Source organism: Falco rusticolus, chromosome 10, assembly GCF_015220075.1.
Source record: "Falco rusticolus isolate bFalRus1 chromosome 10, bFalRus1.pri, whole genome shotgun sequence".
Classification (NCBI taxonomy): Eukaryota; Metazoa; Chordata; class Aves; order Falconiformes; family Falconidae; genus Falco; species Falco rusticolus.
The window spans coordinates 10,800,884-10,945,062 of NC_051196.1; the positions used below are offsets into that span (position 1 = coordinate 10,800,884).

At 38.1% G+C, this 144,179-nt stretch overlaps 1 protein-coding gene across 3 annotated transcripts; it reads right to left on the reverse strand.

Moving 5' to 3' along the window:
* Nucleotides 1-33,484: 33,484 nt before the first annotated feature.
* On the reverse strand, nucleotides 33,485-105,658 carry SYT9 (synaptotagmin 9). Of its 3 annotated transcripts, XM_037403088.1 has the most exons (8): nucleotides 105,260-105,658; nucleotides 71,808-72,159; nucleotides 68,371-68,917; nucleotides 42,165-42,285; nucleotides 40,932-41,103; nucleotides 40,154-40,283; nucleotides 39,420-39,576; nucleotides 33,485-38,398 (listed from the first exon to the last, which is right to left on the reverse strand). In XM_037403088.1, the coding sequence occupies exons 1-7, from the start codon at nucleotides 105,405-105,407 to the stop codon at nucleotides 39,469-39,471; spliced, it is 1,578 nt and encodes a 525-aa protein (XP_037258985.1). In that variant the 5' UTR covers nucleotides 105,408-105,658; the 3' UTR covers nucleotides 33,485-38,398; nucleotides 39,420-39,468. The 3 variants fall into 3 exon arrangements, with proteins under 3 accessions (XP_037258985.1, XP_037258986.1, XP_037258988.1); XM_037403089.1 differs by lacking the exon at nucleotides 39,420-39,576; XM_037403091.1 differs by lacking the exons at nucleotides 33,485-38,398; nucleotides 39,420-39,576 and having other exon boundaries at nucleotides 40,165-40,278.
* Between the last annotated feature and the right edge of the window lie 38,521 nt (nucleotides 105,659-144,179).

Below are 144,179 nucleotides of genomic sequence, written 5' to 3' on the forward strand. Positions count from 1 at the left end.
ATTAACATGGAAGGCTGATAGTAAAGGAATGAAAGCCTTTTCTCCACAAGGCTGTGGGAAAAAAAGCTTAGGGAAAGCTATGCCTCTGCAGGCATCCATCTGGGCAAAGCTAAGGGAAATTGAATTTGGAACTGGGTCCAGGAAAGAAGGGCTGGGGTTCAACACAGTTACTTAGTATTTTGCAGAAAAGCTAACAACTGGTGGCTTTTAGAGGACTTGAGATCAGATGGAAGGTGACAACCATGACTAGGGCGGGCATGACAGGAAGCCTCTTGGGAGTTTGGGCCTGTGCACCTTCAGGGAATATCAAAATTCCTGTTCAACACATGCCAGAGAGGCCCAGGTCAGCTGTAGCTGTGATTGCAGACCTCCCCCAGAACTGGTCTGAACTCTGGCGGAGTTGCAGGAGTAGCCAAAGTAAGCCTGAGTTATGTGACACATGACAGTTTCTGCATCTGGGCAAAGTAATACTGTACTGTAGCTGAAATAATAAAGTGGGTTCCAACAGTGCTTACCGTTAGATTATGAAGCCAGCATAGCCAATTCCACCCCCCCCATGGCTGCAATACTTTTTGTACTCAAGGGAAATTTATATTAGATGAGATTTCAGACACAAGTGCTCGGATGATTTTGATTCCAAATTTAAAGAATATTTTCTGTAATTGCTAGAATTCTTATGGCCTCTGATTATTTTGAAGGCTATAAAGATGCTGGGATATTCAACTTCACAACTACAACTGAACCTGTTGAAATCAACAGTAACATTTTTGGCTTGGTGTTTGTTGCCCCTAAATCTGCTAGAAGTGAAAGTTATAATAAAATTCAAAAAACCCTGCAAGTAATATTCCTCTGAACATTTAATTTGCATTTGTTGCAGTCTTGTCTCTTGTCTATACATTTCTTTAAAAATAAATTCCTTTTATGTCAGAAAGATCTTGGGGAAAAAAAATAATCTCATAACATGGTTGAGAGTTAGTTCTACACAACGCTTTTTCCAAAGCTTTGTATTAGGGAAATCAGGATCTGGGACTGGAACTCCAAAAGCAATTTGCAGCATTTAAAAATAAATCTAGTTAACAGCAGTGGCTGTCAGGCAGAGAGACCATGCAAGGGCTGGGAAGAGTAGTTTGCACAGGAACTGTGTGCCAGGAATGTTCATGTTGGTGTCTAGGTTAGTTTCCTCTTCTTATCATACAGATATTTCTCATCACAAATAAATATCAATAGAGAAATTTTAAATGTATGGGGTGAATCCTGCTGGATGCTAAAAATTTTTGTGCCAGATGAGCAAAGCACTTTGTAACGCGTACTTAGCTTCAGCAGACTGTATGAAGTTCTGCTTGCACTTTTGTGATGAATTGGATCAGAACCACAATTCAGCACCTTGCAGGATCAGTCCTTGTGTTTGCGTAAAGGATTCCTGAGCAATCCAAACAACAAAAACATTGATGTCAGCCTGTAGAAAATAAACTAAAAATACCCCAAACCCAATTCATGTGACTTCTAAAGGTTTCTGATACTATTAATGAAAAAGTGAGTAGGACAAGAAAATTAAACCCATGCTCAAATGTATGCTGCACTTGTGGTGTGCTGCAGATTTTTAATGCTGCATGTCTGAGTTACTGTGGGAAAACCACTTTCAAGAAGACAGACTTTCAAGTTTCTGGACCTTTGAGCCTTTTCACCTCTGTGAAAGTACTTCCTTGGAAAACGACAACCATAGAAGGTTGTGCTCAGAAACTACTGTAATAAGGATTCTCTAAGTACACCCTCTTATATGTTTTGAAACAAAACCATGTGTAATATGGGGATGATTTAGATACACACTAAACAGTTTCATCTTAGTGCAGTGCATACTGAAGTGTCTAAGTTTTGGCAGACTTAAAACTGCTGGCTGCTCTGGTCTTCTCTAGTAATTTGTGGTTTATTTACTTCAAAGCTCAAAAGATTTTTCCATCCCCTGGAGAATGGGAGCTTCAGGCTTCTTCATACATATCTCTGCTTTTTGTTGTTGAACTTAAAGAACAAAATTTATGTTTCGAAATCTGATTATGAGGAAGCATGTGGTTGAAAATAATGAGAAATTAATTAAATGGGAAGCTTATTTTAAAGATTAGGGAATATGTACCTGACTAAATATGTTCTGTAAATAATTAATCTTATATCTGTTGCATAACTAATAATGTGTATCAGGCTGAGTAGCCTGAGGGTTCTGTAAATGTTACACCATGTGTATATCCCATAGGGGCAGGAGAAACCAGCAAAGGTTTCACATTTCGTTAAACTGTATTTCTAAATTTCTAAATTATTTCCATATATATAAACTATTTCTACATTTCTAAATTTCTAAACTATATTTCTAAATTTTCTAAACTGTGTTTCATTAAATTATATCTCAGATATAAAGAAGAAATTTTTCACTGTGAGGGTGGTGAGGCATTGGACCAGGTTGCCCAGAGAAACTGTGGCTGTCCCATCCCTGGCAGTGTTCAATGCCAGGTTGGATGGGGCTTGGAGCAACCTGGTCTAGCAGAAGGTGTCCCTTCCCATGGCAGTGGAATGGGGGCTAGATGATCTTTAAGGTCCCTTCCAACCCAAACCATTCCACGATTCTATGAAACCTTTAGACAATTTTGCAGATTTCAGACCTGCTCAGATAAGAGACTGGCCTTACATGACTTTCTCAGATGACATGTAGTGTAAATACCTTTCTTTGGCTACATTTTCAAAATGTTTTACATGATCCCAACTATTCATGTTTGGATGAGCAGGCAGCTGGCAACTTGTGTATACTTTGAGCAAATGAACTACAAGGCATCACATCAGCCCTTCTGTATACTGATACAGGTCAAGTGTAATAATGGTAATATTCTGAGGAAAGTAGATAAAAAAAAGTCTGTTTTGTTTGATTCTATCCATCCAAGATGCTACAGATAGTATATCCTGCATGTAGGCAGTTGTTGAAATAATTCATTCAATACAAGTGCTGAAAATCTGTCAAGCACTGTAAGATCTAGAACCTAGTCTCCTGTTTTCACTCTCTTTTCCTTACTTGTAGATGTAATCATTTATACTGATTTATACAATTTTCTTTATTCTGTATTAGCAGGATCTGCCATGTTAAGAGCATCTGAACAAGATCAGTAACTCAGGATTGGTTTAGGTAATTTCTCTGATTATTTCATAAAGAAGATAGTAATCAAAGATATCTTTTTTCCCAGGAGCAATAAAAATACAGTAGCAACTCATATCAACATTTTATTTTTATAGCAGACAAATATAGAGGCAACTTTACTACAGCTGCTTAATATGCTTGAGTTAAAATTTTTAGTTGCCTGTTTTCTATTTTTCTCTCACTCAAAGTTATGACTTGGCAGTTTCCACGTCTAAGGATGTCCACAGTGCTAATGGTATTCAGCACTGAATAAAGCTGAGAACCTCTTGATGTCTTTCTTTCATATCGTTGTAACTGTTTTGTTAATTTTGAAGAAATGGTACTGTAATTAATAAATACATTTTAAATTCTGTTGATACACTTCTTTCGGTTCCCTACCCTTCAAAATTATAGAATTGTTCAAGAGTATTTTAAAGTGATTAGAAATATCTTCCTCTGTGTTTTAAAAGAAATGTTAATAGAGGAGTAATTGAAAATACATCCTTATATATAAGTAACACTATAGTAAATGTTACAATAGTCCTTTAAAATTCCTATCAGTGATAGGAACTTTGCTTTATTGCTCTGCTCCTTCATGTATCACTTCCCTAAGCTTTCAAGATTCAGAGGGTAGAATTATGCACTAACAGTGCCCAAGGGGCCCTAGCTAGTCTTTGATTATGATCTTTTCTGGGTCAGATTAATAATTCATACAATATTTCTCTGTGAAAAGAGATACGTTGCCTGTCATCCTCTGTTGTCTTTTTAAAGGTTTCTTTCAGCCCTCTAATGGGACTGGGGCCAGATAAGGTCATCTGAGGATTAAATTTTAGAAAAAAGCTAATTACTAGGTTATGTGAACAGGCACCAAGTAAAGAGCATTCTAAACTTGGAAGTGTATTCTGGATCTTCAGCTACTAGACTGTAGAGCAACTTTGCATGGGAAATGATGGAAGATCTGTTACATGAGGCACTTAAAATGCAATTGATAACTCCCGATGGGAGAAAAAAAAAATCACTGTGGGGAATAATTTTGCTCTGTGAAAGACCTATAGATACAAATAAGTTTTGCAACATTTTTGAGGGAAGTGATACATTAATCATGCATCCTTTGGCTGGTTCCTTTAGGCCATTTCATTAGTCTTAACATCTTGTTCTTGTTTTTAGGCATACAAAAGGTATTTGATGAAGATGGTATATGTTTTACATTTTAAAAATCATTGTTGATTTAAGAAAAAATGGATTACCTCAATTTTTAACAGAGTGAGGAAATGCATTTTCAGGAGAGAGACTCGGGTATTTCAGAAACATGGGTTTAACTAACAGTTGAGAACAGAGGGTAAATGCCCAGGGATTTTTATTAGTTTTACATTATCTCACAGGTTTTTTGGTTTTGGTGGGTTCTTTTCCAGTCACACTCAGTTTGCCTGTAGTACTCAGGAAACAGGTAGTGTTGTTCACTATCCCTTTGTCTGTTGCCTACTTCCAAAAGAAAAGAGGCAAAGTGTAGCTTGACAGTCTCATTAGATTCCTTATTCTTTGAAATGATATTGAAGGAGAATTCTGGAAAGGGATGAGGAGAACCTTCCTGTGTAGACATCCATAACTTGAGTATTTCTTCCTACAGAGCTAGGGAACAGATGAAGAGAAAGCGTTGTCCAGCCCAAAACATGGCAATGCTGGTTGAAATCCTTGTCATATAACAGACTTTCTGGATGACTGTGGGTAAGTTGTCTGGCTTCCCTGCCCACCTGTAAAATGACCTAATGTGAGGAGAAATCTGTTAATGTGACATACTGTGTAGTAGATATATGTTCCTGTTCTCCTAGAACCATGCTGTGAAAAGACCCTGGCAGGGAAGGAGAAGGCTTCTGCTTCAAAAGCAGTAATGATTAATTCTTTTACTAAATAATGTGGTAATTTAGCTTCACATTAAAACTCAGCATCCAACTCTAAATACTTGTGGAACACTTTACATTAAATTGAATCAAATAAGTATGATCGATATTGCAGTTCCAATATAAGGTCTTGATGATCTGTTGTTTGAAAGATAAATGAGCATATAGAAAAGTAGTAAAGTTAATATTTTCTGCACAGATTATTGATGGTAACTGTGTTTTTTCTTTCACATTCTATCAGCCTGGGAAAGATTAATTTCTAAACTATCAGCAAGGATTACATAATAAAGTAGACCAGTATAGGAGAGGCATAGTATTCCTGTCTTTTTAAATGTATGGATATGATTAAATTGCAGGTGAGAGACTAAAACTTGTTATTATAGCAGTGCAAAAAGGTAGATGGGGTGCAATTACTCTTTGAGGCTCACGTTTCAATAACATTGCACAATCACACTGAGAGAATAGCAATATCATTTGCAAGGAAAGTATTAAGGACAAAAAAATTTATGCAGAGATTTAAAGGTCTAATCACGTACGTAAGTACTTAATCTGTGGTAAAGCTTGAGACAGCTTAAATTGCATCTGGAAGAAAAGGAAGTAGACTTTGAGGTTATCTGTGTTATATTTGCTAGGTAGAACCCAGGACTTCTTTTGAACACTAAAATTATCTTAACCAGCAGCACCTGGTTAACATGAGCTGGAATTAAAGGTATTCTTTCCCGCAGTGTCCAAAATATTGGCTTAGGGAGAACTGGCAGTGTTTGCTGTGTTCCCGGCTCCCATTACTTTACCCTGCTCTTAAATTCTTGCTGTAATAGAAGGGTGAGAAGTGACTGTCATAAAATTTGCCCTGTTAGTTTTGCATCTTCTAAGGCTTTCTTTAAGTCAGGAGAATTTTGTTGTTCTAAGATAGGTTTGAAAGCTTTCTGGGGGTGTTTGACTCAGACATGTTTGCCTCACAGAGCAAAACCTGTGACGTACTGTGGTTGCTTGCCATCTGTCTGAACTAGCTACAAAAGGAAGGTTCATGTTTGTAACAGTAAAGGAGTCAGTAGGTCAAATCCCTAATGATTTATCAGAGTGCATATTTCTGTCTGTGGACTGGAAAAACTATGGTTTTGTTACTTCCTCTACTTGTATATAACTGTAATTACCATCAATGTAAAGTCAACATACACGCCGGAAAATCAAAAAGCCCTCTCTACTGTTCTTGGTCCTCTCTAGTATGGTATTTTGTATTTTCTACACATATAAATAAAGTACCTTGACATCATATAAAAGGAATGAGGTAGCTTAGACTGCAACTTTGTCCAATACATTTTATTCAAAGTAGATTATTTCAATAACATGTATGAAAACATGTACTAGAATGGTAATTCTTGTACATAAAGCAGTATTGTCAAAAAGATCTGCACTAAATACTCACTCTTAGGTGTAATGGCCTATTCACTGTTTAGAATACTGGATCCACTTCCAGAAGAGTTCTAAAGATTGCTGGTATAATACAATTACACATTTCAGGAAAGAAAACCAACACACAGGATTTCTATCCTGTTGTGAATTTTTATGACTTTTCATTTATACATTTGGTATGTTTCAAGAGGATTTTACCATGTGGCTATAAATATTAATTTTTGAGTTTCACAGTCAAGTTCATGAGGCTCAAACAGTAAATTCACCCCTTTTGTTATTGTAATGTAGTTTCCCAGGAAGAAGCTGCCCTGCTGTCATATTTAACAAAACCCAAAACAAACAAGCCAAAAAGAAAAAAAAGAAAATAAAAGTAATAATAAAAAGTGAGAGGCTAGAGATTGTCACAGTTGTTTCACAGGAGATCTATCAATTTTCTGAGTGTAGTCACAATCATTTCCAAACCTTTCTATAAATTTATTCATTGACCAGCTCTTTAGTTTTCATACAAGTCATTTGTGCACAACAAAGCACTGGAATCTCTGGCAGACACTGACGGATTCTTTTGAAGGTAACTAGCTATGTCATGGTGTACATTTTCTTCACAAAATAACCTGGGATGGGGTTGGAACCTGGGGTCAACTAAATATGTTACAAATTCATTGTTATATGAGGAGACAGCAAGTATGTGAAGAAGCATTCAGAGGAGCGGTTTGCAAGACCTTCTGAGCTGGCAGTCTGTTCTGAGAAACCTAAAGAGAAATGTGAATACCAGTAAGCTGTTTTCCAGATGATAGCTTAGAAGTACAACTGTCATTCAGTGAGAAAGATTAAAGCTTTCAGAACAGGATTTTCTCACTGATGTGTTAAGTTCCCACAGAGTGTGCAAATTCCCGTGTTTCTTCCAGGAAGCATTGTCAATGCATCATCAGGAAACTTCCTATTCAGCAGAAATAAGAAGGAATAGCTTTTTGAGGCAGCTACTGATGAAGAATTAATTTACAAAGCTCCCCATCTACATGCTATGGAGCAATTTCTTGAGCAAGTCTCTCATCTTTTATATTATTTGTCACCAGGTCTAGCAACCAGCTTTGCATGATTTAACATCAGGCCTGTTAGAAAGTTGGCAGGCTATATAATATTTTTTTATGGTTTTAGCTATCACTTACATTGGCATCTAATTAATAATCTTATTTTAAAGATTCAGTTTTGTGAATTTTTTGGTTTTTACTTATCTGGTAGTCATTCTTAGCCAAATTAGGATAGTGGCATATCTGGTGCCCTAGTTCAGGAGGTTTCTCTGTTTTTAAAGTTCTCTTGGTGGCAGTTAATCAACTAACTTTCTTCTGGTATTCTTTCTGAGAGAACACAATTTTATTTCTAATTCTAAAATGTGTCACTTAAAACCATGGCTTGTTATATTCTAAAATCTTTTATCAGGTTTCACTTCTCTGAAAATGTAAAAATAAATGAAACTGAAGAATTATTAGTACATATTCATGGTTTGTGCTTTCATGTGCCATTTTCAGGTTTCTGATAAGCAGATGCACAACCTGGTGAATATGAAAGAGCTGGAGATACCATTGGACTCCCTGAGTCACATTGATTCATCTTATGTGTTTGTTTCAATAAATATACCAGGTTTTGTTTCTCACCTACGCTATTTTTCCATCAAGTTTTTACTTGTAATTTTTTGTAGCTCATATATGGACAATTTCTTGGGTTTAAGTGTATTTTGAGGAGATAGTTATTACAGAGTATGCTGCCAGCTTGTTCCTGTCTAGTCGTCCTGGCATTTTAAAATCATAGCAGACCTGCTTTGTCACGGTCAGGGCTCTGATAAGATGATTATAATCCTATGATAAGATAATATGCTCTAGATCTTACTGTGCAAAAGAAGCTCTTTGTACAGATATTGTTGTTTGATAGGCACAGCATTTACAAAATTCAATTTCTTGTCCATGCTTAGCTGTTATCCACTAGACATATTATGCTGGAAGTAGCACAGTGCTGCAAGACTCCTATTCATCTCAGCACATTTTTAAGATCCCCATAGTATGTGATTGGAACTTCTAGTTCAGTTTCAGAAATAAGGTAAGGCAATTACATGTGGTAGTTCCTAAGCAGCCAACTTAGAGGAAATTTGTGGTAGTTTTTTACACACTTATTTTCTTCAGTAAGGATTCCTGAACTGAATAGGGCACATCTATTACACTTTATGTTTCAGATCTTTTATAGACTCAGAAAGGCTTGCTGGTTTGCGTTTTGTTCACACCATTATTACTGTTTTTATTTTAGTCTGAAATTCTGCAGTGAAATTTTGCAGTAAAGGAATGAACTGTGCCTCTGTGGTATTGCAGAATAGCAAGAGGCCTGATGGATGGCAGAATTAGTTACGCATGGACTTTCTGTGCTGTATGGTATCTTGGTCAGTAAACACATGTTGCTCAAGATTAGCAGTTATTAGCCAGTCTGTAGAAGAAGCAAAACCTGAATTCCTGCCTCCCAACTCTATTCTTTGATAAAATTGTTTGTTGCACATACATGCACCTATACATAAAGCAGGTTTTCCTACATCCCATGATTCCACATGATCCTTGAAATTTAGGTTCTGTTTACAAATGTTGATATGATCCTACCAAAAAGATAGGTTAAGAGAATCACAGAAAAGTCAAGAGGATCACAAGGAATAGATTTGGTAGATAATAGGCAGTGGTAGATGAAAAAAGAACTGCTATTTTTTTTGTAATTATTACTGTAATGCTATAATTATTACAGGGCTGTGCTCAAAAATTAATAACTGCTAGAATTTACAGGTTTTGGATTTTATTTCAGTTCAATCAGAATGTCATTTTGTGAAATTAATTCTGTTTAATGCTTGCTTTATATGTTCTTTTGGCACATTATTTTCTCTTTGGACTCAAATTCATTTTTCAAAATTTCACAGATGTAAATTTGGGATCAATGCTTTAACAGAGTAAGATACATGAAAATAAGATGTGAATATCATAAATCCACTTTTAAATTATCTGACACTTCATCACTGCTGGTATCATTGATGAATAGGTGTAATAACTTATTACATATCTCTTTAAAAGGATTTGAAATTACTTTTTAATTCACATTCTAAGACTATTAGATACACAGTTTTCTGCTTTATGAGAATCATATTCAGATGATAATAAATTGTAAATAGGTACAAAATTTTTAATTATACTCTTTAAAACTTGCCTTAACCAATAAGGCAGACTTTATGTATTGTCATATTCCAGAATATAAGTGTTCTGTAGTTCAAGTATGGCCAATAATCTGTCTTAGAAAAAGTCAAGTCATCATGCATATATGAAATTTTAGTAGTCACAGAATCTGTCTTAAGCCATGAAGCACACTCTGAAGAAAAATAGGAAAGATGAAAACTTGTTTCTTAAATCATAGAGTATTGCTGGGTCACCCATTAAAATTACACTTCTGACCCTGTCCAACATTAGTAAAAGTTTCAGTATTTTCCAATTCAGTTCTTCTCTCCCCTTGTTATGCCTGCCTTTGTTGATTTTTCTAAAGACTATAAAATAAATTGAATATAAATTTAATATAAGTTAATATACTTTCATATGTTACAGGAATATGCTACAGGGTTGAATGATTATGGGCATAGGAGAGAAAATGATCAATGTAAGAAAGATCTAATCTTTCCAGGTTCAACCTCATGAAATCTCATTACAGGACCATTGCAGTGTTGTTTTCAGGAAGTCTTTGTTTTTTAAAATGTCCTACAACTGAACTTCTGTTGTAGAGAAAAAACTTCTCATGAGTTTGATAGACTAAGGAGGAAGACAGCTCTCCTATCCATCTGCTGAGAGATTAAAAAGTCTATTTTAAAATATTTGATATAATTTATCTTGGAATTTATCTTTTTAGTTTAGAAAAGATGACACTTGCATTAAAAAGGATATCCAAATTGCTGTTCACAATTTTAAAAGTCACAATTCTGTTCCAATATATCCATTTAATATCTTTTGTGAATCACATTTCAAGAAATATTCTTCCCTTGTTGATGGCAAGTGTACTGGTTTATTGCTTTACTGTCTAGGTACTTGGCTTTCTTTGATAAAATTTTTTTTGATCAGATCTTTCCTCTCAAAAAGTAAAATACCTGGTGGACTTATACTGTGTATTTTACTAGAAGAAATAGGGGAGATGTGTCTAAGGCAAGTGTAGCTCAGTTGGCAAGCCCAGCACTTCTGCAGAGAAGTCATTCCTTTTACAGGCTTGGCCCACCTTCCCTGAATGTAGCTTACATCAGTGGGGGGTTAGACAGCAACAGGGCTAAAAGCTGCTCTGCAGCAGTAGTGACTGTTAGTTACTACTGCTGTGTAACTGAATACACTGTTGTCTCTGACATTCTGTGTATGTTAGTATGGATAGGGAAGAAGCTAGTAGCAATCAAGGTATAATGTGTTATATTTTTATTGAATTTTCACAAACTCTATACTCTTCTGGGTTCCTGAGCTGTTGGTTTGCTATTTGCTAACTTACTGAAAATTTCTTCAGCTTCTGCTAGTAAGTAGAATAATGTTTAGATTGCAGACTTTGGTGTGATTGTGATTGTCAACATTGAATGCTGTGATTCAGTGCAACTATAAGAAGCTATTTGGGATATCAGGAGTGGGTTAGTCACAGCAGCACAGACTAAAGGCAGTCTGTTTGATCCATAAGTCACACCCACTCTAATGTGTGTGGTTAATTATTTGTTTTTTTAAATAATTTTTACTGTTAAATGAACAATTGCGTAGTGCCATTACTAATGGTCTTCTGAGATTATATTTGCACTTCAAAAGTAATAGCTGTAAAATTAGTGCTGTTTTACAGCATAGGATCTCAAAACATCTTGTAACATGACATTATTCCAATGTACACATGGAACGTTTATCCGTATTTCTCCTAGTCAAAATTATTTCTGGAGACCTGTTCTTTGCATATTTGGATCAGAGCATTAGTCTTTGATATGACCTATCAGCTTGTTTTAAAGAAAAGAAGGGGAAAAGTGAGATGGAGTTGCCATTACATTGAAAACATACCAAGAAATATGTGTTTATTTATATTAAATTATATGCAAACTTGTATTGAAGCTAATTGGCTTCCTTTGAGAAATAAGTTCAGACGATTAAAGGAAGGTGTAAATTATTAAAAATATAAAGGTTTTAGGTAGATCTAACAGTCAAAACTAGCTCATTTCATCTGAAGTGTTAAAAGTACATAACAGCTTTTAGCCTGAGTGATTAATCTCTTGAGGTTTCTGTTTGGAAGCATATATTCTTTCCAAAAGACCTTGCTAATAATAATGTGTCATTAGATCTGCACCTCAACACAGAGATGTAGGTTAAAAAGTTATTAGAATTACTTCTATGTACCCCTTAATAAAAGAGAGATGCAGAGATGTCCTGAAGGCTTCGGAATTCAGCTTCAGTCTATATAATCATGAAGTGAGTACTGTCAAATCAGAAGCAGAGTGTTTATGTGCTGGAATTATATTCTTCTCCACAAGTCATTGATTACTGTTTTCTAATGAGAGATGACTTGGGATAATGGCCGAGAAAAAATACTGTTTTCTTCACTGAAAGTTTAACTAAAAGCGGTAAATGTCTTAATTCAAATCTGTTTATGGTAGTTCTTTTTGATGCCTAACTTTTCACTACCAAGGACATTTGTGGGAGAATATGATCTTGCCATGATCTCAATGCAGATATGAACATCTGCTATTTGATGCTGGAGATTTTACAAGTGCGAAGTTCATAGGCATCATCTGTGGAAGGCTGAAATTAGCATGCAGAGAACCCCTGTATGATAACAATGGAGGCAAAGTTGCCATATCAAAAAATGTCATTTAAAATCATGTGAGATTCACCTACCATCTTAGTGCTTATTCCGTGCCCACTTACTTTCCTATAATGAAAACACAGAGGTAGTCTAAAATAATTATCATATTTAAATGAATGCCATTGTTAAATCACTTCAAATGTGTATTTTTCTAATGGCTTTCTGTAAAAATGAGAGAAACTATCCCAAAGCAGGGTATTTATAAGGTGCTTTAAATGAACATAATGATTAATAAAATAAAACAGCAGGATGTTTAAGTCTATTGGTCTTTCTACACAGAAATATTACTACTGTTTATATTTGTCTGCTTTGACTTTTGTTAATGTATACCATCCTTAACTTTCACTTACATTCAGTATACCGGTGCTTTCACAATTCTTATTAACACACTGCCAATTGTACATTTCTCTTGTACCTAACATCTTTTACAGATAGTTTAATTGATCAGGCTTTATAAATTAATGACTGGGGTTTTTTGGGTTGCTGACTAAATCAGGTAATGGTCTCCTCTGTCTGTGAGAATGGAAAATATGTAGGAATATGCTTGAACATAATTCTACTCTTTGTAGCACTTTATGACAAGAATGTGATGTTATGTGGTGGGTTGACATTGACTGGACACCAGGTGCCCACCAAGCTGCTCTAACACTCCCCTCCAGTAGAATGGAGGGGAAGAAAATAAAGTGAAAAAACCTCTTGTGGGTCAAGATAAAGGCAGTTTAATGAAGCAATAGCAAAGGTCACAAAGGGAAACAAAAGATGTTATTCTCTACTTAACATTAGCAGGTGATGTTTGGCCTCTTCCTGGGAAGCAGGGCTTCAGTACACTTAGTGGTTGCTTCAAAGGACAAACATAAATAATGAATGCTCCTCCTTCCTCCTTTCTCTTAGCTTTTCTGTCTGAGCAGATGTCATATGGTATGGAATATCCCTTTGGTCAGTTTGGGTCAGCTGTCCTGGCTTTGTCCCCTCCCAAGATCTTGCCCAGCCCCAGCCTACTTGGCGGGGAGAGAGGGTGAAGGCTGGAGAGACAGCCCTGATGCTGTGCAAACCCTGCTCTGCCAGTAGTCAGAACACCGGTGTGTTATCACCACCTTTCTAGCTACCCATACAAGCACAGCACTATGAGGGCTGCTATGGGGCTCAGCCAGACCCCATACAGTTACTTTTTACAAGCTGTTAGTATATAGATGCAAAGGGAATTTAAACCACACATGTATGCATAAAACATGTTGTGAACAACAGAACTCAAATGACTGTCAAAGAGTGTAGGTGTCAGGTCCTCAGCAGTAGTTTTTGCTCTACAAAGTCGCTCCGACCGAGCCTTACTAATGCTGTGTAGACCAAAGGTCCTGTGCTTACAAAATCCCTTTCTTCTGAAGCAGTAAATTATGAATGACATGGACCTTGGCAGAGCTGTGAGGGAATGTGGCCAGGGACAGCTTGTCATTGCCAGCCCATAATGAAAACAACCTTGATGACCCATTGTATGCTCCAAAGCCTCAGAAACTAGAAATTGTCTCTCCCTGTCTCACTCAGTTTAAAATAATGAGATGCCTGACAGTTTGGTCCATTGGTCTCCATGTACAGTGTCCTGGTGAGCTTAGCATATTGGCTTAGTTTGTGACACAAGTTAAGGTAACTCTCTCCAGCAGTCCTAGAAGTAGTGCTATAGCATCTTCATCCTACTATTATTTTACAGCACCTTCATGCGTAAAGGCCCTGCAAGGTGAAAGCCTCTTGTGTACCCTCAGAAATATTCCCAGCTCTTGTGCTGAAATAGCCCTCTCCAGCCAGACTGAGCTTTGACGATTATAGTCCTTTTACACACCTTGCAGTGGTCAGAGTAATGGACAAGAATTTAACAGAAGATGTGACATAAACAAGATGATGGATGGGAGAATTATGTTTGAATGTTGGATGTTGCACAGAATATTAGTGAGTGTGTTCACAGATAGATTTGCAGGTGTCAGAAAACCTGATAAAAACCACATCCCTAACTGTAAAGTTAGTCTGACAATGCAGCTTGTTAGTGAGTACTGGTTTAAACTTACTCTCTGTTATGTACTTCCTCTTATATGTATGTGTGCTTGTGTACTTACTGATTTTGTGTGCAGCTGATATCATGTCAGAAACCCCAACTAGATTATTTACATTGCACTCACAATCACAGAATCACTGAGGTTGGAAAGGACCTCTTGAGATCGTCTAGTCCAATCTCTTTTTTTTAAAAGAACCCACAAAGTTACTAAGTTTTATAAATACGAAAGTTGTAAATATTTCCAAAGAATAAAGTCTTTAGTACATGGAATTTACAGATACTTCTGCAGAACTCATGGTTTCTGTTGCCCATTGTTGCATCCTGTTGAACAAGGACTGTGATTCACAGACTGAAAGTTAGCAAGCAGCAGTTTTTCAGGTAATATTTGAGTCAGAGTGTGGAACACCTTTCTTTTCTTTTTTTTTTTTTTTTGCTAGAAGCAATCTGTGTAAAAGAAAAATTAATTTGCATGGTTGCAAAATCAGAAAGGTTTGAAGAGAAAAAAGATTTCTGTGCTAACTAGTTGTATTTTTTAATTTAGTGTTAAAAAGTCAAAGCTGAAAGTTTCCCTTCCATAAATTCAATTTAAAATATCAGAATGAAAGCTATTCCACCATAATCATTACTTTTGAACACACGGTAATATATATTGGCTGAAAAAAAAACCCCAGAGAGCACAAATAATAATTTCAGCAGATCACTACATTGCTGAAACTCCAAAAGGTTTAAATTAAAGTGTTTGAAAGCCATCCTGTAGGCTAATTGTGTTTCCTCAAGCCCTAAGGCAACTCATGATGTCTCCATGGCAACTGTACTTTACTTTTTTATTTAGGAAAGTGGTTATGCTTCATACTTCAAATATTATTTGATATAAGGAAAACCTAATACTGGAGGAGTTTAACAGTCAGCAACTTTTCCTTTTGCAGTATTTCCCTTAGTGCAGATGTTACAGTTGTGATTTCTGATCTTAACTAGATTTTTACAATCAAGTGATCATTACATTTTTTTTTGGCATGCAAAATACTTATTTGAAAATAAAGAAAAGTATATAATGTTTTTTTCACATTATGGTAATGTCAATTGAGCGATTCCAACTGCCCTTCATTTGTGTGCAACTTTCATGTTAATTTAGCAGAGATATCACAGCTGATAGTAATTGACATCAATATCAAATCTGAGCATGATGAACCAGACTCTTTTTGGTTTTTCAGTCCATATCATATGATTGATACCTGTTTATTTCACTGACTATACACTGGACCAGAATTAGAATTGATGTACTAAAATTGAGAAGGGAACCCAAGTTACTGACAGTGGAAAGGAACCTGCAAAAGCTCTCTCCAATGTTCAGGCTGGCATATTCAGGAGATGAACACACAGACTATATTTACTTTCCAAACAAACTTGCTAAATGGCTGCAGTCAACTCATTTAATCTCTGCAACTCAGTTCCTGCATCTATGGGTGGTATTAATGATTTGTTTTTGCAAAACACTGCAACAACTGCACTTTTGAAAAGAGATGAATTATACCTCAAAGTGTTTCTCTCTTAGTGAATGCTAACCAACTTGTTTTCTGGAAATATTTTGCCATTGTCAGTTCTTGCCCATTAGTGTTTACTTACGCTAATGATACCAAGATTCTGTGGCCATTTCAGTCACCTGCACAGCCTCTGTAGTTGCAGGCATTTTAGAGAGCTACTCAGCAATTTGAATTCTGGCTTCCTGCTCATTTTCGTCAACACAGTATTTTTGCTAGGGCTACCTAAATGTATTTTTTCATATGTGACAAAGACATTATTGAAGAGCTTTTTTGCCAGTTATTGCTACCTGTGCTTTTACCTCAGAGCTAAAATTTATGCCAACATAGCTCATATCACGTGAGCTTAAAGTGATTGGGAAGGATTATATCTACTGTGTGGTCTTCTGGAAGGGGCTGTGAACTGAGTGAAGAGGGATAACCGAGAGGGACTCCTAGTCTTGTAATGGTTCTGGAGCTCATAGGAGGACTCAACTGAATTCAATAATCAGGTTGGGGAAGCAGTGGTAGTGGGACCTGCGAGCATTTCTGGGCAAACATCTCTCAAGGATGTTTTAGACATGGTTGGTTCTCTTATATAAATGGGGATGGGCAAGAGGTGTCTTTGACCTGTTGGGGTCCCCTCCACACCTATTTCTACATTTTTGTGGTAATTTTCAGTAAGGGTTTTGGTGGTATTTTTTTTAAAGTGTTCTCTTTTTGATTTTTTAAATTCTTGCTTTAGTGTTTACTGAGAGGTTTTTTTTCCTTCAAAGGCAAGTTTAAAGTTAAGTAAAGTAAAACTCCACTTAATGACAGACTTAAATTTCAGCACCTATTTAGATGCTTTATTGAACTGGTCTGTCCTCTCAGTGTCCCATTCTGCCTTCTTCACCCTCTCCCTGAGAAGTATGAGACCAGCATGGTGATGACTAATCCTGCTGCTATTGTTGTGGTAGTGTTTAGATGCATCAGTGAGGAATATTTTTAAGAACATTTCCTATTGTTTGAATTAATCTTTAATAAATCAGGGAACAGAAAAACTGCTGTGTGACCTTGACCAAAAATAATGCACTTCAGGTACCTAATATAGATGAAGCAGTTCCCAAGCAGCTTAGAGAGTATAAATTGTTGAACGAGAGTAATCATCCACTAATGATGACATCTATAAAGATTTTTTAATTTGTTTTTATGGAAAATATACAAACAATGCCCTTCCCCCAACTGTGTAATAGTAATAATTCATTTTTCAGTAGCTGCTTGGTAATAGCAAACTGCCAGTCTGTATTCTAGCTTGTGCTAGTAAGAAACTTCAGTCTGTTGTGCTAGTCCTAAAGAAGTACAGTGGAAAGAAGAATTAGACATGCATTGTGTATGCCTGAATGCCAGTTAATTACAATACTTTTGCTAAAATAGCTAAACAACTTGCTTGTGGTTTTTATTTGCACATATAGCACTGTTATAATTGTGTACTTTTCCATCACACTGAACACAAACTAATTATTAAACAGTTGGCAAGAGAGAAAAGTATTGTAACATGCTTATTGTAGTATTTTTTTATTGTTTTTCTAATAGCAGTAATAAGCAAGAACATGCTGTAGAGTGAACACATATCATTCATAATAGCATTGTTTTTTTCTAAAACCTAGTAATATTAGTCTTGGTTGTATTTACTTAATGTTTATGTTTAATATCACCAAAGAGATGAGCTCTAGTGTTCTAGCAAAATTACAAATATATAATAAACAACAGTCTCTGCTTGAGACTTTTGGATGATCTATTTAATCTTACTGTTATTTGTTCATATGCCTTATTTATTACAAGTTACATTTCTTATATTTGACATACTGGTCTCTAAAGCCTTTCTTTAGATCAGGAGCATTCAATGCTAAGGCTTCATCTTTTGTTTAAATCAAGAAAATTAAGTGTGATCTGCTTTAGGAGATTTTGGGTCTCCTAGAGAAGCCCAAAGAGAACAGGAGAATTGCACACTTTGTCAGATGAGTAATAGTAGAAATCATAATACTAACTGTACACCTACTAAAGACTCATGTCTGCAGACAGAAAACCTGGTAGAAAAAATCTGGCTGGTTTCTGGTGCCTTCTCAGTGCTCCTATGGCACAAGGTAACAATACAGAATCTGCCTGCAGAATTAATAGTAATACCCATTTTAGATATTTTTAGCGATCCTAATGGATTCTACATCTATAGAAATCCTAGGTCTTGTCCCTTATATTATACAGAAGATTTCCAAAAAGAAAGAAAAAATGAAACTGTATAAAACAAATGAGAATGAAAAGCATTCAAGAATGCATAATGCTCTCCTTACAGCAATTTTAACTCCTTTGGCAAAAGTCCAGTCTCAGAAACAAAAACATTGACTTCAGTAAGCATTTTGAGCGTGGCTCTTACATTGTGTTGAGCCCTCTAGGCTTAATTTGAAATGAATAGAAGCTGAATAGTTGGTGGAAATCTCCCTTTCTTAATATTTGTATCAGGTAGGATCTTTCAAATTAAGAATTTACATACCAATTAAAACATAAATATCAGGACACAAGGAGCAATGATCATTGACAAATAATCTAAATATAAAATGATGGGATTAGGGTTAGAGATACTGAATAAATTAGAATGATCCTAAATATGAATATAACCTCCTTTTCTCCTAAGCAAAAATTTATGTAGAACAGAAACAAACAAACAAAAAATTACTTAGCACTCATTTGGTAATATGCATGGTCTGGAGGTCTTTGTGTAACTTGCCTGCAGCCCAAGGTTAAAATTGTTAAAACTCTCAAACTCAGCTTAAAAAAAACCACACACACAAAAACCCACCACAAAAACATGTTGTCTATAATGTCTAACACAGGTTGGTGTTCCTTTATTTTTTTACAGAGCTTGAATACAAGAAAAAATCAGAAAGTTTTGCTGGCACAAACATCAAAATAGTAGACCTCATGCAGTATCTACCTCATCTTATGGACTAGTGATATATTGGCCCCATTTATCAGTAGAGCACTGAACTTTGGGGCAGTAATTGTGGGAGGGCTGTGAAAGATGGGAACAGAGAAAAATGCAGAAAACTGAGAACAAAGAGGTACAATATTTTTCTTCATAATTTTATTAATTTTCCATTCCTTTTGTCCATGTACTATGGACATGATGAGATGATTTGTATGATTCCCATTAATTGACTAATAACCTTAAAATAAAAAGACATTTTAATGTTAGATATACGAGGATATTTGTAGAAGAAACGTAATTATGTGGTAACATCTGGATGTTAGCTTGAAAACAGAACCTGTGCCAGCCCTTCATTTTTGTTGCTGCTACTCCATACATTTAATGGGTGTAGAAATACCAGGTAACATTGGGATTGCAACCAAAGATATGGAAGGAGCAGTAGGAATAGACTAACTCATGAGAAATAAAATCTAGTTTCCATAAAAAGACCTTAATTAAAAAAAAGGATAGGGAAGGGGGAGGAAAAGAAACACAGAACTCACAGAAACAGATTGCTTTTTATGGCTGTATTTTTAGCACTTCTCATGGGTGACAATTATTGTGGAAAAAAGGCTTCTCTAATGCTTTTTTTCCCAATATTGAGTATGGTACAATGTGTGTATGAGTATGAATATGGATAGATACCGGGCTAATATTGAAAGATTTTTAGCATGACTTCAGTCATTTAGTCCATATGTTAATTCCCATTTAAACTTAATCTGATTTTGTCATTTAAAGCTGAATTTCTTTAGACAGGTAATGGAAAATAACCTCTGTTGCTTTTTCATTAGTTACAAACTTCATCTTCTAATTTAAATGTACCTGAGCTGAGGTATTCTGTACCACAAAGGCACATAAAAGCAGATGTGAATATCAGAGAAATAAGCATTCTCCTCTTGTGTAAAGAAACAAACTTATTCCTGTGCCTGAGGATGTAGTGAAGTATCAGAAGACCCAGTCAATCCCACATTCATTTGATGGTACCACATCATCCTGATATAGGTCAGGGTTTAAGGGCTACAGGGGAGTCCTCCAGTATGATTTTCACTTTTCACTTCTGAAATGTTTTTCTTGGGTATTGTAGATACGTTGATTACAACTGATAATATTAAGAAAACATATTCCTCCTCCTCACCAGCATGGGAAGAAGTCCCACGTATGCATGTACTCACATGTGTACACATTTACTGTATGTAGTGCAGATAAATGGAGTCATTAATCAACTTGATTGTATCCAAGGAACGTGGAAAACATAAGATTATTGTGGTTTCTTACTATCAGAGACCACGGAAGCTAGGAAATTTTTCCAGGAAAAATAGACTGGATAAATTTTGATGGAGATTCATCTTTGGAACCAGTATGGGCTGCAGATGTGATAAACTAAAGCAGCTTTTCATAAACAACATTTTTAGTTTATTAGGCAAAGTAGTTTGATTTTGGTATTCTGAAATAACAAAGGAGATACTTCACTCTATTTCTATATATATTTCTATGGCTCTGCTTTTCTGTTTCATTTGTTTTGGAGCCTTTGGAGATCTTCTTTGACAACCCACTAAAGCTGTCAGGATTTTTTCTAGATCATTGCCTTTAATCCTAGTCCTCTCTCATTTTTTTCCATCATATTCTCCTCTCCTCTCAGTCTCTCATGTATTTTTATTTTTCTTTCCAGCTATCTTGCTGTTGTCTTTCTTTCCAGTTCTCTTGCTGTTTTGCTTTCTGATTCATTATTTGAAGTAATTTTTTTCTCCATTTGATGAAGAATCACAGGCATGATTTACATATTTACTTTCTTCAAATACAGAAATTTATTCCAAATTGTGGGCAGGAGCCTCTCAGTAATGTGATTTAAGAGTATCTCTTGAATCCCTGGAGTTTCAGCAGAACACTGATTACTACTGTGATAATGTTGTTCAAAGTTAAAAAGACTGTCAGTAATGTAGAAAAGAAAAGATAAATGGGAAGACCATTCTGAATCTGATGTGAGGAGAAAGCACACTGGAACAAACTAAAACCCCTTAATGGCAAAGCCTTGTAGAAATAAACAAGGCTTGAAGCTGGGGGTGTATTTATTATGGCATGTGTTGCAGAAGCTCAGCACAGATATTTTTTCTCGTGATCTCTTGAATAACTGGGAAATATATAAAATGTTTTTTGTGTATAATGTAGACAGATAGGTAGATGTAAAATGTCTTGAGCAACAGCAGCTGTTTAAAATCATGCCCGCGAATTTGTTGCACTTAGATGGGACAAGATTTTCAGAAGTGATGAGTGACCTTGAGTGTCTATGTTCTCGTGTCACAAAGTGACTTGTGCTAAGCCCTTGCTGCAAATTATATTTATCTCTTCCCCTAAGTAAATTCCCAGCTAGGCATCAAAAATGGAAGCGCATTGAATCAGCAAAAACTGTTAATTTTGCTTTAAAAGGAATACTGATAGGGAGAATTCTCAGCCTCCTCACCTGGGGGCCTCTGATGCAGAAAGGTCAAGAAGATAAGCATTTTATAATGAGAGAACAAGACTAGTAAGAAGAATTGTTAGCAGTATTAATCACTGGTCCTTCAGTGGTGTCCATGGAATGGCTTGGCAGGATATGAGCAAAATGTTTCCATTTAATAATATGTTATCAATGGGATAAATGGACAGGAAGGTTCTGCAGTATAGTCTTCATATGATTGCAGTGTAACTTGTCTGAAAATGCAAGTTAATTGTAGAATGACTGCTTAATAATATCACAGCTGTTTTCATTAGATTGCAATGTCAGTCACATTTGCCAACTCATGAATGATAAGCCCTTTGGAAAGCCATTAATTTTTGAACACTATCATTCCAGTCTCTGATGGGCTGGGGCAACAGAATATAGATGTTGAATGGTTAAAAATGTGAGGTGGCAGGAATTGCCTGTGGTTGATGATGGATCTGGCAGAGACTATTAATACTTTCCTTTGCTATCGTCCAGTTATTCTGCCTCTATTCTGACATCCCTGAGTGCAACATATACCTCCAAAAAGAATGGCTTGCAATTACCAAGTTAATAATACCAAGTTAATGATATCCTTAAACAAGGATTTATTTTTTATAATACTGAAGAAAAAGAAGCACTGCAGTCTTTTGTTAATGTCCTACCTCTGTCTACTCTATGTGTTCGGGTCCTTCTATTTTATATATAAAAATGAATTAACAGATGTGCACCATGTTAAACTTGTTGACTTAGAATTTTATAAACTGAAGGATATATTAGATTAGGTATTCTTTTTCCTCACTGTACTCAACGGCAAAATTCTGGGGAGTGTTACTGAATGCAAGAATAGGTCAGAAAGCTGTTTTTGCTTGAATTAAATGAAGGTACAATAGATTATTCTTCCAAGAACTTGGAGCCTATTTAAAACATTTGTGGGTTTTGGTGGTTGTGGTGGGGTTTTTTTGTTTGTTTTTGTTTTTTTTTTTAATGAGAGAACAATGTGCAGTCATTGTTTGCATGAAAAGTGCACTAAAATGACTAAAATCTTTTAATGAGTCACTGAGGGACTGTACTAATGCCTTCATCTGTTACTTATATGCAAAATGAAAGACTTTATCATTCAAGCTCAGTGCTGTGAAACAGAATGTAAATTTCTAACAGGGACTGTTCACTGCAATTAGGAAGCGGCAACGGTCATTGGAAAGATAGAGACTCCACCTTAGTCTAGACTAAAGGCCTTCTAGCAAAGATAATAGAAATCTTCCTTCAGAAACTAGATGGAGTCAGTAGCATTTTGTGGTTTTTCAGTTTCTTAGCAGATGACCAGAAGGTCTCCACAAACTAAGGTATGGAAGAGTTCTAATTCTGCCATTTCAATAGACTTGACTTGCCATTTCCAAATTACGACTGTGACAAGGTTACATCACAGCCTGAGAGCACCACGGAATCCACCGTGAGAGCTCCACACCTACCAGATACTGAAAAATATGCAAACAGAAAAGACAAAGTTTATTAGGTGGTCACAAATTCAAAAATCATAAATCATGTGAATATCACATGACAATCACTTGAAGTCTAGAAGTAACAAATGCGGATGGGTTAATTTGCTTTCTGATTTCTGAACACTTTAGATACCTTCTCAGAAACTAAGTGAAAGCTGAGATATTCATTAAGCGTCTTGGTTCTACTTCAGTTTTAAGGAAAAATACTGAACATGTAACTGATGAAAAAAATTCTGGTGTTTTGTGTCACTAATGAGCAGAAAAGCATGAAGTAGGCATTTGGGTGGAATTTAGGTGCCTAAATCCACAGCTGCAGTTATGAATACTTTTGCTCTGTTGAAGATATTTACATGAGTTTTGCCAAAGCATTAGATCTGTGAGATACCAAGTTTTCAATTCACTTGTCAAAATTTTATGTAGAGAATCAGTGGCTGAAGAAGACCTGAATATCCAGTTATATTTTATATGAAGAAGACAATTAACAAAATGCAGAAACAGCCTTGGACCAGACCATGGACTAGAATATGGGTTTGACTGTTCCAATTGACAGACAGAACCTTGACTGTGACTTTTTTTTTTTACTTCTTTCACTTATTCAGCCACTCCATTTCACCCCATATCTTCCCTGCAAACTTCAGAAAAAGGGGTCATATCACCACTCTCCTTACATAACCTGTTATTACACTGTGGTATAACCTATCACCACATTATTTAGTGGCTTTATATTATTTTGGGAGGTGGCAGCTGGTAGGTTTGAAACCACGAGCTAACAAAGAACTTGTACATCCCATATACATTCTTAATTTCTCTACTATCTACTCCAATTATTAAAAAGTATGGCCATTGATTCAGATCAGAAGGTCACATTTTCATAGCATCTGGCTATAGCTAGTTGATATAATTATTACAAAATCTACTTTATGCCTGGCTGGTTTGACTCATCTCTAATTAGCATCCCATTGTGAAGTGTGCATCATCGTAACTTGAAGGGGCTGTTTTCATGAAACATCGAAGGTGATCATTCATTACAACACCCTTCGTAATTGTCAAATGTTGTATTTGTCATTTGATGCCAAATAACTGCATAATTCTGAGAAGAGGCAAATAGCTATGAAATGATACGTTAAAAGATATGAAGCAGAAGAAATTTTTGTTACTTCAGAAAAATTACAAGCTCTGGTACATTTTACAATTTCATTTCAACTGTAACTCAGCTTGACTGTTTTCACATTAATTACTGAATTTATATTATGTGACTGTACACTGGCAGGCCTTCAAATCTTAAGAGCTAATTTAGGAAATAATATTAAATGACAAAACTTCTTTAATAAAACATTTTGTTTTATAAGTTTACAAGTTTTTTTATGATTTCTGTTATTTCTGTCCTTTGACATTGCCAGTAATTTTGTGAAAAAAATTTAAGTTTATAATTTCTCAAATAGTTCATTATGTTTTGTAATGTTCCCTTTTCAATTTTTTTTTTTTTAATTTAATGGTGGCTTATTTACAATTGGGAACATATAATGGTGGGCTATTAAAAATCTATCTCCATTTTATCTTAATTAGTTTCAGGAGTAATTTGGATTAATAAAGAAAAAATAACTTCTTTGGATTAGTTACAGAATAAACTGTCACTCAAATACTGTAGCCCTTGCCATCAACACAGCTTGATGTATTTCACAGGTAAAAATATATATCCCTGACTTACAGAAGGGGAAATGAGGCATGGGTTGATGACATAGACTTGCGGAAACCAGCATTCTAAATGAAGGAGTAAAAACTTATGTTCCTGTTGTATTACTGGCACTGTGTCCACTTCATCATCCTGACAGAAGCAAAACCATCTAATGGGCTTCCAGGTGAAGTTGTGGACAGCAGGTTATATCAGTGAGGCAGCACTGGGTTTGACCTCTAGTATAAATACCTAAGAACTTTCATGGATACGCTCGCATCTGGAGCTAAGGTTAGAGACTTACATCTAACATCTGGTTTTAGTGATAGGAAGTACTAGAAACAGACTCGCAGCTGTGCCTCTTGGAAATGATCTCTTATTATTCTTAATGCCCATGGTTATGTTTAAGGCTTACAGCTTCAAACACATTCATATGAATTTGTATCAATATTCACATTTGTATGAATGAGCCATGCTAAATCCCTCCTATACAAAGGTGTTATTCTGGGGGACCTTTTACTTCTTGATGAGAAGATAAAGAAAAATGGCTGATTCTTTGAAATACATTTTGCTAGAGAAGACACAATTAGTGGAACAGATTTTGAATATACATAGGTATACATAGTAAATGAGTGTTAGTTAACTCCTGCTTTTAGGAGCAAATCTATGACTGATTTCTGTTCACTTTTCTGTTGTTGAAAGTGTGTTTTTCAAGTATCTATGCAGATTGCCAGAGAGCATTTAATGTAAGTAGTAAAATGGATCAGAATGAAATTTCTTCAAAGATAGATATGTAGCCTGGTTTCTGTTGTAGCTTTGTGGCAATAAAGCAGTTTTACCAGCTGACAGACAACAGAAATTTAGTAACTCCAACACTGCTATCCTTTATAATTATTCTTCTCTGTAAGCTGTACAACATGGGTTAGGTAGCTGAAAACCTGGACCATCTGGCTGGCTGACTTCCCAGACTCTCTTTTTCATGCTGTTGAAAAGTAAACAAAGTAGTTAAGTTTATCTTAAGTGAATTAATAAAATGTCTGCATAGTTGATTTTTTTTTGACAGGTTTCTTGCCACAATCTGGTTGCAGCAAAATTGGAGTCAGTAGGAAGACACTAAAATAAGTGGGATAATAGTTCCCTTTCTAGGTACCTTCCTTTGACCATCAGCAAAGGGATGAAGCATTCTTTATATTGAAGAAAAAAGAAGTCTGCGTCAGAGTTGATCTGTATTTAAGACATTGCAGCATAAGTGGGAAAAAATAAAAAAAAAAAAAAAAAAAAAAGTCTTTCACAGCTTTCCCAGCAGCTTCAAGGTACTGAGAGTGGTGTGAAAGCTTTAAAGTCCCATCAGAGAAGAATGAATGCCTCCTCCATCTACTCTGCTGTGGTGGTTCTTTCCACAAGTTCCCTAAAAGGGAGCATTGAGTTCTCCACTGACTCCCTGCAGAGCATCCCTGGCATTATGCTGGTTTTAAGCTGCCACAATTGGCATAGAAATTGTGTCAGCAGGTGGAAGAAGATCAAGAGACCAAGCATATTTTTCAGGCTTCTCAAATATATACCAGTTCTTTGAGTTTGTTCTACACACTGCCCTGGACAGCACAAAGATGATGTGTGTTTCTGCTGCCATTCTACTGTCCTGTTCTTTGGTAAGCATATCAGAATGAAGAATTGGGCTCAAAAGTTTTATGTGTCGTGTGTGTGGCTAGCTGCAGAAAAAAAAGATGGTCATTACTGAAGGTAGAAACTGGGAAGTCTGCAAAAATCTGGAGTGAAAAAGCTATGCTGATGGGTTGAAGTTTTGATGGAAAATGCAGCGGGGATTTGTGTGGTACCCTACAAAACTCAGCATTGCACATAAATCTGAGTCGAATTGGCTTTTATCCCACCTACCTGCAGTGGATAAACAATACTTGATTTTACCCCTCAATTAGCAACTTGACAATTGCATGTCCTTTCACTGAGAAAAGAGATAAAAGGCTCTGTTTGCAGTCCTGATATCCATAGAAGTAGGCTTCTCTTGTCATTCAATAGATGTGGTAATTTTTCACTTGGAAACAAATTTTTGTAGGTTCAGGAATTTGGGAATCTGTGAAATGCTATTTATGAGCAGTATTAAATGGTAATGGTTTAATTGATGGTTGAACCTGCAGACACAATGTGTACAAGATCATAGAATCGTGGAATGGTTTGAGTTGGAAGGGACCTTAAAGATCACCTAGTTCCAACCCCCCATGCCATGGGCAGGGACACATTCCACCAGACCAAACTGCTCAAAGCCCCATGGGCAGGCACTCCTTCCACCAGACCAAACTACTCAAAGCCTGATCCAACCTGGCTTTGAACACTTGCAGGAAAGGGGTGATCTTTTCAATAATATCTTTTCATGGAGCAACAGGTTTTTGTAATTTAGGTCTCAGACAGTAATTACAAACCAGATGCTATTTCAGGCAGTCTGCAGTACACCCATAGTGCTCATTTTGAAATTCAAAGTTTCAAAAAGCACAAAAAAACTGTTGGAGCACTTAAGGCAGAACGATTATTTGAAGTCATGTAAGGTAATGTGGCATTATGCATAGATACATGAATTGCTATAAATTGTTATAATAATCTCTATCTGGGTTCACTGCCGTGGAGCACGACAGTGGTTTTGGTAGAGTTAGTTTTTTAAGGCTTCGTGTTGAATCTTCTGGGTCAAAAAGCTCGGGTTTCATTTGCAGACTGTGTTGCATAAAGATCACTGTGTGTTGGTATTTGGGGGCTTCGAAGAATCAGAGTGAATTCTTTGCTGCTAAAAATTAAGGCTTGCTAACATTTGAGAGGCATTCCTGTAATAGTGTGTCAGGAGTCTGGATAAAAGACATACTGCTGTTCAGGAGCAAGATCATGTCATACTCTACCTCTGCACCCCATGCTTCTGCCATATTCAAAGCAGACTGCATTCTCTGCAATAACGAAGGATGTGTGGTGGTCAGTTGTCTATTAGACTGCTGCCTAATCTGTTGAGGCAACAGGAAGGCTATGGTATATTCAGGATGAGAATTCTCCAAAGAGAAAGGAAGGTCTCCTGGCTGAAGGCGGTAACTTGGGTGCTCTGTGCCTGCTTTTCCCAAAAAGTTCCTTGACAATGCTAAGCAAGTAATTTATGTTGCAGACCTCATGATTCATCATGCCTTGTATTATGTCCATGTCCAGAGTGCTTTCCACAGAGGGAGGATACTGACCTCTTAACATAGCAGTTGGGCTTTTGCAGAACTCTATTTTGAGGAAATAACCTGCTCCAGGACGCTTATTATTGTGAACCCACACCCTCAGTTTTTGAACTGGCACCAGAATGAATTTGTTAATATTACTTTCTCTATGCTCCTGCACTCCATATATAAAATGGAGATTATATACCAAGCTACTTTCTTCCTTCCTTTTACAGCAGCTCATTTTATACCTATTGCTTAGAGTACAGGACAAGTGAAGTGAAATCTGTGTTCTGAAGAGCCATGTAGTAGAATTCTCTCAGAATGTGCTATAAAGATTTGTGATGAACCTAAAAGGCAGATTGCTTTTGTGCTGTGGAGGCTGATCATAGAGTCAGCTCGTGTGGGATTGGCTTTAAATTTCTTTCCTTCAAATGGCTTACTCTACATGGGAAAGAGTTGAGGGGAAGATAATCCAACATGCCAGCCACTAAGGAGATAGGAAGATTTTCTTCTACTCTGTGTCTTGCTTGATTGTCATCTGCTTCTCTGAATGTTGTAGAAGGAAACTACTAAGATGCATCTTTCTTTATAGTAGTATGTTTCTATCTGTAAAAAAAAGGACTGAGTGACAGGAGATGTGAGAAAAGGTCTGATACTATGTTTATATTCCTACAGAAAACCTATTTAGGAAAGAAGGGCAGTGGTAGTGGCTGTAAGCTGGTTTGATGTTTCTCATCTTTTACAGGAGTTGTAGTTTTGTCCAGAACAAAACAGACTCCACCTTCCTGACTTGGGATTTCCCTGGCTTACTGTGTCCCTGAACATTTCTCTGATGTACATATGGGGTATTCTCTTTGTATGGCATATGAGCATGCATATTGTACATCTGCTGTTTCCACGCATGTTTTCAAGAAGTTATTCAGAAGGATATACCTAAAAGGATGTGTGATGGAATCCTGACAGCAGAACAGGAAAAGTAAATTCTTTTAATTCTGTGAGTAGCTAGCAGTCATTCGTACTAAATTCATGGTGTTTTGCATTCCTCATACATTGAAGAGCTGCTGACTTGTCTTACCCCCTGAAATGTGCTTTTTACTCAAGCATCCCAAATAATGATTTGGAGATTTCAGATTTTTTATTTTGTCTCATGTTATTACCCTTTTTGAAACAGTTCATAGAAGGTGCAGGATGTGGCAAAAGAGAAAGACAATTAATATAAAGCAGTAAATCCAAATCTTTTTTTCTTTAGAGGTCCTTTCTCTTAAGGACAGTAACATTAGAAGTTCGCTGTGTCTTTGGTTTAAATAAAACTTCCAGAATGTATTCTCAATTAATGTTGGTATTTGGGTAGTTGGCTAGTGTAAGTTATTATGTCTGTTCACCTGAATCCTATGGTAATACCTTTTCTAAACACTGCTCTCTCACCTGTCCATTTGCTCTGTGTGTTCCTGAATTACTTTGGACAAGTGTCAGAATGCTCTGACATTTCAGGCTATATTATGACTTGAAACATTTTATTAATGTACTTTTCCAAACTTCACATGTATTGACAAATGTTTGATGTCTTTAGGAACAGACATGAGTAGGTATTGATTTTGTGATTTGCTGTCGCCTTGGATTTTGCAGCATTCACCAAAGTGTTTCAGGCCTGGCTATTACTATTAACTCATTAAATTGCAATCTGGCAATTTATTCTACCATGTTCTGACATTCTGTAGCAGCCCTTACGTCCCTACACTCTTGGTCTGTTACCTGAAGACAAAATACACACCTTTCTAATGAAAATGCTATTGCTGTCAAGTAATAGCAGATGAAACGTGAGTAAAGGTTGAAACAGCTCATTACCAGCCTTGTCTGTTGAACCTGGTCTCACTGGGAAACCTGCACGAGAAATCAATGTGCTCAGGAAAGTTTTCTTATATATAAAGAAAGGAAATTATTGAAGCCATCTTTCTAGTAAAAATCACTGAGGGAAGGATGATGAAAGAAAGATTTTGAGGAAAGGAGGAGAAACAAAAGCAGATACCAGGAGGGAAAAGGAAAAGTAAAACCAGTAGACAATTAAGATGAAAATCTATTAGGTGTATATCTAGATGTAACTTAGATGTTACTTCTGCTTGCAATGGAGTTTCCCAGGCAAAGCATCTTAGATCTTGTCTGAAAAGCTTCAGAACTTTTGAAGGTTTAGCTGAAATGTGCTGTTCTGCCATAGCAGGGCAATAGCAGAAAAGGGATAGGAGAGAATGGCACTCCAGTTCTCAGACAGACTGGAGGAAATGAAAAAATGATTCCGCAGAGCTTCACTCCCAAACCTAAAGATGCTCCTGACAAAAGGAAGGCATTTCTTTTTTGAGTGAGCTCAACCTATTATTTGGCAGTGTGTGGAACAATTAATTTCAATTTTAAGTGGATTTAAAATAAGAATAGGAGGAAATAGCTTCCTGTCCTTTCTCTCAAAGCGTTTCAGCTCCAGTGTCATACTGAGAATTCCTCCTTCTGTTTCAATTCACTTTTAACTTTTCAAATAGGTCAAGTAGTAGAAAAAGGGAAGAAGTCTTGGGACATTTACAAACAACTGGATAAAGATACAAGAAATTAATTAGTTTGGGAAAATATGACTGAAGAAATTATCTCCTCCTACCAATAGCAAGAAAACCACCCATAGTAGTAAAATGTTTGTTCCCAATGGCTGTTGCTGAAATTGTGTGGTACTGAACAGACTATAATCATCATCCCAGGTATACAGTAGGTTTCTGCTGCCTTTGACGCAGAGTACCACTTCAGGGATTCTTTTACCATTTATGATGGCCTAAATTTATTTTATTTATTGGCCAGAAATGTACCTGTGTTTATAATTGGTGCAGCCATAAGGCTTACAGATGTTTGCAGTTCCTATAGCTGCCAAATTCCTTTTCCATTAGATTTAAAAGATTTCATTAGATGTAAGAGATTCCATTAGATGTAAAAGCTTCCTTGAAGTAAGGAAATCCTAGTAGTATGGTGAAAAGATTGTTTTCTGGAAGACAGAATAGGTATTTTTACTAGAACAGTAAATATTGAAATTGATTTTCACTGAGATACCAGAACTGATTGATGAGTTTGAAATTGTTTTTAAAGCTATGCAATTATTTATCAAATGTTATTTGGTGATTTATTTTTTTTATTTTATGTAATGAACTCTCAGCTTTTATTTTTTTAAGAAAAGTCCGAAGTCATTCAAAAGGTCCAAAACTGTCGCATTTTTAAAATATGTTTTTCAAAATTATATTTAATTTTTTTGGAGCCTTAATGTAGCTGAACTCTATTAATCCATTGTTTTAAGGATGTTTTTGTGTCATTTACCAGGATATAAATAATATGGTTGTAGTAACATTCCAGAAACAGAATTCTGCCTGCTAAGCTGAAAATTACAAAACTTTATAAAAGTTCAGTATAGATTTTTGTTGTTATTATTAAGAATGGTGTCCCTAACAAAGATATTTTTATTGACAGCTTTTCCTTTGGGTAGGGATCTAACACTAGCTGGCTTATTGACACTTCTCACCCTGCTAAATGGTTCTGTAATATTAAAGCTGCTTTGGTTAGGCTCTTTGAACCAAACTGTTTAGGCACATCTTACGTTATCAAGCATTTACTGATTTTCCTACTTGTGCTTGTATTGGAACATAGAGTCACTGAATGTCATTTGAACGTTATTAAGTGGTTTAAGGCCATGACCTTTTGGATGGTGTGGAGGACCAACTGAAGCGTGTGATTAATTAATTTGGATATGATAATCACCGAAGTATAGTCAGCAAATTCTTTGATGCTGTTTAAATGACGATATTAGAATACTGATCAGCTCAATAAAAACAGTGGCTTGAAATAGGCTTTGTTCTTGTCACTATTAAGGAACAATTTCAGGTCTCAGTTCTGAGTGTTGGAACTTCCTATTTGCACAATCCATTCAGGGGAAGAATTCAACCCTGTTCAATCTACTGATTTCTGTTTCAAGGCAGAGAGGAGTTTTTTTAAAAATTTTGTGTAGAATTTACACCACAAGCCTTATAAAATTTGCATGTTGCTTATATTATAAACCTCTGTTAGGGCTGGCCATGACAAATTTCAGTGACAGTATTGTCAGATGTGAATGGGATTAGTTGGTGGTACAAAATGATGTGATTTCCTGGAAAGGTTACTTTTGGAGTCACAAAGTTTGCCAACCTGAGTGTGCCTTTAGATGCTGGGGTTCAGCCCTGTTCTGCATCTCTGCTCCGTTCTGAGTTACTGATTTCTTACTGTGACAGCCCGTCTTCAGCTCCTCAGGGAGCCTCACTGGATAATATCTCATTAGGTATTAGCTGTGCAGAACCACTAGGTTTCTCAGGTTTAACATTATGTGGGAAGTCTTATTTGCTATTGATTGGGCTTTTTCTGTGAGGTTTCTCAACCTTTGGCTTCTCACCTTCAGTTCATTAACAGGCCATTGCAATCAGTCCTTCAGCTGTCCTGGTCTTGATGGAGTTTTGTTTCAAGCCTGTAGGCTACATATAAAGACTCAAAGGGTGTTTCTGCTGGAAAAGTGTCTTGAAAGGAGAGACATGTGGGCCTGTTTTGACAGAGGAAAAGGCTTTTCCTTGCTTTTTAACAAAGAAATACAAACATGCAAAACAGTATTTTTGAGACATGAAAACAGTTTTGAAGTTCATGCATCTCCTTAGCTGTAGTATAGTTTATGGTGGCTTATGGGACAGAGAGTGTTAATTAGCACTACGTTCATTGCCAGGGACAAAATGCCCATACATGTGTCCTTTGTTAATCTTTAATTTCTTGTTATCCTAGCACACCAGCTGTTTGGGGCACCATTTACAGGTACCTGTGTGTAATGCAGAAAAACAGGACTCTATGTAGGGCCTACAGGTGTCAGCATTACTGAGGATAATACCATCTTCAAAACTACAGGCCAGTTCTCATTTCTTTTCCATGTGTCTGTGATGTCTGTAGTTCCAATAAGAGAACAGAGCTATATTAAATTCTTTCTTAGTTGCATGAAAGCATTATTTTGTGCCATGTTTTATGTCAGCAGCCCTTTATTAATGCGGTATGTGCAAGTAGGCTAGATCTTCCAAATGAGGAAAGACTGAGCTTATCCCTAAAGAGACTGAGAAACTCTTGCGTAATTAGATGTCATGCACCTGTAGAAGAACGCATGCTGATGCATATGTAATTTCAGCTGGTGTGAAAAAAAGACAAGGAAAAGGACAAGAGTATCACCTTTTTAGGTGCAGTTTGTGTGGTCATACCTTCTCTCTTCTCCATTTGCTTCTGGGCTCTGCCAGGGCATCCCTGGGAATTTCCCTGAGTTGCATGTCAGGTGTTGACAGGTGAATTGCTAATAGCTAGCCTGCTATTCTAAATACTAATTTTGGTAATTAAACACACTCCCGTTTGGTAGAAGCACTTCTGCAGCTTCTTGATTTTCTTCTTAAGTATATATGATATTAATCTTTGATATGTCTAAAAATCTTTTTGTAATGTTGATTGTGGCCATGGGATGAAACAAAAGGAGGTTTCAGTATCCAAACCCCCAAATTGTGTTTGAGTGCTGTAAAGTAACTGTTGTGTTACCAACTTTGTCTCTCTGGTCTCATTTATTTTATCAAAACACAGCATCTATGGAGAAAAACTGAGTTAAAACATTTCCATAGTGTTTGCTGGCTTTCTGAATAATGAACTGAACTTTATTAAATACAAAACAGTAATAAATACAAGTGCACAATTTCTTACAGAGTTTTTATTAAGGTCAAAACTTATTTGTTCAGACTAGATTTATATAAATAAATCACAGTACATTTTTACTTGTGTTTAGAAGATTGTAATACATATTATAAAATTAAGAAATTTTTGTCCCTCAAACCATCACTGCAAAAGGAATCATGCATTATTTCTACTAAACAAACAAAATGCCCACCTAATTGAGAGAGCCTTGATACAGGTATGGCTCTACTCTCCAAAATTAGACATGAAACATAGAGATACCAGGACTATTTATTGAACAGGAAATAATAAATTACAGTACAATGTTCATGTGTTATTAAAAACAAAAGTATACCAAAACAACACACCTCTCTTCACACACCTTTTGCAATGGGTATTACAAATGACAGCTGGCCAGCATGCAACTGAGTAAAACATTCCAGTTTTACAATGTCTACTTTTGAGCAAAAGAAGGAGGAACTAAAAAACCCAGACAAAACAAACAAACAAACCAACTGCCCAGATGCTTACAATTCCTCATGTCATCTTCCCCTCTGTGCCATGTGCTGTGTTCATCAGCAGTTGAGGTATGTCCTGGTGATACCATTCCTGAATAGTGTCCATCACTGCCATCAGGATTAGTGCACTTGATGGACCTTCAAGGAGATGGAGGTCCTTTCAGAGAACTGCAGGACCCTGGAGAACTTCCAGCTGTAGTTCTTTGCCCAACCCACTGTATTAGAAATGAACTGTAAACACAGGTCTTGAAACTACTCAGCCATGAATGTGCAGTGTCCTTACAAGGTAATTCACACCTTGCACAGCTTGGTTCACATATTGTAAGGCTGTCACTTCAGAACAGAATTACGGTTGCAAGCAAGGCCTTGCACTAGTGACAGCAAGATTCAAGGTGACGCTGTTACGAAGCCTGTCCTGCCATTTTTCCCAGCACAGGGGGCTTCTATTAAATTCTACAGTATTGTGGATTACTTTCTCTACATGATTTTTTCCTTCTAGGTAAGAAAGCCATTGTTTTCTCACTTGATACAGAGATGTAATCATTTGACAATGCACTGTTATAAAGGGAATAAAGCATTTAATTGATGACACTTCAGATTGAATCACCTGGTCTATGTTTTGTTCACTTCTTTCTGTTCAGACAAAATGCATTAACAGTAATTTCAGATAGATTTCTAACTGGGTAAAACAGATTTTTCAACTGAATTTCCAGTAGTATTTCTCCCTTCCCATTTAGTATTTGTTACTTTTAAACTAAAAGAGAGTTTGCAGCCTTTTTTTTAAATGGCAAATAGGTCCTCTCAGTGCTCAAATGTTGCCAAGTGATGAATATGTAAATATGTCTCTTGTACATCTGACTTTGGGTGCTCATGTTAATATAGCGCCATATCATGTTTGCTGTTTAAAAACACACGAATGAAACCCAACTGAACTAAAAAAACCCAACAAACCAAGAAAAAAAGTAACCAACTCCCCCCCAACAACTATCCCCTCAAGCCAAAAATGGTGGACTAAGATAACCTCTTATTTTTCATTCTTTAGCATTGCTCTTTGCTGTTATCTCACTTTGGATTGAACCAGTGGTCCCCCCACTGGTAGTTAAATTGGACCTCTCTGTAACAAGTTTCTCATATGTACTGCTTTGGTGTTTTATGGATCTGCTGGCACAGAAAGCTGAAGTGTGCATTGACTAGTAGGAATAGTGTGAGCACTGTCTGTTTTATACTACATGCTTGCTTTCTGTTCTGGTACTCCCTGCTTCCCCAGATTGAGATGCATGTGTGTTTGTCCGCTGCCAGGATTATTTACAGGGAAAAATGAAACAAAAGAGAACAGAAATACTTTTAATGTCTTGTGATTTCAGTGGAAACAAATAAATATTTGAGCTTCCAATTGCAGGAGGGTTGTGCTGTAAGTATTTTGGCATGGAAATATCACCACACAACTGCCCATTATACTCTGCCTCAGTGTCAGTAGCTTGGAAGCCTTTCCCATTGACACTCACTGCTGTTTCATAAAGCAGTGTCTGAAATGGTGGTGGCTTGTTATGGAAAACTAAAAGTAACAGTTTAATAGCACGTTGTTAATGAGTGAAGTGGGATTAAAGTCTTGCTGAGATGTGTTTCTAAGGGGTTTCCTTTTCTATTTTAGAATTATGATACTTGTCATACAGCCTAATTATGCATTCACAGAAAATAGGAAAACAAATGAGGGTTGCAGCTTTGAAATTATTCTTGTGAGCCTTCTACTAATTTACCTCTGAGAATCATAGTTCAGAAAAAAAAGACTGAACAGTGTTGGGATCATAGGTTTCTCTGGGTTTCCAGGTGATTTTGTAGCAGTATATCCTCTGTTCCTTCCAATGTACTGTTGTATTATTGTACTACAGTCCAAAGACAACAGCAGTCTTCTACTGGCCCACAAGAACCATAACATGAGAATGTTTCAGATCTAGAGAACAGCACTGGTTAAGTGGAGTATAAAGGTGAAGGGTGAAGTATTCAAATATAGAGAATAGCTATCATTCTGTATATGCACTGTTATGATAAGGCAGATATTTGTAAAAAGCACATAGTAATGCCACAGCCTGAGTAACAATTTGCAAGTTATGAGTCAGCAAGAATAAGGAGAATTTAATAAAAAATTAGGTTTTCTTCCTCATCCCTAAACCTTTGAGGTGTGCTGGATTCCAATCTCAATGCTTACCGAACAAAGATTTCAGATATTTTTTTTTAATAGATCTGTGTTCAAAATAATTCCTTGATGCCAGACCCTTGAGCATTAAATAAACTGAGTATGGTAATAAAATAAATAAAATCTGGCAATTACACTGATACTACTTTTCAGTTGATGCCCCTTTGGCTTGCTAGAGACAAATCTTAGAAAGGCTTCTGCACTCTTCCATGGACACAGAATGACCCCACTGCATACGTAGTTTACTTTTTACAGAAGTTAATGTTGCTAACATGGCAGTGGGAAAGTGCAGCTGCCTGCTCTGCATTCCAGGCTTGGATGCATGCGTAACGATTTGCCCAGGAAATTGAAGAGCTCCAAAGGAAGAGGTCTTCTGTTTTGCTCATGCCCATCTCCCCATGTTGACACCTGGGGGACAAGCCTGGGTAAAAAGTGCAGGATTTTGCCTGAAGCGAGGATCGTGCATGAACAGATACAAACATTGTACTGTATCACTGGCCCGCTGATACAAAGTTCCAGATGAAAGTGTAGTGGGATAGTTTTGCCAGGGCAACTTTATATCTGTATTTTTTGTTCTTTTGGAAATGCCCAATTATGTGTCTGAATTTTTGATTGGGCAGGTTTTGTAGAGCTGTTCAGTTTGACAGGGGGTATCCTTGTATGTGGTAACTGTATTCTCCATAGCATGGCATGAGATTTTTGAAAACCACTGTACTTACAGGATTTCTGCTTTATAGCTGCAGCACACATTTACAACACATCCACGATTTTCTGCAAGTGCCAATCTGTGCTTAACCCAATAGCAATTCTGATTTTCTGGAAGATCCTCACTGATAGGTTATAACACTAATTTTTCAAATTTTGGATCAAAATATCATATATTATCTTCAATTTGTGCATGCATATGTGTGTTGGCAAAATTGCAAATCCAAAATGCTTGGTAAACATTCATCACATACAAGACATGAAGCAATATGGGTGCACATACACTTATCTGAACTACATATAAAGACCAGGGCTCCCTATCTGTAAGTACATAGCAGGCAACTACATTGCATAAAGTACCCATACTTCGGATTCGCATTTTCAAAATAAAAATTCCCATGTAAAATTTTGAATAAAATTCTCTCTAGAAATTTTGAAGGAAGAGAGATCTCTTTTATTTAGCGTGGCTAAATAAGTGGCAAAAATTCATCCCAGGGCCTCTTGTTCAGGGGCATAGATTTCATCATGTGAAGGAGTTCAGTGTTTTGATTTTTTTTTTTAATGGTCAGAATTTGTCTGCATTTAAAATATACCAAAATAGCCCTGTTAATTCTACTACAAATAATAAAGTAAGTCTTCACAGGCACTATATATTTCGAACAGCATTTTTAAGATTACACTGTGTGTGTGTGTGCACATGCACACATATGTGTGTGCTTGTTTGTATGATAAAGCATAGCCACCTGTGATATGCTTCCAACTTTTTGCAGCATCATGGACACAACTAAGAAACATTGACTGGAAAATCATCTACAAAGGTTGAGGACTAACAGCCTCCATGTTATACAGATGGTTATCTTCTTTCTAAAAGAACACACTGTCATTACAAGTACCATATGTATCTTGTTCTCACCCAACAGAACTTTTTTTTTCAGTTTTTCAGATCTCAAGGATTTCTGCAAAGAACCATATTAATTTGTTTTCATGTAAGGTGAAAGGAGGCACCAACTGAGACTGAGGACACAACTTGTCATCAAAAAATAAATGTCTGATGACAATCATTCTTGAAAAAAAAAAGGATTTAGAAAACTATCCATTCACAATACTCCACCTTTTTTTGCAAAGACAAGAACTGTATTTGTTGCTGCTTCCCATATTTGTTGGTTTTCATTGCTATCATGTTGCTTGTAAAACCTGGGTTATTCTAATGAACAGGAATTATGACTTGAATTTGGGTAACGCTTACGACCATACAAATAACCTATCAGTAGTAGTAGTGTCAGCTGGAGAATTAATGCTACAAGTGAATAACATTATGCTACTTATAACCAATAGCTCTTCACACAGTAGAAGACTGAGGGTCCTATTCAGCAAATATTCAGGGTCCTATGGCTGTGGCCACAGAGGTTCCAGAAGCTCTCGCTGAGTCTAATCCTGATTCAGGAACCAAAATGATATGCTGTGTATATATTTCTCTGCACAGCCTGGATGCGCTGGACACCCTCCCCCACTTGATTCCTGGGAAGGAAAAAAATATGCCTCTGTTTAGCTCAGTGACATAAAAAGCAATCCACAGTAATGAAATCTAAAGAAGTTAGCCAGGCATGTATGAAAAGAACAGGATGCCTGTGAAAAGGGAAGAGGTGTCAAAACCTAATTGTGGGCTCTGGCTGCAATAAAGTTTATCAGAGGGAAGGCAGGTTGGATATAAGGATGTAGACAACTTCTACTAAGAGACACTTCTCATATTCTGGGAAATAGTAACCATTACACTATTCCTCACTTGGTGATGTGTTTTCTAAACCCAGCTCCCGAAAGCCCAGGTAGGCATTTCAAGTGTAGGCATTTCACTTTAGCTAGCTTGTCACTTAGAGCACAAATATATAGGCAGAGATTCCCTACTTTTCTCAATCTTCTTTCACAGCATACTTGCACGTTGGCAGCGCCCATGCTCTGAAGAGGCATGGTACATTCCCATTGCCACAGAGCCTGTGAGCCCTCGAAGATCTCCCTGCTGAAACTGTGCTGCTGTGGTCCCCAGGCACCAGTAAATATAAGTGCTTATGGACACAGGGCAAGACTACGGTATTTTTGCCATTTTGTAGCATCTTCTTATTGCCCAACAATTATTTATGGAACAGCCTAGGGTTAGTGCTTACTAGTAGGTAAAGTCCTCACCTGCATTCTAGTAACATGGCTGCACTCTGATGCATAAAGTATACTTAGAGAGGCTGTAAACTGCCTGCCTCTCTATATTAGGTGCTTATGGCATCGTTTGTGGCTTGATATTAATACTTTAGTCTTTTCTGTCTTTCAACATTGAGGGTAACATTGTGGCTGCTCATAAACATAGTAGGTTTTTTTGACTGGGATTACTGCCTGACTTTAGCCGCGGTAGCAACAATAAAAGTAAGTCATGGTAGCTCTTAGGAAGTAATTTCGTTAAGTGTTTGATGAATTTTTGTGTCTTGTGAATCAGGATTAGTATTCCCTGTACTGGGGAGAGGATTAGACAGAGGGATTAAAAGGACATCTTTACCCCACTGGACTCTGTGGAATAGCCCCTGAGGATATGGCTAAGAAAGAGTTCAACAGGAATGCCAAATTTCTGCTGAATAGGTTAAAAGGGTGAGGAAGCCTCTTCGGCAGCCATCCAAGCGCAGAAGACCTGCATAACATTTCTGCTGAATAGGGCCCTAAAGACAAAAAACAAAACAAAACAAACAAAAAAAAAAAACATAGGAACCTTGAAAAGCTTTTCTGATTGTGTCGCTTCTTATCAGTGCCTCAGATCTCCAGAGACACTTAAACATTTTTTTTTCAGTGCAGTTAGGCATCCTTTGAGATGTGCTAGTGGTGTGGATGATTTATTGTTACAAGAGAAGAAATCAAATTAAGTTGTTATATATAAAAAAATAGGTCTTGATTATTCTGTAAACAAGGTCAATTTCTTTATATCAATTATCAGTGAAAGTTACCCAAGATCTTATTTAAAAAACAAAACCAAACCCTTAATCCAGTGTATAATGTTTGGTGTTTTCATGTATATATTAAAGGCATTAATTACTTTCTGTCTCCCTAAAATTGAAAGGAGCAGACTTAACTTGTGTGTTACATTTGACTTTTAATATCATTATTAATGAGCCCTTTTCCAGGATTCAGTGCATGCATGTGGATCTTGGTTTTGATCATAAAATTTTATCCACCTTCTAATGCCATATGGAAAAATATTCACAATTTTAGTAACAGGTCGGCAAGAAATAAAAGCCTTACCTCTGCAAGAGGATGCCAGTGAGCAATGGGTTTCCGAGGGTATGACAGCATTTCGTTCCAGTGGTCACGACCTAGACTTTCTGCATCGTTGCCTACTTGACATACTCCAATGACCTCATTGTGACCTACACTGTGAAAATGTTCCATAATATTTTTTTCTTAAAATTTTACCTTTAAAACCATACCATTTACATATTTCATTAGGAACGTCAATCATGGATTTTCAGAATTAATTCTTGCCTGAAAAATATAATGAACTATAAAATACATAGGTTTGCTTTTTTCATTTCCCGCTAATCACGATAATTTACTATTTTCCCTGTTATAGCATATACTTTGTGTCAGTATGCATTTATTTCTTATGTTTGCATGAAGAATGTAATAAGTTATTTGCCTGTGTTCTGTAATTAGTTGCACATACAAGTGAACTCTAAGCTACAATTTAGAAATGGAGACATGTGTTGAAGGGGTTAGCATAATTGTGCACAAACAAAACATCAGTGTGTGGACTGTCTGATTATATGTACAGTTATTTCAGTTCTGGTAAACATATATGTGGCTTAGTTATGTCAGTTAAGGATGCAAATCCGTATTTTAAAATTTAGAAAGGAAATTCTGCCTGACGATACAAGAAGTTTTAGTCTTCTGCCAAACTCAACAAGACATTAATTTCCCATTTATTGGGAAAAAATAGTAACTTTATTTCTAGATGCAAATCTACTGTGCAAGATTTTATAAGCCAATAGATGATGTCATTTTACAGCTACAGGTATCTCACCGGTCATAATCCATAACAGCTATCGACAAGTTAATTTGGTCAATGTTTTCTGGAGGGACGTCAAAGACTATGGCTTCATTGTAAACAGGATTAAGGGTATTCCTCTTGGTGGAAGTTTTTCTTTTCTTTAGTCGCCTTCCTTCACACATTAAAGAAACCTTCACGTAGGGATCTGTGTGAATCATAAGAACAACGTTGGTTTTCTTTTGTTGTTTTTAAGCAAACATAAATGGAAAGTGAAGGGAGCAGCTTTCTTGTATGCCCATACCTGCTTGCAGAATCAGTCACCTGGACCTGACTGGAATCTGAGCTTCTTTATTACCATGGAGTGCCTGGGAGGTAGTGGAGCTTTGAAAGCTTTAACTGGTTGACTGCTTATAATGAACAATTTAGGCTCAAGAAGCTCCTTGTTGTGTACCGACTTCTCAAAGGGTATTAAAATATCCACTGAACCGTGTTATACATGACTGTTTTATACAACAGCCTGTGTATCAGCCTATTTATAACAGACTAATTACTTGTACAGGTTTGTAGGACAGACAGAATATGACAATATTTTACACAGTGGAATTTACTGATGTATGGTTAGATGTAATTCAAAGTGTAACAATTAGCGGCTTATATTTCTCTAGAGAATTATAATTATTTTTAAACTCCTGAACGTAGTAAAAAAAAAAAAAAAGCTATTTCTTTGTGGCTTCTTTCTTGGAGCTCTACAGCTCCCTGCTAGTATTTAAAAATCATCTATGAATGACTCTTCATTTCAATTAATTTCTGGGTTTTATCATCAAATTTTGGCAGGATTGCTGAAAGGAGTCTGGGATGATCGTTGTTTTGTCCATACGCCAACAACAGCAGAATTGGCTCAGTGGCTCTCAGAGACTCTCACTGAGGGTCAGTCTTCCTCTGTACCATAACGGTAACAAATAGGCTGCTGTACAAACAAATTCCCAGTGTGAATGCAGTTCTGCCAACACACTATTCTGAATCACATTGGCTTTAGAAATAACAGTCTTGCAATCTTTTTAAGAGCAGATTATTTAAAATTGTTGGTTGCAACTCAGCAAATTAAAATATTTATTTCTCAGAAACTCCTGTACTCAAGTAACTCAAAAGCTAGCAGTACAAGAACCCTCTTCTTGGAAATCATTCTGGCATTTGACAGTGCTGAATTCAGTGTCTCAGGAGGGAAATGGGACAGAAATCCACATAGAGCATTAAATTCATTCCTACCTGATGCTCCTGTGATATCCATTGCCTTTAAATTTCTTGCCTTTATTATTGTAATAGTTAGTCTACCAGCTGTAGGAAGGTAGCAGAGTGAAAACATCAGGTCACCAAGATCCACATTGTCCTGTTCCAAGGAAAGAGATAGAATATGAAGCGATAACAACAATTTTCTCACCCATAACAGGAGCTAAAGATAAAAATATACCTTTGGGGATCTACAGTTATGCAAGCAACAGCTGAATTCTCATTCTGAAACACATCTGAAAAAACAAGCATCCATCTGCATACAAGGTTCAGGTTGCTATGTTTGTTGCTATACCACCAAAGTTCTCAAGTGGAAATGTGGTTATAGTTTCTAGCACTCGGTCCTCGGAGATGAAACATATTTAAGTGATGAAGTACAACATGAGGCACCAGAAAACCTTTGTTCTATTTCACGTTTTCTAGTGATTCGCATGTGTCATTGACAAGCTGGAACAGACCTCTGTGCCTTTCCTGCTGGGTCTGCCAAAGGATACCCAGAGAGAGGTTCACAGAAAAAAACATTGGTTGCACAGGGCAAAGTTTTATGCAACACTCAGGCTTGCATAAACTCAGGTGTGATAGTCACTATGGGAATGGAGCAGTATCCACCTAAGGTGATGAGGACATTACTGCCTGTGCCTTGCACAGACAAGCTCCCTCAAGTTACCTTATCCACTTGTTTCATTGATAGAATGATTTGCCATCCTTTCCTGTGTCAGCAGCACTGGGGTTTCATAAAAGTAGTAGAAAATGAGCAAACCCTGTTTCAAGTTAAAAAGCATCTGTCTTTTTTTTTTTAAAGGAAATCCAGCTCTTCTATAAAAAATATAGTGAGTAAAGGATTGTATTAAATAGTTTCTGAGATTTGATTTGCATTTTTTTGACTGAGCAGTGAACTGTCAGTTTCATAGACCGATCTCCTGAACCTAATATTTCATTCCTGACTAAAAAAAGTTATCCTGTCTAGCAAATTCAAAGCTATGTTCTCGGTTTTACAGGGAAGTGAAATACAGCTGTTGTGGAATATGTGTATATTGCCCACTTAGCTTTGTGCAATAGTTTTTCTTCTTTCCCTTTCTCAGTCACCAAAAAATGAAGGGTGGTGGATGACACAAAAGAGTGAAAATACCTTGAAACAGCATCTAACAGGCTAGTGTTTGTCTCTGAGCTAGCTGCTGTGTAGACCAAAGCCCAGAGCCTACACAGTCACTTTATGTAACTTCATAAGTCAGCAGGGGAGGTGTGCAGGACAGAAAGAATTGCTGTCACAGAGCTGTAGAAAAATGTTATGTTGGAAGGAATTTCTAGAGGTCACTTGACCCAACCCCTTGCTCAGACAGGCATCTTCACTTCAGTTTTCAGGTCATGCAACGAAAAAAGAAATCATGTCCACTCATTCAGAAATATGGTCTTCCCTGCTGCTGCTGTTGGAAATGCTGTCAAAGAAGGGAAAAGCTGATATTATGGGCCCTTTGTCAGTAATAACTAGCTTTTAACCCTGACTTGACTTCATTAACTATCATCTTTTCCATTATAAAGATCAGTGTTTCATGGTAGCTGTAAAGCTAATAAAGGTTGTGAAAATATCAATATAGCTGATATGACTGTTCAGTGTCTTTTGATAGCTCATACTTGGAAGTAGACCTGCTGCAACAAACTCCCTGTCTCTGACTGACTTTGACTGTGGGAGGATCAAAGTGCTGTTTGAGAAGGTGATGCTGTAAGGAGTCACACAGGCTAAAGTGATGTCAGCACATCCAGGAGAAATTTCTCTTGGCTAACACCTGCACTTAATGTTATAGGAAGAATAACTGATCTCTGAAATTTTCTCAGTGGTCACCGGGAGCTTGATACCTATAACCTGGGGAACAGGAAGCAAAGATTTCACTTATCCTTCCCATTGTGAGGAAGGAAAACTTCCAGCCTTTAAGTGAACTTCCCCAGCTCTGAGGTGCTGTGACTCAGCCATGGAATTCTTTCTCATGCTGCAACTCTAAGGGGAGCAGACTTTCATGAGCCATTTAAAGAAATTACTGAGTGAAGCCATGTGTTGGTAATTTGGGGAATTTGTCACTCTAGTGAATTTTGATTGAGGTTATTTTTCATGAATTGGTTACAGACTTTTAGGAGAAGATAACATTGTTGAATCATGCAGGTTTTCCCTGGCTGTAAAGAAGCCCACCAGGCATCTGTTGTTTTAACTGTTTATCTTAGTATTTTTAGATACTGTCAACCATGGCAAAGTCTTTCTGTATTCAACTCCAGTGCTCCACACAGTGACTAGGTCATTTACCATGTGAATACTGTAAATGCTTTACTGTTCCTGCCAAATAGAAGAGTTTCCAGTCCAGACTGGATCATTCTGAATGAACATTTTAAAAAACTTTTATCAATTCTTATCAAGAAGTTAATAGGTAAATGAGTTACTATACAACCGTTTTAGATACAAATTCCAATAAAAATGTTAACCCTCTGCATAAATGAACTGGGTAGGAAAGAATGGATCATGTGTGTTGCATGCAGTGTTAGGAATTATGCTATAATATACTTATCCACAAGCTTTGCCTTATGTTTGAAAAATAATCATCACCCACACTATGATGTATATTTTAGGAAATGCTGAAATCACAATAATACTTAGTTAATGCTTTTTCAAAAATTGCACTGGGCATTGTATAGGAAAACCAACGTTAAACTGGAAGGAGAGCCTATAATTTCTTCAGTCCTTTCCAGTTCTAGAAGTTGTAGGTGTTGTAGCAATAGATCACAGATGATTGTGAGATTCAGTCTGTTTGTAACCCAATGCTAGTAGTAACTCATAGCAGAGAATATACTTGAAAGAAAGCTTACAGGCAGCAGCAGCAGAGACACATATTTTTTTGGCATACAAATCCTTCTCTGAGTCTGAAAAAGAAGCCCTACATTCTCACACTTTCATTTTGATTTGCAGGAAATTAACTACTGCTCCTTAATACCGGTTACTTGTAAATCTTTTCTTAATTTTGGAAAGACAGATATTGTAACAAAGTTGAGCCTTTCCCAGTGCCCTGGCTATTCCACCCTGCTTAGCCTTATTTTCTGTAATTGAAGGGCAACATTTTTAACTGTCCCAAACATTGTAAATTTTGCTGTTGGGGCTTCAAAGTTCAACTTAATGAGGGAACATTCTTCAGAGTACCACCAGCTGTGACTGCACCACAGAATTTGCATGTTTGTGTTCATCTGCCTGGGTAACTGCAGCGAAGTGGCAAAACGCTGACTAGAGGTGGTGTCACAGGCATGACCATTACATCCAGAAAATGCAAGTCCTTAATATAAATTCAATTTCTTGACAGAAGTAAGGTCTATGTAACAAAGCAGAGAGATTATTGCACGTGTTCACTAGTTTAAAATCACTGTGCCACATGGCTTAAGCCACAGATTGACACTAAAGGTGTACTGTGTTATCAAGAAAGAGCTTTAGGAACAGGCTTAACAAGCATAGAGAGAGGGTAGGTTCTTCTGCAAGGTTTATGCTTCTGTTTGAATTGAATACTTATGTGTTACTATGTATGCTTGACAAAATCTGGTGATTTAAATATTACTCTGCCAGAAACACTTTAAAATTTCTGGTTAGGAAAAGATTTCATAATATTGTACATTATCAAGTCATGCATTTTGTACATTCCAAATTTTTGTCTAACTTTATTTAGTGTGGTAGTAATACCATACTGTGCACGTTACAGTGCAACCAGGACAGTCCTAATATAACCAGACCAAAAGTTAATATTATTAATAACTTAAAAGAAAATACTCAGATGATAATAAAATTACAATAATAATCATTTATAGGAGTATGGCCTATATAATTTTTTTTGGTCCTATTCAGCAGGAAGTGTATTGAAAGAACTGAATAAATATGCTGTAATAAAAATACCTAAGGTCCAAGCTCTTCTCCCATTGTCCTCAAAAACTGCCCACATTCAGAGGAATATAGCACTGCCTTAACTTTTAATCTATAACGTGCTCATTCCTGTATTCTAAAAAAAGTAGAACAACACTGGTGTCTGCTTTTCTGTTCCAGTGCCCCAGGCTTCAGCTTCAGGCTTGGGTTGATGGCTGAATGCCTTGACTTGGTTAGCTGTGCCTTACAGTGAGCCTCACAACCTGCCTGTTTCTGATTATCCTGCCTAGATTTTTTTCTGGGTCCTTGTTCTGTTAATGCAGTCCTTTATTCAACAGGGGAAGAGCATGAAGTTTCTTCCTTAAAAAATTGCCCAGTGTTTCCTGGGAGAGTTAGATGTATTCAGGGTATGCAATCAGTTGGAAAGTTCAGATCAGAGGTGTAAATCACAAGGTTTGCCTGAAAACTGTATCTGCACAAAGGGAACGAATCCCTTACCAGAACCTCAAGATAAATAACACCCTTTCGTTGCTGTTTGGAGTGTGGATTTACAAACTCTCCCAGATTGTGCTTCCTCCTTCTTAATTTCTGGTGGAAATACTTCATATATCATAAAAATAATATTATTTATATAATTTTCAATGCCTTCTACTGAAAGGTTTGCTGTTCCTGCTTTTCCCAGAAAACATTTCTGGTTTCTCCCCTTTAAAATTAACACAAAATTAATATATCTTTTAAAATGCTGAACTCCAATAGTAAAGTTAATAGCTTGTTAGTCTATAGTTACACAGTATTTATGGATTTTAAAATTATTAATTTCAGTAGAGATTAGCCTGCAGGATAAATCACTCCTCAGTACTGTGTCAACAGCTTCACCCGAGTGCTTAGGTGACTATAACTGCGCATATTAAACAGGGAGATGTGTAATCTTAAAGAGGACTGCAACAATAGGCCCTTAAATGGCTTTAGCTTTGATTCCTTGGAGGCTGCATTAAGAAGCTCAGACTGTACCAAACCTTCTCAGTGAAACCTGTAAGTCACTTGGTAGTTAGGGAGTTTCTGGCAAACGGGGTTGACATTTAGGATCAGATTTCTCCTCTCCCTTTTCATAAATACATTTGGGTGCAGAGAATGGGTATGTAAAATCAAACAAAACAGGCAGCAAAGGACAGAAGGAAACAAGACAGATTATAGGTTACAACTTCTGCTTTTGCCTCCTGTCTACAAGAAGATATGCTGTCCTTGACTTAGGCGATCATAAGTTTTGTGCCCATTTCTTCTGAAACTTGCATTTTGTATTTCTGGAGCAGACAAGCTGTGATAGGCGTGTGTTATCACGCAGTGCCTGTGCCTCTCTAATTAAAGCATATGTCTCAATTATACCAGGTTCCTCAGCTCCACATCTATAAAAAGACAGGCACTACTTTTTCACTTCTCTAGTATGTTGAAAAAATAATACTAATTATGTATTGTGAGGTGCTCAGACATATCTTTATGCACCTCATCAACTTAGCATTAATGGGAGCACTTACAGGCAGTAAAGGCCTTATTTATTTTTTTTAAAGTTGCTAACTGTTGAAACAGGTTTTCAAGGCACCAGTGATTTTAGAGATTTTATAAATTCTTATTGCTATGTCAGAGCTGAACAGGTCAGGTAGCTTTGCATACTACCTCCTTTAGCAGTTTGTACCTGTCTCTGCAAAGGTCACTGGAAAACAGAAAAATAGCAGAGGTTCCATGAAATAAGATGATAACATTTGAGCTTCTGAAGCACAGAAAAGATTGATTACCAGTATTTAATTCAATTCTCTCTTTTTTCCCCCCTCCTAGCTGAGGAGCCTTAGTTATATTTTAAACAAAAGAAAATCTTCCCAGTTCTTTCATAATCTTTCTGGGAATTAATGGAATTATACTTCTGTAATGCAAGACAAATTTTACTGAACATCATTCTAATATTTGATAATGTAGGGTTTTGAATTTCACAAGGATTTTTTTTAGAGGAGGTTCACTCGCCTAAAAGAGGATAATTTAAGTATACTTGGTTATGTATTAACTCTAAATGAATTAAAAATACTTTTTAAAGTACTATCTGCTTTTTGGGATATACATTTATTGAATTGTTCATCTGTGTTGAGAAGTCTGGATTCAGATTTGAGTGAGCTAAGATATTAATTTGGTTCAGGTACGTGTCCAAGACACAAGTATTATGCAAATACCACACACAAAAAAATTGAGACTCTAATCTGTTTGGGAATGATAGTAAATCTAAAGTACTTAAAATGATGAATTCATGAAGGTAACTCTACATTTTTTATTATTTCATCATAGAGTTATTTTGACATATCTATGAGAAATGCATATCAAGAAAAACTATTTAGAAATGTTTGATATTAATTGAATTTCCACATGACTAGAAGAGTGTCAGCTGCTTTCTTATTACACATTTTAAAATGAATAGAGAAGATACAACTGGAAAATTCTATTTTCATGACACCTTAAATCAAATAAATGAACTCTAGTAAAGCAGGTATTTATTAATGCCTCAATCAAACAATATCTACAGATATTTGATTAAAGTTTGTGGGACATGGGAATGGCCTATCTTTGACAATAATTCTTGCAATACATCAATATCAGGCTATATTTGATGTTTTAGGCTAGTTTGCAAATTGTATTATTTTCTCAGTGTGATTCTATTTTTTGCATTTCATTGCCTGTATTTCTTTTATTCACAATTTTCTTTAAAAATGAAAGCAAATAAGTAAAGAGTCTTTTAGAGCTAGGTATGCAGAAATGAGTCTGAATTAATTTACTAGGAAAGAGCATTAAAAACAGTTCTGAAGCTTGGTTTCACTACAGTGAAGAAATATAAGAAAGCTTAAGTGTTTGCATGTAATTCACTCTGGCTTTTATACTGCTTTGGGTACACAATATAATTTTCATGTCACGTCATAGACTGGCTATTAGCTTTTGTGCCTATACAACTGTACAAAGTGTATATAGAGCAGCCAATCTGATGGGATGCACAAAAAGGCAGGACAAGAAAGCGTACATTTGAATTCCTAGTACACTCTTCATGGGCTTGTCTGTAGCACAGCATTTGCTACTTGGCACACATTGATAAAAATGCTGGACCTGCGAGATTCTTGCATGACTAATACAGTGAAAAGTATCATCAGCTAAAGAATTTAAGCAAAATTCCCTTACAAAGGGGAAAGGAAGCACTTAGGCTGGCCATCCAACAGAAGGTGTTTCATGTTCTAATTTTTTAAAAAATAATCTTCTGACAGCTAAGTTTAACTTTGCTGCTTAACTAAGTATGTAGCTTGATTTTTCTCTATTGTGGTTTATATTAGTAATTCCAAGATGCTACCACAACAGAGTTTCTATTATTTTCTCTCTGAGGTATTCTAGAGCACCTTATAGTCAGACAGACACCTCGCCTGACAGACCAGTGCTGAATACACCAACTTTGTGCTGTACTTTGTAAGGACTGAAAGAAGTAGGAATATTTCCAGCAGACTGGGTTGTAGAAAGCCACTGTGATTATCAGCCAGGAAGTTTATGTTCTTATTTTAACTTACTCATAGTTTTGCCTAGCATCTTGGCAACTTCTATATAAAGACTATCAAAAGTAAAGCATCCAGCAGATAGCATATCCTCCATTTCCATTTCAGAGCCTGAAGATCTTTTCATAAGGAGGTTTTTTGTCTTTTTCTCTCCTGTTTCCATCATCTTTGTGCCATGACTACTTTTCTTTAAGGCAGATCACTGCAGTCCACATAAGGAAGATCCACCAGACACGACTTAGGTGTCTGGTCTAGTGAGTCAAGGTATCTTAAAATGTGAGTAGCTGGAGTCAAAGGATAAGCCTTTCACCTTCATATGTTTCAGAACAAATTCAGTTAATGCCTTGGAGAAGAACATACACGTAACTTGCTTGTGGCACAATGTCCTTAGTAAGTCAAGGACCGAGGCCTTTTCCTGTAGGCAGTCAATGTACTTATCTCTCTAAAGACCCAACATCTCCATTGTCATGATTTAAATCCTATAAATAGGATGGCAGTGATTAACTGAAGCTGCCATTCCAATTGGTTAGCTGCATATTGTCCTCAGTGTTCTGAATGCATTTACAAAATATATTTATTCTTACTGAATCATTTAAGACTTTATTGACAAATTATTCTGTAATAAGATCCTTACTTTAAAAAGACCTCCATTCAGTAAAAATAAACTTCATACACATACTTATTTTTAAATATATGCTTAAATCCTAAAGATTTTAATGGCTTTGGATCCTTTACATAGATTTTAAATTCCGAACAACTAAAGTGCTTTGCTGAATCTGGGCCTAAGAGTGCATCTAATGAATTATCCTGTAGCTATTGAAATAAAGATAATGTCTTAATTTGTTCCAAACTAGATTGATGAACTGGGGAGATAATCTGAATTGAGCTAATGAAAATTAGTAGAGACATGATTGAAAAAGCTGGAGTTCTTGTCCTGTTTATGTGTGTGTGGCCATGTCAGAAATTGATTTCACAGGAAAAACAGAAATGAGGCATTCTGAAAATGAAGCTTCCATAGAAAGTTAATATAAGCAGTTTTTAACTTCCTCATCAGTCATTAAGAGGAAAGAGTGTGCACCGAGTTGTTTCTGGAGGCTTGCTAGATGGCATTGCTGGTTAGAGAAAGAAGTTAACTAAAGTTTAAGTTTCTCCTTGCAAGGTAAACTGTTCCTCTGAAAACTGTTTTGTTTTCTTGAATTGTAACTTCTTTTTGCAATTCTTCTATGACTTGTTGCTTTCTACAAAATACAAAGTCCAGTATAGATTTAATAATACAAAAAAGTCTGCCCTGACTCTTTCCCAGACATTGCAGGCTTTTGTGATTCTGATTATTATGAGGAGGCAGCAGGTGCATGCATGTGTGTGGAGGATAAGGAACACTTGAGAGCTAGAGAAAATAATCTTCCTGATCTAATATTTAACAGTGAAAATGTCATAACCTCTAAGACATGGGTTTACTAGAGATGTGCAGTGGACAGATTTGCTCCTCCGTTTCTTTCGGTGTATCCCACTTCAGCATATCCCACCTTGTCAGTGTTTACAGATTGCCTCCTTTGGTATTGTGCTTCAAAAGTCTTTTGAAAGGGAAGCCTCTTGAGGGTGAGTTTGATTTCACAATGCTAAAGCTTTAGAGGAGAGTACCTAAGCATCAAACCTTTCCCTCTGCAGAGAAGGCAGTAGTGCTTTAGAAATGTTGACAAGCTTGGGAATAGCTATGAAATATAAATTGTTCTACAGAGGAATAGATGTTTGGAGGGCAATTTTTTCTCGAAAGGAAATGTAAGGGAGAGCTTCAGCTGGGAAACATAAAAGTTTTGATGGCAGGTGAAGACATTAAAAATGGAAGGACAAGTAGGTCAGGCAGACAGGGATGCCTCACAAAGGGCAGTTTCACGAAACAACCTAACAGTGCAATCTGGAAAAATGGGCAGTAGTTTCCCAAAGTAAGGACCAAAGCTTTTAATGAATGTCCATCAGTATCTGTCATGTCAAGCCCAATAATTTTTGAGCAGGCTGTATTTGATTTGGATTAGACTGCAACTTTTTGTGGAATACTGAGATTGAAAAAACAAAGAAAACCAGAGTCACTGTAGTGTGCAGTATTCTTACCATACCAGCTAACCTGTCTGGGCCAGCCTTGCTGACTTAAGAGGAAATTCTTGATGAATATCACACAGATGGAAAGAGATGAGAAAATAAACGCTCATGATCTCAAGGCTAAATGCTAGCTTGCTGTAAGAAGGGGAGACTAAATTACACGTCAAGTGTTCACTATCTCTAGGCAAACGTGAGCTTGTAGAAAATGAAGCAGCAAATTCATTCTAATGCATAAAATTATTTTTACCATGAATTATTTGCCAGTTACTTACATTCTTACATTAAGTTATATATATTGTAAGTTATATATATACTTACATTAACTTACATTAAGTTCTTGCTTACATTCTGACATAAGTTGAAAGTAATGTTTAATTATCTCTATATCCCACTAATAATGAAAATCTCAAATACATCCAAGAAAAATGCAAGGGAGGAAGCTGGTTTTAAAAATAAGTTAGCTGATCAAAATATTTTAATCCGAAATGTCTTGCCTGTTAATATTTCTTCCTTCTGTGTTAAAATGAAAATGTCAATTTAAACTAATCTTTATGCAAATTAATAGATTGGCCTTTCACTCTACCTTGAGTTACAATGGCTGCACGTGACCTTACAGCTCCACTAAAATATCGAAAGATACCCTGTCTTCTAACCCCACTCAATCACCCATTCATGTACAGGGACTGAGAGCACGCAGTGGGCCAGGGCCCAGGGCAGTAACAGGCCCTACCAGCCCTGGCCACCACAGGGCCTGCCCCCACCCTGCCGGGGCCCAGGCCCTCCCTCCAGCACAGCACTGCCCAGCCGGGGGCTGCTGGGGGCTGCCTCAGCCACACCAGTGGGTCTGTAGCTCCCCACAGCCCAGTCCTGCCTGGCCATGGGCCCTGCTGTGCTGGGCCCTGCTGTGCCAGGCCCAACCATGGACCCTGCTGTGCTGGGCTGCTCTGTGCCAGGCCTTGCCATGGGCCCTGCTGTGCTGGCCTCCGCTGTGCCAGGCCCACCTACAGACCCCTCTGTGCCATGACCAGCCATGGGTCCCGCTGTGCCAGGCCCACCCACAGGCCCCACTGTGCCAGGACCAGCCATGGGCCCCGCTGTGCCAGGCCTTCCCATGGGCCCAGGGCCCAGCCTGGCTCGGCCTGGCCTGGGGAGCTGGCTGATGCCCAGGGCTGCCACCTGGGCTGCCTGGCTGGGTGGGACCTGGATGGTGAGCAGCCAGCCCTTCTGCCCTGCTGACATAGCCTGAGTTACGGATAAAGCCTCTCGCAGAGTGGCCATACTGTATTTTTTAAAAAAAGCTGATACAGACATGGTGCTGCAGCGTGATGATATTAAAAATTTGGGCCCTCTAGCAGTCCCTCGCCTTTGCTTAGCACTGAGTGGCATTCTCAGTGAAGGCATTTTGTGTTGTGTAAAGCACAGGCCCTTTATATCATGCATTCTGAGAACATCATTCGGAAAAATGAGAGAAACTAAGTACCTGGATAGTGCTGAAAAAAGATGGAGAGAGTCATAGTATCAGGGGGAAAAAAAAGAAATACTTTTTTCAGTCTGTGTAAGCACCTGTAGTGTTTTGTGGACATGTTCATTATACTCAGGTCTTCTGTGCTGACTTCCTTGCTACTCAGGCTTAGCATAGGTCATATGAAAAATGATTAATAAAGAAAGGCCATTTTTTATAAATCTGAATCTACTTTTAACCTAAATAAAAGTTTGCTCTACAGTTTTGGGTTTGAAGTTGATATGAAAGAGGATGGTCCAGATAGTACAGTGTGCTTGAAAAATAGAAAGCTAATGTCCAATTCTATGTTGCAGTAGCATGTCTTTCTTGCCATTCCAGAGCTTTTCTCTGGAATTTTTAATATTTTTTTTTTCCAAATCAGATTATCTCTTGTTGGATTTTGCCATGTGCTCTGTAATTCCATCCCAGGTCTAATTTCAGTAGAGAAGATATGGTGGGCTGGTATATGTGTACCTGTGTTTGTGCCCTGAGGAGGCTGGGAGGGGATCCTTCTGATCAGGGCTCTAGTGTAATGAATACACATGTGCTTTGTTCGTTGTAAACAAGCAGCAAAGCAGTACTTTGGCCCGAGATTTTGACCGCTTGAATACAATGGGCTTCTTTTGCCAACCAGTAAAATAACTATTAGTGAACTGTGTATTGCCATTAATCCAAACTCTGTCTAATTATTTAAAAATTCTTGTGATATCTGGAAATCAAATCCAAGTTCAATGACGTCCCTGGTGTGTCCTTTCTCTTTCTTTCTCTTTTGGATCCTTTTTGGCTTCACATCCCACTAAAAAGTAATAAAGGAATTATTACCTCTGTTAATAAGGTATACCTAAGGCAGACTTTTCAAAAGAAATGTTTTCTATGTGCAGCTCCCTTTAAGTTCAATGCCCATTTAGCAGGTGGGGAGAGAAGCATGGTTTTATGAATCTATTTCTCCTTTTTTTCTTTTCCTTCTTTTTTCTTTTTTTTTTTTTTTTTTCTTTTTGTATGAGTTACACAGAGACTTTTTTCATCATGATTTAGATTAAAGTTATTGTTTCTTTCAAATAGGTACCTTTCCTGGGTTTTCTTGTGATTTTAAAGCCATGGATCAAGTATCTTTCTGCTGATGTTTCTCCATGTGTTTTGTTCCTCTAGAGCCAATTCTGTTGTGTCCTGTCATGCAACCCACTCAGGTCAGGAACCGCTGATAATACTTCATGTTTTTTTCTAGTAAAAAGTAGCTTTTTATCTAGAACTCCCCGATGTTCAAATACTGTTACCTTTGAAATGGGCTTAGTTACTATTACGTGGTGCAACTAAATACAAAAACCTGGCTTGTGATCTGTCACCTGTATAAATAATAACACTGGTGCCCTGCCAGACTCAAATGCACCATCCACAGAAATTATCAATATAAGAAAAATGGTGCAAAGGGATCATTATGGCTTAAAAACATGTCTGAGAGCATTCCATGTAACCTTCCATTAGACTGAAAGCACAACTAAATTTCATAACATGTATTTTACCAGTAACACTTTGCTACAAAATTACCCACTTTTAACAATATAAAAGCAATTTCCATAGAAGTTTTGTTTACTTCTTAGTAATTTATTTAAATGGGTCACATAGAAAAGAAAATCACTGCAAATTTCAAAGCAAAGCAACCAAGGTAAAGAGACTACTTCACTGCGAGCAATATTCTGTTAAAAGGTATGCAGTTGTACTGCTTTGATTGTCCTTGCACAGCAATTCCATTTTAATTGGAAGTTAAGGGGAAGAATATAATCATGGACACTAAGGTTAATCCTACAAAAGCCATACATGAAATATGTCAAAATAGACAATCCCCCTAAATCTTCAATACTGCAAAATTGGCTCATTTCATACTTTAGAATCTCTCTGCTATTCAAATACAAAAGGAACGAAAATAATACAGGGAAGAAGGAAGAATAAGAATGACAATGAAATTAATGATAACAAGACAGTGTCACTCCAGAAGCATGAAAACGAGGACTGCTTTCATCCTTTGTTTCTCAAACCATGCTACAAAGAAAACTTCACATTTGAATCAGGAGAGAAGTTGGCGGCTTGGTGATTCTTTTTTAGGGGTGGTAGGGAAACATGAAAGAGAAGGGAGGCTCTTTGTTTCTTCCCAGGGATGCTACTTATGATTTTGTAACAGACTGCTATGTCAAGTTTGCCAACTGTAAAACGCTCTCAGGGCAAACCTCCCTGACTCACCTCCTGGATCAATGCCATGGAATCTGTGGTGATCTAGCAACAGGGGGTTACTTTTACCACTTCTTTTAGGCAATGCCAGAAACATTTCAGTGTTTCTCAGTATCTTAATTGCTGATGCTGCCCAAAAGCTCATGCAAATCCAGCTACCTTCTTTTCTTTGGAGACAGTTCTGGACTATTGCCATTAGGACACTTAGGCTATGCAGATCTGGTGAATACGAATTTATGCTGTTGCTGTGTATCTTTCACCTACCTTGCAATTAAATAGAATATTTTAATCTTGAAGCTGGTAGGAAGTGTACCAATCCAGTACTACATCTACTTAGGAGCTGTACAGAAGAAAACAGGTTTAAAATAAAACTAAAGACTGTGAGGAGCTGATGGAATGGTAAGGAAGAAGACAGAAATCCAGTTTAGAAAATGCAGACTCTGAAATCAAGTTTTCTCATCCAGGTGGCTACAGCATAAGCAGGAGAATATGTGATTTTGTAAAGTGTGATAACAGTTCTTTTTCTGTAATACTTGTTCTCTATCAGATATGCTCGTGCCTCCCTATTATATTTACACGTGTACTGCAGACAATTTTAAGACCACTTTAGTGAGCGTGTTTTCTCTTTTAAAGAATGCACAGAGGGTAGTGTAAGGTGTGAGATTAAAAAGAGCACTAAATATAGAAGTGCTTTAGTGCTTTAAGTCCATAAAAGTGAGTCAATAGAACTTCTTCCTCTTAGAAGGATTTTCTTCTAACTTGTTTTACTTTACACATGCTACATGAGAAATGTAAATAGAGAGAAAAATTATTTTTTTCTGTGGCTTGTTTTGCTCTCCTCCTCATGTCCATTTGTGTGAGGTGAGTCTGTTGCACTGCCCAGACTGTTACCTGGTTTTTTTTAATGTTCAGAATAAATAGTATTATTAAGTACATACTAGCCTATGGATAGGAAAAAAATGTAGCGTTTTTAGGAAGTCTGTGAGTGATTTAGTAAACAGGATCTCACAGTCACTTAGATGCCTTCTCAAATTTTTGGTTTAGTTGCTTATAATTTAAATAATTTTACAGTTTTATAAAGAAATCAAAGTTGTGAGTTGACTTGGTATAAATGGTTTCACTCTAGAACTCTTTTGTTACATAGACAATGGTCAGTGATTTAGGGTACTCAGTTTGATACCTTAAAAGGGCCTGACTTTAATTTTTTTGGAAGAAAGTATGGTTTTTGAAAGAATTCAGTGTAGTTATCTTTGACCATCCTGACTCAGTTTTTGAAACAAGTCTGTCTGAAATGAAGGTTAGTATCATTTTTTGTATGTGCTGCTTTAGCACGGAAAGTTTCCTGAAATAAATGATTTTTGAGAAAAAGAGAGTGGCTCCATGGCTGTGAAGAGAATGAGCATCTACTGTTATATCTACTGCTTTGTTTTTAAAAAATATCTATATTTTGTTGAAAAACTATTACAGTTATAGATAGGATGAAAAGCTTTTTATATGTTGTTTTATAATAAAAGTTTTGTATTGAATGAAATGTTTCTTGTGGCTTTCCCAAAAATGTTGACACTTTATATACTGAATAAAGCAAAGAATTTGGAAAAGGAGCTGGCAAATGAGAAATGCTGCAGAGCTACTGGAAGGAATAGGTCCTGACTGAATAGGGATGCTCACTGTATTCTGTTTTCTATTTGGACTGCTACATCCAGTCAAAAGTTGAAGATGTGGATGTAGAACTCAGGTCATTTCTGATGGAAAAAAATCTATCTTGCTTTCTCCAGGCCTAAATTTGACAGCTCACACATATTTTAGCCATCAGATTTTGGGGAAGGAGGAGAAGATTCAAATCTTTGTTGAGCAGGTCATTGTCATGTATTTATATTGCAGAGAGTAATCAAAGGATGGTGATTTGCTTGTTCTGCTGTTCTAGTGAATTTTCTGTGTACATCTCCAGTTATTTGTTTACATTATCTTATGTGACTTTTTGTACTGTTTACAAGACAATATATCCAAACTATAGCAGGAGGATATGCATGAAATCTGAGCCTCAGTGGGAATTCTTTCCCTGACTTTACTGTAGTCATGATCTTATCCTGAGTACTACTCATTTCTACCTGCATAAAATGTTGTGGTCCCAATGGTGAAGTTTATTGTTGGATTAGCATTTACTGTAAGATTCTGTGCTCAGTGGAGTGCAGACATTGAAAGGTTTTCATTATTTTAAAGTAATTCCTTTCTTCCTGATGATCATAAATAATTCTCTAGGGGGCTTGAAACCAAAGTCTGCTGTTTTCTTCCTATCTTTTTTGTTCGCGTTTGTTTGCTTTATTGCATACATTTTTATTTTATTGTTGGGGTTGCTTAGAGGAGTTATCGTAATATAGATCAGATGGTTGATTAAACCACAGCTGGCTTTTAAAAATATTTATAAAACCCCAGTATGCTTTTAAAAAGAAAACACACACAGAGTTCTGTGAAAACTGAAAACAAATATACAAAATACAGTATGGAGAATTGTTCTTTTGCTCTTCCATGTAAACTTTCAGAGTGTTTGGGTAGCAGCTTCTATATGAATAGAAAATATTAAGTATTGGATGATATTGCCAATCTCCTATTCACTGCTACTTTAAAAATAATTTTACTGCAGGAAAGAGAAAAGTAAATTTTAGGTAGGAGGAGTGGTGGATTTCAGCCACTTGTACTGTGGCTGTTAGAAATTGGTTGCCTGGCAAGCAAGGTTATGTTTTCTGATGTTGTGATAAACTGCTATTTTTAAGATGCCAGATTTGACCCAAGAATCTGAGTGGGGAATTTTATCCCAATAGTTCATATAATTAGCTGTGAAAACCTCCAGCTGTCAGTTGTTTTTTGCTTCCCTACCCTTCACAAGCAAGATGCCATTACTAGTCAGAAATCTTCTTCCAGATGGTGTATGTAGCTTTAATTTTGAATTTGTGTGATGAAAGGAGTAGTGAATGTTAAGCACTCAATAAGGTAAGCTGTAGCTTGTGACTACTGTTTTCTTGAGTAAATAGAGCAAGGTGTTTAACCAAGCAATGAAGTGCCAGTAACATGTAGCCATACAAATCTCAAATGCCATGATACCACAGATGTAGCTAATACCATCTTGTCATTTGAGCCCGTCATGTCACCAAAGTACATTCTGTGAAATATTCATTCCAATTCTCTGCTAGGAAGCCATAGGAAAGCTCAGACACTGCAGATGACTGTATGCTTCATTTACCTCTGTGAATACATCCAGTGAGTTCAGCAAGACTAATTACAGAAGTTATTATATCCATAATTCTAGAATTTGAATGCACGTTGCAAATTGCCTTTCAGTGTTTGGGAAGACCAGTGCAGAATGCGGAGGTTTACATGTGTTTGTCATTTAATCATGGATTTTTTCATGAAACACTGTACTTTATACATTGTTCCTGATACACATATATCTTTCTGAATGTTTAGAAAAATGTGTATGTATGAGGAGAGATTAAATAAAATAGTGAGTTAAAATTAAGATCTCTGCTGTAAAAAGGTAGCAAACTTGGAACTGATAAATCTTGATGAAAAACTTTTAGTCAGGTTATAGGTCTGCAGTTTTGCCATTGTTTTGTTAGCTCTACTCTCAGAAAGACACTTACAATAAGAGAGTGATGTCTTTCTCTCCCTCTTCCCTTGGATAGCTTGGCTTCCAAGTAATATATTTTTAACAAAGTGATATAATGGAAAAACATAGCTATGTATCTTTCTGTGATAATCTGAGTTACTACAGAGCCTTGGAAGTGGCCCTCATGCTCTGAAGGGCTGGGGATTGAATAGAGAAGCTGCCACATACATCTCTGAGGCCTCCCAGGGACAATTAGGGCCTCTACAATATCTGGAATTATACTTGTTGATCATATAACCAAATCTTAGCAAAATATATTGTCTTTTAAAGTTGCGACTATCATTTATGTCAGTTCAGTTGTTTCATCTTTTATTTCTTTCAGACTATATGATTAGCTGCTAAGATTCTGCTAGACTAGGAGAAAAGCTAAAAAAGCTATAGATACATATATAAGACATATTGTGGGAACTTCTTCACCAGTCAACTCAAACTTCAGCTGCGACTTCTAGTGTTTCCACACACACACAAAAAGGCAGGGGGGAGGAGGTCTGGAGAGAACCCTCATGTAATTATTTAGCAAATGTTACAGCCTTATCTTGATTTTGGCAAGCTCTATAATTTAGCCTGTAAGCATAAAAAGTGTGCTTCCTAAGCACTACCTACAATTATGATCCAGTAATGCCTTCCTTCTGTACAGACAAGGTTTTGTCCTCTGCAACAGGACTCTGGAAAGATCTTGGAATCCTGAATGGTTAGTGTGAGACAGGTTACATCCTCTAACAAGAGTTTGAAAGGGGACAGACAAATCTTTTGGTAAGAAGAAAAGCCTGTATATAGCGGCACTTTCTTTTCTGTTTACCTGGGGCACGGATACTAGAAAAGATGAAGTCAAGGCTGACCCCAGCAAGGACACATTTGACGATGTGTTAAACAGTCAGGTATGGTGTGCAGGAGGTGCTTCCCAAGTAGCTAGGCTATCCCCTGCACAAATATCCAGTATGTCTTGGTAAGAGTTCGGAGCATAGTTACAGTGAATCCCTAAGTAAAGAACACACAATAACAAAAAAGTGCACTTACTGCTTAAATATGAGACCATGAGAAAATAACATGAGAACTGGGTAAACAGACTGTACGCAGAGGAAAACTGTAAAACTCTGAAATACCCCGTTTGGTGGAGAAAGATGCCTGATGGCTGTGATATCTTGTGGGGATTAAAGACTAAAAATGGCTTGAGGCTTTTCACACAAGCACAGTATGTTCAGAGGGAAGAATACTTTCAAGTTTGGCTCGAAATATTGAAACTAAATTTAAAAAGTAGGATTTTTCAGAAATTTTGATGAATCCATAAGCTATTGAAATGCCCTCTGTGACCTCTTCTAGAAAAACAAAGTAAGCATTCCCAAAACTGTTCAATAATTAAATGCATGTTTGAAGTGATTTTTTTCCCCCTGCCTGGCTAAATACATGTTTAAATTGAAAGTTATATAACAATGTAGAAAAAAGGCACAGTCTAATCTTGAATTATGTGCGGAATGGTTACAGCCAAGATCACCTTAATACAGCTATTTTAGCCTTAACGCTGTGAAAGTGCTCTTTGCTCAACTTTGAGGAATGGCTGCCTATGAATTGTAATATACTAGAGCATTTTTGTGTTTTTGTTTGCAACTCCACTAATGATTTTGGATGATACAATCAAAGGACAGGGTTGGCTCACTGGGATGACATTTTGGTTTTGCTTGATGTGCAGTCTGTATGCTATTGTGGGCTGTTTCACTGAAGGCTATCTCCAAAAGCCTTGTTTAGAGAGAGTTTTCTGGGAAAAAGAGACTTGGCAGAGGAAGATGAGAGGAAAGGAGAAGGGGGATTTGTAGAACAGGGACCGTTACAGACTCTTCCACTAAGCTGGAAAACCAGGAATTTAGGATTGGGTCTAACATTTTTTAGCGTGCAGCTAATGTGTCGAGGAAAATGTTCTTCATTCACTATTGCTGTTCTGGGGCTGTCACACCAGGGAAACATGTATGGTACAAAGACAAAATAGAGAGCTCAAGAGTATGCAGCATTGATGAGCAGGGGAAGAACCAGTGTGGAAACCAGGATTTTATTCCGTTTTGAAGCATAATATCCCTCCCTTGACTTGGAACATTTTGTTCTGATAAAAACCAGGAAGTTTTGTTCCCGTTTCAACTTTCAGAATTTTTAAAAATGTTGCAATAGAAGTGCATTCCAAATAAGAAATCAAAACATCTTATTCTAAAATTTCAGTCTTCTCATAATACTTTTTATTTTTTAAAAAAAATCCTTAAAATTCTTTAACTGAAGTTTGTCTGCTTTATTTTTGACTTTGTTTTTGTTTGTCTGTTTGTATGTTTTTTGTAGACTGAAAAAGCTTACTTGGAAACTCTGATGTCCATACTTCTGGATTCTGTGAACTTCAAGTGGTACATACACAAATACACAGGTCTCTGAATTACCATCTTCTTAAACTAATCCCAAAACCCCAATAAATGTTAGCTGAGGCTTCAGTGATACTGCACGATTCATCCTGTTTCTGACCATGCCTGTGGGGCACTTGCACGGAATAATCACCATGATTTTTAGAGACAAGCTTGGGGTGCTTGTACCACTAACTCAGGACCAGCCTAGCTGCACCTCAAACCATTGCTCTTCAAGGCATTTAACTTTTCTTTACTTCAGACACCACCCCAAGTTTTATTGAATATTATTCTGTATACCCAGTTGCTCCAAAGAGAATTAGGCATCTGCTGTCTTAAAGTTTTCTGAAAACATATGTCAACATTTTATCTCTATCTTATAAAATTGTACATAACTGTATCTGTCCTTTGTGTAGCCATGCTGAGTGCTGTCTCCTAATCTTTTAGATGTATTTAATTTCTGACAAACCTTCTCCTACAAAGTAATTAGCAAAATCATTAGATTAAAAAAGAAAACACAAGAAGTCAAAAGGAAAAGCCTTGTTTTGAAAATGAACCCATTTAAGTACATGGTTATTAAAAAATGTAAAACTGTAGGAAAAACACTGGCTACAGCTTGTCCTGCACTGTACGAAGACTACTATATCTGTTGAGCTGATGCTGAAGGCTTATTAATCTCTTTTGCTTCCTTATGTGGTGATCTGTAGAAATCTGAAGAACTAAAGATCTATGACTTTTCAGCATCTTTTGACTAAGAAATGGTTCATTACACATGGACTTCCATTTTTTCTGTACATTTCATTAAGAACAGTCAGAAAAATAACAAAACAGAGTGACCTTTGTGACTTAGGAGAAGATGAATATTCACTGACCTGCCTCTTGACAGCAATCATGCTTTCGATATTTTTCTCAGTACTTCTGGGTTTGGTTGTGGAGTTGTTGTGATTTTTTTGAAATTACTCTAAAATTTAAGTGAAGTGAATCTTACCTCTTGTATTTACTACCTTAATGTGTCTAGCCATGAAATAATTGTTGTTGCTCCTTAAGCTTTTGGCATGCTTTAATGTGGGCAAGACACATGGGTTTGCAAATCTATCTTTTCTAGAAAGACTTGCATTTGATTGCCTCCCTGATGCCAAAGCCTACTCATTTTAAACAAATGGAACACCAGATTAATACTGGATATTTCTGTACTACGAGGAAAAGAAAAATAAATCAGCTAATGTTTCCCATTTACTGCTACAGTCCTAAAAGTAGACATGGCACTTCACATTGATGGTTTGGATTTGAATTCATACATAAAGCCAGGGATTTGGTTTGTTTCTGTTCCTTCTCAAACTGTTGACTCAGAAATTTTTGTTAACAATTGTAAACATTTTAGATGCTTTTCTGAGATCTCACTCAATGCCATCACTTTTCTAAACCCAGGAACTTGCCAGAACAGGAATTTTAGAAATACTAGCTAAAACATCTTGACAAGCTAAACATTTTTTAAAATTGGAGTAGGTGGACTTAGTTGACTTACTGCCAGCTACAGTATCTGTACACTGTCAAAGAAGATGAGCAATGCTACATAGAGTAGATTAAGGCTGGTGCCAGGAATCTGCAGATTCTGGACCCGGTCTCATTTCTGCTGTTAAGTAGTGTCATGTCTGGAGCAAGTCACATCCTTTTTGTGTGAGTCTGTTCCACTGTCCATGAATCAGAAAAAGTATTTACCTACTTCTTTCAAAGCACAAGATTTAATTTTCTCAAGTTTTGAGGGTGTATACCCTAAGGATTATGACCTGTACCTATGCATGTGTGTTTGGCACACATTAAAATGCTCACAGCCTCTTAGCAAGAATGGTCCTGAGCAATGCAACCTGTAAGGAAGTGTTTTTTCAGTTTGAGGACAGAATAGTTTTGAACTGCAAAAAATCTGGTAGGTTTAGTCATTTTTCAAAATTTTAGATTTTTATTATGCATTCCATAAACAACTGACTGAAATAATTTAGTCTCTTTTTGTCTCTCTTCCACACATACTGTGGTTGGCATTAACATCCCTGAAACAGGGAACTTGAAACTTCCTTCTGGTGATGTTATGATTCCAGTTGCATCTCAGTTATACAACATAAATGCCTAAAAATACAAATTATGAAATCTTTCTTGGGCAAACTTGAGAACAGTTAGCATTTCTAGAATGCAGAATTTCAATTTTTATAACCATCCTACTTTTTAACTGTTTCTTTGTGAAAACACTAGCATGTATACCAACATGCAACTTAAATTCATTTGGTTTTTTTTAAATACAGTTTTGTTTACTGGATCTGTGCAAAAGCAAATCAGCATTTTCTGACACACTTGTATTCTTGACCACTACATATGCCCTAAAAGAGTTTGAAGATTCTTAAAAACAGGTGCAATCAATTTCTTGGGTTGGCAACTTTTAGCATATGCTAGCTCTTTCTATATGTCAAGCAACTTGATATAGAGCTTGTGTTTCTTTATAACTTTGAGCTATCCAGAACTATCTTTTGGATTTTCAGTGACCCATACACATTCTATAAAGTCTGTGACATGTTACTTCTCAAATTCTGTATGTATTACCTATGGTTTTCTTTCTGTAATCTCTTCTGTCTTTCTTTCAGAAATATATTTCTTCTATATTTTCACTTTCCTTTTGTATCCTGATATACTGGTTTTTAACTTTGGGGATGGGTGCTACACTCTTCAATGCTTAGCTAGAAACAAAAGTGGAAGTACTTCAACACAGCAATTTTCAAAACAACTTTTGAATCCTTTCTAGTACTCTGATTGTTTGCAGATAAAGAATAAACCATGGTTTGGATCTGACCAACTGATTTACCTTTTTCAGAGTTTCAGTTTACTTCACACCTTCACAGGAGGTGGATACAGCAGAGTCTCAAAGGAACCACAAGATAAGGATAAATGCTAACAGTCAATATACTGCTACAATTTGTAGAATATTAGGTGCGTAATCACGGGAAACCTTGTTAATATCCTTTGAGAAAAGAATGGTCTAGAAAGATTCACAAAAACAGGTTAGTCTGGGATGTTCAGCCTCAGAGTGAGATGAGATAAAGGTGTGAATAGGGTGTTATGAGTACAATTTTTTTTTTAAGTGTATATATAAACTTAGACATTCTGAAAAAAAACCAGTTTTCATTCTACCATGCCTAGATCACAAGTATAACTATATCTGACAACTGAAAAGATAGCATCAGTGTCAAAAGCTATAAATACTATAAGACCAAAGTCACAAATTTGCCTCTGAAAATGAGTAGTCATTTTGGAAATGCTGGCCCAGCTAAGAATGGAAATTTACATTGTTCTTTCTTAATCCAATTATTCCTCTGCTCTAAGGGGAGGCCACTTTTAAATACTCCTCTTGTCTAGAAAGATCAGCTGCTTAGCAAGTGACAAAGGCCAAGCATTTTGAGAATCCAAACAGCCAGTATGAACCAGAGCTAGATTTCCAGTTCACAGAAATCCTTCTCCATGCTCTACAGCTGCCTGGTGATATTTAACAAGCAGTTCTTGAGAAAAGATTTTCCTTTCTGGGTGCCCAGCAAGTTGTGCAAGTGGATATGTAGCACCTTCTAAAAGGAAAGATTCTCTTTTATCTGAAATGGACTAATGGACAGCTTCAGGTCCTTCACAGTTGTTTATCTTACTTTGTGACAAAGCCATGCATTTTTGCCTGATCTGAGTCTGAAGATGTCAACCAAGGAAATATTAACATCCCTTTTCTCTTCAGAACATACTATCAGTCTATGAACATTGAAAAAAACAACCCCAAAAACCCCACCCCAAACCCTGAATGTGTTTTAGAGGCTACTAAATAAATCATACCAACTACTGAAACCCATCCTAAAAATAAAAAGCATCTTTCTTTCCTGATGAGCCAGAAACCAGTGTAATCTGTCTGGTAGATATACAAAAAGCTTATCTAGTTCATTTCATGTTCATCTAAAGTTGATCCACTTAATTATTTCTTCCATTAAACAGCCCACTGCTGCTTTTTTTCTGGTTGGAAAAAGTGTCAGTGTTACAGGACAGAGATTTTATGCTCAGAGGACCTGGGATTAGAAGATCAACAATTTTGATATTGGAGATTTGTGTTTGGAGGCAGATTGCTTTTGAGTGTGTAGAAAATTTTTATGCTGACACCCGTCTGTGTTATGAAATACTTTCAAACTCTGGGATAGGAGCAGATGTTATTGTCCAAAGAATCAAAATTGTTGGTTTTGAATAAAAAAATCTTCCAGTGTTATTAGAAAACAGAAGAAAGCACATAGCATAATAGGTCTATTTAACGGCATTGTTTGCAGTAAAGCTGACATTTCAGGCATAATCTGCAGTGCTCACTTGAAATAGGCCATTTTCCATTTTTCTGGGCAGAGAAGGATTTAATACATTCTTTTATATTAGTGTGTCAAATTGGATTAGAACATAATAAAATGGAGAATGTAAAATAACGGCCTTTGGGATCACTGGTTATACAGCATAATAAGATGCACAAGGAATTAAAATGAATGTACTCTTCAGAAGTATGACAAACTTGTCATGTGTAGTTGTGTGGAACTTCCCTTTTTCTAGTATGTTTATCCCTTGTGGCTGCACTCTTTGTTGATCTGCATTGAGTGAATTTCCTTCATAAGTGTGCCCAGCATTTGTCTGTTTTGTAATTATTACTATTTGAAACAACAGGACATTCAAAGATAAAATGAGTGAAAATTTCCTACAGCCAATACAGTTTGTTTGCAACCATAAACTGCCCAATGCTGCTCAAAACTTTGCTAACATTTATTTCAGAGATTCACTAATACTGCCTGCTGGCCTGGTTTGGAGTGCAGCCACAGGAGTATTCACTTCAGCAGCTTCACCGAGTAGCTCATAGGATTCATGTTCTGCTGTCGGTCTGTGAGATACCTAGGCTACTCAGGCAAGGAAATGTGCTGAAACTTGGCTTCTTAAATGATGCTTGGAGGGTTTCTTATAACTTTATGGAGTAAGTTCTAACCTTTGCAATTTTGGAAACGTTAATTAGTAAGCTGAGTACTCCACACTTTCATTTATCTGATACTCTTATCTCAGAACTCACATTAGCCAAAATTGGATTGTGTGTCTTATGTCTTATTATTCATTTGCTTTGATAAGGTCTCCGTTAGTTAAAAACTGGGTGACAAGTGTATATGGCAGGTCATGTGTTCTGTTTGGATAAACAAACTTACACTTCACACAGGAATTAATATTAGTAGGTGTTAATGAATGACTCATGTTTCAGTCCTGAATTTAATTTCAGAGATTACAGAACATCTGAATACAAACTATCTGCTGCATCACTTTTGAAATTTGGAAGGGGAAATGATTAAAAAGAAAATATCAGAGTCCATTTTTTGCCAGAATTAAAGCATGGAAAAAGGACTGGTACATATCAAAGTAATTCCAGTGTGCATGTGCATTCAATTTTCAGTTGATTGTAAAACTGAAAAGTTGAACTTGGGACACTTAATGTTGCATGAAGGCAGGCTTTCACTTGGAATGACTGTCATCTCTCTGTCAGATTCTTACTTTTCCCTTGCAGTTGAAAAGCAGTAACTTTTTCTAAGATAAAACAGGTTCATCTTCCTTTGACACTGAGTGTCCATCATCCTGCTTGTACCTTGAGTGAGGGAACTGCTATTGCTGCTGCTGCAGTTCTAGTGTGGAAGGAGATTGTGCAGCGGGTGCACAAGCACGTTCTACACATGTATAGGTAACACTAAGAACACTGAGAAATCACCTTAGAACAAAGACAATGTTCAAAAAGAAATTCCAATCAAAAAAAAAGGAATCAGTTTGGTCTGTAACATGGACATGCTACCAGACCACAAAAGTATAAGATGAAGATCTGCATTCAGGAAAGTATTTGTCTCAGAACATCCTTTACTTTTCAATGGCTTCTTACACTCAGCTAAGCATACACTTAAATGCTTTCCTGAAGTCTAACAAACTTACACTTTGATCTTACTGTTAGTAATGTTTTGTTTATTTCATCTAAAATGTGTACTCCATTTGAGTATGGTTTGACATAGCAAATGAAATATTTACTGACTCTTGGCACTAGTATCTCACCTTTGTGGATTTCTGTAATGTATCATTCTCATTGAAGGTCTGTTCTCCATAGGATGCACGTGATTAAATTCTAATAGCATTACAAGAAGGTTGTGTTATGCTTTGAGAAAAAAGCTCTTTCTTTACCAAAACTAATTTTTGTGATTTTGTACCTAATCACTAATTGGATCCCTGCATAGAATTTGATACCAGAGACTTTGGGATAACAGAAATGTAGAATTATTTTGTAAGATTCCCATTTCCCTATGTAACAAAAGTGATGACAAACAAAGAGTTAAACCAATTCAGTGTGTTTCATTGCTTTCATGGAACAGCATTGTCAAACTTCTGTTTGCCTAAATTATAGATGTAGTGTTAGCTCACTTTATAAGAATACAGTCTTTTGAAGGACTGAAGGTCATGCAAATCATGCAAAACACAGAAAGACAGGCAAAATAAGAAAAGTAGTATTTCCTTAAGTAAATTTTAGATTAAGTAAGTTTAAGAGAAAAACATTCTCCAGTTTTCCTACCCTATCAGTAGGGCAATGACTAAACCATGATCTCCTACGTAAGACATTCTTTAATATATCCAAAGAATGAGAAATGAGGACTGAAAATGTACTGTTCATTTCCTTGGATTAAGGTCAAAGCTTGAGAAAGAGAGAAAATAGAGTATTTTCCTTCATAAATCTATCAGACAATTGCAGTTATAATCAGGTTAAAAAAAAATCAGAAACAAAAAGATTTCAAAAAGAAAAATTATAATACTTACATTGGTGACATATTCAATATCCTTCCAAATATTACATTCCCTGGGAAAATCTGCCAAATCTAAAAAATTATCCACTATCACTTGGCCAATCAAGTCATGCCTGGAGAATCTGTCAAAGTCATACACAGAGAAATGGAGTTTCCTTGTGTTGAGATCATTGTATGGGACAGTAAATAAAAAAACTTCATCAAATACTGGATTTAGGGTCTTTCTGTGCACTTTAGTCTGGTGTTTTGTTTTCCTATCAGGAAGCAGATATATCTTCACATATGGATCTGAAGTTCCAGAGAAGTCCTTTGCTGGCAGGTTGATGGCCTTGTGTATCTTCACTATCAGCTGCTCTAAATCACAATCGTATTTCAGAATAAAGTTCAGTTTTCCACATGCCTTGCTGTTACTCCTCCGGCCATCATCTGTGTCCACTGATCTTTGTTTATATAGCTCTGGCTTAATGCGGCCAATTCCTGTCAGTTGCTCCTGTTTCTGAACCTGCTGGATGTTGAAGTCCGGATTGGAGAGGTTGAGCTGTCTTCGGATTGAGTTATGCCTTAGGTGAAAATGAAAGAATTGAAACAGATTGTGTTGGAGATGATAAGAATCTGTGCACAGCTTTACTTGCATAAAGTGATAAAGCATGATACCCAACAGTTGTGAGAGCTCACCTTCAGCATTAGACTGCTAGTACCACATAATTTTCTGTTCCTGTGTCTTAAGCTAGTGGTACACACTCTCCAAACCTGGCTGAAGTACGTGGCAAATGCAATTTCATGGCCATTGCAAATCCAGAGGATCTGCCTTATTGGCAAGTATAATGCAACATGACTAAGAACTGTAGCTATTCTTATTGGTTATCATTTTCAACCGAATCCTTTCGATTAATGCCTATGAAATGGGTTATATTATGTAAACAGCAGTAGGATCTGGCCTATTATGCCAGCTGAACTTGCTGATTTCTGGTTCTAAGGTAAAGCTGGACAAAAGGAGGATACTTCCTGACATCTCTGTATTTTTATTACTTGTTGATCTCTACAGCTGCTCTATTAACAAGTGAGCTGTTCTGGTCTGAAATGGTTTGTTGACCACCCCAACAATTCTCTCATACCTGATGTAATAAGCTCTGTGGTATTTTGGCTGAAAAGCTACTTTAGTTTTATTACCCCGAGGAGAGAAATTTGCTTTTAGCTTCAGTCCAGTGAAATTTATTAACTGGAGTCACTCAGTTATTGTGATTGAAATTTCCACTTCATGAGATGATAACAGAAATCAAATTTGCATCCCTGTCAGAGTAGTGGGATGTGGAAGTTGTATTCGGTAAAATCCTAATCTTATATGAGTTGGATTCAACTTTTTTGTCCTATTCATATGCAGCGATCATTCAGTATATTGGCATGCCATGAGCTGTGGTTGAACACAGAAAGAGCACGTGGAAAATTCTCGCACAGGATTAGTCCAAAGCTATTTATGTTGAATGTAATCAGCAATAGTTCCTCTGCTTTCATTGTTCATTCCTTCCTTGTAAATATGTGTTTACACATGCTTAAAACAGCCTCTTATATACTATCCTATTTTTTCTCTTGTTGCATAACAAATATGTAATTTTATAGCTATCCATTAGTAATTTTCATCATAAAATATTATCATGTCACAAAAAAAAAAAAAAAAAATTATTGTTCAACCCTTAAGCTTCTCATGGCAGTGGGAAGTGCAGAATATCCTGGGGAGGAATAAAAAGGAATGCACGGGAGAGACAGCTTAGCAGGGATTGTAGTAGGGGCAGGTGCCTGGTCTCTGGCCACACAGCAAAGCCACAGCTGGCTACCCAGTTATGCCAGAAAGCAGCAGAGACAGAGATGAACAAATGAACAATGCAGTACAAGGAAGATGGGCCCCTCCTGATCGGTGAAAGAGTCTTTTGCAGAAGACCTGGGCAAAAGTAAGGGGCAATGAAAGAAGAGCAAAAAGCAACACATGTATCAGCATATGGTACAGGGTAGGGGTGAGACCTGGCCAAGCCATGCCCTTGGGTACAGAGAGCCAGTGTAACTAACACCTGCTAGAGAGAGCCAGACTGGGAAAAGCTGACAGAAGAAAGATCTGCAGAGATTCACAGGAAGAAGACATTGTCCATGCACTCAGGATGCTGAGGCAAGTTCTTCACAGATTAGGATCGCTGCTGCTTCTGGTGAGATGGCTATGCAGTGGTGATACCATGCATTTATCATTTGATTAAGTATCAGAATTGCTGCCTTGTTGCAGCACTAAAAGCCTGTATCTGACTCAGTACTTTCACAATATTGAAGACACACATGAGAGCTCTTGGAGTTAGATGTCGGATGTGAATCTTCTGTTGTTAATGAATCTCATGACATGCTTATTTCCCAGCAGTTTGAAAACACAGCAGCATCAGCCCTGTACTGTACTTCTGGGCTGTTAGTCCTTGGCTGGAATTCAATCTTGTGTGTGGTAGGGCAGATACTTTGGTATCCATAATTATGGCTTTGACCTCCCCAGAAATTCCTACAATAATCTAAGCCCAAGACATTTTTATGCTAATCTACAGAGGAAGGGCACCTGGAGCTTTTGCTGCATAGTATTAATAATGTTCCAGGGACCTCAAATTTTTTCTAAGATATGCTTTGCACAACTGGTTATTACTGAACTGGCTGCTAGCTGCTGTCATCTTACCCATGTTCAGGTGTGCCTGCAGGCAAAACTTGTTCTCCCGCATGGCCAAGAAAGAAGGCTAGCAAAGAGCAATTGGACTAGTGCTGTATACCTTCTCCAGCTGAATCTGCTTTGACTCAGAAATTTACTGGCTTTTCACATGCTGATCCTTTTTCTTACTGTGTGAAACATAATTCTTTTATCACCTGCCCCTGCACATACTCTCATCTCCCTCTTTCCTCTTCCCCCCTGTACTGGTTCTCCAGTTCCCCTGGAGACCTTGCTAACTCTTGTTCAGTCACTTTTCCCCCCACAGTCATGATTGTGGCTAAACTCTATGATTTTTAATTCTATTTCCTAACTCTTGCAAGTGTTTCATTAGCTTGCCCTACTTTTCTTCTTTGGCTGTTTTAAAAATCTTTGAGGAGATATCACTGAGTGTTCAGCATCAGTGCTAAGTGCAAATTAATATGCTTTACAAGCTAAATCTAGGCTGCTCTGGTGCTTTAAGGGACACACAGTGCTTTGTCTTGTCCAGCTCCTGAGGGAGAGGCACAAATGAGACAGCAGTCGATCGAAGAGTGGAATAGCACTGTGATGCTGTTTTGCACACCTCAAAGAATAACTTGTGTGTGGTTTTGGTTGGTTTTTTTTTAAAGAATGTGGCAAGGAAATTATGCATTTTAAATAGATCAGGGCACTGGATAATCAAGCTGTGCTCTTTTGACTGCATCTGTATTCATTAATATCAGACAGGAACTGGAGTTACTGACCGAGCAGAAGAGGTTGGTTCAGTGATCTGACGATGCATTCGCACATTGTGTACACAGTTCTCCTTCGTTCCCGCCTGAGCATCTAACGGAATATCAGGGGAGGTGTGGCTGATCTTCATGGAGGACTCCGGATAGGCTGTAGGCTGACCCAGATAATCCTCGCTGTAGTCATGGTCATTGGTCTCTGTATCTGTGTAGTTCAGTGCTTCTTGTTTGTTGTCTTTGTTCCCAAATGGCAGACCACGCTCTCGCCAAGGAATCCAACAAAGCTTCCAGGATACGAATAGAGAGACACCAAACAGAGCAAGACCACAGGCTGTGACAACTAAGGAGAGCAAGCTTATTGAGATATCTGCAAACAAAAAAAACAACAATGCATGTCACATCTTTGTAGCCTTTGGAGCTCTGCATCTCCAAGGCTTACAATATGGGAAGTAAACGCATCTGCAATGCAGACCTACAAAAATTAAATTCTGGTCCCTGCAACAGTCATATAATAGAAACATCATAAACATCCTATTCTTCCCCTCCACCCCACTCCCACCACCAACCACCCCCTCAAAAAAAAAAAAATATTGAACCTTGTTTGGAATTCAGTATAAGGCTTATCTTGATGGAACTTAGTTCATATTTCCCCTCCAACAGCTGTGTGGGATGAAGGCTTATTCTAAGTATGAAAAGGGCTGTTCATTTGTTCACTTGTTCACTCAACTTTATATGGAAAAAAAGAGCAATGCCTGCAGTAAATTTTGTCTTTTATTTTCCTTTTTTGCAGTGCAGTTTCCTCCACCTCCTTTACCAGATCTTACTGTTACCTCTTCCAGTGTCTGTATTATACTTAAACACTGTGAAAATACGCACACATGCACATATGTGACATGATTTTTTATATTTTTTTGGTATTCAACTAAGTATCTTCTTTTAATTCACTTCCTTCTAATCTTAGACTCATTCTTAACTTTGCAAATTATTTTGGACTACCAATACATGGCTTGTCATTAATAATTTAGTTTAGGTACCGATATTTTTTCAAAACTGAATTTTTTCTGGTTTTTAACTCTAAAAGTTTTTTTTCCTGTTTTCAAACTTCTGGTATAAAACGAAATGTGGAGAAGAGTTTTTTGTTGTTTTCCCCCACATTCCTAGCATTAATCCTACTCCATAATAATATCAACACAAACAAGTTACAACTGGGAGAGGCTTCTTCTCTGTTTTGCTTTAAGTTGCATGTTGGGAAAATGACTCATTGGAACAGCTGTTTTTATGGTTACCGTGTTTTTGAAACCAAGTTTCTTAGTGGATTATACAGTACATCATGCCTTAAATACAATTAGTAGGAATTCTGTTTTACTGCCTTAAATTATAAGCACAGCCTGATCAAAGTAGTTTTTCACACTGTGTGTAGGTTCAGAATGTCAGGCTGCATCTCTTTAGCTAAAAGCTAGCCTAAATTTTCAAAGGATGGCATGAGGTTGAAATGTACTGCTCCTTCTAGGACAATTATTTAAGAATGACAATTCAGATGAAACTGCCTCAGTCAATTTGAAAAACAAAAAGAGGAATATTTTTCAAAAAGTCAATACCTTCTGCCCCTGCTGTGAGTCTCATTCTCACTGGCCAGACAGGTTAAATTTCTACAGAGAGGAGAGGGTGACACTGCAATCAGTTTCACTCAGGAGCTGTCCAGTTTATTTTGCATGCTGAAAACCAATTTTAACCAATTTTTGCCAGCATGGCCCTTTCTGTCCTTCTCCCAGTCATACGAAGACAAAACTCATTAACACTAGGGACAGCACAGCAGCTGTTTGGAATTATAGCAAAGAGTTTCAGAGCTGAAATTAATTAAACAAATTCCTCCCGTGCATAAAAGGCAATTTAAGAGAAAGTAGAATGGTGGTTCTTGATATTTTTGGAATATTTACTGGTAAACAAGTCTGGCAGTGGAGGCAGAGCACAACCTCTCAATTTGATTAAAAAACAGAGGAACTGGGGTCCAGTAGTGAAACACCTTCAGAATAAGGCAATTTGTCTTGGATTCCCTGGGGAGAAAGGAAATATGTCAGAGGTCTGCTAAAAGGTCAGTTTTTAAAAAACTGATTCAAGTAAATGATCCAGCATTAAAAGAAATGTGAATCTGGGAGTTGTCAGAACCAGTCAGAATATTACAAGGTGAGAACTGGACACTGCCTGATGCCAAGGACATGTGAAGGCAAGGAACAATTTGAAAGGTAGACCAACATCCCCTACCTTGAAGATGACTTTACCAGAGGACACAGTCATCTAGAGAACTGACATCATGAGAAAAAACACAAGAGCAATATGAACTATGTTCATTTGGAGAACTTGAAGGGCTTTTATAATATACCTCTGCATTAAGTAACATAACACTGAGTACCCTTATCTCACAGCTTACTTTCAGAGAAGCTGGGTAATACACAGTTCAGGTAACTTGCCAAGTCACAGAGTAAGAAGGGATTGTTTTTCATCTTGGTTTTACTTCTTTCTGACTTCTAAGGGACAATCATGTATCTGTCTTACTTCTATGAAAGACAGTGGGGCTAAAAGGCAGTGCTCCAAACTGTTACCTTTCATTACACACTCATTTTCATACACTGCAGAGCTGGCTGGCAGTTTTCAGCAGCTGGGCAGATCCAGTGTGAATAGCTGGGGTGAGTGCAGTCTCAAGTGAAGATATTTTTGGCTGTGTCCTGGAGCTGCTTTTACTTTAGCCGTTTGTACTGTTACATACTGTTTTCTGTATAATTTTTACTCCATCTTTCCAGATGTCTCAGTTTTCCTAAGCCTGTTTATCTGTATTCCCATGCGGTAGCAGTACTCATCTGATGCCAGTGATTTCCTCTGCTTTGTAATGAGAGCAGGGTAAGTCTTGTTTGTCCTTACAAAAATCAGAGATCTACAGCACAGAAAGTGTTCCTCAAAAATCCAGCTGCTTCTCAATTCACTCTGCTTTCACAAGAATTAGAGCAACATGTTTTCCAGAGCAGTATCTGATGTAAGTCTAAACTGCAACTGTGAATCAAAGTGCAGGCAAGGCTAAGCAGTTTACAGGCAGGCATGGGCTTTGGAAGCTGTGAGGAATGGTGCTGACTGTTTCAGAAAAAAGTTTTTTTCAGTAGCATTGCAACATATAAATTCACTGTGTACATTTTGCCGTGTTTTTGATGATCCTCTGTGCTGACATTTAGCATTTGGCCAGTTCCATTAGTGGCTAACTAATATATCTGCTTTCTATACCTACTCTGCATTCATACAAGCTCTTTATGCTCTGCAATGGAGAATCTCATGAACACAAGGAAGGCCTCTGTGCCACACACAAGTACTTGCACTGATCTCTTCCCTGGTGCAACCACAATGCCAGCCAAATATCTTGACATGTAGCTAAGAATTCAAGTCAAAATTTCACAACTATACCTTCCTGATCATGGTTGCAACATGACTTGAGCTCCAAAATTCCAGCATGTCAATACCTGGACAGTATAATGGCATGTTGATAATGAATAATGTATTCTTTAGAAAGTAAGCCCAAATTTCTGGTTAAAAACATGTACTCTTAAAATATTAAAGGGATATTCCAGCATTGTTGTAATATACACATGGATCTATTAGGTGTTGTTTGGCTAGCAAGAAGTGAAATAAATCTTAGCAATTTAAAATCTTGCAATACATATATTCTTAGCCCAATACAAGCAATCTTTTCTGATTTAAAACCAACAAATTCCAAACGGCATTCAATTAAAATGATAAAATTAACTCACTATGAACAATTATGCTACTAGACTTTAGGATGTATTGGGACAGACCAGTCAATCTTTGTGAATAGGATTCTGTCCAAATTCAATGGTAATTTCAAGTTGTCATTTCCTGAGAAAAAATGTTCTTCCTTTCATTAAGTTTTTGTTGCTTAGGGAGAGATTTTAAGGAATATGAAGTGGTTATACAGCTAACTTATTGAAAAACAATGGAAACATCAGTGCCTACTGCTGAAATCCTAGCTGTGCTTTTGAAAATCTAATTGTCTTTCTTTCATGCAAATACATCTATGGAGGGTCAGCCATAATTCAGCTCTGTAATTGTGCTATAAAGTATTTTTCCAGAGAAGTGTTGTTAGGATAAGTTTTTAAAGTACTTAGTGAAGCTGTTTTAACCTAATATTGCAGTGTATAGTTTCATTTGTGCTTCACAAGTTTTTCTTAATTAACATAGCTGGCACTTGTTCAAGATGAAAGGTGTCTCTTCGCAAAAGACTCTTGAGACAAAGGAATAATTCTCAGCTAATATATTCTTCTGTGAAATATTACTGAACACAGTTAATTATCCTTAACACTGTGTTTAGAAACTTTCTGGGAAATTCTTTAAAGTAAGGTAGCTGAAAACCCAAGGGAGCGAATCTCAGATTATATTATTTTTATTACACTTACATACTCCAACTCTTGTCTGTCTGACCCTGAAATTTATGAATGTGGAACAACAGAACAGGCCTAAGTGAGATCACTGTCAGGGTTTCATATAGTAACAACATTTTCCGTGTTCTAAAAATGTACTGTAACTGGGCTTTACGAGTATTTGAGGCTGTTAGTAGCTGTTAGTGACATTTTTTCCAAGTTGTGTGTTCTACATCTTATAGGTAGGCCTTAGGATATGAGTAGCTCTTGTGTTGGTTAAGACCCTGTTCTAATCCTCTTGCATATTTTTTTCTTCCTAAATAGTGTTATGAATTCTGGTTTATCAGTGTGTGCTTTCTCTTCAGCTGCTTTCCTTAGGTTACAGATTTGTGTAATGTTTTCTCCAAGTATTGCTTAAAATGAGCTAAGTTTCATAAAAGAACTAGATCAATGAAATATAACCCTAGAATTTCACCAAGATAATTTAAAATTAGTTTAAATCTACATAAATTCCACAGCACAATTTCAATATGAAATCAGAATTACTAAAGCATCATGCAAAATATTCACCACAGAAGTGCACAAGCAATAGAGATTTGTTTGCTGAGGATATTTTTCCAGCAGCAATTGCTGTGACATAATTCAAAATTGACACAAGATTGACATCATAATTTATTGGTAAGATCACAAAATTAGAGCCTTCAGAAAAAAAAAATTGTTCATGGACATTCATAAACAGGAAAAAAGGACTCAAAGTATAGCAAAATATTTTTTATTTTGTAGCAGCAGATTCTAGTTTTGTTTACTAAGAAGAAAAATTATGTAAACAGAGTATTTTGTTAGTGATTCAGGTAAGGTGACCTCATATTGAGGTAGCTTATTAATTGCAATCAAAATTGTATGTGAGCACAACGCTTAAAAGTACACTTGCTGAAGAAAACTGATCAGTCTCTATGATAAAGCTTAACATCTGTAATCCAATAAATTAAACTTGTTCCAAGAAGAATTTCTTTTTGTTGCCACAAGTCTTTCCTCTTAATATATTTAGTCTGTGTAAATGCAAATTTCCTTGACAACTTAGCTGACATGTAATACTCTGCTAGAGTTTGTAAGTGACAAAAAATGTCTTTACTAGTCAGACAGCTGGCTGAGTGAGCAGTGGTTCTTAAAGACAGGAGAGGAGTCATATGTTCAAGGGCTTGCATTTTTCTTTCTGACATCTTGCAGTGGTTATCTACTGACAAAGAATCATGTTGCTCCTCTTGTGAAAACTGAAGCTTCTGTTTCACAAGCAACATGGATACAAACAAAGCATAGTAGAAAATAAATTTTTTTGTGACTACATATACTTAACTGTAGTAAGATTCATCCAAGCTCCCATGCCTTATACTTGTTTTTTTCTGGTTGTTACCATATTCTCTTTGAATACATACTTTGCACAACTGATTAAATATGCAAAATTACTGTATACATTTGGTCTTCGAATAGCTGATAAAAAATACTATATAGTATAATCTGGAAAACATGCATAAATAACAATATAACAGAAGAGAGGACACCAGTTAATGATACCGTGCCAGGTTGTCAAGTACTCTGTGGGTAACGTGACATGGAGATGGCCTCAGCGGCTCTGTTTCATCCTGTTAAGCAGAATCAGTTAGGGTGCTACATTTGCACGACAGGAGATGTAGCTGGAGCAAATGAATAGCAAATCTTCTAAAACCCATTTGGCATTTGAGACGCACTTGTAGCTTGTTAGCTAAAAGGAGAAGCTGGGGACATGCTGAGTGGGAAAGAAATTTTTGGGGTATACATTTCGGTGACTGTCAGGCCTGTTAGGTCCTTCATAGTGCTAAAACTGAGGAGCTGTGCTTTGCAAGAGCTACAGTTCACACGACTGTAGTTAAGACCTGCAATGCGTATTTCCACCCACCCACTTTTCCAGCTACTTCTTGGGGTATGTTAAATAGAATCAGATTAATTACCTGCTTAGGATAAATAATATGATACACTTAGACTTTTCTATTTCTTGCAGGATCATTCACAAAGTCAACTGAGTTGCTAACATAATTTGCAATTTTTTATCCTGGTGCTTTTTTAGGAAATGAAAAATAGTAGTTCAACAGGTTATTGAAGAATTTAACTTCTCACCTAGTTGTAGAAAGTGACTAGTCACTTCTGGCAAATACTGTGTAGGTTCCCTCATTGGAAAAATGAAAGGTTTTAATAGAGAAATGAATGATGAAGAATGAACAAAGAACAACCATTCTTTTTAGTAGAAATTTTTGGAAAAATTGTGTGTGTTAAGAAGTATGAAACTTTCAAGATTTGTGAACATTCTCATGAATAAGCCATCAGAGCACACATTAATCTTGAATGTTATGACCCTATGAATAATAATGAAGAGAAATAGCCTTTTATTTCTGCAATATATAGCCAGCAGCAGGAAGTCCGCTGGTTATGGAAGAAGAGCAAGCAGCTTGCTTAAACCATGCCAGTAAGCTTTAAATTCCATTACAGTCCTTGAAAGCCCAGTAAGTTGCAATAAATAGTAAAGAAGCATTTGAGAGCACCAACAGAAATAACAGATAAGCATTTAGTTTCCCACTTGTATAAAACTGTACAGTAACATTGTACCAAAGTGCTCAAAACAATAGTTATAGAGATACATTATGAAACATAATAATGAAGTAGCAATATTTTCTGCATATTTATAACAAATTCCTTTTAATTTTGATCCCCTTTAATGCACAATCTTTACAAGGAAAAACAAAAAAAAAAGGTAGAAAGAAATAAATGTTTCATTGAATGACTTTCTTTTGGTTGGAAAATTTGGGAATGAAATTACTTTAAAGGACATGGGAGATGTGGACAGACCATTACAGTGTTTAAAGGGCTGTTTGAGCTTTAGCAAAATTTAAGTTTCACATTCGTATCTAAAGACATATGTACGTATATATATATATACATATACATACACATCTATAATGCGATTAATATGATGTAATATGATGAAAAAATATTTTCACAGAACTAGCCATAATTATTTCATTGAAATTAATAGGTAGGAGTTGCATCACTTATATAGTTCTAGAACAAATCTATATATCCTTTTCTTTCAAATTTCCATTTTCTTTTCTACTGGAAGCATCCTTCTATTGGAAGTAAGCAATCTACCAATTGGCTACTTGTCCCTTTGATTCTCTGAAGCTCAGTGGAAACCATTATTAGCCTTTCTAATTTTGATTAAACTAAAAACATTGTCTATTTTTGAACCTTACTTTCTTCATTTTGGAATGAAGTATATGAATATATATTTATTTCATTTAGGAAATAAATACGTAAGAAATAAGAAGACAGTATTACTCTTCTGGGCAGTTTGTGCAGGCTTCTCCTTAAAAGGAGAAAGGAATGGAAATGAGGTCAATTATTTCATTAGCTTCCTTTTCAAATCCAGCTACTTTAAGTCTATATTATGAGAGTTTGGCACATCACAGTGGTTCAATATTTACAATCCTTGCTTTACATTTAAGGAAGAGCCAAAATTCATTTTCTTTCTTTATACTGGCAGATCATAAAAAGGTTACCCCAAGTGTTGAAACCTCACAAGGGACTTCAGGAAAGTAGCCTGCATAGAGTGATATGGATAAAGAGGAAATTTATTACTTATCTTGACCTGCGTGAACATAATGAGATGTTTATACCTGTTTTTCAGTTTGGCTGCTCTTGCCCACACCCTTCATCCCCCCCTCTCCCAGAGTGGCTGCACTGTCATCCCTACATAATAATAGACTAGAAAGATAGTTTACAATATTCTCAAACTGTTCTGGTTAGGACTTCTTCATATTAACTGATTGTTCTGGACTTGTTACTCATTATTCTTCCTGAAAAGTAAACTGTCACAAACCACTAGCATCTTAAACTGATCAAATAGCCTGATATTTTCTTTTAGGAGGGAGATTGGAAAAGGAAGTAAAGACAGCTTTGAAAGCATTTATCCTTCTCAGATGAGGAGCCAGATGCACTGTAGTGCTCAGATTTTTCAAAAATGTATTTCAGAAAATCACCCATGGTGAATGTATTATGTATCTGTTGTTCTTTGTGAACGTAGGGTTCCCATTTTATAAATGAAGCTTTTTTGGTCTGATCCATATGTAGTAGGGTGTGATGGAAGTGTTACTGACAGGGATATTTACTACTATGAAAGATAATGAATTAGTAATTTACAATCAGATCAAGTTTACTATGAATTTACTGTTAGAAAAAATATTTGGAATACATTTCTTTCCCATTCACACTCCTTTTCATTTCCAGAGAGCAAAAGAAATGAGTTCAAAGCTTCTACAGACTTACGAGTGAGTAATTCTGGAAATCCTGTCTCTAAAATACTGTCTAAAAGATAACTGTAGAACAGATATGAAAACAGAGAAACTAAGAGCAGAAACTCAAGAGAAATCTAAAGTGAAGCGGCTTAAAAATGTAACAGCTAAAAAATAGAATTGAGAAACAGATTTGATAAAAAATTATCATTCAGACTGCACTTCTGCTTTTTCATTCTTAGAAAGTGATTATTTTAAACCTAAGATGCTCTTGGAAGCCTCCCTAATTTTGGCAAATCCAAATACAAAGAACTTCAACGTGCTTACTTTTGCAAAGCCTGTATTAAATAATGTATGCTTTGAGTAAGAATTGAACATAACTGGATTTCTGCTTTCCTGGGTGTAATTGTAAACTCATGCAAGACATTCCTTATATTAAAGGGAATCTGTAAAAAGAACTAGTTGCAAGAACTCTTTGAAGTTTTCTTATGAGTGACATAATTTCATGTTGTACTTAGTTGTGAATGTAAAATTGAAACTGGACAGCTTGAGGGGGTTTTCTTCTTGTATTTAACTAGTTTTATGGAGAGGAAAGCTGATACACTTTAATGATGACCAACAAAGCAAATATTCAACACCCTGTAGTAGTGACAGATGCCCACCTATCCCAGATTAATGGGCCTGCCCTGATCAATATTTGTTACTGAGAGGAAAGCAGTAGAGTCTAATCCTCTTGTTCTGTGAGTGTACCCAAACTGTGCACTGGGTTTCAGAAATGAATGCATTGAAGTTTTGATAATTGAGAAAGGTGGTAATGATCTTCATGGCCAAGTTACTTTCTGAGGCTTGTCAGAATTCCTCCATATCACGCAGGAAGCATCCAAATATGTGGCTTTCCCACCGAATAGCAAACTGGCAGGCAGCTTGCTGTACTATAGTTGACTGTAAAGATAAATTCAGGGCTATACTCTCTACAGGTGCTGATCTAAGCATTTTTGTTGAGCTATAATAGATTAAAAAAAAAAAGAAAAATTCAAGAAGTTAATCAATCAGAACAGCGCATTTCAGCATCAGTGAAGTAACCATGGGATTGCTACTCTCCAAAATCTAGCTGTCAGAGTTCACAGATGTGATATAAAATGTTGCCAGTGACTGGTGATTAATGTGCCCTTAAATTCCTTGGGTAAAATTGGACAGAGTTATACCTGGAGAAACATGGCCCTACCACATGGTCAAAGGAGCATGCTCAACAAATCAGTTACTGTGAAAGGTCAGGAGTTTCTGAGAACCTGTTAGATTCACAGGGAAAACAAATATTTAGGAGGAGAAAGGTGGGGGACAAGGCACAAAGAAGAAAGCTTGCTATAACCTGTTGTGCTGCTAACGACAGAATTTGCCAGTCCCTCTTGTACCTTCCTGTTAGCAGTACCCATAGCTGTATGCTACAGAAACAATCAGATTATAATAAAACATAAATGCCAAAGAACAATATCAATAACTAGTTCATTAAGGCTAGAAATTCTGGGAACTGTTGAGACTAAGATGTTTCAGATTTTAAGGAAAACAGCTTATTTTTCCCTTGCACCTATATGTAAAAACAGAGACATTTTTTAACAAACACAACCCTTCAGAAAGGCCTGCGCAGTCAGAAGTTAATTTGTTTTGCATTCATCTTGACATAAAGGTCAAGTTACTAACACTTCAGCATTTCAGGGGTTTAAGGCTGATAGTAACTTAACTGAATACATTAGCTTTGCATCTGTCTGGAAGTTTCAAAAGCTGCAAGGGGCCTCATGGTGCATTTTGCACCTAAGAAAAGCAGGAAGTGGTTTTATTTTAGATATTTAAGAAACACGATGAGCCTTTTTATGCAAATAAGGAAACATCTACTTGTGAATACTGGAAACCCTGAGGTCAGTGGAACAATCAGAAGCTCTTACACTTCATACAAGCCATTTATAGCAATGACTGCCTGTTGAACCCTATTTACTAGTATCAACCACTGCAAAGAAGTATGTTAATTCAATGCATCTAAGATTGTCCAGCAAATACAAAATCAACAGTTAATATTTTAAAAACGTCCCAAAGATTTTGATCTATTCCCCTCAATGATAAGTTCATTAAAGTTCATACATTCCATTTTTCAAACACTGCAGGCTCGGACAGATGGCTCCAGACTGATTTACATTGTTTTGTATGTTCAGAGGTTTCTGCTCTGCTTTCTGTTCTCCCTCACTTCATCCCTCCTGTCCGACACACACACTCACACATGTACATCCTAAGTCTAAAATATATCAGCATAGGTGGAAAGCTAAGATTCTGAAGTATATATTACATTGGTAGAAAATGACCACTGACATAAGCTTAATATATCATACTGCCTCTAGGGCTCTGATGTTTTAAAAAATTACTGAGCTCTGACGAGTAAAATAGATATCGAGGGGAACAACAACTCTCAGATCTGTAAGGCTGGAGCCACAGTTTACTGTAGGGACCTTGATCCCTTTTGAGTGACTGTGTGAGAAAGCATTGCCAAATGCAAGCTTCTCTCCTTGATCATACAGGTCACCATCCCTGGAGGCATTTAAGACATGTAGATGTGGTGCTTAGGGACATGGTTTAGCAGTGAACTTGGTGCTGCTGGGGTAACAGTTGGACTGGATGATCTTAAGGGACTTTTCCAACCTAAATGATTCTATTCCATGAATCTATGAAAAAGTCATCAGTTGATGACTCATCACTGTGACCCCAGAATTACAAAAATAAATCTTCTGTGCACTTACGATACCCTGATTTTTAATAGCAGCTACATACAGGCTTAGTGTATGCCCAAGACTGTAACTATTCAGGAATGATTAAGATAAGGGGTCGTCTGACACCTTTCTTGTCGAAGTCTTTAGACTGCCTCTCTGATGCATGATGTAGTCATCATTCCTGTCCATCAACTAGCAGTATGCCTCCCACCCTCTTGGATGATGACAAGAACGTCCAGTCAAAATAAATAGTTTCCTTCAGTAATTTCAAATATCATGTGAATGGGTAAAGAAATGTAAATCCAGATTTTTAAGAGAAAGAAGCAATTTAAAAGATTTTAAAGAGAAATTTGCAAGCTTTTTTCAGATTTTTTCTTTATTTAACAGCTTTAACCATTTATCTCAGACATAAACAACAACTTTCTGTCTTTATTTAACTAATCAGTTATGTTGCCATTGTTGATAGGATGAGTAAATTATTTTTTAAAAAAAAATCAAGGTTTATTCATGAAAGCATTAGAGTTTTCCATGTTTTCTTTCTGAGTGTCTGGATATACACGCTTAAAACCATTGGGAGTAAATCTGGATCTGAAAAATGTTAATGGAATGTAAACAGTGCAACAAATGTGTTTAGAAACCCTAATGGATATCTGAAGAATGGTTTGTAGTTTTTTCTACCCACATTACCAAGTAGCTTGTAGAACAAAGCTGTTAAATTATCACAATGATTAAACTGTTTATCACCTAAGTAGCTTTTCCCCTCCTTCTATAAATGTCAAGGTTATTTAAATGTCTTTTTACAAATAGGCAATAGAAACCAAGATACAGCATAGTTGCTTAAGGTGAAATTGGGTAAATCTGTTGAAAAGTTAAAAATGGAACCTGGATCTTCTCACTTCTAATTTTGTGTATAGCAACTTTCCAGATACTTCTAGTGAAACAATATGAAATTATTAGTGAAACAAAGTAGAAAGGTGAAACTATTAATGAAACTAAATAGAAAGAATGCAGAGTTTAAGAAGCATTGCTTAGCACACAAGCAAGATTTTGACCACCAACCAGATGGTATAGCTTTTTCAAATAATCTAGTCATAAATGAGTTAGTTAAATAACTGAGTTCAGAGAAAGCTGTCATCTCTCCAAATGTACCTGCTTTCTGTGAGACAGTAGGCATATTGCCAACATGTAAAGTACAACTGACACAATGAACAGACCTTTGCAGAAAGGAAGTGATACAGACAATTGAAAAGCCATGTCACCATACTCTCCAGCATAAAGAGACTGCTAAACATCAATTCTTAGGTTGTAAAACAAAATAATCTCTTTTTTCAGAGTAGGTCCCAAAAAGCCTGAAATACCACAAAACCCAATTACAATCAATATCTGTAATAAAACCCCAAAACATAAGTTTTGATAGATGTAACAGTGCTGGAAGATCTAAGCAGAAAATCCAAACAGTGGTATTTATGTACACTCTTTAATGATTCCTACAGTAAAGATTTGCAGTAGTCTTAGAATCATAGAATGATTTGGGTTGGAAGGGACCTTAAAGATCACCTAGTCCCAACCCCCTGTCATGGGCAGGGACACCTTCCACTACACCAGGCTGCTCCAAGCCCCATCCAGCCTGGCCTTGAGCACTGCCAGGGATGGGGCATCCACAGCTTCTCTAGGAAACCTGTGCCAGTGTCAAACCACCCTCACAATGAAGAATTTTTTTTTTTAATATCTAATCTATATCTACTTTCTTTCAGTTCAAAGCCATTCCCCCTTTTTTTATCACTACACGCCCTTCAAAAAGCCCCTCTCCAGCTTTCCTGTAGTCCCCCTTTAGGTACTGGAAGCTGCTGTAAGGTCTCCCTGGAGCCTCTTCTCCAGGCTGAACAACCCAACTCTCTCAGCCTGTCTTCATAGAAGAGGTGCTTCTGATGATCAGCCCTCTGATCACCTTTGTGGCCTCCTCTGGACTCACTCCAAAACATCCGTGTCCTTCTTATGCTGGGGGCCCCAGACCTGAGCACAGTACTCCAGGGGGCTTTCATGAGAGCAGAGTAGAGGAGCAGAATCACCTCCTTTGACCTGCTGGCTACACTTCTTTTGATGCAGCCCAGGATATGGCTGACTTTCTGGGCTGCAAACACACATTGCTGGGCCATGTTTAGCTTCTTGTCAGCCAACACCCTCAAGTCCTTCTCCTCAGGGCTGCTCTCAATCCATTCTCTGCCCAGCCTGTGTTTGTGCTTGGGATTGCCCTGACCCACATGCAGGACCTTGCACTTGGCTTTGTTGAACTTCATATGGTTTGCATGGGCCCACCTCTCCAGCCTGTCAAGGCATCCCTTCCTATCAGCATGTCAACTGCACCACACAGCTTGGTGTTGTCAGCAAACTTGCTGAGGGTGCACTCAACCCCAGTGTCCATGTTGCTGACAAAGATGTTAAACGGCACCCTTCCCCTGAGGAACGCAACTCATCACTGGTCTCCACTTGGACATTGAGCAGTTGACTGCAACTCTTTGGGTGAGACCATCCAGCCAATTCCCTATCTGTCTAATCCATGTGTCTCCAGTTTAGAGGCAAGGACGTCATGTGAGGCAGGGTCAAATGCTTTGCACAAGTCCAGGTAGATGACGTCAGTTGCTCCTCACTCATCCACCAACACTGTAACCCTGTTGTAGAAGGCCACCAAATCTGTCAGACACGATTTGCCCTTAGTGAAGCCATGCTGGCTGTCACCAATAACCTCCTTATTTTCCATGTGCCTTAGCATAGTTTCCAGGAGGATCTGCTCCATGATCTTGCTGGGCACAGAGGTAGAGGTAAGGCTGACCACCCTGTAGTTCTCCAGGTCTTCTTTATTTCCCTTTTTAAAAACGGGATCTATGTTTCCCCTCTTCCAGTCTGTAGGAACTTCATTGAACTGCCACAGCTTCTCAAATATGATGGATAGTGGCTTAGCAACTTCATCCGCCAGTCCCTCAGGACCTGTGGATGTACCTCATCAGGTCCCATGGACTTGTGCACCTTCAGGTTCCTTAGATGATCTCGAACCTGATCCTCTCCTACAGCAGGCGGTTCTTCATTCTTCCAGTCCCTGCCTTTGCCTTCTGCGACTTGAGTGGCGTGGCTGGAGCACTTGCCAGTAAAGACTGAGGCAAAAAGTCACTGAATACCTCAGCCTTCTCCATCTCCTGGGTGACTGGGTCTCCTGTTTCCTTCTGGAGAGGGCCCACATTTCCCCTAGTCTTCCTTTTATCACCAATGTACCTATAGAAGCTTTTCTTGTTGCCTTTGATGTCCCTGGACAGATTTAATTCCATCAGGGCTTTAGCTTTCCTAACCTGATCCCTGGCTGCTTGGACAACTTCTCTGTACTCCTCCCAGGCCACCTGCTCTTGCTTCCACCCTCTGTAGCTTCCTTTTTGTGTCCGAGTTTGTTCAAAAGCTCCCTACTCATCCATGGAGGCCTACTGGCGCTTTTCCCTCCCTGTGTGCTCTCCTGCACCAGCCACCACCCTGCGCCCTGGCTGCCCGTCCTGGTCATAGTGCTCCCGTATGGGAGCTTCCATATGGGTTTTCCATACCCCATGTAATATATGCTGTCTTGCAATATGTACGTGGGCATGTAATTGCTGTCACAGTTAATAGCCTCTTTTAACTTGGGATTCTGCAGATTTAAATCTTGTTATGCTTTCTTCTAAAGCAAACTCTGCAATATTTCTTTTATAATCTTTTATTATCAAAACACCATTCTACATATTATATAAGAACTTTAATCTGATAATTAATTGAATGGAGAATAGCAAAATAATTAACTGGATTAAAAGTAAGCTCTAAAATAGTTTGAATGTGCTTCAAATCAGTCCATGATATTTAGGCTTGTCTTTGCACTTGCAGTAGGTAAAATAAATTCAATCAAATAGTCTCTTGTTTTCATCCTGCATTCTGATAGAAGATATTTCTAATATTTTAGATGTACAATTATTGTAATTATTTATCATATTCAGACTGTTGGAGAGATTTTGTGCTTGCAGCAAGTAGAATCTACACTCTCATTCTACTGGATTTGCATTTTCTTTAATTAAGTTAATTTAGCTAGATCCGTATCTTATCTCCTGAAATTATTTTCTCCAGAAAAATTTGAACAGCTAGTTTCTTAATATGAGGAACTAAAGAGTATCCTCTGCTTTAACAAGTACAGCAAGGAAACATCAATAGCTGTTCCTTGAACAATCCACTATGAAATGAAAAGAGCAGGTGCTGTCAGTCTAAACTTGAAAAACAGACCTGTGCCCCAACATCCAAACCCTGGGTGATACCAGGGGACAATGTAATTTTCCATCCTTGTGAAGGAAAATTTCCTGTCCTTTATCTGTATGAAGGGCTTCACTTCTGCTGTCCTAGACTGCTGCTTGGCAAACCACTTTCTTTTATTGAGGTTTCTAGACAGTCCATGTTAATTCCAGATCTTTGGCTGTTTAAATAGAAAATATTGCCAGGCTAAATGAGCAGATGAATTCATGTGAGCAGTTCAGTGCTTCTTCTACTTTGTAAACTAGAATATGCGGAGGAAACCTATTCCTTTCAAGAATTACTGGACAGTTCCATATGCAGAAAACAATTGCCCTGTCTTACAGACAGCAGAACAATTTGTTTCAGCATCTTTAGCTGGAGTCTTCCTAAATAACATAGGATGTGTCCACATTAGTGTTTTAGCATTGGAGGAGGGAGAGGGAAGGATTCTTTTTGCCACAGTTTTGCCTTGAACCTATACTTGCAGCCTGGCAGCACTCGCTTGGGTGAGACACACCGCTGGTGGCTCTGTTTGAAGTAGTTTTCCTCCTGGTGGAACCAAGGCTGAAGGAACTCCGGGGTTCAGCAATGTGGATGCAGGGTCCTCCTGCAATTAGTGCCCTAGGCTTGTCTGATGCGTGCCTTGAACTGGCTACTGGCTCAAGTTTCACTGCTGGCAGCAGCACAACAGGGACATTCAGTCCTATAACCAGAACGGTGTGCAGCAAATAACTCCTCTCGCTGTGCCACACAAGTTGGTAATTGTAGATTTACCTGTTCTGTCTTCATACACAAGTTACTCTCCCTGAAGTTAGTGAGATTTCAAGGTCAGGAGGACTATGAGTTTGGAACATGACCTACGTTAATTTTTTTTTTTTCTATGCTGAAAAAAATCCCTCACCACAATGATCCTCTTACTTTGAACTGTATTTTTGTAAGCAATTAAACTCCCCAGGTTTGAGATCCAAACAATAAAACAATAATGTATTGGGCACTTTAGAATAAATACAGTATAGCTATTACAGTTAATTGCATATGAGATTCTCAATGAGACCTAGGATAAAACAAAGGTGACAAGCAATTTCCTAGACTGCATTCTCAGCGCCAACACCAATTACGACATTCGAAATCCTGTAAACATTAATAGTAATTAGTGAGCTATGTGTCACTGTGCTTCTTTGACTGATGTCCAGCATGTACTGTCTTGTTGTGTTTAGCTACAGGGAAGACTTACTAACAAATCTTTTAAGAGACAGTCTGCAGCATACATTTGTAGAGGGAGAACAAAATATCCACATATATATATATACAAACTGCTGCTGCTGCTGCCGCCAGCACCTTGAGCATGTTTAGGCCAGCCTCTGGATGTCATTGATAGCATAAATATGGAATAATAATTAATTACTAGGCAATGCTAACTAAACCAGAATGAAGCTGCGTTTATAGCAGTGAGCTTATTCAATTTGGCTCACTATTAGATGATGTTAGCACCAGGGGATTACAAAGCCCTTCAGGGGTTATTCTGCAGTGAAATACCACCAGTTGCATAGTATCTTACTTCTTCTAAAACATAATTTCAAATGTATAAGGTTCACTCAAGCAATAAATAAGAAAAAGAGGATAAACAACCTTACCAGAGAGAGAAATTATAATCATGGTATACAACATAGGTTTTTTTAAGACTAGTTCAGTTACAGTCAGTGATATACCCTCCATGTTATACACTAGTCTCTCCAGGTGGGTGTATGTAAACAAATGGGATGTAGAGAAGGGACCATCAGCTTTGCAACGGTTTTCTTGCAGACTTACAGCTGCTCTTCCTCAGGCCTGTTCCAAGGGGAGAACAACTGCTTTCCTTACCTCCCTCTCAGAATTACAATGAGAGTGTAAAGAAGAAAATGTTGGCAGCAGCCCCTTGTTCCCAGAAACCATAATACCACAGCAGTGGGATACTTAAGAAAAGTGTGGAAACACTGAGCCACAGCTTTCATGTCTTCTCTCCTCCCCCAGGATTTGCTCAGCTGGATTGCTCTCAGATCTGGGGAATTCCTTGCGTTTTGAAGAATTCTGCTCCTTCTAAAGGAAAAAAACAGACACACACAATAGAATAAACTGATGGTAAATGTCTAGCCACTGTTTTTGCATCTTCTGGTTGCCACATTTTTTATTCTTGCCCAGAAAATAATGGAACTAAAAATAGTAAGGGGGGTTTCTTCTCAGCTTCCCAGAGACAGCTACCACCCACTTCCCTTGCTAACTGGAATGTGCTGATGGGATGTGATAATTTTTCAGCTACTTCAGATGAATGATTTTAGGATAGTTATTTTGAACACTTGGCACTTTTTTGTCATCCAACATTCTTAGGTAGATAAGTCACCCACCAGTTTCTACTGCTTATCCTGGTCCATTATGCCCCCCCCCAAATAAATGACGAAAATGAGATTAAAAAAAAATAATCACAGTTCTGATAGTTTGACTATATTATGAAAAAATATAGCTAAAACTGTATTACCTGAACATTTTCTTAAATCTTCTCTTTAGAATCAGGTGCTCGTATACATCCTTCTCTCAGGAAATGTCTGTGATCCTGTTTCCTTTAAATTAACACTAATCCCACCACTGGGTTGACATTTAACAACCTATATTTGCCTTACTAAGTTAGCAAAGATTACTTTTCACACTGTAAATTTCTAACTTCTGCTGACAGTGCATAGCATTGAGGAGGAAATTGATCACGTCCTTATATTTTTAAAAAAGAATCTGTTAATTCTTGTAATTATGTTTTTTATAGCATACATTTATTATTCCAGTACAGCAAAACGAAATAAATGAGATAAGGTCATTTCAAATGGATCGCTATAATACTGGGATAAGTATTTTGAACAGAAGCAGTCATTTATTATTTTATGTAACCACAAACCGTAAGGCTTGGATGTAAAAAAAATACATGAAGGGGTTATATATCCAATTCCCATTCAGCTTCAGTGGGGTACAGTAGCTTCACTCGTGTATTTCTTTGAAAATTTTGTTCTTAGAGGTTGAGTGAAAGTAGTACTACAGAGGTCATGAGATCACATTTAGTGGCTCTGGTTTAGCAGCTTTTAAATCTGACTGACAGCAGGATTACGCTTTGCCCCAAAATTATAGAAACTCAGATGAATATAGGAAAAAGGAATCATTTTTTGAATGACTAAAGTGTGAATGTTAAGAAAAGAGAAAATTTATCACTCGTAAGTGTAGAATTTCATTCACTTAAGAAAAAAACTGACAAAAAAAAAGAAGAAAAAGGGAAGGGGAAAAGGAAGAAGAAGGGAAAAGGACCATGCACGTAATAGCTGCATGTTCCAAACTTCCAGACTTGCGCAAGTCAGGCTGTTAGTGGGTTGCTGAGTAGAGTTACCTCACTGTTGAACACTTTCTCTAGAGGACTTCGATGTACCGGGTGGGTGATTCATTTTATAAGTTTCCTAAACATGGGCAAAACATACACACTGAGGTATACTGAAATTAATAAACAAATATACATCCTCAATATCAAGTAAATTGAGTCAGTAAAAATACAGTTTAATCCCAAGCGTCTGTGTGTGTATGTGGCAAAGGGGAGAAGGGGAGCATGTTAAAAAGGCCTCTCCCTCCAAGAAACATACTTTGTATTGTGCATTGCTGCTACAACTATGTGCTCAGGATTGCCATTATCATAGTCCTTTCAGTTTCCGTCTCAAACAGTATCATGCAGAGATGTGCATTTGCAATCCAGCCCAGGCTGTAAAAGCAAATGTTTGAACTCCTATGCTGAAAAAGGAGCACTAAACAGCAAAATGATGGGATACACCAAAGATAACTAGAAGTTACCCTGTTAGTACTGTTGCACAGTCAGATGCAGGCTAGAGTGTGGAGTGGGATTTACGTTTGAAAACATAAATCCAAGCTTGCAAACAGCTATCATGAATAAATTCCATGGTAAACATTCAGATTAAGCCCAGCACAGAAATAGACATATTGAAATCTTCCTTAGGCTTTTATTTATTCCTATTTGAATGTGTATTCTATCAAATCTCTGCCTCTCAATTATGGCTTCCTTGCTGATAACAGAGGCACATTTCTATTTGCTAACCTACACAGGAGGAAAACATATTCTTTTTATTATTTATAAGAGTAAAGTGCTGAGAGGCCCCAACAAAGCAGAGGCTCTTGTTGCCTGTTCACTATGAAAATAGAGCACGCTGTATTCAGAAAGGCTACTTTCCACTTAAGTCGTGGGCCCACTGTTTTCTCTTGGCTGCTTTTTAGGCAGTTTTCTGCTCAGTGCTTTACTGACATCACACTTGAGACGTGCCCTGCTTTCTCTGCTGATTACAGACAGGGGATTAGCTAGGATTTTAACTGAATATCAGTACTGAAAAAGCAACTGAAGGAGCAGGGGAAAAGCAGCACTGAGAGATTTCTCCGAGATCACACCCCAAGTGACTGGCACAGTTAAAGAAAAGAGCCTTAGTTTTCACAGTCCCCAACTAATAATCTATTCCAGCCAACTAAACCATGCTACTGTCTCTAAACACCATCCCTGCATCAAACAAGTTTGTATCAACATATTGTAGAGTAATATCTGATTCAGAGGATTTACAACCAGACATCTCCTATGCCAATTTGTATGTTCACAGTCCTCCTTAGCTAGGGCTAAGTCCTCCCATTACCTTGAACCAAGTGTGTCAGCATCGTTCCTTTCACTGAATTCCTGAGTCAGGAAATGCTCTGTAAAAGCTTGCTTTTTTCCCTTTTTTTCCCCCAAAGATTAATGGGTAAGAGAATATCCAACAGTCAGGTTGTTAAACTCAACAATATTAATATTTATCTCAGAAGTACTTAAGGACCTGGCCTCTATCTGTTGTCATTTAGTGGGAACAGTACTGCTTGAAACCTTGTAAAGGGGGTCTTTCCTTGTTAATCATGGGTAGCTATGCAACATTTCCGTATCTAACATTTTTTCTACTCCTGTCCTAAGAAAACTGGTTTTATTTATTGGTAACATCTCAGATTTAATAACCCTGCCATGTGTGTGCTATTTACAATTAATCCAAGTTCTTATGTGAATATCCACTTTGAGGTGATGTTTCTTTTAACATCAATGATGTTATGATTGCAATAAATACACTGGGATGGCTGCCAACCATGGTTCAAACTATTGGGGCTGCTACAGAAAAGTAAGGATTGCTCCTCTTTTACAGCTTAGGGTGTTTTATACTGTTGAAGTCCAAAGACTTGTGTATTTCCCAGATGCGGCTGACTGTTTTATCTGTCATGCATTCCACTACACTCCTTTACTGATTGTTTCACTGCATCTAGTTTGCTCATATATCTTTGAGATAGCATTTTAAGGCACTAATCTTACAGCTTTCTGATCCATCTTGCTTACTGAGAAAATAAAAAGGGATTTTTACATGGTAAACATACTAGGTCTTGATGCAGCAGTGATGACTGGAGAGAGGAAAACAGCAGAGAATGGAGGGACTGCACCGTTTCTTTGCTCCTCCATCTCCCATACAGCATACATCATACTAGATGCTGTTAACAGGGTTGGGGAGAAGAAACAGAGAATGGAGAGAGAAAAGTGAAGGGAAGGGAGAGGGCTGAACTTCTCTCTATACACTGTTAAATTTACCCTTTGCAAAAATATCGCACAAAGTCAGCAAGACCATCCAGAGAGGAAATCCATTGTGGGAAACAATTAGGGATGCTGCCCAAGAGAACAGGGCCTGGCAAAATAAAAGGCAGTACTGATTTGGGGGTTTGAATCCTCCAGTTCCCCTCCTCCCTGGTTCTCATGATTCTGAATGAAACATTAATACCGCTTCAGATGCTTCTTCCCTCCAAGGCCAATCAGCTGCTCGGCAGGGCGTGAAGCGCTTGTTCATTTGAACAGCTAACGAGGGAGTGGAAGGACAGAGCTAATTTTAAGGCTTTTCCAGCACTGCTGAAGCTCACATTTGCCTTGACACACAGGGAATGACCTGAAGAGCTGCTCTCCACTTAGGAGTAAGAGAAGTGGTGCTGTATTAAATCTGCATAAACAAGCCTGACTTGTCAAAAGAGGTAATTTTTCACAATACGACAATAAACATAGTTTTAAGATTGGACTAGACACCTCGTCCTGCTTAGTACCATGGCAACAACTACCACTGGAAATCCTCCTTATAAAGAGGGGTACAGAAAAAAAGGAGGCAGAACAGTCAAACCACAGAAAATGTCAAATCACAAGACTTCCATTTTAACAAAATTCCTGTTCCTTCCTCTCTTGGTGCACTGAGCCTTTAGGATGAGAAGTGAATTCTGAGACTGAATTTTTCATGTTCTTGAAGGTGAAAAATTGCTTCCCTCCAATTTGGGAAGGAAAAAAAATTGAGGTGGCTGAAGGTATTGCTGGTTCTGTTGCTATTAAGGTCTGTTCTGATTTCCAGCACACACACACACCCCCCCCCCAAAAAAAAAGAAAAGAAGAAAGAAAAATACATCAGAGGAAGAAAGAGCAGTTCTTGTTCACAGTGCTGGGTCTCACTTGTACCACTACACCACAGAAGGACAGATACAGTAATTACAATCAAATTTGTCTGACAAAGCTATACCTGTGCACTGCACTGCTATTTTGGGCACTGCTTTTAGCTATTTCATCAACACTGGCTCAGCAGCAGTACGAAAGAAGTCATCTTGACTAGGCAAATCACTCCTTATAACATAACGACAACAGAACAAGAGACAGGTAGAGAATGAATAAGGTAGGGAGGAACAAGACATGAACTTGAGAATGAGAGCAGATCTAAAAGCGTTACACCTTCTGCAGTTAAGAGAAGCTGGCAGGAACAGTGATGCCGCTGCACAGGAAAGAGCCGAGGTGGCAGGTTTTCCTTATTAGATCAAGCCATGATGGCCAAGCTTTCTCCTTCCTGCTTAGCCACAGCCCTACCATCAGTGTCAAATCATGCTTTCTCAGGCAGGCTTACCAAACTTTGAACCCTCAAAACCCCCGAGAAAACCCACCCAAACCAACAAAAAAAAGCAATAAGCATCTGATGGGACCCCAAGACAGGCAGAGCATTCAGACAGATCTGCTTTTATCTTTTTTCTATGGTATACTCTCCAAAGAAGCTCAAAAGTCTTTTAAATTCAGAAAAATGCCAAATTTCAGTATAATATAAAATAGAAATATAACTTCTTGCAACAGAAGTATAACAAGATATATCCACAACTTTTCCTGTCTACTATGCCCCTGTAGGCAGGTCCTCAAAATCCCAGGTTTCCACTCGGTTAACTCAAATTTCCGAGTGACAGCAAATCTGCTTGGAGCGTTTTGGTCTCTTAGGAACATGAGTGCTGTCTGCCTCTTCTAAGTCTTGGCCCCCTGTTCTGCTCCTCACATCCACCTCCTGAGCAACACAAGCAGCACGGCTGTACCATGAGGTATCACCCCTCTTTCTTTGTGGAACCGCTATAAATTTAGAACAAAAAAATCAAATGAAAAAAAAAGTTTGCCAGCTAAACCTAATTTCTGGTCTCTTTTTTCTTTGTTTTGGTTTTGGTTTTTTTTCTTTTGACTCATTAATCATCCATAGTATTTGTCAATTTAAAAAAAAGAGAGAGAAAAAATAAAAGTTTTAAATCAGTCTTTTGTTACCGTGGATGCCTTAGTGGCATCTGCAGAAACAGGAGCCTTTCTTGATGGCATGATCTACTGCAGAAAAGAGGACAGTTATAGAATTAAACAAAATTGGAGCTATTAGTTTAGATTTGTGTCTTATATTACCCGAAGCAAATCGGTAAAGCTTAAAAAACCAGGACTGATAACAGAATTTTCTGTTCAGAGCTTTCCATATTTTTTTAAGCAATACCAGTTCTGTTTTCTCTTGTATTTGGTTGCTAATGGACCTAAAAGCTCTTTTCAGCAGGTAAGACTTGCCGTAATGGCACTGCTAGATATCCTGCATCAGTGCTACTATGGGGAATAGAACAGCACTCAGCAAGGACCAACTCAATACCTGTTTTGTTTCCCTGTAGCCAGACTCAGGAAACACTGTCTTCCTTGTGCAGAGAGACCTTAGCATAATGAATACTTGAGATCACCCTATTTATGGTAGGCTTCCCCAAAAAAGAATTACTAGGCATTAATTTTGTTCGTTAAACTTCTCTAGGGGAAAAAAATAATAAAAACCCTTCTCTTTTAAATGGGTAAAACATCTGCTACAAATGGAAACACCTCATAAGACTGTTGGTCTCGTTGATCATCTTCTGATTAGCATTGTACATTCCTTTCTATATATTATAGCACAAGATATATATATTTATATAGTTACCAAATTACAAGTTGTAATTATTTATATTTACAATATTATAGATGTGAGAAACACCTTTTCTAATATCTTAGTATGTATTAGTGAAACCATTAACTCCAAAGGCATGAGCCTCTTGCAAACTGCAAAATAAGTAAAAAGTTTTAAAAGGGAACTCTAAAGTGAACTTGATATAGCTGTGGCCAGATTCTCCATGAGATAATCTGTGTGTAACATGGGTCAAACATTATACATTCATTAAGCAGCAATACAATTACATTCTGAAATTACACTAAATGTGAGGAGGAAACAAACCATACTGTTGAGGTCAGAGATTTAAAATAGAGATGAATTAAAAATATTAGAAATATGGGCAGTAAACAAAATGAGATGCTGCTTGAGAAACGGACTGGGAACACCCAGATGAAACAACATCTGAGACACAGGCATATACACACACAATCTAGAAAATGCACAGAGAAACCAGACACATAGTAACCTGGGCAGGATTGAAGAAGACTTGTTTACAAGAAGAAACTTTAAAAGATAAATATTTACTGTTTTGTATGCGCACAAAAAAGGTCCATTGCATGGGGAAAGGAAATATTTGGGGAGTTTCACAGACAATAAGATAGAATAAAGAAATTTTGAACAAACTTCCTGATGGAAACATAGCAAACTGAGGAAACTATTTCCAAGGCAAGTCAGTAAGGCTTCCTTTTTGTGTGCCTGTAAAACTAAACTGGAGAAAAAATAAAAAGTCAGAAAGTATACTAGAAGGAACGATCCTATTTCAAATCTAATTATTACTTTACATGCCCTTCGAAAGTTTTAAGTCCAAAATCATTACTGCCTGACTTTTTTGTTAGTATGGTGGAATTACTTCAATAATCTAAAAGCTTTTTCTGACAGATTATATATTCTTGGACTCTTCCAACGTTTATCTTTGGTAGATAACACGTCAACTGTAAGTTGGCTCAAGACATACAGACACATATGCCAGTTTCAACTGCATCCACTGTATTTCTGAATTCCAACTAACCATGGGAAGTATATAAGATAAAATCCTGTAGCATATGTGTCTGCCAGGGGAAGCCAAACTGATGTTACTTGGCTAATAAATGCCTAAAATAAAATAAAAAATGCAGCTGAACATATTGAGCAACTTAAATCACACAAGATTCAGTGTGATTACAATAGCTAATGTAACAAATGTGCAAACCACCAGCTGTTATACATAACATTTTCTCTATGTGACAGAATTTGTTCTGTACTCTCCAAATAAATACTTAACAGTACTACAGAACACACAGAAAAGATTTATTCTGTGAAATGATGAACTTTAGGAATTACAGATTCTATAAGTTTCAACTGACCGCATTTTTTTGAAAAGTCCTTCCATCTGTAATTAACTATTCTAAATTCTTATCCCTTGAACTAAAAATTATGTTAGCAATATGAAAGGGACATAAAGCTTTAGACCAAAATAATCTCTTTTTATCTCTGTGGTCTAAGTAAAGCCACAGAAGAGCTTAAATTAATGACAAATCATAGCAAAAGATGTACAATACAATGTTTTTAAATACAGCTTTGCACTAAATCAACAATGGTCATTATTTTCAGCAGGGGGAAAAATAAAACCTAGAAATGTGGTTTTAAACATACATACCTAAACTGCAGTTTATGTTCAGCCTCTGCTTATAACACAAGAAAGATGCTATAGTGCTACACAGCCTCAAGACTGAATTTAACTGGATCTGCTGTTATGACAGCAATAATTTTGGACTTATATTTCTAGGTCTCTGAATTGTCAGTGTAATTAAACTCTCACAAATTGGTTTGGAAAGGAAATTTCCAGAAAGCTATCTGGGGGAACATGTGGCCGATCATTTGTACTTGGGTCACTAAATGTGTGGATCATACAAAATCGTAACAATTCAGAATTCTACCAGTACTGAAAAACGGCATTATTACAAGCCAGGTTCATGGTTTTTTTAGGAATTAACGACCCATAAATCCATTACAGTAACACCTCTACTTAAGTGATCAGAGCTTGGTGTCTCCAAACATAAACTGTTGCCTGAGCAAAGCTCATGGATATTTCTTTGGAAACTGTAACTAGCAAATTCTTCCCCCTGTCCGTCCGTCCTGTCCCCCCCTTCCCCCCCCATCTAGGAGGAACGTGCAAATCCCATTGAAATAAGGGTTATGACAAAGGTAATGATAAAGTTTTAGTGGTGAGCACAGTTGTATGTACAAGGGCTAAATTTAGCCTACTGTTTTTCATGAGCAAAACTGGCATTTAAGATGAGATATTAGGTGTAAGAGAGACTGTATGCTATTTAGCTATTCTAATTTTCAAAAGGTTGATGCTTTTGTCATTACTCTTTAGGTTATTTTCAATGATATGTATTTTTGTTACTCACAGTTCAAAATAACCATTTTATTTAATGTTCACCACACATTTGGAAAAGCCTTGCATAAACTGTGGGGCAACTGTAGACTTAACTGACTTCTAATTCAATTGGTGTGCTATTCTAACTTTTGGGATTACTTCACAAATCTGCTTGCAATGACTTCAGTAAATAAGGTGTTTATATATATACGCACATACAATGAGTATAGTATACGAGTAAACATACTTTTTTCATTAAAAACAAAGGGGTATAGCTGGCATCAGTCTATTTAACACAAGCATAACACAATGTTATGCTATAGTTTCAGTGCATTAGTGCATACTGTAAACAACAGACTTGGGTATAATTTGCACATAGGTGAAGAAGCAAAACCAAAATGAAAGCCCCAGAAGGCTCTTGCTTTCCACACCTATACTGAATATGGATGCAGAGGCCAAGAAGGGCTAGAAGCCACCTTCCTCTTGTCTTTTTCTTATACAGTAAAACTTGCTCTTCTTCCCCCAATGTCCAAGAGCAGCTACAGGACAGCAGTGGCACAAGTCTTGGTCAGAGGGTCTACAAAAAACCTGCTCATGTTTGTCTTGTCAAGTTAGAGGAGAGTACTACTACACTGAAGTTGCTTTGCACTACTGACAAATATAAATTGATTTCAGTAGCGTAAGGATCTGTCCTTTCATGTTTGAATAGTATTTAATATGACATTGCTCCAACCTGATCCAAGCTCAAGATCAGTTTTATTGTAAGAATGATCTTTGTAGTCTTCCTTTTCTCTGGTTCTGAAGTGTAAATTATAACTTAAACATCTATACATCTAAACATCTAAAAATCTATTCTAAGAAAAAGTTATACGCAGCTATAGTAAAGCAAAATCTTTAATTTAAATCAATTTAATTAGAGCTTCAAACTGTTAAGCACACAAGGTAGTCCCTTTTCTTTGGATAGAATTTGTTCTTTTCTATACTTTGTTATTAGTTTTGGTAACTTTGTAATAAGTTTAGTTATCAGTTTAAAACAAACTTCCCAGGAAAAAGCAATGCTAAACTCACTATGACAGCAAAATCTCTGAGAGGCTGTTTGTTTAAAGGGTATTAAACTAGCAGAGCATCTTAGAATACAAGGAACAGGAACTAATTACTTTTGCCTTCTGCAAACTTGTTCCTGCCTTTTCAAAACAGAAAAAAATTACATATTTTTAATCTAAAATACATAACATCACTGTATTTTTTACAACTCTTGAAAGAGCACTTTGGTTCTTGAAACCCAAAGAACCTGAGCTTCACACTTCTTCAGTCATTTGATATCATGTCAGTGAACACGATTCATACTTGTCCTCTGTTCCTCTGTCTTGCAAAGAGTTTTGCACTAGCATGACATACAGAATACTATCAATTTGGACTGGCAGCGTTTCACATTCATTTTGCAGGAGTAACACAAAATTAAAAATACAGAAAGCAATGGCTCATAATGAGTAAAATAAAAATAAAAAACATAGTGAAAGTAGTTTCACCCACTCAAATATTTTTGTCTTCACAACTTGTAAATGTTTTTCGCATTTATCTAGATAAATCTAGATGTGCTTAGCATCTTGATGAAACTCTGCAGCATGGTATGTCCCTGGAAGTTTGGTGTGTGTGTGTGAGAGAGAGAGACAGAGATATAAAAATTAGTAAGTCATTTGAGTTACAAAAATTTAAAAAAAAAACTCTTAAGAAACAAGACTGCTTTCTGAAGATGGGGTTTGTTTTTAAACTCAGTGCTGAACTAAAGGGAAGCTTGCTGAGATAGTACTATTTAATTGCGAGTATTTGCTTCCTCGGGAGTGACCAGTCTATTGCCATGGTACTCCCCACAGAAAACCTCGGCGCTCACATTCCACCAGTGGGCTGGGAGCCACAGTTATGCCAGTCAGGCCTGTTTTGTTTCTTCGTGCTTTTCTCTTTCCTGAAGTTGAAAGTATACATTAAAAATAAAGTACTGATTAATAAGATTCTTAAATTCTACTGCAAGGTCATTACTGCACCTTCTCATACATTGCATTTTCAATAGTCATCACATTTACATGCCCACATTTTTTAGTTTCTTGATTGTCAACTACCTTTACCTCCATAAAGTACTAAAATCTGACTTTGTCACTGTACACTATTGATCTCATATTTATGATCTGTAGCATACTTTATGCCTAATGGCCATCACTATACCCACAATATTCACCGTGTATTCTGTTCTAGCATCTAGTAGTCAATTTTAAAGCACATGATTCAGAATAGTTTAAGGCCTTACTGGCTTATTCTCAAGATCTGCAATCCAACACAAGAGAAATGGAGAGCAAACTTTCCTTTTTATTTCTATTCATTTTTCTGCTATGAAATTAATGGAAATTCATTATGATTAATGGCCTAGACTTTTTTTTTTTTATATCCCTTACCTTCGTAAGAATCTTTTTTTATCCAGTCCTCAGGGTCATAACAACTTCCTCTGACCTTTTTAAATTTTTTATTCCAAGTTTTCAAGGGTTGCATACTTTCTAACTAGAGGAAGAAAAATCAGTCTGTAGAATGTACTAAGGAGATGAAGTTTTGTGCAAGGCAGTCTCAGTGTGCAACTCTTATACTTTTCCTTTATAGGACTTAATTTTACTGATACTCAGCAAATGCCAGCAAACACAGCTATGCATTAGGCACTTTGTTGCTACACCTAGCAGTCACTGGAAGGTATGCAGGCAGCACAAGTTGCTGCAAAGTTGGCAAAGTACTACAACAAAAGGCAGTGCAGAAATTCATCCAGTCTACAAAGAACAATGTCAGCCTACCACTGCCATCTCTGGGAAGCTGGTTCTTTAAAAACAGATTCAGTACAGAATAACAACAAAAATAATCCCCAAAAGGCCCAGAATCACCTGCACCCAAGAGCTACAACAACAACTAGCAGCAAAAGCTTTGAGGTTGATTTCTGAAATTTCTGAAATGCAACTCTAAAGCAGTGAAATCGGCTCTGATGGAAGTGTAATTCACAGTCACGTACCAGTTAAACCAAGAACAGGGCACTAGCTCCAGCCACCAAAATACTTTCTTCTGCTCTTCCACACCAAACTCTTAAATATCCTAAATCAAAACCATGTAACTCTTCCTTCTGACACCACCCCTCCACCCCCACCCAAATGTCCATCTATTAAAAAGTCCAAAGCCACATGTACCATACACTCTTTCAGGCAGGCTGGATTCATGCCACACCGTTTTTCAGTTGCAAAGTTGCAAGGTCAATCTGTTAGGGGAACAGTCCACAAGGAAGTGCAACATTTTTGGTCCAAGTTCCCCTTTCAGTGGTCAGCCTCTCCAGTAAGATTTTCTGCCTTCATTTTTTTTATTTGGTGGTGGGGTTTTTTGTTGTTGTTTTGGTTTTTTTCTGGGGGGTGTGTGCTTTGGGGGAATTTTTGTTTTGTTTTGTTTCGTTTTTCTACACACGTCAGCACGATTCTTCTAGTCAAGCAACTCTTATTCCTAATCTACAATATTTCCTTTATCTGGTGTCATGGGGTGGTATTACATGATCTTGAGTGATCATTTTCAAATGACCATATGACTAACATGGGTTTCACTTGAATACCTCTAAGAGGCCCATATGACTGTCCCTTATGAATATATTACATACTTGGTGTGCTAAGACTTAGCAATTTACCCTCATAAGCCCCTTCTATGATACAGGAATATTACCAACATTTTACAAATAGGGAATGGAGAAATGGAACAGGAAAAGATCCATCTTATTAAGGTATCTAAATGCTTAAGGATGCCTATTGGGATTTTCAAGGGTACTCTCTGACATACAATTCATATTAACTAATTGATGATTTTTCACTAAATGCCTAATTGGCATTTTTATTTTCTGAAAACCTTTAAAATCTGATTCACCCATGTCACCCTTTAAATCCAGCAGACCAGTATGTTAAACCTGGAACTCATTAGTCCTTAACTTATGCTCTAAGCACTGTGGAGTACTTCTCATAATAGGGCAAATTACTTGAAAAATAAAGATGCTGTGCATACCACAAGTATCTAGTCCCCTCCTGTCCCCTTTCTCCTGCCCTCCCAGTTTAAGTCACGCACCAATACTCAAGACAGCAGGGAGCCATACAACCAACTGCATCAGATGTCAGGCAAGAAACGAGTGGGTCTCTGGGGATCTGGCTGCTCAGTGCTGGGACTGAGGGGCACCAGGAGGTTGAGCTTGTAGACAAACCCCAATATCAGGCTCAGCAACCCTTCAGCTCGCTCCCTCCCTCATTAGGGTTTGAATTTTCCAGTAACTTCTGCACCTGTACAGCCCCTCTACCACTCATATAATGGAGCCAACGTACGTGAGTGGCTCAAATGAAACATGCTGTAAAATCATCTGCATCCACCATGTAGTTGGGTTTAGGCAAGTAGCAACTTCATTGCAGAAAAACTGCTATAAGCATGGGCAAATGTTTTAATTCCCATGCAAAAGCTAATAATGTATGTTTTCTAGCTGCACTTTTCTCTAACAGCTGTACACATTTTTAGATAGCTCTTTCAGCTGGCCTAAGAGGAAGTTACTCGGTTTGGCTAAGGCACATCACCTTCACATGGCGGGGGGGGAAGTTACAACAAGGATAGCTTCCATCTTTTTCTGCACGGGTTTTCTTCACACTGCTATGTTTAGATGACTAGTGGCTGGAAAGTGAATGGATCAGCTGTCAGGGCTTTTTACATTTTGCCATTGTTAAGTCAATGAAACTCACTATGTAAATCAAGCTGGATTTGGTCAATGTGCTAACCTTTGATTGTAAAACATATTACTTCTTTCTGGAAGTCACGTATACCATCACATGCCAGGACTAGCTAAACAAACCACACGGGCAGCCAGTTTATTGGGGCAGTAAATGCATTTGAATCAAAGAAATATAAGAAAAGATAAGTTAATAAGTTCCTGACGTTGCTACTCTACAGAAGTGGTTTCCAAGTCAGGGCTTATGGATAACATGTTGCCTGCTAGACCCTCTGAGACTGGCTGCAGCTGCAAAAAATAAAAATGTTAAAATTGAGGCCAATGGGAAGATGCTGCCTGCAGCATAATTGCTCACTGTTGCTGCACATTGGCTGGCAAAGGTTAGGGACCGCTGCTCTGTGTAATTGAGCAGGTTTGTAACAATACCGGGAGGCTGTTGTATAATACCGGTTTAAGCAAAAGAGGTAGAAATAAATACAGACTTTATTTTTTTTATATGTCTTTAGGTAAAGATGATAAATTTTTACTGAGCACACCATGTTTCAAAAATGCTCCCAAACAGATGCTAGGTACACTTTTTGCCCAAGGCTGATGGAAAAAAAAGCAGGTAGCTTCTGAAAGAAATCTGAAAAGCTGTTATCCAAGTAGCTGAGGTTAAAGTCTCCACATGTATTTCATGTAATTTAGTATTCAGAGTGAGTACTGATTTAAGTAGGCATTTTTGGAATCATCACCTGATATACAAATACGTGATTGATCCCTTGGTAAATGAAAATTACAGAAAATCACAGGTGTCTGTCACCAAAATTACTGCTTATATGAACAAAGCAATTAAATCTGCCTACATGAACAAAACAATTAAATTTGCCTAATTTTAAAGAATCCTTATCAAACATTGCATAAATCACTTTAATCTGAATATTTTTGAGTGAGAAGCCAGAATGGCTGCAAATGGCTTTAGATACAAGCGAACTGAATGTCAGAAAATTCCTTACTCATTCATTGTGATAGCAGACCTTTTTTCCCCATTTTTGTTTTATTTATTTCTTGGTTTTACTTGTTTTCTGCAGGACTTTTAGTATATCCAAGTGCTTGTCAGGAAGTTGCAGTGTTACTTCAGATTCACCAAATTACAGAAACATATTTCACAACAGTGTCATTAGACTGCCCTATGCTAAGTGGACTGATTTATTTTACGGAATATTAAAGACATTGATACTGTGCTGTGATGATCAGCTAATCTAACAGCCAGGCTTTCCAGTACTGCAAACGTTTATCGACTTCTCTTTTAACTCTCTAAATTTCTCCCCATACCAAGCAAACTCAACTTGACGGTGTAAAAAATGAATATAATAAACTCTTACTTCAAATTGCAATTTGCCGTTCCCTTACGGCCAGGGATGTACGGAACGGAACGAAACGAAGCTTTCAGCGTTCCCGTGAGGGAGGGCTCAGCTGCCTTATTAAAAGGCTTCCTTACGTTAAAGTTTGTAAGTCAGTGGTATGCCAAGGTATGGAAAGGCAACCCCAGTGCAGGCACACACACACGCAGCCAGCCTGTGAGCACCCTGTCGGACGCACAGCACCCACCTGCTACAGACACGCGAGAAATGGACTTTTTAGCTTGGGAAACACAGAAGCGCAAAGTTAGGCTTCACGGGTGGGTGCTGCGTTTAAACTGAGGACACACACACACACACACACACACCACCCCCGCCTTTGCACTTAAGGATGGCGAGGGCCCCCGGAGCACCGGCGCTGCCCCCGGTCTTGCGGGGCGGCCGCGGGGCCCGGCGGTGCGGAGCGGAACGGTGCGGAGCGGTGCGGAGCGGAGCGGAGCGCCGGGGCCGCGCCGGGGCCGCCCGCGGGAGAAAGTTGCCGCCCGGCCGCGCTCGGGCACTCGGCGCCGGCCCGCGGCGGTCGCTGCCACAGGCGGCGTGTGCACCCCCCGCGCTGCGCCCGCTGCTGCCGTGTCCCCGGTACGGGCGGCCGGCGGCCGTGTGTCCTCCCCCGGCCAGACCGGGGCCAATGCACCCCCCCACCGCGGGTCCCCCCGCACCTCGGGGCGGCCCCCGCCGTGCCGGCAGGCCTCGCCCCGCCGCAGCCGGCCTCCGAGGGATGCTCGGGGATGCTCAGCCGCCTCCGGTAGCCAAAGCACCGGGGAGGCCGCCGGCGCCCGCGCTCCTAACGGCGGCGGCCGTACCTGAGTCGGTGAGGCGGGGCCGGGCTCTGTCCCGCAGGTAGTAGATGAAATCCCGGCAGTTCTCGTTCTCCACCGCCCCGACGGAGCACAGCTCGGCCAGCAGCTGCAGCGCTTTCTGGCAGATCTCGTCCTCCCTGTCGCCGGGCATCGCCCCGCAGCATCCTCGGGAGCGGAGCGGAGCCCTGCGGTCAGGCGCCGCGCCGCTGCCCGCCGCCCGCCTGCAGCCGCCCGCGCCGCCGGGCCGCCGCCCGCATCCTCCGCCAGCGGCGCCCGCCCCGCCGGGCCGGGCCGGGCCGCCCCCGCTGCCGGCTTCGTCCCGCCGCCTCCCGCGCCGCCGGCGGGGGCGGGGGTCCCACCAGTTGAGCGCGGGGGCGGGAGGGCCGGCGCCGCGGCCGCCTGGCGCAGCCCCCCCCCCGGCGGCAGCGGGCGGGTGTCCGCCGTGCCTCCGCCCGCCCGGGCCGGCCGCCGCCCCCCAGGGCAGGGGCTGCCCCCGGCCCCCCCGGGGACCCGGCCGAGCCCCCCCCCCTCCCCGGGCCGAGCCTCTGGGCCGCGGCCGCGAACTTCAGAGGCGGCAGCGGCGGCGGGGAAGGATGGTGCTGAGCGCGGGTCCTGATGGGCAGCGCCCCGGCCGCCGTCCCCCCATCACCGGCCAGGCCGAGGCGTCCGCTTGGTGCCAGCAGAGTGTCGGTGCCGTGCGCGCTGTGCCTCGGTGCCTACCCCTACCAGAAATGATGCTGTTCGCCCGGTTAATTGACTTGAAATTATCTGTTATAAATAATGCGTGCCCTCGCTGCCTGAGCCTAGCCGGGGGGTGGATGCTGGAAATTTACTCCGGGCACAACAACGTTCTTCAGCCGGCTCCTTTTGGCCCGGGCCGGGGCTTAGAAAGGGTTAAAGTACCGGTGAGCAGCCTCAGGCCCCCCAGCCCCAGCCCCGGCCCAGGGTCAGCAGGATTAGTGCTGCGGAGGCGCGGAGCTGTCTGCCATTGAGCGCGTGTTTATCCTGACGAGTGGGAGATTTGTGAGGTGCTGCTTCGCTTCCTGGGTTCGTAGGCAGCGAGGCTGGTGGGTGTCATGGGGGGAAAAGCTGAGAGCTGGCTGCTCCATTTAACTTAATTTTTTTTTCTCTTTCTCCCTTTTATAATAGTTTAAGCGAATATCAGAGGCCATGATGAGCTTGGAAAGTTCAGACCAGTGTGGATGTTCAGTCTGCTGTTTAAAGACTGGTGATAACGGCTCTAGAAATAGCATAGATGGCAACATCTAGTAGAAGCCTCGTGTTTTTTAAGGAAAAAAGTATAGCGTTGAAGTAAGTTAGGATGTATTCTGCAAATGAAGTGGATGTTAACAACAAAAGTTGTTGACTAGTATAAGTTGTTGTCTCCTAGTGCTGTGGCAGCATTGCTTATGTCTCAAAGGCATTACTTCTTTTCATCACTTTTGATGGAAAAATGATGCCTGTAAAACATGACTGTATAAGCCAGGTATAACGCCATCGGTAAACAGGCAATTCTTCCACGCTGGCTTGTTAGGAATTCATAACAGATAATGAAGTGGTATGCAGCTGTTAACAGTTGTTGAGGTCATATTTTTGAAACCCAGAGGGTTTTATGACATAAATATAGGTTTTCACATCTAAGCATGAGGAAATTTCCCACTAGTCTCAATAAATGGTGCACAAATGTTTACCTCGGTGCTAGAAATACCAGCATGAATGGCTTGTTTCTGCAAGCATGCATGGAAGGGGTGGAGAGAGGCAATTCTGAAGAGATGCTGTCAATCACAGCTCGCTCTCTGAAACTAAGGATCAGGCTTTAGTAGTACTGCTGAAGTTTGTACTTCAGTGAAGAAGGGGTAAAATTTAAAGAACTCGGTAGAACCAGATACACCAGAATCCCTTTTTGGGAAAAACACCTTCAAGAAGGCTAATTATTTATATGTATGTAAGCTCTCTAGGAGTAGAAACTTTTTCGTCTGTAACACAAAATCAAGTCCTGGCCAATGCTGGTGATACGTAATAAAGGGGAGGAAAGACAGAAGAGCTATCAAGGACGACTGACAGAGACATCAGTGACGTACAGTCCGAGCAGTCCAGCAACCGTGTGTGACCAGGTTTTGAATTACTGTGTAATTTGTGCATCGTGACTCATTGAGGCAGGTTATTTGGATATATTTTGGTAGTTTGGCCCTGATCTAGATGGCTGTGCTGTTCTGTAGCTTGTACTCTGTCCAGGATAGACAAATATATCAACTGCAAAGTGATATTAATGCATTTACTAGAGTGTGGGTTTTATCCTGGGGGACCACAAGCCCATTGCTAGCCTGGGATTCCAGATTGCTGCGGAATGAACTCTGGACAGCCTGGTGATGAAGTGGTAATTTCTCTATCTTTTTGCTGTAACTAAAAGATCTTGCTTCATTTTTTAAGTAGCAGTGATCTGAAGGTGATGAGATGTTTGTAATGCAGATGGTGAGGGTTGGAAATTTTTCATTCTGGTGGAGGAAAGACCATGAAATAGTTTGGATGTCACTGCTAGTCAACAAAGGCATCTATTTTCAAAAACTCTGAGCAGCTACTGAGTGCACTGCATAAGCAAATGCCCATGCCTCTTTCTGGAGATAATAGTAGTAAACGTAATCTGCTGTGTCTCAAAGCAAATGTCACTTTTCCTTCCTGTGGCTGTTTGTGAAAACTGGATTATATCTGCCATTTTGTTGTCATCAATTGCATGTTTCTGTTCTGGCAGGCACCCCTAGTTGTGATGAGTTTAGTCTTGGGAGAGCTGCAGATTTTGCCCATTCAGGGGGACATGTTATGTTCGAGATCTCTAGTGAATACTGTACTAATTAGCTTTGGTCCTAAAAGGGGCATTGCATGGCGCAGTGGGACACTCCTGTTAATCTTATCTTGAGAGTTACAACTTGTACCTACCATAAATCTGTTTTTTTCTGTTTAGCTTCGAGCTGCCCTCACACAATACAGTGTACTCAGAAGTTAGGAAAAAAAAATCCCCAAACCTGCTACACATGGAGTCAGAATAAGTTTAACTCTTTGACCTACAACAGTTCTGTCATCATCAATTGACACATTCTTCTTTCCTTTCTTGAAATAAAGCTTTTCCCCAGTGTTCTGGCAGTAACACAAGGGTTGCTTGGCAATGAAATCATCTTCAAAGCTACGGCATTCATGAAAAGAATGCCTTTCTGGAAGAAAGTAACACAACTTACATGAGAATTTTTATTATGGCTATGCTGCAACCAGAACTTACCAAGTATTTGTATCAAGTATTTATAACGGTTTGAGTGACTTTTGGCTACAAATAGGTGGACATAGCTCATCATGTTAATACTTTTTTCTTTAACAAAAGGGAAGAAAGAGGCCATGTGTATTTCAGGAAATCAAGGAAACATGTAGTGCGTTAAACTTAATATATGCCAAATGACAAACAAAATAATTTCTTTTTTTCTTTCTTTTTTTTCCTTCTTTTTCCCCAAAAGTCAAATGGGTGAATTTTGCGATTAAAGAGTAGGATGAAAAGGCAGAGATCAAGGAGGATGTTGCTGTGGTTAAAGGGTGCCATTGCGCTACGTGCTGGTTTTGGCTGGGATAGTGTTGATTTTCTTCTTAGTAGCTGGTACAGTGCTGTGCTTGGGATTAGTACACAAATAATGCTGATAAAACCCTGAGTTTCCCATGCTCTGTCAGAGAGCGGGTGCACGAGAACCTGGGAGGGAGCATAGCTGAGACAACTGACATGAACTAGCCAAAGGGATACTCCATATCCTAAAGTGTCATGCTCAATACATAAGCTGGGAGAAGAAGGAGGACGGACAGGGGGGACGTTCAGAGTTACAGTGTTTGTCTTCCCAAGTCACCGCTACGCGTGATGGAGCCCTGCTGTCCTGGGGGTGGCTGAGCACCTGCCTGCCCCAGGAAGGGGTGAAGGGATTCCCTGTTTTGCTTTGCTTCTCTGTGCGGCTTTTGCTTTGCTTATTAAACTGTCTTTACATCAACCCATGAGTTTTATAATTTTTATTCTTCAGTTCTCTCCCCCACCCCAACACGGGGGGAGTAGGCGAGCAGCTGTGTGGGGCTCAGTTGCAAGCTGGGGTTAAAGCATGACACACTAAAGGCAGTTGCCTAAAGTCCAGGCTGGAGAAGGGAAATGCCATTGTGCAATCAAAGACTGATAGATCTATCAAATCTTTCTGTTACTTGCTGTGCCAGACTTTCTGCCTTGCTCTCCCCCACATAGGCATATACTCTTTACCTTCTGCTCTTGATGGACATAACATTTTATACTACTAAAAAGAAGAAAATGCTTAGGTGAACATATAAGAAATAGGAACATGAGTAACAGATTTGTAGTATGGTGCTTTTATGGGCAGCTTCATTCTTGAGATGCGTTAGTTGCTCTTCGTAGAAGGTTTTAGGAATGCCTTTAAGGGAAGGGTAGTTAGAAAGTAGGTATGCCCCTATTTGGGCTTTTTACTCATCATTGACTGCTAGAGGTCACGTGGAAACAGGTTAGTGTTAACCAAAGGAAAGGTAATACCATTTTGAGAATGTCTTATAAAACTTCTATAGCTGTTCTTGGGTACAGCTAATACAAAAACATTTAAAGATTTTGAGATCAGCATTAAATACTGTGATGAAGGAACACAAGAAGGGATGGTGGTGTATTTTCATTATGGTATTCATAAAATCTTCAAGCTTTTTATGTGAAATCACATGTCATTTATCGACATCTGTTCAGATTTTTAAAACATGATGCGTAAAACCAGTGTTAAGCACTGGATAGTACAAAGCTTTGTTCTTTTCTCTGCAGGAGGCCTGTAAGCTGTTTCTGTGTCTGAATTAGTAAAATGTCATTGCAGAGTTTTCTGAATGATGGTAGGTAGGTTGCTTTCTCACAGCAGGTCCTGAAGGAAGAGCAAAATATCTATCCTGCACTGAGCAGAAGAAAGGTATGTCAAATCTCTTAGATTCCATTAAGCATGACTGGAAGCCGTGCTGTATTAGAGGATAAGGAATATACATCTGACAGCCAATGTCCCGATACAACTGGGGCTCAGCTACATTTTATGAAGTGAGTTAAAGATGCGTAAGTTAGTTTGAAAAAAGGTTATGAGAAAAAGCAAGACAGCTACTTTAAGTCTACTGTAGCTCATCAGTGGGATTTTTTTTTTTGGGGGGGGGAGTGTTTTGGTAGGGTTTGGTTTTTTTTTTTCTCGTGTTGCTACTGGGCAAAGCTTTACTGCCTAGGGAAGAGAAAGAGGTGCAAGCTCAAAGTAGAAGATATTGCCCAGAAGACTGTATGCAGTGTAACATGAATACAAGCTACTTCAGGTGATGGATCGCTTTCCTGACCTTTTTATAGCAGATAACCATTTTTTTCTTGATCTTCATACCCCTCATATTGTTAATAGAGGGGACTTTGGGTACTGCAGCTTATCATCTGCTATTTTCATCTATCTTAATAAAGCTTCCTCAAAACTAGAGAAAGAGGGAGGAAAACATGTCTTCTGATTTGACATTAATTCTAATTAGACAATCTCTTCCTTGACAGCTTTTGCAAACACTACGGGGAGGGGAGGAAGTTTATTGAATAATTCAGTCTTGAGAGTGAATTGAGCTTGAGGAGAATTGTTGAATTCCCAGGTCTGTGGTCTGTGGTTTTTGTTATTGACTGCTCACATGGATTAGAAGTCCTGTCTCCACAGTCAGTGGTTTTTATGTCCCCTTTGGATGCTGCAGTTTTGTCTAGCTTTCCATCCCTTAACGCCAGCGTTCTGATCTTGCAAATATGCATATGAAGAATTGCCAAAGAACCTTCTTGCTACCAAGGGGAGCCATAGCTCTCATGCTACCAGAGCTCCTTTCTAGCTGAAGTTCTGCATGTATCTATGCAACTATAAATCAGAATTTGGCCCTGGACCTGAATGTTGAGGAGAGTCCAGTGAAAGCTGACAGAGTCAGCACACTGAGCATGGAGTCATCTTTTCTTACTTCTAAGGTCTGGTGGGGTTTTTTTCTGTTCTACAGGGTATTAATTTATGACACTTTCCCTAAATGTTTGCCCGTTCGTTGATGTTACTTTTATTACTGAATTTTAATCTTACAAATGCACATGAAGGCACGGTGTGACAAGGAAATTGATATCCCAGACAGAAATAATGAAATGAACACTTCAGTTTCACCTTGCAAGTAAAGGATGGTCCAATAACCAAATCATCACCTGTGATTTCTTTCTTTTACTGCTAAAATGTGTTCCCTAAACTGCACTATAACTGTAGCTAGGTTGGAGCCACACCATCTTCCTCTCCCAGAGCTAGACATTGTCAGATAAAGAGCAGAAGTGTTGACCTTTACATTGCTGGGTGAACTACTGTTTAGAGACAGGGAATATGCTGAAAAGAGTGTTCCTACAATAACCTGGACAACCATTGTACTGTTCTTTTCTGAGGCACTGTTGCTAGTATCCTCCCCTCATGTGCTGAAGCATCCAAATCCTTAAGGAAGAGGAAAGCTTGATATCAGAAAAGAATCTTCTGAAAACGGAGTGTCTTAGTCATGCCAGATATACCCATGAAGTTTGTTATTTATATTAACATGCTAACAGGATGCCAGATGATAACAGGATGGGAGTCGGTCCTGTACTTTATGTATCTACAGTCAATAAGTAACAAAACCCCTAATCTTTCTATCATTTGATACACACACACACACACACACACACATATTTGAGTCATTTGGGTATTTTTAAATGCTTAAAAAATAGAGCCCATTTTCTGCAAGGTGGAATGATGATGTGATAAATGTCACTGAAAGTAGCTTGTCCAGAAAAAAAAAATGATGAGGCTTGCTAATATTCAGGACTGTAAATAAAACCTGAACCAACCTTAGCAAACCTTAAAGCCACCGAAAAAAGTAAATGTTATTATCTCCAATGCATTTTTTTCCTAGTTCAAGAAGCAGAATCATCTGCAACAAAAATAAGTCTGAAAATTGGTGTCATATTGTCTAGTAGAACCTTTATATAATTAACTCTTATTGATGATCTCACTCAGTGGTGCAGTTCATATGAGTAAATATGTAAGAGTTCAATCATAATGTGGACTGCAGGAAAGCTCTGCTAATGTATTTCCACTCAGCTGCTTACAGCTACATGTTACTATTTCCTAACCAAAAGAAGGAATAAAAATGTTGTGTGGTTTTATGGCTTATAGCTTGATGAATTTGTAAGACAATGCTAAGAAAGTAGCTTTTGGTGGCCAGGATGTAGGCCATTACCTTTGAACCTTAAAAGATTACAGAACCTGCAGCTAAACAAGAGTTTAAAAAAAAAAAACCAAAAAACCCACCAAACATCCAAAAGAAAACCTTTTTTTTTTATTTATGGTAATTTAATGCTTTGTAAATTATAGATATCACTAGTGTTTCTGTAGTCATGGCCTGCTTTTAAAGGTAGGTAGGTCTAGGAAACATTTCTGATTAAGTGTTAGATCCAATGGGATCTGCTTGCAAGTAAAATAAGCCCAAAAATCCCCTTGTGGATTGATGAAAAGTTTTATTCCTTTTAGATCTGTCTTTAGTTCTGGTTAACATATAATCAGTTAAGCTAGAGCCCATCCAGAAGGCAGCAGTGGTTTAAAATAGTCAATTAATTGTGCTTTCTGCTAGATATTCTTGAAGTAGAAAGTGTAGAAACAGTAACTGAACTAACAGAAGAAATGACTTAATATTAGTGTGTGTTTGAGGATTCACTTGACAGAAAATTCAGCTTCTGTATTGCAAGAGTCTGAAAAGTCCAGGTGGCCTCATTTGGCATGTTCTATTTCGGATCCGTGTTCTCTAGCTAATACACTCATGAGTAGACATGGACTGATGTCATCTCTGGTAAAGAAAATACAGGAAGAGAGAGGGTGAGTGTTGATCCGGTCCTCTCCAGGTCTGTTGAAGAGCAGCATTTTCTTGCTCAAGTGGTCCTGTTTGGTTTATTTTGAACAGGGAAACTTCACAATAGTTTATTTTCAGTCTCATTGGAGTTCTTCATTTTTTTGACATGCATTTGCTGCTTGCTTTCTGCATTTGATTGGACATAAAAAAGGAAAATCTGGAAAAAGAAGGGGAGAGGAAGCCATGGATTTGTGTTCTGGCAGTAAATACCTATGTAACACTTGTATCTATTATTTTATATGCTAACTACATTTTGGATAAATTGTGAACACAGCAGTGATGTTGTTGCACGTATGTTGTCCCAAAAGGCATGTTGGACCTTTGGGATCAGGCCCTTATGCTGGAGGTCAGGGATAATTGTCTGACTTCTTGAAAAGGTCACTCAATATTCTTCTTTCATAATAAAAGAGCAATATAAAGCAGAACAGTGACATGGCTTTTGGCAACAATATAGAAAATATTTAATGCAAGCAAATATATTATCTTCTTGAGAATAACTTTAACTGTTCTAAGGGTAGTGATGTTGGCCATGGCTTTGACAATGCTGAGGACAGAAATTGGTGTGTATGTGTGTTTCAGAAAGGGAGGTGCTTTGCAGCAGAGCAGGGAGGGAGAGAGATGGTGCAGGGCTTTTTCTGGATCTCAGTAAGAAATGACCATCAGCAAATGACTTAGTAAGATAACCACTTTAATAAGACAGAATAAGAAGAGGGATATAGATAGTAAGCCTTACATCCCTTTGTGCCATGATGGATGGAGCCTGGATGGATTCTCCTGCGGCACGCTGCACTGCACAGAGCAGCTCCTGTCTGTGGAGAGAAGCTCTCCCTTTGGTTACCCAAGCTAGTATAGGATTTCCTTACGAGGAAACAACTCTGTTCCTAAAGGACACTCACATGAGTTGCTGCACTGCCAGATGCAGGCAGGGTGAGGCGGGTAGTGCAGATGCTGATACCAAGGAGTGAGCTGGCCTAGGCTGCCCTGCAGCCAAGGCACTGCGAGCATTGCAGAGCCTGCCGGACATGCTGGACATGCAGCATCGTGCTGCCCAGCACCGGCCTGGGCACGCTCCCGTTAACTGTTGCATGGATCACTGACCCCTAAATGTGCAATGTGTCTCTCAGTCAGGATGGGGAACATGCTAGTGCTCTCCCTTGTTTATAACTTAAACATGTGGATTATTAAATTGCGGCCATCTTTAACAGGGTATGGTATTTTGTTAAACTTTTCCTTTCTCCTGAGTATTCAATGAACATTTTCAAAGTCTGTGTGGCCCATGAGCTGACAGTGTGTGTGTAAGTGTAGGGACTACACACCTCTTTTCACTTTTGATGCAGCATTATGCTGGTTTGTAGGAAAGGTTTTGTTTTATATGTCCAGTTTTCTTCTTTTTGGAAGTTTCCTTGGCTTGAGTCTTTTTGTAATACCTCTAGAGCATGTGTCACATCCATTGCTGTTCTGGGCTCAAGGCAGACTTCGGGTGTGTAATCCCTTTTCCCACAAGCTTGAATTCAAATCAGAGTTGAAGCATGTGTATATACATTGCTTCAAGCACCAGAATACTTCTGGTTTTAATTAAATGGGACAATCCATGTCCCTAATGTTAGATGCTTCCCAAGTATCACTCTGAATCAGGACTGCCTACAGTAATGCTCCTGGGCTGCTTGTTCGTGTAAAGATGGTAGGACCTTTTTTGCCAAATCTCTGGCTAAAGACGAAAAACTTCACCCTGAAAATACCCAGCTTTTATAACAGCTAAATTGGTCACAGCCTTGTTGTGACAGAAATAGCATTGTTCAATTTCCTCTGCTTTTTTGCTTAATTTGCTTGAAGAAGATTAAGGAATCCCAGCTGAACACGATGCTTTGGCCACAGTGTAACTTGTGGTACCTCAGTGCAATGGCTGCTGGCCTTCTGCTTCTGTGCAACCACAGGACCCTGTGCTTGCCGTAAATCTGCGTAAGACAGCAAAAGCTTTATGGGTAGCTTGGACATCTCCCTTCCCAACAGACTAACGAACAACTTCTTTCTTCTATTGCACCTGAAACATCGGGTAAAGAAATGAGCTGTGCTGCGATACATGACACTTTAGAGGGGAAACCAGGTAAGCTGTTTCTTTGGCACAGGCATACCTTAAACCTGGCACTGAGGCCCCATATATTAATGAGTTTCACCAAGACTTACTGGCAAGGCAGTAATAAACACTTTGATCAGAAGAGTAGTGTTTTGGTGGGGTTTTTTAGCTTAATATATCTCTGTGATGCTGAGGCAATAAACTCTGCAGTTTGCTTTATTGGTTGCAATAATTACAACCTATACCTTAGAACAGCTTTTCTTCCACCCCCTGATCATCCCTCCAAATCTTTAAGAGCTATTTTTCCTTCTCTGAGGATGTTCTGATGCAGTTGATGCTATGTGGTAGGTCCTGGCCACCTGCTTTACTTGCTCATGTGAATGCTTTCTTGAGTCATACTCCCAAAATATGTTGTTGCCTAAATCTAGAGAAGGCTGTCAATTGGTAGCAGTTGAATTTTCATATTATACCAGAGTTTATGTTAAAGATAAACTCTTACAAAAATGATCAGTGTCTGGAAAACATCTGGGTTGTTTGCTAAGAAACAAGGGGTATTAAGCATCTAGTTTTCTGTATGGGAGGGGTTTTCTCTTGCTGTTAATTACTCTAGGAACAAAAATCCACAGTAGACCACTACACAGGAAAATGAGATTCTCTGGCTTGTACTTCTGTTGTTAAATATTGAAGCTGTCACAGAAATGTTTCCCATCCTATGTTGGCTACTCTTAGCATTAAGAGCCTCTTCTTTAGGCACTGTGAATTTTCAGTTCTTGTCAACAATATCTTTTCAGCCAGAAGGGTTAAGGTTGCTTTAGCAAGGTGGAGGGCACAAGGTGTGTGTAAGTGGGCTGTTAAGTCATTCTGTGAGCCAGAACTTGCAGGTAAAAATATTTTCTGCAAAGTGGCTCTTGGTCTTGCCTCTTTGGAATGGGTTCTAAGTGAGATGCTGTTGTACTGAGGTCCTGTAATTTTGTCTACTATGTCTTTTGATTTTAACCTCCTGGAAGAGTGTCTGTCTTTGGGTGAGGATTCTAAACAGAGTTCCAGGTGGATGATGGGGTCCACCTTTCAGTCTGGAGGAAATGGGGAAAATGTAAAATACTGTGCTGATCCTAGCATTCCCCTGTGCTCTCTTTGCAACAGTACTTGGAGTGGGCTGACTCCAGCAAGCTCTTTGGTCAGTGACTGAGCTATTTTGATTTTACTGAGTTGTGTACCTGTCCACGTGGATCACGTGTGAATGTAGATGGCCCCTTTCCCTCGTAGTAGAAAGTGGAAGGTGAAGAATGCATTCCCTTTTGGAATAACTGACCAGAGCAGGACTTGGAAAGCAAACTGTAGGGTCATAGGGAAAACCAGACGGTCAACAATGTGAAACTATTTGATTCTACAGTTATACAGGAGGAGTGTTAGATGGAAGACAAGGAACATAATAATCCTGCTTTGAAATTGCTGAGGCTTCATCTGATGCAAGTTTTGGATGCTGAACTTTCAGATATAGACAAGCTGAAGAGTCTCCAGAAAAAAAGAAACAAAAAAAGTCTTAGAAAATAATGCTTCATAAGCAAATGCTAAAAGAAATAGGAGATTTAATAAGATTTTTCTAAAGGAAAAGAATGATCTTTTGACTGTGGAGAAGTTTGTTATGTTTTCTGGCTTCTTTAAATAGAAGATGAGTACATAGAAAAAGAGGGACAAAATATAATCAACTCAACAAATAGTAAAGAAAACGCAGTTTTCTACGCAATAGAAGGCTATCTAACTGGATAAGAAAGAAACTCAAGTGAACAATACATTTTTTTACTTGAATACAAATCATGAAAAAGCATTTTGTCTTGATATCTTAGCAGTGGTTTAGTTTTGCAAAAAATTATTTTAATTTTAAATACTTTTTCTTGTGTAAATTAACATACCTTTGCACTTGCTGTTGAATATATATTAAGCTTAAACAAAACATAAAAGCTTGTCTTAATTGTTTCTAAAGCAGCCCATCTCAGACCAGCGCAATTCCCAGCAAATTCCTTGTGAAGACTATGGTGACTATCTTTACACTGTATAAGAGCCTTTACTCATAAAATTGGGTAAAAGCAAAGTAATCTGTATGGGTGCCTGTATTTGATGTTATTTGGTGCAATAGGAACATTTCAGTAGATTGCAGCAGTTGGTTCTGAGATTTGTTTGTGTGGGGTCTGGGGATTGTGGTTCAAGATGCATCTCGTCTAGTCCTCTGGACCTTAGGTTTGTATTTGTACATGCAGTTCAAAGCTGACCAGTGCTGAAAGCTCATGGTTTCAAACTCCCTCTGGGGTTGGAGAGCCTTTAGAGGGTAGCTGAGGCATATTTCACTTCCCTCAGAAACAAATTAATTTTACTCACATCAACTTTGGACTGTCTTGGAGTACAGTAAGCACAGATAATTAGGGGATTCACTTCAATACTGTACTGTTGCACTGAACCGAAGGATAAGGAGATAAAACCTTTACGGTTCCTCCTTGTGAATCACACAGTGGACATTCCCAACTTACCACACTCTCTCCCTTGTTTTTCCTTAAAAAATACAGAATTATTAAACCAGACAGATAGGCCTACTTTTTCAGTGTATACTTTATCACAGTACAACTGTGAGCAAACTAAGGAATGTATGATATGATTTTTTTGTTGGTAGTTCTCCTCACTGAACTGTCAAAGGCGACTTAAATTTCCCTACTTAACAAAGATGTTATTGGTAAAAACTTTGCTTTTTCTTGGTAGGCATGCCAAATATCAAGGGTACAGAAATTTATACACTATTATTGATAACAACTAGACATTATTAAGATATTCATCAAAAGGATCTTTGAACTTTTTCTTCTGTTCAACGACCTAACACTCATGTGCACATCTGTCTGTCACAGGAGTTCTTTAACATTTGATCAAAGTATCTGAAACCATATGGTAAAGGCCTCAATAATTAACAGGTCAGGATTTGCCTTCAGTTATGTCTCACAGCATAAGCTGTGTTTGTGTGGATGTAGCAACAGAGTCTTCTGACTCGATGTGCTGCTTCTCACATTGAGAACTAACATTGCTTAATAAATGTTAATTAACTTACTGTAGCCTTACATAATCAGAATGCAACTTTTTAAGCTGACAGTTTCTGCCCTTAAAGTTGTATTTATAGTTTGTATATGAATCCAAACTTTCCTTCTGTTCATTATGGTACAACCAGAGTTGGATGAGAAATGTCTTTCCAGTTTTTTGAAATTTTCAGGAATGTCATGATAACTTCTGTTCCAGTGTGGGCAGAAACCATGATTTTTTCAGATTGTTTTGGATTGGGGTTTTTTTTGCTAATAAACATGGGACTGTTTTTATTCGGCCACTTTGGCAGTTGGAACACACCATGGGAAGAGAGCACCTGAATCAAATGCCTGATACCTCCTTCTACATGAGTTTCCTCACAGTTAGTTTTGCTATATCCAGCTGAGAGGAAGGAAGACCTACCTTTCAAATTTTTTTCTTCCACACTCTTTCAGAAAGTTAATTTTTTTATTACCTTCCTAAACCAAACAAACAGATTGGCAGTTCCTTACAGAAACTTGTTTAGTTAAAGCTTTCCTGGCAATTCGTGTTGCAGTCTCTCAAAGGCTTTGGCAGAGTAAAGGGTGAGTGGGGCTCCTTTATTGTGGTTCCAGCTGCTGAATTTGGGTTGACTAGTAAGATTCTTCTTCCTCCCTTGAGACCTCAGATGGCTTCCCATTTCTTTACCTTTTTTGTTGTTTTGGTTTGTTGTTTTGTTGTTGTTGTTTTGCTTGTTTGTTTGTTGTGGTGGTGTTCTCCTCTTGTGCAGTTCATAAGATCTTTACTTAAAGACATGAGGGGTTGATCATCTGATTTCCCCAGGAGTCTGAACTCTTCAGTCCTAGGCTCCTCCTTGCCATTAGGTCAGCAGGGCTGATAAAAGCTTGCTTACTGCAGATTGGCTTCACCCAGTGCATCCAGCTATTTTTCCCTCAAACCACGTGGAGAAGGAGAAATGATCCATAGCTAGCTATAGTCTTTGTTTTTTCCCTGCTGTTATGTTTCTGTTCATACACAGGCTTTTCAATTTCACGAAGCCAGCTTTACATGAAAGCTGAAATGTAATTGCATCCTCCTGAGTAAAATGGACAATTTCTGTGCCAACTGCATTTTTAAAGAAAAAGATTACAGCATTCATTCTGCTGCCTGATTTCTTTGCCGATGAATCCCTTTGCTGATATAAAGGGATTAAATATTCTAAAACACCAGCCAGAGCAATTATTTATGATTCCATAAGTGCACAGAATAAAACCTTCATTATTTTTGTCAGGGAAAGAAGTAAAACATAACAGGTAGGCCTCTTCCAATACAGCTTGGTTTACTTCAGCAAATACTAGTGAGGATTCAGTTCAGTATATATCTGCTCACTGTTCCTCTCAGCTCTCCATGTTAACTTGAACTTTAATTATCTTGCAGAATTTGTGCTTTTTGATATACCTTGTACATCTAAGGCAACATAATAAATATTGTACAGTTTTGGGGGTTTTGTTTGTTTTAAACTGAAGACCCTAAGTGTAATAATATTTGTTGATGTCATGGGGAAAAAAGAAAGTGTGCATGGTTGCACACAAAGCAGTTTCAAATATCTTTTTCCTCCCTTTTTTCTAGTTTCTAGCATTGTTTGTCTTGTTCATAATACCTTTACGTGGCCTCAGGAAATGGGTGGCTTTTACAGAGTTGAATTTAGTTACAGTATTTTGCCTTTCATTGATCACATTTCCTAAGTTTTCCAGGCTTACTTATGCATTTTATGCTTGCTTATTGACAGTCATAAAATAGTTTAATTATAGTTATGTTGTGAGCATAATTATGCCAATATATCTCACTTTCTTTGAATAGTGTACAGAATTATCTTTTCCCGGCCAGATGATGTTGCAGGCTTACCTGAAAAAAGACTTGGTAGGAAGATAGTGCAATGTAATTCTTGTTCCCAAAAATGCGCTTGTCCATCTCAAGACTGCACAATCCTTCCCTTAACATTGGAATTTATCTTTGAAAGCTCTCTCTGATATCCCCCAGAGTGGTCCAAACAAAATGGTATTCTAGCTGTTTTGAAAAGTTTGTATTTGCGAAAGTGGGAGAGGTTAGGAAACTCAAGACAACCTGAACGCAAGAGTCTGGAATATCTGGGGTAAAATAGTTCTTCTTTGGGCACAGCTAAGATAATTGGAAGTATAGTTAAACTGTAAGACTTGTAGTCTCCTTCAGGAGGTGCTGAAGGGGTAATTCCTATTAATGTCCAGTTCAACAGATATTCTGTGTCACAGGATGAAGGGGGTGACAAGGTCCTTCTCCTTCAGTTACTGTCACAGTTACATCCATCCTAGCTAGTGATTACGGTGACTGCAGGAGAGGCTCAGTGGTGCCACATCATTGACTTTTTGAGCACTGCATGTTCATCTCAACCGAGAAACACAGCAATAACCAGACAAGCCCTAAGGAAGTATTAGAGCCTCTGTCTATAAAATAAGATTATGTTCTGAAAGATGCTGAGCATCAACTCTGAATAAAATCAGTAAGAACAGAGAGTGTGCAGGGCAACTCAAAGCAATGCAGAAGAAGTACTGTAAGCCTAAGAGCATTGGAAGCATGAAAGAAAATTATGAAATTAAACCCAGTGAGATGTATAAAATTATACTCCAGTAGACTGGATTATAAACCAATGTGGGCACTGGTACTTAAGAGGCTTTGGGGAGGAGAAGGTGGGTAGATCATCAGAAGAACTGTAAATGCCAAGAGAAAAGACTGAAATATCATAATGCTGTAATATCCTCATGTGGGGTCAGAAAAAAGAGTGAAACTTTAGAATGGGAATTGTCATCTGTGTATTTGCTTCTGTATGTGGAAGTCTAATGGATTCTGAAAGGCTTCTTAATGTGCACTTTTCAAGGAGTTTCTTTAATTCTTATTTCTTCCCAATAATAATAGAATTTTTCTTGCTGAGATGTGCTACAAATGCTGTGATATTTTTTTTTCCTCATTAGGAAGCACAAAAAAAGGTCTATATTGCATTTTCAGAGAACAGCTGGGTCTTTATAGTATGTATTCTTGCTCTTCACTTTACTAAATTACAACCACTAACCATATTATTTAACCATACGGTTATCTAACCATAACCACTAACCTGATTTCAGCTGAATTAAAGCTAACTTACTCTTCAATCTCTACCTGAACAAAAACATTCATCAGTGGTGTTCATGAGTTCACAGAATGCTAAGATTACAAGCAATTCTCATGTATTGTATAACCATCTGCAGATCTTAATGCATCTTTTGGCGGCATCCTCTGCCTAAAAGGAAAAATGGTTCAAAGCTATTGTGGGAGAGGATGGAGTTTTTTCTCCCTTCTAAAGCAAAACTTGCCCTTCTTTCTTAGCACAAGTCTGTAACTATTTCAACCTCACGAAGTCAGCCTTTCAAGAGATGCTTAAAATCATACAGGGGTAGTACTCGAAATCTGAAGCCAATGTGTTTTCTACCATCTACACTGTTTAAGATGTATAAAGATGTCTGTTTTAATGGTAAAAGCAAGAGCACTTTATTCAAGGTTTTTGATGATTACTTGCTTTTGGAAACACTGATTATTATTTTTTTTTGGTGATGTTCATGGACTTGAGTCTAAAGTTTCAGTCTTTTATGGCAGATGTTTCTTCCAGGCCTTTAGACCTTTCCCAGTCTAATTAGTCTTTGAGAAGTCAGCCTATGCTTTTGTACAAATGCTAATTGAACCAGCCCTATAACTTGCTTAGCACTTGAGAAACAGTATCAGCCCTCTGTGAGCTCTTATTTCCCAGGATTTAATCCTACTCTAAATCCAGTCTTATCCTTAGCATAAACTGGTATCTGTCTTAAAAAGAGTGGTAGCTTAGATCTCTCTGCTTCCTCCAGCCATCATTTTAGCCCTGTGAGGTTTTAAACAGTTGTCATTGATTTCAGCTTTCCAGCTATCCATTCCCAACTTTAAAACAGCTTAACCTCTCCTCTCGACTGGTGCCAGAGGCTCTGTGCCTGCTTTAGCAGGAGTAGTGACTCCTTTATGGTTTCTTCCATGTGTCCTTATTTTAAATCATTCATGATCTGTGACTAGTTTCACCTCTAGAGTTTCTCTTTTCCTGACCAGTCACAGCCTGAGCTGTACCCCTGAGTCTCATACCTGCTTTAGAAGGAGTGACGTTACATTTCTTCCAATTTCTTCAAGCTCTTATTTTAGCTGCATGAGCATGTCAAGATCTATCACTCAGCTGCATATGCTCTCCTTTTTTCAAGCTCTGTCCTTAACCTAAATCCCATCTTTCCAGCAATGCAGTGGGACTTGACATACCTTATAGCCAGCGGCAGCATGTTTACACCTCTGTCCCACAGTCCTCATGTCACCCTGAAGGCTCTTAACCTGCAGCATTCATCTCACGCCTGCTTCTCTACTTTCCTGAAAGCTAACCCGAAAAGTGGTTGTAGGGCTAGTTAGTGCTTGCCTTAACTGGAGTGACAGCTCACGTAGCCCTGCTTCCTCCAACTCTCATTTTGGGAGCACCTGCAGAACTGAAGGTAGTGCTGAATCTTGAAGGTCTCATAGGGCTGGAGTGCACTGGGCGGGAGAAGAAGGTACAGTCTGGTCTGCAGGGTTTGGGAGAGGGTGAAACGTGAGTTGGATTTTTTAAGACCTACAGGGCTAAAACTGGGCAGGTATAAGTTGTATGTCTGGTGTAGCTTCTAATTTTTTAATACATTTTTACCATCCTTTTACCTGTCGTCTTGCTTGTCTTTAGTGATCTGATGCTCACTTCAGCTTTATAGGCTCTCCTTTCTTGAGCAGTCCCTAACTACAGTCTGAGCTGCGACTACTGGGCTGTTATTTGTCTTCCCATGCTAGAAAGTCCTTTAAAGATCTAATGCTAATGCATTTTTCCTCTCATCCCTGAATATATCCCTGGCCATATGACCTGCACTTCCCATTTAAATTATACATCATTAACTTGTGCTTTCATCATAAATGTATCAGGTGGAAGAAAGCTGTATCTCTTACTCAGGTTGGAACTGGAATTAGAGTTATATTTTGGAATATTGTTCTCTGGAAGCTGTCCAGCTGCAGCAATGAGTCTAGATTAAACATGCTCCAGATCCCTATACAAAGATAGCTTTTTTCTCATTTATCATTTCTAGCATCCAGCATCACCTTAGGTCTTTAGCCCTTGATTTCCTGATCCCTGTTCATAGTTTGGTCTGAGCTTTATTCCAAGTAATAAACCTAGCCCAGTGATAGCAACCTGTTCTATTCCCTAGGTAGCCAGCCTTACAAAAGTAAGTTTTGTCCAAAATAGAGGACTAATCCAACAGTAATTCTAGCTTTACAGCCCCTCCTGTGCTGATTCATAACCTTAGTATTAATTAGTCCAGCTGCTCCTGTCTTCTTCCTAACCTTGAGAGAGTGGCGTGTGGGGTACTGAATTTAGCTCTTTGTTGTGTTTTCTGGAATTCAAACCTTCTTGACTATCTGGCTTAGCAATATACAACTGTTACTTTCTGTGCTGTGTTTACTTCGGTAGAGAAATAAATTGAGTTTATATCTCAGCAATACAAATCCTGACTAAACTTTTAATTCAAAAGCATGCAGAGATAATGTATTTGCATAAGCAACTCAATATACATATACACATTTTTATGCTTAGAAATTACTATTTTTTTCACAGAAAGCTATCATATATACTAATAGGACTATTAGAAAGAAGGGGGTTTTTTTGTGTGTAGCCTATCTCTGTGCAATTATGTTACATTTTCAGAGCATAAGGAAAAAGGCTCCAACACTCCACCCCCTCCCTTCCCCTAGGGCTAGATTTTTCCAAGAAGTTCCTCTCTTTAGGAGGAGCACAGGGAGTACGTTGTGTGCTGTGCTGTCTTGAAAAATATGTCAAACTGCTATGATCTCTACACAGCAGCTGATCGCTTCAAAATCTGGCTTTCGTCCAAGTCAACCAGCATATATGTATGTAGTACAGCCTTTCTCAGTGGACACATGATGAGCTTATTAAAAAAGCTGTATACATACCGTGATTTTTCATATAGATTGAATTCAACCTAAGCACATTTTCACTGATGCATTCAAAAATACTTCTCAAGAGGGGATGCTTCTAGGCAGCTGCTCAAGTATGTTTCTTCAATCATTTGAATGGTAGAATTTTTAAAATATGTAACCCTTTTGATGATGAAGTGTATTTATAAAATATAGTCTGTCTTCCAAAAAAAAAAAAGATTATTAATTTTGCAAAGGATTCACTGTGAATTAAGTGCAATATCCTAGCTGTAAATAGTAGAATTTAACTGGGAAGGTTAACTTTCTCAGGGTAGGTTGGGAGCAGAAAACCCAAATTAAAATTAGTCTATAAACACAGTTTGTTAACACAGCTTCTGTAATGGGAAATCAGTTTTCAGATCTTGATTTTTCAGACTGAACAAGATCCTAGCACACTGTAATGCCCTACTGTCAGATTAGATTCTCTTTATGAAGAGATTTCAGTAAATGCTCAATATCAAGCGAGCATACCTTGCATACATGGTGATTGTCAACTTTTAACTCTTCTCTAAAGGGGATGATGAGGAGTGTAAAAGAAGACTGGCAATACTTAAATTTCCTGGAGTGGTACAGATGCTAAAGGTCTTTTCTAACTTAAATAATTCCATGATTCCATATTATGCTAAGGACTTGCACCCAGCAGCTATGAATCCCTGGAAGACTTTCTGCTACAGGGATCCTGTGCTATTCTGGGATAAATCAGGTATAACATAGCAAATTCCACAATACTGTTTACTGCAGGTAAAGAAGGTCCTTTACTTCCCATGGATTGAGATTGATGTGCAGCTGCAAATATCTCTCACCAGTTTATTGGTAACTCATAAAAGACAGGGACCTAAAGAGCTTTGATTAGTCAAGAAGAAGCCCCTCACTCTTAGCCAAATTATACTGCAGCTTTTGATTTATAGCTTTATGGCATACTTGTGGTTTTGAGTCTCTTACTGTGCTTTTAGTCTGAGGACTTTTGAATGCAGACAGATGCTTTGTTGCTGCCAGTAGGAAAGAGAAGAGCCTTTCTAAAACCAGCAGTCTTAGTAAGAATTCCATGACTAAGGTTCATACTAGTCTGACCTTTCTTTAAACTGTGTACAGCAGTCTTTTTTTACTATTATTATTTTTTATGAGATGAAAAGGATTGATACCTTGCTTCATGCTATGTGATTTACCATGATAAAATATCATTTTGCCTTGGGCTTTCTGCTGACTGTGCTGTAAGGCTTGTACCCCAAAATGTGTTTGTCAGTATGTATCACATCTCTTCTTATCTAGTTTGGTCTATCTGCCTATTTATGTAACTTTCTGTATCATCAAATGCTTATCAGCACAGGGATTCTGGCAAATTCCCTGTCACAGATGTATCTGCGCAAGAGTCCTGTGTTTCTCATCTCGTTTCTGCAATGATGTCACACACCTGTGTCAGGTTGTACCAGCTGCAAGTGTTAAGGATCTTGTAATTAGGTGAGGCTGTGCTTCCAAGGACAATTAGGAGTGAGCACAGGACTGTGAACACGTTTGATTTCTGATTTGTTTTGTTTTCCTTTCTATCTGTGTAATGAGAAAGCTCACAGTAGCAGGGAGATACTATATGAATGAGCTATATAAGTTTCTCAGAGAGCCTTGAGGATAGGGAACACAAAAGTGGTAACTGAGCACTTTTTCTCTAAAAATAAATTTCTGTGAGTAGCAACTCTATTTGTCTATCGTATATAAGGTGAAAAACTATCCTTTATGCAAGCAATTGGAAAGGAGAGAATTAAAAACCAAATAAGAGTGTAAGGCGTGCTTGACTAGTCAAGATGTAGAATAGGATGCAGCAATATGTATATGTCAACAAAAGGGTGTAAAAATGCAGAATTCTGTAGTGGAGAGAAGTCTGATTGCAGCTGGCTGACTGCAAAACTCATCATGAATAGTGGGAAGTATATGATCCAAGCAGGTGGTGAGTAAAAGAACCTGAGTGACAATTCTGTTGTTGAGTTTGTAGTGGATCGGAGCCCTGCTCGATGGCAGAGGCACTGTAAGCATTTGCTAGGCCACTTCAGTGCGGGGGTTTTACCCTGTTGCTTTCTCTTGTGTATGTTTTACCAGCTGCAGGATCAAGAGGAATAGAATGGCCAGATATCTTTGGGTAAGGTATCTCTGTGATTGTGTTTGGGTTTTGTGTGGTGGTGGTTTTTTGTTTCAGTTTTTTTCTTTTTTTCCCAAACTTCTTTATTCTGTTTTATTACTAATTGTACTTAATATCTAATCCCTTAGTCTTCTGCAAAGAATAAGCAAAACTGGTATTGAATGTGTTTGGGGGTTTTGTGTTTGTTATTTGCCTTATTGGGGAAGTCCTGGGCTTGCATTTTTCTAGGTCTTGGTTTTTATGTTTCTTGTTGCTGTTTGTGTCTTTTTGCTAATCTGTTTTGCACTGCAACCCCCAGTTCTCGTGTTACATTCTAATGTTTTTCTCCTGTGTTTGTTAGCATTGCGCTCCCTTTAATGCATCTGTGAGTTTGACCTATAGCTCTCCTGTTGCTGTTCAGCTTCTCTCACTTCTTATTTTCCTCAGAATCATGGGCTCTGTCTCCATGATCTCATTCAAAACACCTTCACACATTTATGTTCTCAAATGCTTTATTAGTCGGGTCCAAAATAACTCTCTCTTCTAGATCTTTTTTTTTTTTTTTCTGTCTTCTGAAACAAAAGTTTTTCTCTGTGTATTTTATGGTGTGTTTTTTTTTTTTTTGTTTAGCCTGTGCCCAGACATATGTTTAGGATGCAAGGACTTACATCAACATTTGTGAATCTTTTAGAGATACTTTTCAAGTCCTATTCACCACAAAAGAACCTGTTTATTTACTACACAATTACAAAGAAGAACTGGTATCTAGGGCTTTCAGGTGTCCTGATGATCTCTTGGTTTTCCTTTATTACTATCAGCTGAGATTGATTAGGACAAGGTGAAATTAGTCCTAACTTTCCACAGGTTTGTTATTTGCATGCTGTTTGCTCCCTGTGGCCTACCAGAGTCCTGCAGCTCGTCATTTCCATCTCTGTATTACTGCAGTATTCTGCCTGAAGTGAATATGTGGATGAAAGATGGCAGGAGAATGAGGGTAAGGGACATAAGGAAGTCTGAAGGTGTGCAGGTGTCTGGGAACGGGCAGTGAACTTTAACTTGAGAAACCTGAAGCAGTTTCTCAAAGAAAAAGCTAGTTCAATTTTTATCTAGTATGTTGTAAATGTGTGAGTGATACTTGATAGGGAAGTGGGAGAAGACAGAGAATCTCTTTAACTGTATGGTTTGCGAAAATAAATCTGCTTGCTGGAGATTAGGAGGGCATTGAAAATACGATTATATGTGCTGTGGGCTCCAGTAGGTTTCCTGAGCTTGGCTGAGGAAGAAAGCACAATCCTCCTGAGATTCTGGAGGACTGGAATAGAGACTTGCTGATACAACATAAATATTTGCTTCAAAGTACTGCTGATGAACCGTGGAAGGATGGCTTTCAGATCACAGGGAGTTTTGCCCCATGTGTACTGAAGTTAGATTACTGCCCCGGTCACGTGTGAGTTGTGGTATACTCTCTGTGCTTCCATATAGGAGCCTTTCTTGCCTGTGTTTTTCCCTTCTTTAAAATAAAGATTAGCAACATCTGTCACAGTGAATGCTTTGTTAAAAGGAAGGTTGTGAACTGGCACCTGTAGTGAAGCTGTATTGGTAAACAAACTACCCAAGTCATTAAGCTTTAGTTTTGGGGAGCCGATTGTCTCTCTAGCATTGAGCAATTTTCTTACAGTTTTTAGGGCTTTACTTGCTATGATATGACTTTGATACACTTGTTAGGAGAAGCATGTAAAGGTCACTTGTCTCCTTGGAAACCAGAAGATAAAATTACTCTAGTTTTATCTGTTGCCTGTATTTTGGTATAAATATTTTTTTGTTTCCCAAGGGATAGCTACCTAGGTATGGAGGCATTAACTATTTTGTAATGATTTTGTGTTCTGCTAAGGCAAGGGGGTCTTACAGTGGGCAAACAATAACAGCACTCTCAATTGACCAGCTCTGATACACTGTCTGCCTCAATCACCTTGCTTTCTAACTAGAAATCAAGGCATTACAAGGTGTTCCCTTCGCCTCTTCCTCCTGACAGTTTGTGGGGTTTCTCTGCCTTTTGTCCAGCCTTCTCTTCAGTGCAAGGTTGTTTCTATGCAAATATTTAAAATAAAAGCCTTGTAGAATATGTTCTTTCTATAAAACTTGGATGGCTAATGGTAAAGAGCTCATTTATAATATATGTCACTGAGGTAGTTCGTATTCCCATGGAGATACTAATGCTGCGCTGCAAGGAGAATGAACATGGGAAGGTGCTAAGAGTCTGATGACTGTAGGTCAGAAGCACTTAGCAGATGTAAAAGAGGAGCTATGTTCTCGTTGAAAGATAGATACAGTGTGACAGGTGATTTTTACTAATAGCGTGGTAACAAGTGGCAACCAGACAGATGCGGTCTTGGGAGTTTTTGTCTCAAAGCATCTTTATTTACTAGAATATTTCTTGTACATTGAAGTGTTTAACGCAGGGAAAACTGACCACCTGCAGTGAGCCTACTTGGGATTTGATCTGTATCACAACTATTGACCTTATGATTTGATTTTAGGCATGAGAAAGATGATAGTATAATAGGAATGTTCTCCAAAATAATCTGTACATAAAATACAGTCTAATACATGTACTCTAATATAATTGTTTCTGCAATACAGAAAAAGTCAGCATTTCATCCTTTGGTCTATCTTTTGATTCTTTTCCAGTTGCCAGTTATGACATCTTACATAGGTAACAGCAAAAACTCGAGCTTCTTAACTCCTAGTGTCCTTTATACCGTCCTTTGCTTATAGAGGGATACCACAAGGTTTGCTTCAGCGCTCAGCTTTTAAGAGAACTAGAAGAAATCCATTTCCAAGACTGAACAGAGCAGTGTATTGGTATGGGTTTTGACCTGTGAAAGGTCTAGGTGAACAAAAATCTACTATCAATTGAAGTTGATCAGAGGAATCGAATGCTAAGACAGTTTGAAAGTCCTTTGGTTGAACAAATTAGCATCAAATGTGTGTATCTGTGGAGGAGGATGTATTTTGTTTTTTCTTCAAACAAATTGCTAAACATTCTCTATAGAAATAGCTAGTTTCATTGCCAGGAGTGCATTGCACCATTCTAGAACAGCAGCTATGTTTATGCTGTCCCATGTGACTCTGGAGATGACTTTATTTCACACACTGCTTTTTATTCTGGGCTAAGGCTGTCCAACTGGCGGATCTTTTCTCTAGAGCTATTAACAATTTTGTAATTAGTATGGTATGACAATCCACATTGTCTCCAGTGGAAAATGCAGTCTCCAAGGCTGCTGTTATGCTAAATTTCTGAGCTACTAAAAAATAAGGAAGAATTGCCCTGCTGGTAAAATGTGTGCTTCCTTTCCGCTCCTTTTGTGCCTTAGTTTTTATGGAGCTCTCGGAGACTGTTGGTGTTGATGGAACTGGAGCACACCGCTTCCATCAGTGTTCTGATTCTCTTTCCCAATTTTCTTCTGGTCAGCCAACTTTCTCCTATCGCTATGCCAACCAACTGCAGTTTGTCATCAAAGATCTTGTGATTGTGTCCACTGAATGATGAATTTGGAAGTTCAGGTTTTGCGTTGTTGGGTTCTGGTTTGAGCAGGTTGCTGTGGAGCTAGAAACAGTTTGACTGAAAGTGAAGCTGGGCGTTTGGGTGCATTGTGTGGCAGACATTAGGTGGCAAGAAATTGTAATGGCATTGGAATGGTTTGTATACATGTTGTTTCAGTGACTTTCCAGCTCAAAGCCTGATTTTAGATTACTTTCATGTACATATGTCCTGATAAACAATGTCTGGAGCCTAGCTTTCAGTGCTATGTTGATACCCCAAAGGGAAGCTTATTGTAATCTGAAACAAAAATATGAAGTAAACTACTTGGTGTCAATGTAAAGCTTGTTAAGGGGTTTGCAGGTGTTCAAATTAAATGCAAATAGGGACTGGTGCCCATTTCTCCAAGGAAAATTTAATGTTCTGCAGTATTTTTCTGTGGTTAACCATTGGGAACTTTAAAGTGACAGGAATGTGCATGATGAGTAAATTGTGCACAGTGGCAGTCTTCTATTACTTATATGGAAAAGTTACTACTGTTTCTTTTTCCTGACTGATAATATAACACGGAATTACCAGTTATGTAGCACTGAATGTAGAAAAGCTATGCCTAGAACGTTTCTTAATTTTTATTTTTAGCCCCATATACTAGGAGATTTTTTTTAAACTGCCTGTTTGTAGTGTTCTTTGATGTTTTAACTGGGTTTTGTATGGAAATACTTCTATTTAAAACAATCAAAATGGCTGCTGGAAACACAACCACAGGGGAACCTTAGGTGTAAGGTAGCAATCCTGGTAATAGTGTCAATGCTTAGCTTAATTTCTTTAGCTTAAAAAAAAAAAACAAACCAAGCCACCAAACAATCCTTAAGAGTCTAAGGGAGTCTGAAGGTACTGAGTGTTTTGGAATAATTTAACAGATTTAACTGTTTTAGTATGACAGAGAACCTTCTCAAGAAAGTAAAATGATTCTGCATTATGAATGATTGCAGAAGATATCTACAAACACTACTGATTGTCTGTATTGCACTTCTCCTTCATTTAAAGTTTTTCTGATTCTACATCACAAGGTTGTAACACTCGCCAAAGCAAAAAACAGTTTAATGGGAAAAGCAATTCAAGGGCTAACACAGCTTAATGTTTGTAATATAAATTACAAACTTAATATTATATTGTGACACAGCTAGCTAGTAGAAAGTTAAATGGTGAATTGGTTTGCCTTTTTTTTTTTTTTCAGAGAGTTCTGTTCTATTAAATGCATGGCTGCTGTGGTATGAAGAAAATCTCAAGTACGTTGCTATCTAAATCTCTGTTTGAAACACGGCTCTGACTTTCAGTGAATGAGTGACTAGTGTAGTAGCATATTGGATGAGCAAAATTGAAATAATGAACAGAATTACCCAGATGAGAATTCTTTTTTGGATAACTAATCATAGTGTACACTTTTGGTGAAGCTTTGATAAGCATCTTCCATTGGCTAATTTGTTTAATGTGTTAATATAAAGCCTATTTATGTATGTGTAAACTTGGATGCAAATTAATAGGTAGATGATCATCATACCTTAGCTTATTCCATACCTTACCGGTACTATCTGTAAGCTTTGCTTATTTATTCTGTAAGGTGGTCTGTATTTAGCTACTGTAAGTATTTTTTAGGAAAACTCCACTAGAACTTTGACATGCAGCACAACACTCTAACAAGCAAATGAAACTATCTAGAAGCAGAAGAATAGGACATACATTTGAAAGTCAAAGCTACTTTCCAAAAGACACTTGAATTACTACCAGAAAATACATTGTCATGCATTTGGATGAAAACTAACAAAATTTGAAAAGCTTAATTTTAGTAACAGAGTCATCGGTAAATGGAAAAAGTTAGGAGCAAGTGCCTAAGTGTCAAGTTGTCCAGAGATGCTTACTTTTGTGTCCTTGTAGGCAATGTGGTGTTAAGGGTCTATATAGCTTGGTGAATGATGCTGGCAGTTAACCTGTGTGGGGTTTTGCTAGTCTCAAAAACAAGCCTTTGAATTTGATAGAGTGATTTGCTGGGCAAATATATCCATATTACCTGCAGACATGACAAAACTTGAGTGCTTTGATGCTTATTTTTTTCCCCAAAGAGTAACAGAATGGAAACCCTTAATTTGGATATATAGTGTCAGTGGCAATGATATTGAAACCTAGCAGAACTGGTTTGTAGTGGTGACTTTAGCTTATATCTTCTAGTGCTTAGGAAACTAGCGGTGATTGTAAAATGAGAGATTATATATTGGCACTCACATCTGAGGAAATGTCATGGAGATATTTGTGAAAGTAACAAATCCAAAGGCAGCCAGTTGCACAACTGAAGAAAGAGGCTGAGGAAGCTTATCAAGACAATGCAATAATAAGCAGAAGTCTGCATGTAAATATTGTATAGTCCAAATAAAGCTGGAGTAGCCATAGATGAAGTCTTATGTGCAGAATTTACAGGGCCCAGGGTAGAGTCTTATCTTTTTTGGACTGTCTGGAAAGTAATATCAAAAGCTCAAAACCGTTTTGGTTTTGTTTTCCCCAAGTATTTTGTGCAAACTACTATAAAGGCACTTAAATGCCTGTATCAATTAGATTTTTCTCTGTGGAAATTGGAGGAGACTGCTGTAGGAAGTGAACATGAGAGAATTTTTTTTCGTTCTTCAAAAAAACCACAACATTGACTTGTTGCCCTTTCTGAGTCAGCTATATCACTCCATGTGATTTAACTCAGCTTTCATGGAAATAAGTTGTGAATTGTCTCACCCTTTCCCAGTCACTACTAAAAAAAATTAATGCTTCAGGATTGCTCTAACAAACCCTTCCTGGAATAACTAATACCAAAGTGGTTAGGTAAAGACTGTTTTAATTTTTCTGATTAATACTGTCAGGTTTTTAGACCTATTAGGTCTAAAAAAAAAGCTGAATGGGTGTACTAAGGGGAGCTAATGTTGCATAACAAAACTTTGCTGGCTATAGGTGGTCTGATGTTCCTTCATTTCCAGATAAAACCTTACTTTACCTATATGCATCTCGGATTTTTACCCACTTTCACTTTGTGTCTATGGCACTGGTATGAGTATTTAAGAGCAGAAAGCAAGCAGAATTAGTAATGGATTTTTTTAAAGTTACATAATAAAAGGTACTGAAATGATAGCTTGATTTTTCAGTTGAAGGTAAAGTTTATATAATGCAGCTCTACTTTTGTTAAGGTATTTATTTGAAGTTAGCATTTTATTACTTGTGATAGATCTTTGGCTTGTGGAGGATCTCTGCAGCTAGATGTGTCTTAATAAATATGTTGTTCTTTGGTATGCATAGTTATATTAGCAACTAACTGCAGCATGGTTTAAAATATTTTTATCACACCCAGAGGAAACTGGGAAAAGAAGCTGGAAAATAAAATCAAACCCAAATATTTTGTTCTAATAACAATGCTTAGTTTTCTGAAGAATTCATAAAAACTCTGGAACTGGGTTGTTCTAAATACTATATGCACTAAATACTGGAAGTTATTTACATGAGTCAAGGCTGTATGAAGCTTCTTATTAGCAAGGTGGCATTTTCAATATAAAACTTTTTTTTTTATTAGGATTTTTTAAATATTTTGTTAGCCTAACACTTAGTATTTGCAAAACCTCTTTCAAAAAGCTTTCCCAGGAAACTGCAAGTGATCTCACTTTCCAAAATGCTTGAGTAAATTAAAATGTAAAAATTGATGCAGAATTTCCTGTTTCCTGTGTAATCAATGTAAATGTGTAGGAAAGGTAGTTTGGGAAGCCCTTGTTCTGTGGAAAGATTTTTACTGTGTATAAAAGTTGGTGACTTTGACAAACTATTCATAGTCCAAAGGGCTCCTGAGCATATGGGTATTTTTAATCTGGTCCTAGGGGATATGTATGGAGTGTTAATGGTGTCTGAAATGGGTACATTTGTATTATTTCAGCCATCGCCTGTTATTTAATTTGCATCATTTGATGCTGCAACGTCTGTTACATTCTAAACCGACCAGATCTGTAACTTTTTGTTTTTAAAACAGTGTTTATATAAATAATATATTGTTAGGTCACTCATTTAATATTTTTTGCAGTTTACTTGTTGCTGCTGCTAATAGTGCCAGGAGAAGATAATTTACCATCTGTTATATATATCCTATTGACCTATGCTGGTTTTACAGAAACCGAAGCAGACAATTTGTCAAGCATATTTAGTGCAGTGCACTAAGGCTAAAGAAGAATGCTGAAGTTTTGCAGTTTCTTAGAAACATTAGGCTGACCTTGCTTGTTGGCTTAAAAAGAAAAGACTGGTATGATTGCTGCATTAGGTTATTGAGGCTATTTGCTAGGATCTGTTTTGGGGTAGTAAAAAAAGTGCTAGACTAAGATGCAATGTAAGAAGCAATAGAAGTACTGCTTCTACTTCTATTTAAGTATTTTTGTGGGGAAGAGAGAAAAAAGACATGTTCAAGAGGATGCTGGGAAACAGTCAGTGTGTTAAGATATCATCCAGTGGCTTTTGCCTTGCCACATACAAACAAATGTGGCAACAATTGCTATTATTTTTGCCATGTAACTCCAGCCTCCTGGCGTAAGTATGCTTGTGACCTCCTATAATTTATTGTGATAAGTCAGAAATCATTAGATAAGAAATGTTTGGATTTTACTTAGACTAAATCTAAGTAGTGCTTTCCTGGAATATGATAAAGACATCCAACATCTGACAAACATGGATATGAAAAGTAATCAAATATTAGAGCTTTTGCTGTAGAGTCAGGGAAAAGATCTTAAAGACTAGGATAATTTCCTGTAATTTCTTTTTTTATGATGAATAAAAAAGGACCTTCATTAAAGTGTGTTGTGTATAAAAATGAAACCTTCCTATACAGGCAGTTGGATGCAATATGCAGTAAATTGGTAGTAAGAGCTGAGAGTTATCAGATTAAATGCTGCTCTCCATCCATTACAAGGAAATTAGTCTTTTTTTTTTTTTTCTTTTAAGGCAATATCAGAGCCAAACATTAATGACTGCTCTTAGACATTCAGAAAGCAGAATTTAAGAAATAGCATATGATAGCTATGTTGGCTTAAAAGTACATGAAGTCCTTGGAAAAATTTCTTCTTACCTAATTCGCTTCGGAGCCGTTGGCAGCAGCTGTGTGGGATACAAGTTGTAGAAATCTACTGGGACATAAATACTTAGATGCTAGAATTTTTCCTGAGTTTTCTGTTTATATTATTGTCAATTCCACCAATTTGTATGGCAGCTTATTGAATCACAGAATAAGAAGAAAGGTGAGGGTTTTTAATAGTTTCCAAACGTGCCAGGTTTGTTATTTTTTTAATAAAGCACTGCCGTGCTGGACACTACTGTTATGTTTTAAAAGCATACATAATTTGAGTGCACGTGAGCAAGAAATTGTATTGACATTAAAAAAAGAGCAGAACTTTTGAGCCCTAGCTGCAAACTTGCTATCTTTATATAAAGTAATTTTTTAAGGGCTAGGTGGAGTCCTTTGACTCCATTGCAACTTGAAATGTTTTCCCCCTCCAAGAGGTCTGAGAGGAAGTTGCTCCTCAGGACACAAACTCTTCTTTCTTTGCCCTCTAGAGCTCCTCTGTTAAGAGTGTCTTTGCTGTAAGATAAAAGGGGTAACTTCCAAAGTGTTGCAAAATTTATCCTGCGTGCGTAGCTGTGTTTTCTCCTATTCCTCAGCAAAGCTAGTCACGTAGCCCCTGCTCCTCACATGTGAACTCAGAGCCAAGCATGTCCTGAGTGGGCACAGTCAATACATTACATTTCTCAAAATGCTCATCTTAAGGTTTGAGAGTAGTAAAAAGTGCCCTCTGCATGCTTTTTCTTTGTTCAAGCCTAATAGTGAGATCCAGCACGAGTCAGAGTTATGATGTTGAAGAGATGATGCTACCAGTAATTGAACTGAAGGCTTTAAATTGAGAAGTAGCACAAATGTGTTTCTGATTTTGTGGTTAAGATGATCTGGGAGAGAAGTAGAGTTCCGTTAAGCTGTGGGAATAGAAGGGTGCTGCTCAACTGGTCAGCTCTGCTCTGGGCACAGCTGGTACAAAGATTGCATCTGGGTGGGAGAAGTGGCTAAGACTTTCACACTTGGGTCTCTGTACACCGGGTGAAGCCTATTGAGAGCAGGATGGTTTGGTAACTGAATTTATCTTCTGATAGCTGTTTTGACCAGACTTAATACCTCCAGTGCTGTTTGTCTTCTGCATGAGGCTGTACTAAAATTGAAATGTATAGAGGTGCAGTTGTTATTGTGGAATGCAACCAAGCCTTTCAGAGTTCTAGGAGCATCTGGATGATGACCTTAGTCATGTGGTTCTGTTTTAGGTAGTCTAGCAAGGGGTTGGACTTGATGATCCTTATAGGTCCCTTCAAAATTGAGATATTCTATGATAACGTCAGTTTCTAGTATTTTTTTTTTCTATTTGGCAATGCTGCTTTTCCTGGGGCTTTGATATGAAGTTCCGGGGCAATACTGTTACAACAAAGGTTTGGAGCTTTTGAGGTTGTTTTGTTTTGGCTTTCCTTTAGGCTAGTTAATTACATTGTGGTATTTACTATTGCAGGATGCAATAGAGGGCAAACTAAGAGTTCAGAAAATAATTTGGTATAATTATGGAGAAAAAAACAGAGCCAGAGTGTGTAGTAGCCTGGTCATCTAAGGTTCAAGAGGCTTCTAAACAGTGGATTTCTAGAAACAAGTAGAATATGTGAGTAGAACAACCTTGGGGTTTTGTACTCCCACCCCCCCAAAGACGTTCTTGGTCTTTGTCAGAAAGTAACTGATGAAAATAGGTATACTTCTGTTCTGAGGCATTTATCTGTTCCTATGTCCGGTCCCAGCTGGGCTGCCAGGGTAGGTGTGAATGTCCTCTTTCCAGAAGCAAATTTGAGACCTGAATCTACTGGATTTGAAAGTGGAAGGTATAACCAGAAAAGGACAGTGAGGGGGAGGAAATAAAAGTCATCGGCATTGTAGTGGCATTTATGCCACACTTTCCAAGGCTGTCCTCTCTAGACAAAGCCATCTATCTGGCAGGCTCCAGACATTCTGCATCCTGCCATCTGCTACAACTGGTAAAGTTAGAACAGTTTGTCCATTGATTATGTCTTATTTTGAAACATACTGATGTGTTTGAGACAATTTGCATAAAATGGCATCCATGTACAAAACTTGGTAGCTCTGAGCCAGATGCTTTTTGAAATTATTTACAGAATATTTGCTGAATAATTTTGGCAAGGGAAATTCTGTATGACCTGCTTGTAAATAACTCATGACAGTACATCTTGTTGAGCATTTGAACTATCTGGGTTAGAAGTAAAATCATGTGTTGTTCCTCATTGATAGGATAATGTGTAACTCTTAACAACTGCAAACATGAGGTAGTGTTGCTTGTTTGCTACCATTTTAAGACTGTTGCTTGCAAATAATGTATTTCTGTATTGTCAGCGTTCTGTACCTCCGCCTTCAAAAATGTGGTATTACTGTTAATAATTCAACTTATGAAAGAACACTGAAATAACTATGGAAACACTTCTTGCAATGTGTACTGCCGCCTTATTTTTATTATCACCCTGAATATAAACACCTGTATTATTTCTGAGCAAATATAATTAGATGTAACAAAACCTTGATAGGAAAAATCCCTGTTGCTTTTCTTCTCCTATTCTACATCATCAGCTTCTTTCTCTTCTTACCCCACACATCTGAAATGACTTTCTCTTCCTGCGCTGCATGTGCAAGAAGGATTTAGGAAATCTCTGCCTTTGAGGCTGACTTGCACAGGAATCTTCAGTGTCCATCTTTAGAGGTCAGAGATTTTTGAATCGGATATCTGCTGGACTATTAAAAAAAAATTCTTCCTGGTGAGCATTACTATGCCATCAGGCTAGGAATAATTTAGTAATCCATGTTTTCTGTAGATCTTTCCTTTTCTTTACCTACTTCTAGCACTGGAACTGATGAAGGCACTGGGACCACGTGTCTCTAAAATGTCAGTTTGCAGGAAAAAAACCCAAAACGTTATGGTCAGAAAATACTAAGTGATGCTAAACCATGTTCTAAGCTGTTTCTGTCTTAAGGTAGTAAAACATCCCCTGAGGAGTGTGCGAATTCCCACTTAGGCTGGAGAACTATTATGAAAACTATAACTATATTTAAAACCACTTTGAATCAGTGATGCTAGTAAGAACATAAACCAGCTACCAACACTATTACAGGCAGCAATTTCAATGGGGGAGATGAGAGAATAATGCACAGAACATTTTGTTCCAGTCCTTGATTCTAGCTACCCCTGCTCTTAATAGTCAACAGTGTTACGTTATCAGAGGTTGGGACTGTTGCATTGATATCCTGTGGCAGTATGTGTATTTAAAAGATGGAGTACATTGAGAGAAACTACTAAGCAACATTTCCAGTTAACAAAGGAGAGATTTTGCTTCAAGTTGTTGTACACTTGTAAGAAAGTTAAGAACTAGCAAGGAGAGTAAATTTTCTACCTACACTCTAGTGGCTTTCATGCTTTTTTTTTATTATTTATACCTCATGAATATTCCAATGCAAGTAGTCTGCTTATGAACATATGGGTGGGAAAGATAGATGTTGTAAGAAAGAAGATTTTATACGCTGTCTCATTATTATAATTATTCAAAGGACAATGTTTTCATATAGAATAAGTTTCAGTAAAGAATTTTAAACCGGGTGAAATAATAAGCAAGAATTAACATGGAGGTAATAATCAGATGGCAAACAAGTCCTGTCACATTTTTTTGTAAAAAACAATATAAAAAAATCTGAAAATGTGATCAGGATATCTGGGCCAGCGTTTTTCAACAGTACTGTTGACACAGTGTCCATCAAGATTGTTTGTTTACTGTGGAAATCCTTTACAAAAATAAATCATTGGGGGAAAAAAAGCAGATAATGTTTTTGCTGGGTATGCTACAAGACAGCTACAGTGAACTTGGTATTTCACTTGGGACAGGTAGAGTTCATCTTAACAGCCACTTCTTTCTTTCTGGGTCAGAGCCCATCAACTGATGCACAGTCGTGCAATTCCTGTCGCGCACAGCATGCTCATCGAGGGGGAGGGAACCGTGGGAACTGTGACCCCTCTGAGGTGGCTGAGGAAAAGGGAAGCCTAGGGGAGCTGAACCCTTGCTGCCATAAGGTACTGTTGGGGCATTTCAAATTAGTGGTATTTTAGATACTTAAAACTCCCAAATGATATATTCTGTGTGAGTAAAATATCAGTTGTTTTCTATATCCCATTTTGCAATGTTGTGAGGGCTGGAACTGCTGTGACTAATGCGATATAAAATGAACCCATTTGGGACTTTAAGAATCTCATGACTTTAAACCCATCACTTTGTTGTGTACATCATTTTCAGTCCTGCAGGAGACATAGTTGGATTGAAAATACTGCTATTTGGTGCTAGGGTCCTGACTGAAACATCTTTGTTTGAATCCCTTTGTTTTACCCATGTGGTACCTGTTGCAACATGGAGATTTAAAATCAAGGATGCTTCAGATTACTGGTTTTCTTTTTGTTGGGTTGTCCCTGTCCCCCCTGACCCCCCCATGGTAAGGAAACCATTGCAGTATTTCTGAAATCTCCACTTAATTTTGCATCTCCACAGAATCTTTGTTCTCTGTTCCTGCTGGCCCTGTGGAGCGTGATGTTTCCTGGGGGAGCGGGTTAGTGCTTACATGAGAGAAGGAAGCCACTGGCTTGTACAGAAATGAGGAATGTGTAAGCTAATTCTTCTAAGAAATAAAAATAATAATTAAAAAAGCATTAAATTCCAGCAAAGTTTGTGACTGTAATAATTCTGTCATCTGTTAAGATCTTCAGCCCTTGCTGTGAGCACTTGTACCAGTACCACTCAATATACTGAATATTTTCTTGTTATATGCTGAGTAAAAAAAGGCAGAAAATGTGTGTAAGTTAATTTTGTTTAAAGTAAGGGATTATATCACAGGAACTCCAAAGGTCCCTTTCAACCTTAAAATTGTTCTGTGATTTTTGCTTTTGGTTGGATACATTAACTGAAAGAAATGCTGGCTGTAGTCATGTGTGCGGTGTGTCCACAGGCTTTCTGTAGCATTTCAGGGACTTCTTACATGCTTTCTGAGAGGCATCTAACATTTATCAGCAAGTAAAAATTACTCACTGGGGCCTTTTACCCACTAATGCGAAACACTTATTTGAGAATTCCAAAGCCAGTTTAAAATAAAATCAAACCAGTTCTGCCAGCGATCATCTTCTCAGATCATTAGCTTACCAAATCATAGGCTTCTCCACAGAATTCTGCAGCTCCATCTCGAATACATTTGCATTACCTGTGAGTGTCCAGATGAAGCTACTCGTGAATGATCATCCATCCAGCAGCCAGATGGGTTTGGAAAAGGGCCTTTTAGAAATGATTGTCTTTTGTTTAGGGATAGAAACAGGCATGCAGCTTTTTGCGTTAGTCTCCACTGCACTGTTCTAATTTCTCTGTTGGTTCAGTCCGGGAGGGTTGTCAGCAGTTGCGTTGTGGAAGATAGTCCTTTTTTAATTAAGCTGCTCCATGATGCAAAGACACTGCGTACTGAGATTCCCTGGTAAGAAATGTACTGTGAAGCTAGCTCCCTTTCCATGCTGTGCAGAAGAGTGTGCGTTTTGTCTAATGCCTCATCCTAATGACTGTCTGAGTGAGGCTGCTGTGGCCAGCCCTTGGGGAATCCTTCAGTAGGAGCGTATGGTTGCGATTCCCAGAGCTGGAGCTCCTATATGATGCTGCATTGGTATGAAGTAATCATAATGTTTACACAATGTTATCAGCACTCTGAAAGTGGTATTCCTTCGTCTAAGAGCAAGAAATAACCAACAGAGAGAACAGGTAATCATCTGCTAAGCTATCATTTGGCAGTTGTAAAGCATACTCAAACTTAATATTTAGGATACACTGTAAAAACAAATAATGCTATAGAATACTTTGGTTAGGTGGAGTGAAAGTAATACCACGTTTGAAATCTCTTGGCTTTCCCAGGGGTAAGCAAGTGCTCCTTTCTGTATTTATAATAGTACATAGACTGTACTTTTGTGTTTTATGGGGTTTTTTTTAAGTTATGCTTCTCTTTTTTTGGAGATTGATATACACAGACAGAAAAATATTTTAAGCTGCATCATGGTTTTGTGCTAGATAAGCAGTTTAGTGCTATGGGCAAGAAAGAATGCAGGTAAAGAACTTATGTTTTCATGGTTTCTTATTTTCTGTCACTTCTGCCAGGCTGCCCTGAGATTCAAGGAAAACCTTTCAGGTATGAACTATGGGAAGCAGCTCCTGTCTCAGAGAAAGAGATCTAACTGGTACCTGGCCTTGTTCCAAAAGGAAGAAAGAAATTAGCAGTGGTGAAATGGTGACTGTGTATGTCCTTACCACATAGCAGTTTGAGGTGTCCAGGTTTTCATAAAGGTTATCCAGATATGTGATCAAATTTATATAAAGCTGTGGTTCACTTCTGAATGTGTGTACTTATTCTGGAAAAAGAAATAATTTGTGAATGAAGTTTAACATTACCTGATGACGTGTTTCTGGTTGTGAAATCCCTGTGCCTTACCTTATAAAAAAAGTGGCCAGTTGCAGACAAATAAAAAATGTTTTGACTGTAAATGACAAATACTTTTTTATTTTTTCATCATCTTTCAAGGAAAATTACATTTATTTTAGCATCAATAAATTCAGTTTACTTGTGTTCATCTCCATATTTGAGAAGCATTATAATGTGGAAAAGAGTGTATCAAAATCAACCAGATACACAGTCCTTTCCAGTTGCATAAACTTAGTTATCTTCTTGTCTGATACAGTCAGTCAAACTCACATTTTTTTTTTTTTTTTTTTTCTTTTGGCAAGCATCCCTGTTCTCAGGGGTATATTTCTGGTGCAGGAGGACAGAGGCTTGTTTTCCAGTGGGCAGTACCTACCACAAGTGTAATTTCCCAAAGCAGCATTGAGCCCTCATCCCACGGGAGGGGAGCAAAATGGATTTGCTGTATGGGATTGTTGAACATACCTATTCCTCTGCAGGACTGTTGCTGGTATTTTAGAGGTGGAAATGACCAACAATGAACTTGTAAACCCTCCACTTCACCCATCTCAGGAGGTGGAGCTTGGTCTGTGGGAACCGTATGTTCACACCATAGCTTGTATATCTTGTATTGCAGCTGGTTGTTGAATTAGCTGTTGATGCAGGCATGAGAGCTGCTGGCTCTGTCCCACACCTGCCATGGTTCCTCTTGCTCAAGAAAAAGGCAGTTGCTGTGTTCTTAGCTAAATAATTGTGGCTTCTCCTCTGCCTCAGCCAGGTCCTTCCCTGGCTGCATTGCTTGCCTTAAATCCCAGAAACTGTCTGCTTTGCAGATTGGTTGGATGTGATTTGAGTTCTTTACAAAAGGACTCTTTGTTTGGTTTGGTATCTTCATTTTTATGGTTGTGCAGCTGTCACAGATGAGTGGAATGCACCTCACTCAAAAGAGAGAAGCAGCAATATATTTTAATGAGGTAAAAGATTTATTGAACTCTGTCAAATTATTTTGATGGGATTTAACAAAGTTTAATAGTGGTTTACCAAGGTTCAATAAGTTTGACAGCAAGAGCCACCTTATTAATTACTGCATGGAAAAAACATATAAAGGAAAATTAAGTTAGAATTGAGTTAGAATGCTTCACACAGAGGCCAGAGATGCAAAGGATAGGAAGACCCTCCCATTGAGTCATGAGGTTCAGAGCAAACCCCCTTGCTTTCCAAACTCTTTATGCAGCCTAGGTGCAGCTAGGTCCAATCTTCTTCTCAGACTTGGACAATGGTTTATGCCTAATGAAATTATCTGTACAATGTTTATAAGATATTGAGTAGCTACATGGATTAATAATGTTTCATTAGTAGTAATTCAGCATGCTATCAATCGCTTGCTGAAGAGGTGTCATAGGTAAAGGGATCTCTCTGCCTTGGGCAAGGAAGGATCTCAGTCTTGGGCAATAAAACTTAAACCTTGAGAGGCACCCCTGCTCAAGGGGGGAGTGACCTGGTGTGCCACCCAGCTGCAGTCCAGGGAGGGCTCAAACTGGGCTCATCCTGACAGTAACATTGATAGAGCGAAGTAGCTGGCTGCTAGTTAATAGTATAGATGAGATAGACATCTTGGGTTTAGCTCTGATATCCTGTTCTGTACTCAGGTTATCTTGCATTTTTTGGTGCTTCGAAACCACCTTTCAAAATATCTTTGAGGCACTTTCACCTCCTTGTACATCAGCCAGGAGCTTTCCAGCTCACAGGTTCACTGTGGGGCAAGACCTGTTGCTCCATAGCCAGCCCAAACCAAAGTAGGCTAGGGTCAAGCACGTCTGTTAAGCAGCTTACATGTAGTCTTGCATATTTTCCCTTTCTTCCAGTGTCTTTATACTGTAAGTTTCAGCACCAGTTTAGACTAACATTTTGAATTTTAAGTCGTGAATCTGAGATTTTGTTGTAAATTGAAGAACCTAACTTGTGAGTGGCTTGGACTTTGATAAACTAGTTAAAAAAGAGTTAACAAGTGGGTTGAGATTCCCTCTTGTGGCTACACTATGTAACTAAACACATTCAGTAAAACAGCTGAGCTTAATCCTAAATTTTTCCTTGGAGGAATATCTCCTCTGTGACTTCCCTTAAGATTGCTTGGAATCTGCTGGTTTTGAAGGCCCCAGTAGTTCTGCTACAGGCATGTCCTGGAAGTTATAGTTGGTGATCAGTTACAGTTCATATTTACTTTACATGAAAAATAAAAAAAACCAAACTAAGAGAGACTAAACAGATTAATGGTGACGAGGAGCAGCAAATAGTAAAGAGTAGGAAAATTTTTTCTCCTTCTGGCACTTGGAAAAAAGTCCCACTTACCTTGCTGAGTCATTTGGTCTCAGGGCTCCTCTCTGCCAACTCCCTTCACTCAAGGAGGCAACGTGGTATGAATTAACAAACCGTTGATCATTTCTGTATTGATTAATACTATCTACCTTTATTGTTTTCAGTTTCATATTTGTTGTG

What these genes read in the sequence shown, in the direction of transcription:
- SYT9 (XM_037403088.1), bottom strand. Translation starts at nt 105,407, where the DNA reads ATGCCCGGCGACAGGGAGGACGAGATCTGCCAGAAAGCGCTGCAGCTG. An exon ending in GGATATCACAGGAGCATCAG is followed by an intron (nt 41,104 to 42,164) that starts GTAGGAATGAAT and finishes TGATTCACACAG; the next exon opens with ATCCCTACGTGAAGGTTTCT. An exon ending in GCTGTTATGGATTATGACCG is followed by an intron (nt 40,284 to 40,931) that starts GTGAGATACCTG and finishes ACATTTTCACAG; the next exon opens with TGTAGGTCACAATGAGGTCA.